At 33.1% G+C, this 144,179-nt stretch overlaps 1 pseudogene; it reads right to left on the bottom strand.

Annotated features, from left to right (window-relative positions):
• Positions 1–7,542: 7,542 nt before the first annotated feature.
• On the bottom strand, positions 7,543–97,245 carry LOC143641369 (cadherin-12-like; annotated as a pseudogene).
• Between the last annotated feature and the right edge of the window lie 46,934 nt (positions 97,246–144,179).

Consider the following 144,179-nt stretch of genomic DNA (forward strand, 5'->3'; position numbering starts at 1 on the left):
CAATATGTCTCTTTTCCTACAAAAATATGGTTTATTAAATGTTCTGCTAATTTGATTGGGGAAAGATCTGTAATATTTATTTTCCTATATGTACCATTGGTAAAACCATGCTTTGTCCCTCAACGGTGCTTAATAAATAATTTGATAATATTTTGTAAAGTGAGATTGAATTATGTGATAAGGCCTAAGGAAGTTCAGACGTTGAAACAATTTAAGACAATCAATGATGAGAGAATCCCCCAATATATTTTATTACACACTTCATAAAGTTAAAAAAAAATAGTTTACATATTTTTTCTGATGGAATCCAGATTCTAACACAAACATTTATTGAAATATATTTTCAAAATTCCAAATACTAAAAATTAACTCAGATATTGCTGTCACAAGTGAAATAAGAAGTCAATATTCTTACATGTGAATTTATTTTTTTAATTATGGTGCTTTTTTCAAAAATTGCACAATCTTAAATGATTTTATTTTTAGAATATTAAATATGAAGTACCCTTTGATATCCTTATTTTGGTAGAAAGATTCTTACTGTTATTTCTGACAAAAACACCCGTGAGGCATTCCTCCTCACTTCTACTCTGGCTGGAATCCACATGAGCATTAAGTGGGCTCAGAACTTCTAGATAGCACCATGATACTTATAAACAGGCTGAATATGTCAAAGAGTTAAATACATCATACTCCAGAAGTTAGTCTATGTTCTCAAAATAGTATCTGGTACAAACACTGGGAACTGAGAATATTTCTTTTTTCTTTCTTCTTTTTTCTTTATTCAATTTATTTATTTACTTGTATTTATTTAAACTTCTTGTTGAACCTCCAGGGAAAAGGAGGTAAAAAATGGTCTCTTTGGAGAATCTTTAATTTGATTACTTTTTTAAACTGAAATTTTCTAAGGCTGTGTATTATCTTGGATGTCTTGGCAAACTTCTTATTTTCTCTAAATTTCAGAACTAAAATTGTGTTGAAGAATAATTTCCTGAATGTATTTTGCAATACAACTTACTAAAGCTCCATTTTTCAGCATAATGTTCAGTTATAAACCATAAATAGAAAAGTTCTAACTGGAATTAGACTTAATATTCTCATTGCTTTGCTGAAATTTAAAGGCCCAGGTGCTGTTATTCTTAGATCCTATCACCTGAAAACCTATTTACCACTGCTGAAATCAAATGCAGAATACTTTTACTATCAAAATAGCACAGTTCATTAATAATTTTCTTTCAAATAAACTTCTGTCCCTGGGCTATTACTTAAATACCAAATAATCTTTATTTAGAGCTTTAAAAGGCAACAAAAACACATTGAGAAATGGTTTATTTAGCACAGGTTGTACTGGAACACATACAAATAAAGTCAGCCGCTGGTTCTCATGCATTGCAGTAAATCCCACTGTTTCTCCTCATTGCTCCTATTCAGAGATTACGAACATGTATAAACTATTTTCAACTAATAAGATATTCTCTCTGGAAATGCATTGACAATTACAATGAAACATAAATATTAAAAACAATTTTAAAAACAAGACATGATTATATAAAACAGAGACTTCAACCTTTGTGTGTTTCTCTAACCCTCACTGAAGTACTTTCATCACGCTTGTAATCAAATTGGATGCATAAATTTGCTTTATCTATATACTCTATTTTCTATTCCACATCAAGTCACTCTTGTTTCTGGTATTTTCCTGCCGTTTACATCAATAAAAAGCCACACTCATCCCCACGGAGAGCATTTTATTACCAAATGCATCTAATTTTCTAAAGTGTAAACAGCTTTGTATCAGTGTTATCCATGCTGTCAACAATTAGCCTGTGAAGCAGCACTATAAAGCACATAGGGCTGATGTTGATCAAATTTCAGTACTTTGACTCAGGATATAATTTTGGAACTAAGTGCCTGACTTGCACTGATAAAGAAACACTATCCTTATTTATCAATGTCTATCTGAGGGGTCAGAATTCCAAATATTCTCAGATGGGAAGTATAGTAATTAAGACTGGGAAAAAAGGCTATCTTTACTAATAATGTTAAAAATAATATGAGTTTCTTGGAGGTGTTACTCAAAATGTGAGTCCTAATGAAAAGGAACTTATGCTATTTAGCTCTAGTTAATTTTTCACATATGGTGCTGGTAACCTACAGCAGCATCATTTTTTCATCTCTATGTATTTTTAGGAGTCAGAAAATTTAAATTCTTTTCTGACTTCTCCAATAGTTAAATGTTAGCAAAAATACTGACAGTTCTCACAAAAGACAAAACACTATATAACTACTCTTGTGAGCTCTCAAGTAGAATAATAGTTTATTATTTAATACAACACATGTCCTTAATTGAACACTGGTGGTACAACCAGTATGGAAAGTGGGATGGAGATTTCCCAAGAAACTTGGAATGGAACCACCACTGGCCCAGTTCTCCCACTCCTTAGTATATAGCCAAATAACTTAAAATCAGCATACTACAGTGATGCAGCCACATTGATGTTTAGAACAGCTCAATTCACAATAGCTAAATTATGGAGCCAAACTAGGTGCCCTTCAACAGATGAATGGTTAAGAAATGTGGAATATATATATATATATATATATATATATATATATATATATATATATATATATAATGGAATATTACTCTGTCATAAAGAAGAGTGAAATTATAGCATCTCCCAATAAATGGATGGAAACAGATACTATCATGCTAAGTGAATAAGCCACTCATAAAAAATTCATAGGGCAAATGTTCTCTCTGATACATGAATGCTAACCCACAATAAGGCAAGGTGTGGTGAGATGAATGGAAACTCATTGGATTATATAAAGAAGGATAAAGGGAAGAGAAGAGGGATGGGAATAGGAAAGACAATAAATGAATCAGACATAACTTTCCTATGTTCATATATGAATACACACCAGTGAAACTCCACATCATGTACAACCATAAGAATGGGATCCTAATTTTATACTCCATGTATGTATAATGTGTCAAAATACATTCTACTGCCATGCATAAAGGGAAATTGCATGGAAATGGAAGGAGACCCTCAGTGTTATACAAAATTACACATAAGAGGTTGTGAGGGGAATGGGAAAAAAACAAGGAGAGAAATGAATTATAGTAGATGGGGTAGAGAGAGAAGATGGGAGGGGAGAGGAGGGGGGATAGTAGAGGATAGGAAAGGTAGCAGAATATCACAGTCAATAGAATGGCAATATGTAAAAACATGGATGTGTAACCGATGTGATTCTGAAATCTGTATTTGGGGTAAAAATGGGAGTTCATAACCCACTTGAATTTAATGTATGAAATATGATATTTCAAGAGCTTTGTAATGTTTTGAACAACCAATAAAAAATAAAAAAATAGAAAAATTTAAAAATATATTTTAAATAACAAAATTTAAAAAAAAACTTTAAATAATATTAGAAGTAACCTTGTGAGTTTCTCTTATTTTACATATAGTATGGATCTAATCTTGTAGGTTATTTGCCTTGAAGTCAAAAGAGTATATCAAATTTTGCACACCAGCAAGGGAAATGTCTCTCTCTTTCTTTCTCTCTAACTCTCTCTCTGATTTCATTAAAATGTGAACGAATTAAAACAATGAAAAACTTTCTTGGTTTTAATGAAAATTGGTGAATGTAATGCATTAAAAATAAAATTGAGTCTGGGGTTGTGGCTCTGTGGTAGAGTGTTTGCTTGCCTGCACCTACACATCAAGGCACTGGGTTTGATCCTCAGAAGCACATACAAATAAATAAATAAAATTAAAGTATTAAAACAGTTTATTTTATTTCATTTTAAGTCACATAAATTTTTAAATGAATCAATATTTTAGGAAAAGAGTAAGACAAAATAAAGCAATAATAAATTTTATAAACATCTTTTAATCAAATCAGTATTTGTAATAAAATTGATAGAATTCCTTTCACCATTCATATATAATACATTTATATATTCATGCAACTAACATTGATATTTATAATTATGAACTTAGAAAGACCTAAAGAGAAACAGAAAATTTGACTAAAATCTCTATCCTTCACTGTTAAAGCACAAATAATTTAATGTGGTTAATCTAATGAATTTCTTATTGAAATGCAAATTTAAACTACATTGAGGACTGGTATTGTAGCTTCGCAATGGAATGCTTGCCTTGCAAGTATGAGGCACTGGTTTGATCCTCAGCATCATTCATAAAATAAATAAGATAATAAAATGTATTATATCCATCTACAACTAAAAGTATTAAAAAACAAACAACAACAAAAAAAAACTACACTGAGATTTTTATCATAATCCAGTCAGAAAGGCAATTATCAAGAATATAAGTAACAATAAATGTTGGCAAGGATGTGGGAAAAAAAGATACATGCATACATTACTAGTGGGACTACAAATTTGTGCAAACACTCCAGAAAGCAGTATGGAGATTCTTCAGAAAACTTGGAATGAAACCACATTTGACTCAGTTATCCCACTCCTCAGCATATACCCAAAGGAATTAAAATCAGCATACTATAGTGACTCAGCCACATCAATGTTCATAGCAGCTCAATTCATAATAGCTATGCTGTGGAACCAACCGAGGTGCCATTCAACAGATGAATGGATAATGTGGTACATATATATAATTTAATATTACTCAGCCAGAAAGACAGATGAAATTATGACATATGTCAGTAAATGGATGGAACTGGAGACTATCATGCAAAGTGAAATAAGCCAATCCCTGGAAAACAAATGAGTGTTCTCTCTGGTAGGTGGATACTGACTTACAATAGATTTGGGGGTGGGCAGGGAGAGAGGAGTGAAGTTCATCAGATTACATGGGGGAGGGGGGATAGGAGGAATGGAAGATGGATAGGAATAGGAAAAACAATAGAATAAATCATACATAACTTTTCTATGTTCTTATATGTATATACCACCATTGTAACTCCACATCATGTGCAACCACAAGAATGGGAAGTTATACTCCATGTATGTATGAGATGTCAAAATAACATTCTACTGTCATGTATAACTCAGAAGAACAAATAAATATTTTTCAACCACTGTAAATTCCTAAAAACTCAATTTCAACTTTTTTAAGAAAATAAGGGATTAGACTTTAACAAATTAAAAAATTCAAAAGCATGGCACTGAGATTTAGCTTTGCCCGTTTTACTTCTGACTTTCCTCTCCCTTAGTTCTGTGAATGAATTCTTAGACTCTATTGTGATCAAGTAGCTATTTGTTGCTTCCAAGTTCATCAAAGTAAAGGGATTTTTTTTTCATCTACCAAGAATCTCAGTTTTTTTTCATGTATTTAGTCTTGTTTTCATATTTTAAGTGCTCTCTGTGGGGATCTGACTCACCAAACAAACAAATCAAGGTTGTCACTGGTCTAGTGGGTGTGTTCGGTGACACCAGAATCAAAGGGCCAACAATGTGAACTGTATGTAATTCACAATTTCTTAGGAAGAATGAATGCTGACTGGGTGATAAACCCTTCTATATTGAAAATATCTTATGAATTGCATATTTGAATAATTTGATAGGGAAATGGAAACTGAATAAATAAAAATCAGTGAATTATTTAAGTTTCTGAATAATTTAAATCCAAATACAAGTAAAATATGTCAGTCCTCCAATGAAAATTCATCATCTTCTTTTCACCTTCAAGCATGTTCAAAATGTCATTGAAAGTCTATAGTCATGCTACAGCTGTTATCAGTGGGTGGTGGGCTTACCACTGTAAATATGTCCCTACCTGCTGCTGCTTCTCATGGTGACTTAGATTTTTCTTTATTTTGGAGGTCATTTAAAATGTTAATTTAAAAGATATTTTAAATTTTATTTCTTGGCAAAATGTTGTTTTAATAATTTTCCATACATGCTATGAAAAATTACATTTGTTGGATTTGAACAACAGTAATTTATGTTTGCACAGGTCTGGAGGAAGAAGTTTGATATTAGTTCCAGTAGATCAAAACTGAAGTATTGGCAGGGCCACATGCCCCCCAGAGGAAAAGTTGCTCCATTCCTGTTTGCCTTCTGATGATTGGCAACGGTTTTGGTCTGTTGGCTCCGTGCAGCGTTCAAGGAGAACATCTTCAGATTTTACCTTACTTTGTATTGACATCACCTTCTCTCCTCTGTTTATCAGACACCCTTTTTCCCTCTTTTATAAGGTCACATGTAATTGTATTTAGAAACCAAGCACAAGCTGAGATAATTTCTCTCAAAGTTCTTTTCCTTATCACATCATTTTGCAGGGAGACATTTTCTAGCATAGAACAATAAAATCTGATTTATCAAAGATCTGAATGTAAACCTTTGTAAATATACTATTATTGTCTGTAGATTTAAACATTCAAATTTTCTTTTTTCTACTAAATACACTCAAGCACTATGATTTTGAGTTATTTGAATATATAATTACCTAATCAACTATATGAAATAAAATATATAATTTAATTGCATATAATTGTAATATTTGTTTTTTTTTCAAGATTATATTTTGTCTTTGATTCTGCTGATGGTCCACTGCTCATTAAACACTTTCTGGACCTTTGCCATATGCTACCCTTAGTTCCATAGGTATGTGGTATAGCAGAAAACAAATGAATAAAAACAATAAGAAAGAAATTTTAAAGCCATAAAAACTTAGAAGTCTGTAGGAACAAGCAAAAGAGTAATTGTGAAGGCATATTGCCTCTAAATTGCTATGCAGATATTATATATTATTTAATAAACCCCACACTAATCACATAGTCCCTATAGCTAGAACAATCTCAACATATATCTTTGTATCATGCTGTTATAGAAGAAAGTTCTCTAAAATGTAGGGGTTTAAAAAAGCATTTCTTCTGTCAGTCAACAGTGTGCCTTGGGCCAACTTTTGTGGTTGTTTGCTGGTCTTCTATGATTACTCAAAAGGCTTTGATCAATAAACTTGGCTTGAGCTGTATGATCATGAGGGCCACGTTTAGGATACTCATGATTTTTCTTCTGGCCATGTGTTTCCGTAGGATCAACATAGGCATTCTCATAAGGTGAATAAATCCAAAGCAAAAATGGAACAGAGCATGCCCCAGGTGCAGTCACTTTTAACTTTTTAAACTGCAAGTTTTGGCTCCCTATTTACCCAAATCATGTCACATGATGAGGTCCTCAGGCAATGTTCAGAACATGGATATAAAGAAGCATGTATCATTGATTATTGGTGTTATAATATTCTCCCACATTTCTTGTTTTTTTTTTAAGCAATTTATGCAGTGTCATTAAAAATGCTTGATTATTCCATACCCGGGACCTAAGTTTTATATTTTAAATTATGTGACTTATGAGGGATTAAATAAAAATATATCTCATAAAATATTGTAATATAGATAAATTATAACAAGAAGTGACAGCTCACTGAACAAAAATCTATTTACATGGTAAACTGAGAGGGAGAGCATGCCCGCTCAAGAAAGAGAGAGAGAGACAGACAGAGATAGAGACATAGGAGTGTGTGAGAGAGAACTTTATTAATGTTAAAATTAACCTAAAAGTATAACGATACATAGTAGGATTGCAATTAAAGTGCCAGTGCTCAATCCAACAGGCAGAAAAATTGCTTCCACATTACAAGACAGGATGGTACCGTCAGAGTCACACCTACAAACACGAATAGTCATTGTGTTTGTACTGCTCTGGACAGGGTAGCTGCTGTCTTCTATTACAACAGGGAGGAAATACAACTCTTACTGTCTGCTGCTGTATCCATTTCTTCTGGTTTCAATTCCAGCTGTGTTGTCTACAAAACAGGACATTCAGATAACATGGTTACTGTGAGTTTCACTTCAATTCTTTAAGTTGGTATCCACTAAGTATAAGAAGACCTTTTTGAATTGGTAAAATGCAACCTTATATTAGTTATGTCATATATCATCATGAAAGCTGCCAGAAAAATAATCCTTAAAGAAGGAGGAAACACTAATCTTGTCTGCTGCAAGAATTAGCTTTCGTATTTGAAAAAAAATGCAGAATGTTTTATGAGAAAAGAAGTCGTTGGGTTACTCTTTTTTCTTTTCTTATATGAAAATGTCATTGAGGAAAAGAATATTTCCACACATATTAGCATAACAAAAAAATTAAAGCATTAATCTGTTGAATATCTTATATAAGAATCTATTCTTTAAAATTCATTAAAAATCTATTGACGGAGGCTATGGTTGTAGCTCAGTGGTGGAGTTCTTGCTTGCCTAGCATGTGAGGCATTGGGTTCTATTTCAGAACCACATTAAAAAAAATAATTAATTAATTAAAGGTATTGTGTCCATCTGCAGCTAAAAAGAATATTTTTTAAAAAATCTATTGACTCTTTCAGATTAAACTTGTGATTTTTCCTGTGTTTTACATGGATCATTTATACATAAACAAATAAACATGTTTATATACGGACCCCCCATATTCACACATTCCATAGCCATGGATTGAAAATTTGAGAAAACAAGCAATGGAAAAAAATTTCCATTGCTATACATAAAGAGTAAAATTGACTGTTTATTTTTGTATCATTTACATTGTGTTAGGTATAATAAGTAACATAGAGATGATTTGAATTTTTCAGAAGGCTGTGCACAGATTATGTGTAAATACTATGAAATGCTTTATAAGAAATTTGTATTTCTGAAAACTTTGGACTCTATGGGTGTTAGGGTCCTGGAATTAATCCTTATACCAACAGACACCTGCAGGTATGAGTGTGTGTGTGTGTGTGTGTGTGTGTGTGTGTGTGTGTGTGTATGCATGTGTAGGTATTTAAATGCTTTCACTCTTGCACATTAGATAAAAAAAGAGAGATGGAAAAATACATTCCAATTATAAATGTAAAAATACATAACAATTTGTGAAAATCATGAACTATTACCACTTTAATGTAATTACAAAGGAAAATCATTTTAACTTGAAGAAAATTAATAGTAGTGATATTTGAAGAAACAAAAGACACCAAAATTCCATTTCATATAAATTTAATTAATGTTTCAATTGAAAATATTATTTTGCATTCATTTGCTCTTTTCTTATATGTTTCTATTCATGAAAGCATAAATTTTAGTTTATTTGAAAACTCTTCATTATTATTTCCAATAAACTCCCCCCAAATGTTTTATTTTTAGAAATAAATTGACATGTAGTTTATTATTTATCAATATATTAACATTCATAATTCCCACTTGAAAATAGATTTAAAAAATTAGAAAAATATATTACTCAATAAAATATAAGTCTGTTAAAAATGTTATCACTTCCATTATGTTACATTGTACTGTTTGTAGATACTCAATGGAGCCAACAGAAGTTACTGAAAAATGGAGTACCTTGATGAACAAAGTATACATGTGATAAGATCAGGGTTTGTTTTGGTAAGATTACTTTGTTATTATTACAGACATAACACTTTAAAATTAAGAAACAAAACTTTAAAATGCCAGGTGTCTACTAGGATACTCCCAATCAAATTTACGTGTCAAATGATTGTGGGGACAATAAGGATAGAAAAGTGGAGACTAGTCGAAGCAATTCTAAAATCTTCAGCACTTGATGTTTTTCTACATGAATCTGAGGAAAAGGAACAAAGATTAAGTGTTGTAACCTGAGTGAAAATAATTAATAGGTTTATTTGTGTAGCAGTACTGAGGATTGAACTCAGGAATGTTCTACCTCCCAGCTACTTCCCCAGCCTTTTATGTTTTTATTTTGACACGGGTCTCGTTAGTTTGCAGAACCTCAAACTTGTGATCTTTCTGTCTCATCCTCTTGAACAATTGGAATTACAGAAATGCACCACAGTGTCTAGAATCTTTTGGGATATTTAAAATATTTATTTTCAGTTTATTATTTTTTGAAAATAGATTGCATGAAAATTGTACATTGTCAATAGTGAGAAAAAAAAAGATACAGTAAACCTCATTTCCCCACTTAAAACATTTTCTGTACCCTAAAAAGTGAACAAATATAGCTTGCAGTAAAGAAGAGCAATAATTGACATTAAATTCTGTAGCAGGTATATGTGCAGTCTATAAGCCAACACTGCTCCTGAGACCAGAGGGTCTGGTCCATATTATCATGATTATCTTGGTCTTCCAACAAAGATGGATTAGGGAGGCATAGCAGATACTCAGAGTGAGTAAGTGATATGAGCGTCAATCTTATGATCTGGAAATCTTATTTGTCTGCATTATATTCATGAATTAAACCAAGGGCATCCTGCATTGGGCTCTATGAATTCTTTCTCCATCCTCTTGTCTTCATCTTCACAGCCAGTCTCACATGATAATGCAAAGGTGCCAGGACTAATCTTTTCTCCCTCTCATGTCTTTTCCATATTACATAAGACTGATCTTCCCAAAATGAAAATCTGAACATGTTATACTGTTGCATAAACTTTTCAATGACTTATAAAATTACTCTATTTGAATTACTATACCTTTAGCTTATTTATAAATAGTGTGAACATAATGACCTGATTTGTTTTGGACAGCTCTATTTTAGATGGGTTGCTCTAACTGAAAACTATAAATATTGTCTACTTCTGTTCTCAGAAGTGTTACCATTTTCATGATAAAACATGTGGTTGTTTTATTCATAAAATCCTTCAACTTTAGGGTGCTGTTTCATGTACAGCTGTTCTTCAGTCATTCTCACTCAACTTTCTTTGGTGACAATACATGGGTACTCCAATTTCTTTCTCTAATTATTTAAAGCAAACCCAGTTTTCTCAAAACATCCTTGGGCGTCTACCAATAATCACCATCATTATCGTCCCATTATAATTTAAGTACTTAGTTCTAGAAACAGAATTTATTAAAACTTTAGCTTCTCACTACCCAATATTATAAAAATTGGCATTTTAATTCTTATTTTTTAGCATATAGAAATTTTGAAGCCAGGAGCAGTGTGGCACATGCCTGTAATCCCAGTGGCTCAGGAGGCTGAGACAGGGGGATTACAAGTTCAAAGCCAGCCGCAGCAAAGGCAAGGCTCAAAACAACACAGTAAGAACCTGTATCTAAATAAAATATTAAATAAGGTTGGGGATGTGGCTTAGTGGTCGAGTGCCCCTGAAATTTAAACTCCAGTGGTCACTTTATTTATAAAATCAAAAAAAAAAAATTAAGAGATAAAAATGTCAAAGCAAAAAACAAAAACAAACAAAAAGGCAAAAAGCAAAACTATAATTTGCAATTACTTAATAGAGAACACATAAACCTTAATATAGACAGTTCCCAACTTCATGGTTAAATATTTTTAGTCCATATGTTGTATGAAAGCATACCCATAGTATGAAATTGTTACCCTTTTCATTTTTAGTATGATATTTAAAAATTGCATAATATATTCCAAACTTTATTCTAATATAGACAATCTGTTAGATGATTTTGACCAACTGCAGATTAACAAACTGTTCTAAACACATTTAAGATAGGATATGCTAATCCCTGATGTTTAGTAGGGTAGGTATATGATATGCAATGTCAATTTAGTATATTTTCAACTTTACGATGAGTTTATGGAGACATAATCCTATCATACTTTGAGAAGCATCTGAAATCCAGTATTCTTTATGTTTTTTGTAGTGGATATAATAGTGTCACATGCAATAGTAATAGCAGAAGTAGTAGCAATCTTGGCCAGAATAGTTGTAGAAAGTAAGTGTAAACATGGTATATGAGGGGATAACTAAAATTATAGTGGCAGTAATATATTATAACCACTATGTTTTATACTTTGTATACATGAATTTAATACAAGTAGGGTGAAGTTCTCATCGTTTAGTACAATTTTCTGAGCGTCAACCATTTTGGTATGGCCTGGGAATCATTCTGATTACAATATCTACATTAGTAACCAGTGCTATACTGAGTGTTATTAAAATAAAACAGATACTATAGAGTTACCTATTTGTATGTACAAGAAATATGCATGGGAGCCAAAGGATATATTTGATAGGGACAACTTTCAATTTGTCTGGTAGCTTTTTACATGCATGGCTCATTAAGAGACATTCCTTTGTATGGTGGAAATACATTGGCCTTCTAGATAGATCCATATAGATTAAATATTTAACTTATTACTATTTAGGCAATGTTGGATTTCTCATATGTGGATTTCTTTATTTTACAAAATTGAATGCTTTTAGGAAAAGTATTGATTCCTCTATGTGTGCCCTTTGAAAAAGCTACTTGAAAAAGGTAAATCTTTAAGTGTTTATAATTACTTCTGAAGTCACGGACTGTAAAATTTGGTTTGATGGCAGCCTCAGGGGATAATCTAAAGGAGAACTGCTGCCCAGCAGGTGAAAGATCTCGATCTGCAGCACTGACTATCTGAATTATCTGAAACAAAGTTAAGATTAAACTTGAAGTCAATCAGTTTTGAAAGGAACTTTACATAACAGGTTTATAAATCCATTTAATAAAGTATGCTACAGAAATTATACTTTTTGAATTCATTTTAACAGGCCAATTACTCACACATAATTTTTTAAACAATTTTCTAAATGTTTACAGGTTTTAATAGCAGGCTCAATTATAGGACACAGGTTAATTCTAAATCAATATATGTGAAACTGAAAAGCTTAACAGCATTGAAAATTCTCACTAATAAGCAAAATGAAATTAAAATGTACTTGTTTGCATTTTAAATTAGATGAATTAAATTCTTTCCAGCCTAAACATGAAGCTGCTTACTGGAAACAAAATATTTGATTATCTAAAAGTGCTAGAAATAGCAAAATTTTAGAACTGTTGTTTGTTAGAATGAGTTTTATTTTCATGTATAACACAATGGGAAACAAAGAAAGAATGTGTATATTGTTTCTGTTGTTACGTTAATTTTCCTTCATTGGTTAGGAACAAAAATATGTTTTTATAGATTTCCATAATAAGCATTACAATCCCTATTTCAAAAAATGTTCTTTGTCACCAAAAGTAGCACATAGTCTAGTTAAATTCCTGATATTTCAGTGAGATGCTCTTAAATTTGAAAATAATCAAAAAGTAATTTCTCAGAGCCAAACTATTACATTCATAATTCACTACATAGATAAGCAAGTTACAATGGCTTTAAGTGATTAGACAGTCAGCTCAGTGGTAGAGTGCTTACTTAGCATGCACAAGAATATGGATTCCATTCCACCAAAAACAAAACAAAACAAAACAAAATCAGAATGGCTTCCAGGCACTTTTGAATCAACATATCCAATAGCTGTGTTCCAGAAAGACTAATTTCAGGAAGCATGTGTGGGAAAAGACAAAGGATGTGTGCTGATCAGAGGATCATGCTTTTGAACTAAATTTCAATCTGGCAGATGAAGACGTTATATTCAATTATGGTAACCTGCCATAATTGTGAAAAATATTCATCATATGGCTGATGCTATTAAACTGATGCTTTTGATTTTTGTTTTATTTCTGGTTTTTATTCCTGGTTAAATCCAGTCTCCGGAATACAATTTACCTTCCCATATGTTTGGGCACACAGAGAGATACCTAAATAATGGATAGATGAATCACAGTTGTTATTGGCATTTATGTATCAGTGCAGCATTAGTAACAAAATTAGGGATTTTGGATTCTGGATTTGAAATTTTAATTTCTTACCATAGTGCAAACTCTTTGCACAGAATTTATTTTCCTTGTATAATTGTCATAAATGAGACTTTTATAATTCATCATTAGACAATGGAATATGATAATTTAGAAAGAATCTTGATACATATCCTGAAAAATTAACTTTTTTGACTCAGACCAATGTACTCCAATCATAGAATTTCACCCCTAAAAGTTCTGTACATTACTTAGGGACCAATATTTGATTGTCAATTTTTATTTTGTTTTCTTAATGTTGTTAGCTAGTGCCACTATTAAATTAAAAAATATTTAACAACAAAATATCAAGAACATATTTTTGAAGAAAGAAAATCATCTTAGGACAGCATATAGAAACTATTAAAGACATTCATTTATCTGGAAACGTTATTTGGATAGCACTGCCCTGAAGAAAATAACTCTCACATAAATTTTCACAGGTTTACATAAGACCAACTTATTCCCTACTATTTCTCTCCTTTTTAGAAAAGTACACACACACACACACACACACACACACACACACATATATATATATATATATATATATATATATATATATATATACCCATATATGTATTTTATATATATTCAAGAATAATCCAGAAGAGAGAGCTATTTGCTATGCATGGTTTGTAGGCCAGGGGCACTATAGTTGGGTACCCAAAGCAGAAAAGGCAATATATCACACACCCTGCAAACTCAAGGGACATTTCAGCACTGTGCTTTGAACATAAGTATTGAGGAGTAGGACACAAAAACCCAAAAGATATTTTTTGATATAGAGTTCGCAAGAACACAACAGATTTTTCACTACTTTGTCCACAAATAAGAAAATCTGGTTGATCTCTAGTAACATGCACTTGTATCAGTATTTCAAATCTTTTACTTTATTAGACAAATAGAGCTAAATAGAGCTCTGTTCCCAGAGGCTAATTTCATTTGGAGCATTATAAGATTTTGATTAGTCTGATATTATTGATATTCCTAAGTATCCAGAAGACAAAAAATGGCTTTTTTATATACTTTGGCACAGTGGAGCTCCTCAAAAGTGAAAAAATAGTTAATTTGTAGAAGTTTTGTAAACTTCTTTTAATTTTCCAATTATCAAAAAAATTAATTTATCCTCAAATACTTATGTAGCATCTACTATTAAAAACATTGGAGCAGAACAAGCGAAACAGACATCCATATTGTGGTTGCTTTCAAGGTGATAAGGTTTAATCCATTCTGTGACTATTATAAATTAATGATGCAGATTTCTTATTTGAGGTAACATGATGAAAATATGTAGTAATGTAATTCATTTAGTGATTTCCTCACATCATCTATGAATGATTGGGACAACACAGTCAATCTAGAAGTCTCCATGCTTATGAAAATGTAACTTTACTCAAGAAAATGGTGTCTGCTTGACACATACAATTACTGAGCACTTGAAATGTTACTAGAGTGAACATGGGCTCTAAATTTTATTTAAACTTCATATAATAGTTATATTGATAGTACATATCACTGGTGCACAGCTTTTGGACAAATAATCTACAAAGTAGTATTACATGCACAAATTGAAAGACAGTAAATTTTAAAGCGTGCCCTTTAAAAATATTGTTTCAAATGTAAAATTTATTTCAAGAATTAAAACTCATTCAATTTACCTAAGTAAGTGGTTATGTTATTTAAAAGTGATTGAAGTTCACATCAATATATCAGCATAGAGTGTTTGCTCACAGTTAAGTTCTTTAGAAAAGCCACAGTAAGAGAGTACAAAAATGGCAGAATGCATAATCCAAAGAACTTGCTAGGAAATCAAAACTTTATTTCCCATGGGATTATTTTCACATCCATATTCACCATAATCCACTCAAGTTTAATATCTCTTATGATGTATTTTATGAGGACTTGTTCTGAAATATGAGCATATGCACATGTATATATGTCTGGACTTAGAGTTGAAAATATACACATATGATGTGTCTTTAAACATTTTTTTTGGCATGGGGCAGTGGGTTCTGGGATTGAACCCGGGGTTTCTTTACCAATGAGTTACATTTCACTTTTCTCTTTTTGAAATAGGGTTTCACTAAATTTCTGAGGCTGACCTCAAACTTGTTATCTTCATTTCTCAGCCTCACAAGTCAATGAAATTACAAGTGTAATTGGTGTACTCTCGATTCACACTATTTGTAAGATACTCTCGATTCACACTATTTGTAAGATACCTGTCCTGGTTTTGCATTTTCACAGACGGCTGTCTCCTATGGCACAGATATTTCTGGAGGAAATTCATTGACATCTAAGACATTAATTAGTATGTTGACTTTGCTGGTAAATAATGGATTACCTGTTGAAACATAAAAACATAAATTATGATTAAAATTGTTTTAGTTATTCTTTATTCAATAAAGAACATCAGTGCAACACTGATGCTTAGGTGTCAGAACACAAACAAGGCATATTACCAGGGTTCATCCCTGAAACTCACCATTAGGTAAGACCAACCACTTAGCTGGCATTTTATAAGTTCAGGGCATTTCTGGTGGAATGACTTACCTATCTTACCAGGATTAGTTCACAAGAATAATCTTTGCCATTAGCAATATTTTTTATTAGATTAAAAAAATATAGTTTTCTAAGTTTTACAAATGTAGTAAAAATTTTACTCTCTGCCATGTTTTACATCTTAAATTACCCTTTTGAAATTAATCGTCTCAGAAGTTTCTTCCTGAATAAAAGAATGATGAGTATGAAGAAGAAAGAGAAATTGATTTACATAAGTTATAATTAGAAAAAATAGCTTTAAGGGAGTAAAATCAAGGAATATCATAGAAAGCTAGGATATCCTGAAATTACTTGTTGATTATATGAAAGAAAAGAATAAGCAAACTTTTGTTAGAGAATAGGTTCTTTCTACAGTATCAAAATAAATCTCAACTGAAAAGGTATCAGTTAAAATCCCATCACAGGGTTTGGGATCAACCTAATAACTTACCCTTTGCTACCTGTCATTTGCTGAAGTATGCTCTAAATAATTTCTTACAAAACATAAAAGTATTACTTACAAAACATAAAAGTATTATGTTTTAAATAATTAGTTTAATAAATTATAACATAATACTTTAATATTTTGTAAGTTTTAGCTTACAACATACAAAATTTACCTTTAAGATTTTACAGATGAATCAGTTGTCTCAAATTTTTAAAGGCCTACCCAGATCACACAGCTAGAAGAAAGGGGAGTTAAAAATGTAAGTCCAGGAGTATGAAAATTGAAAGACGTATATATTCTACCATACATTCTGTCTTGATTCTTCTGTAGAAGAAGTTAAATTCTTCTATAGTGTTATTGAAAATTCAAAATATTCTTATACACCTCTATCTGGAAAGCTTTAAAGAAATGAGTACACAAATATTTTGAATGACTGATTGTCATAAGTCTATAAAATTCAGTAGAAAGAAATTTTAAAATGTTGAACGTTAACACAAAAAATATCTACACGTTGCCATATGTCACTGTGAAATCTACTCATGTATACCAGTATGGACAGAGAATATATGAAATGAGGATACTTGGTGTAATTATGAAAACTAATCTTGAAGAATGATTGTGAAAATACATATGATGTAGACATTGATATTGGTGAAAGCATACTAAATTATTTGATAAGAAAAACTTTGGCTTAGTTTTCAAAAGTTATTGAACCTTTCTTATTCAGTTATTTCACTGAGTTTCCCCATATAAAACACAGGATATCAATAAGTCCTACCTCATAGATTTGTTGTATTAAATAAGATGATGTTTTACATAACTTTCAATGTTTTGGTGAAATTCTTATTATTCTTATGACCAGTTATATTCTGTGGAGATTAGCTAGAGACAGTTATTTTATTAGTACTTACATTTATGTAGTGCAGAATAGGGATAAAAGTCAGTAAATTTGCTAAACTTGGTTTAAATTTCTAAAAAAAACTGTATATCAACAATAAAAATAAAACAAATGCTTAATACTTTAAAAAGTAAACAATGAATCAACAACATTCTAAAACACATTATACAGATTAACTCATTTATGGTTCATGGTAACTATTATATAGACACTATCATCAACCCTATTATGCATATGGAACTCTTAAAAAAAATGGCGAGTTGTGACTTTTCCAAAAACCACAATTGAAGGTAAAAATGCTGACTTGGAATCAGATGTTCTGGCTCCTTAGTGCTTCTCAATTCTATTATTTATTATTATTTTTAAAAAGCACACTGATAATTATACAGCCACTTAAAATAGATAAATAATTTATATTATGTCTTAGATTTTGCTGTTAAGAAGAATGACAACCTGTTCAACATCTGGACAATGGGAAACAGTCTACTTCCTATTTTACATGGTAAAGTGGGTTCAAGTCCAGAGCCCACATGAAGAGGAGAATTTCTTTTCCACTTTTTTCTAGGGTAGGAGTTTTATTTCATTAGGTTAGAATGAGAGGGAATTTCTTCAAGAGGAGACAAGTCTTATCCCTCAATTGTATTTATCTTAACAATCTACTTTTATAATATGTAAAAAGATTATCAAAATGAATTCAGGCCTACATTCATTCATCAAAAATTCTGGGTATTCTTTGAATTATTGAATTATTGCCCTAAAATGTCATTTTAGTTGATGTTTTCTATGAGTAAATTTTCACAAAAAACATCAATACTGTAATAACTTATTATTAATAGTGTTTCTCCAGGGGATGCTTTAAGCGTTTTAACTAAGACAAATCTTTGTTGTGTGAAACAATTCTGTGCACTGCAAGACATCTAGATTTCCTGAAATTAAATGTCAGAAGCCAGCATTACAAAAGCCATAAAATAAATGTTCAATCAAGGATAGAGGAAAAACAATAAAAACAGCATGTTCATATTGCTGAAAATGAGTAATGGGTTTATGGATTTAATTCTGTTATTTTTTCTCTATTAAATACATTTTTAATTTTTCAAAATTAAGGGCTTAAAAACAATATACTGAATTCCATAGTGCCAAGCTAGGTAGGAAGAACATCTCTGTTTGAGAACTACTGAAGTCTAATAAGCCTTGAACTTTTTGCCATAGTATATAATTTATAAAAGTAATGCAGCATTCTTTCATTTAGGTATACAATTTACTAAAGTATGTTGACAAAGTAATGACATATTTTCTTTCTGACCCATCTAATCTATATTTCACAGAGCAATAATGAAATTTTATTTAACTTTGATTCAGCAAGAGTATAATGACCAAATATTTGACAACAAAATTATACAGGGTTTAGTTATTATTTAATACTTAAAAAACAAATTCAATTGTTGGCTTAGTAAACATTAAACAACTGATGTCACACATAATTGTGATGTTCCTAATAGACCGTTTAAATTTCCATTATCATTAGTCTACTTTGTTTATATTATAATTATCTGCTAATTAATAATTTGTGGTCCATTTATGATAACCAAGATATAATTCTGGTCAGGTGCAGGGTGCACATATGGCTGCTTTGAAGGCTGAGACAGGAGGGTCAAACAAGCCTCAGCAATAGCAAGGCACTAAGCAACTCAATGAGACCCTCTCTCTAAATAAAATACAAAATAGGGCTGGGGATGTGGCTCAGTGGTTGAGTGCCCCTGAGTTTAATCCCTGGTACCAAAAAAAAAAAAAAAAAAAGAAAAAGAAAAAAAGAAAAAAGAAAGAAAGAAGAGAAATAAAAGAAAGTATTCTGTATTTGTCTCTCATGCCTTCAAAATATTTTGTCAGATGTTTGTCCAAATCCTAAACGATATTGCAGTCCGTTCTCATGCTCACTCAGTGAATGAGAATTAGAATTGTTTATTCATATTTAAAGTACAACTTTAAAATAAGGAAAAAGAAAAAAAATTACCAAAATCAGAATAAAATAAGAAATATATTTTAATCATAAACAAAACAAAATATTGTAAAGAAATATGATAAGTTATTTTATTGCAAAAAATAGTAAAAAAAATTATGGTCAAATTCTTATAAAGATTCAAATGATCAAAACTGACAGAAGAAATAGGAAACATTTGTGTTCCTAAAACAGGTATGAAAATTTAGGTATAATGAAAAATCTCTTCACGATTAAAAGCCTTTTTCCAGATGTCTTTACTAGAAATTCTATCAAACGTTTAAAAACCAAATAGTGTAAATTCTTCAAAATAGAGGAAACATTTATCACTTGATAACAAAGCCAAACAGAAACTTCACAAGAAAGCAAAAGTACAGACCAGTATATTTTATAAACAAAGGCCTTTACCCCCTAGCTCAGCAACAGAGCCCACTTCAAGCCCTACCTGGGCGTTACTTAAAGGGAATGAGCAAACCCCTAAAACCCAATCCTTGCCTTATTTGAGTAGAATATTCTTGAATATCTTTTCCCCAATAAACAGAAAGTTTCTCCGTGTGCTCACTCTTTTGTCTTTCCAGGGCTGGAGCTGACCCTTGGGTTCACCGAGCTGAGCCATCGTGTCTTATGTTTCTGTACTGTGTGGTTAATTAACCATTTTCTTAGTTATTGATACAGTCAGGTCCTTTGATCCCTGCTCATCGCCAGTCCAGCTAGGTGGTGATAGGAAAGGAGAACATTCTCAAGGCAAAAGCTCGGTTGGTCCTCTCAGAGAATGAGAATATTTCCTTTCCTGTCTTTAATTTTATTGGGGATCCCAGGGAAGTTTCCAGAGAATCCTACCCAGGTCCACCTCTTGTCTTGACTGATAGCAGGATGACATTGGACTTTCAAGTCCTCACTGTCATCACAACTGTAGGTCACTTTGGACCAAGCTGCCTGTACTCACAGGAAGCTGTTCTTATAGATTCTATGATTTGGGTGGATCATACTTTTCATCCTGAGTTACAGGATCTGATACGTGTAAAAAGCCCCCCTTTTCAGAGAGAATAATTTGCATTCTAATTGGCATTTGGGTCTGCATTTTTCCTTCATATAATAGATAGTGTGCTGAGGACTGTTAACATATTCTGTCAACTTAAGCCAGGCAGGACTGCAGGTAAATTGGTTATTAAAAAAGAAAGCATGTGGGAATTAACACAATTAGTACATTTAATAAAATTATTCCCTTCATGTTCCCATAACTCTAGTCTGCCTGTTATCAATTGGAAATTAAATCAGAAATCTTTTTTAGAAACAGGTAACTAGTGACTATTCTTTATACATAACATTGATAATCCTAGATAAATAAGACTATTACCTAAAGAGAATGTAAAATTCATGTAACTGTACTATTCTCTCCCAGGTCTTCTCAGTGCCAAGTGGTTTCATAGAGAGCAAACCGAAGGCAATACATTTATGGAGAGCTCTCTTTTACATAGTACCTTGAGACTCTGTACCAGATTTAAATTTGCCATAGTGTCCTAGTGATCTACAAAATTTTAAAATTTTATATCTATGAATAGGTGAGAAAATGGGCAGAATCTTCCCTAAGATTTCTGCAGAAGCCAAAGCAGAATTCTGAGTCTCCTCAGTGTTTTTATCAAATCCTGAGATCTGAGATGTCTATGAAGGAACTGAAGAGCAAGAAGGCATGCTGCCTGAGATTGCCCAGGCAATTATCACCTCTCTTCCACAAGTCACCTCATAATGCACTCCAGCCACCATGCTATGGGGAAACCCCTTTCAGAGCCAAGAGAGAGTTTTGCAGTATTCAGCTCTGTAGATACTCAATAAATATAGTCAAATAATGCAACATTTCTTAGAACCAAGTGAGAAGTCTAATACAAAATGTTTTGAAAATTGTAAAGTTCTAACAAATACCAGGTTTTGGTTATATTAATAAACATGGGAGCTACTTTGCTTCCTTATTTAAAAATGACAAGAGCTTTGGAATAGCTATATCAGTGAAAATTCCATTTTGTGATTGTGTACTAAATTATAACTACAATCACTTCAAAATTGGAATTGTAGCCTTTTATACCAAAAACTGAATTATAATTGTACAAACTGAGTATGACACATGTAAATGAGTGAATAATAAAGGCTTTCTTTGGCTTTCCTCTTTAAACCAGTTCACTTCTAAATTGCAAGTCAAGTTAAACTATGTTTAATAATAGCTCTGTTTTGTGGTGTGATCTGCAACTAGACTGAGCAATCCATAAAAAGGATTTAAATTATTCATAGATGCCTATGGTGAAATCAAATATTACCTTTTGTGCTTCTGGTTACAAAATGTGATCTCCAAAGGAAAAAAAAATCCCTAACAATACCACTAATCTTTTTATTTTTCATAATGAAAACTGTATGAAGAGTAAATTATATATATAAATTTAAAATAATATGAAGTATTAGATACTTTGAATTCCTTGAGGACAAGAACTGTGCCATATTTATCTTGACATTTAGAATATAACACAGTGCTACTACATGATACTCAATAAAATATACAAACAAATAAATATAGTATTAAAAACAGACTAGGCTGAAAAGCTAAAACAGTTTCTATGGAGTTGACAAGACAAGAAAACTGTATGGATCACGCCCCACTGATTCCTTGGTTCTCAGTGTATGTTCCCTGAATTAATCCATGCTTAATGAAATCTATACACCTATCAATTCTATTTTACTTTATGTAAAACCATTTGTAATATAAAAGGTTATTCTCAAATTACTTCTTCTATAATAATTACAACGACATTAGATTAATATTTTATGGTCAACAAAGAATAAGAAAAAATGCTAAACATCACTAATCATCAGGGAAAAAAATGAAAACCACAATGAGGCATTTCATCATCCCAGCAAGAATGCTGTCATCAAAAGACTAAAGATAACAAGTGCTGGGAGAAAATAGAAAAAAAGGACCCCATGCACATTGTTGGTGGGAATGTAAACTAGTACAGCCATTTAGGAAAACAGAATAATAATCCCTCAGAAACTTCAAAATTGGGCTACCGTATGATATAATATTTCCACTCCTGGGTATATACACAAAGGAAATGGAATAAGTATGTCAAAAAGAAAAAATACACTGCCACGTTTACTGTAGCCAAGAAAAGGAAACAACAGAAATGCAACACTTGATAAATAAATAAAGAAAATTTGGTAGATATTTACAATGGAATATTATTCAGCCATGAAAACAAAATGAAATTCTATTACTTATGACAATAAAAATAGAAATAGAGATAATTATACTGTATACTTCAGAAAGCTAGAGAAAGGATTTTGTTTTCACCATAAAGAAATGATTAATGTCCAGGCAATAGATATAGTGATCCTGATATAAATATTACACAAGTTCAAAGATTTTGAGATATTACTTGTTATTCCACAAATATGTATACTTTTTAGACCTTAATGTATTAGTTAAAGATAAATGTAAATAAAATTAATAAATGAACAATAAATAATTTGAAATATTTGAATTTTGAAAACACATAGAATTCACTAATATTAATTTTATAATAAAGATGATTTTATATCAAAATTAATGAACAAATGTCCTTTGGTAAGTAATTAAATTTCTGAAACACCCAGTTACAGAGATTTAATAAATCATTAATAGTTTATATTTCTATGTAGTTTTCTTTCATTATAATCAACTAAGATGCAAAAGCAATAAGAATATAATGCACAAAATAATCAGTTGTGTTTTAGCCTCTTCTATAATTTCTTGATTATTCAAAATGTGGTTTATAGCTCCTAAAAATATTTGTTAATTTCTAGGCATTCATGTCTTGTTTGTCTTTCTACATCCTCATCATTTTTTTCTTCTATGGGCACATTTTCAGTTTACTTAACTTTTCTTTTTCATACTCACTTATAATCTATTTTGCTGATAAACACATATATCTACTGAAATCGAACACAGCCCCTCATACATGCTAGGTGAGGGTTCACCACTGAGCCTCAACCCCAGCCCCACCAAATATATTTTTCAAAGCTAAATTGTTACTGAATTATGACAAGTATACACAAATGATGGCAATGATTTGTATGAGGAGCAAGCATATTCTACCCTTTATGTTCAAAACTAAGCTCAGAGTTTGCAAAACACCGTTATTTCTGTTTCTCTGTTCTACATCAGTTTACTGCACCCCTTACTCTTATCTCCTACCTGAAACCTGACCCCTAATACTGATGTCTCACTCCCCACCCTGTATTTTAACATTAAATGAGTTTCAATTTTCATCATTTTAATCTTTCCATTTTCATCCACTGTCAACGCTTCATAGAACACTCAAGTTTTTGTCTTAAATTATAACAAAATTATTTATTAGCTTTTTCTACTGTTCTCCAAACCTGCTTTTCTTAAATCCTTTTAATTATTCTTCAATCAGCATACATTTTCAAAAATACAATTCATACTTCTATTTCATTTTTTCAGCTTTTACCTCTTCATAATAATATTGAAATATCACATAGGCTGGAACAGAACACAAACCTTAATTTTTTCTCACCTTGATTATCTTTATTATAGGGATGAGAAAAGTATAGGGAAAGAGACAAAGACAAATACAAAAGAGTGTCACCTTTTACTCACCCTAAATATTTTCCATATACTTATTTCTTTTATATTCAATTACTTTATTCTTAGTATCAGTGCTTTTTACAATCAAGAATGAAATAGATGATATTTCTAGTATCCAATATACTAAAATTTTAATATCTTTTCCCTGACATTATAGTTAACATGCAGCAGTATTGTGGAGGTACTCCCTGATACCTTTCTCTCTGCTCCCACAGCACCCTCCTTCTTTGCTTTCTTTTGATTGACATTTTTACATGCTATTTTTTTTACAGTATACTGTGCTTTATGGTCATTATTCCATAAGCCCATCTAATGAAGTTTTTTTTTTTGTTTTATAAACATTAAAAATGGCATGTTAAGATACACAAAGGAATAGATAAATGAAAAAATATTAAAATATTGCTGTCTTATTTATACTCATGATGAATAGTTTTGAGATTCTAATGAATAGAAGGTATAATGTAGTGTTGGTGACTTAAATTGTTAATATGTAATATATTTCAAGAAAGGTTGAACATACACAATATATTAATTACAAACATATCCATGTAGTTCATAATGAGTAATATACCTTGGAATCAAAGATGTATAAGATAAAGACATTTCTTCAAAAAGTTCATGCTAAATTGATAATATCACTCTACAAATATATTAGATATGATATATCATGTCAATGTAATAGTTTTGATATTTTTTTTCTATTCTTGAACTCTGTCAGGTTAAAGGAATATTTCTGTGTTAATGGAACTTTATCATATTTGTATAAATATATATTTGTATATGGATTTCAGCAATTAGGTGAAAAGTTCATCATGTAGTTTTTACTTCTTGAGAAAACTGATACTAATTAAGTAAAAAATAAGGCTGACATTAATGTTGTACATGTGATTTTGTTGAAGCAATTATATTGATTTAAAGTACTCTTAAGCAGTTTGATTATGTTAGTATAATCATAAGCAGTTGAAGGTTTAAAATAAAATATAAGCTCTCACAACATAAATTTGGATTTCATTATATTTGCATAGCATATAATAGTGAGCAAAATGGAAACATTTCTAAATTAAGTTGATGATCGAGATAACATTAATGATTATTTTTCCATGTTATATGATACACTGCAGAGCTTTATGAAATAGTTTGAAAACTTTACAAGTGATTCATTCTTCACAGTATCACTCTTAGAACTACTATTGAAATGTTGCCAATTCTAGTATAAATAAAATTTATTTTCATTTGAGAATACAAATTAGTTTCAAATAGTTACTTGGGGGAAGAAAAAAAGAAAATTATAAAATGGTAGACAAACTACCTAGATTCTACCAGGAATCTATGAAAAGGCTTCTATGAAAAGTAAGAGAAGGTTAATTATCTGGGCACCTGAAGGAAGAAAAAATGACATGGGCTTAGAATCATAAGCAATTGCTCCATGCCATCATCAAACCTCATCTACGCTGAGTAGTGACAGGTTTCACATTTTTATTTCCCTCAATTTGTGCTCATCTTTAGGACACTGGAGAGTTTGGCAACATTCCCTCTGTACATCCAACTGTCCCACAATGGTTGCAGTATCTGATCTCAACATGAACTTTGATGCCTCTATGACTTTGCTTAAGCAGTTTCCCCACCTGATGTTTGTTTAATGATCCAATGTGACTTGAATGTACCCAAACATCTGTCTTATAAAAAAAATTATCCCAGATGACTGTGATATTTGTGATCATAGTTGGGGAGTAGAGGAATAATAGTAGGAAAAAAAAGGCAACCCAAGGATATTAGTTTTCAACAGCATGCATAGAAATATTATAACTATTTTGAAAAGTGATCCAATCAATGGGGGAAGTAGAGTAGGAGAGTACTGCTGGTCAGACACCACAAAGAATTCCAACTCACCCTTGTCACCAGCTCCCTGGTCAATCACAGTGAACCAGATAATACACTGTGAGGCAGTCAGTGCTGGACTAAAGAAATGCATTCCAAATCCACCAACAAAAAAAGTTGGAGAAATACATGCCTTTTAGAAAGGTGTTAAGCAAAGGACATACAGGTAGAAACAACAAAATGAGGGTAGACTCAAACATATTGGAAAAACTAAATTCTCAGTGAAGTTTTAGCTGGCTGAATGAGACTACAGACAATCTTTCCCCTCTATTCCCTCTGTACATCCAACTGTCCAACAAAGCTTGCAGGATCTGATCTCAACATGAACTTTGATACCTCTACGACTTTGCTTAAGCAGTTTCCCCACCTGTAATCCCCTCTTCTCCCTATGACAAGGTACATTTTTCCGTATGTTTCTTTAAGCTTTAAAGTTTTATGTGGTGGTAGGACTTATTGTTCCTTGTTCTTACATGCACACAATGTATGTGTGTGTGTTTTAATGTTTTAAACACTCAGTTTAAATTAAAAGTTATATGGGATATAGTGAGAACACTTTTTATTTTGAATTGGCATTTAAATCATTTCACCAGATATTTGCTTCTCTCACAAAATTTTCAGGACTTAGAGGCCAGATAATATGGTTCCTAATTTTTCTTCTTTTTAAAATAACTTATTTAGTTGCCAAGAGTCACATAAAATAGTCAACCTTTTTAAAATGGTCTATAATTATCACTGCCTTCTTTTTACACACTTGCTTTACTCTCTGTTTTTACATGTTGTTTAGATTTAGTAGTTTGCCTCTACTGAACCAAAATGTGGCAAAAGCGATGTGATGCAATTTCTCAGAGTAGGTTACAGAAAGTTCAATTTCATGGAGTTCAGGTTGAGGCTCAGTGGTAGAGCGCTTACCCAGTATATGTGAGGCACTGAGTTCGATTCTCAGCACTGCATATAAATAAAAAACAAAATAAAGGCCCATCAATGTCTAAAAAAAATTACAAAAAGGATTAATTTTGATCTTTCACACATTCTCTGTCTCCTGTGTTTATTTTGATCGCACTGACTGAGAGTTGTAAACTGCCCTAGAAGCTCTCATTTACAGGAAACTGAGAACATCCTGGGAACAACAGCCTCTGAGATTCTAAGTCTCAAGTCCATCATCCTACAAGAAACTGAATCTTAATATCACCTATGGAGTGAACTTAATTAAGGTCTAATGAGAGAACATTTAGAGGACTCATTTCACCCATGAATGAATAAATGAGATAATAAATGTTGGTGTTCTATGTGACCGAATTCTGATGCAATTCGTAACATAGCATAATTATCTAATATCCCAAAGTTAAATAACACCACACCTTTAAGGAGAGGTCTTTTTTCTACTTTCTCATAGGCTTCCTCTGCAAAGACTGGGAACCTGCTGACAAACAGCAGTGATGTGCTTGAGAACACATTTCAAATCTTCCTCTCTTAATGTGTAAATATAATTCCCAGTCTCATGTCCATCTATTTTTGGAAAAAGTGTTACTGGTTTGTTTTTGTAGCATAGCCAGCCCATTTACAGAACATCTGTACCATATTTTTTATTCAAAATGCATTTGAAAATTACCATGACTATTGTTATTACTCATTTAAAATAAAGGAAGGAAGCAGAAGTTAGTGGATACACATCCCAAAATGTATTTTGGAGAGTCAAAGGGTCCAAACCCAGGTTTGTTCTCTTTAGCTGTGTGGTGCTGGGCTACGAAGAAATGTCTCAAAGCATTGATTTCTTCACTCCTACACCATGGATAGTAATACTAACCTTGAAGTATTATCAAAGGGGACCATATGAGTTAATGGGTACACAAGTATTAGAATAGTTTAACTATTTTATTATTACTTCACCTTGTCTGAGAATATAATTTCATAGCTAGTTTTTTGGCATACAGAGAATCATTTCAGAATATTCTGCCAGGGGCTGGGGCTCAATGGTAGAGGACATATGAGGCACTGGGTTCAATCTTCAGCACCACATAAAAATAAATAAATAAAATAAAGGTATTGTGTCCATCTACATCTAAAAAATGTTTTAAAAAAGAATATTCTGTCTAAAGGTCATTTATTTTTACTTAAATCTTTCATCACTTTAAAACCACATAGTGGTCAGTCAACCCTTTGCAACTTCTTTCTAGTGTTTACTTAAATATGAATTTTATGGAATTAAACACAATTTTAACAATTATAACTTATTTTAATTCATTAATTTGGTTAATTTCTATCTATACTTTCACTGCAATGTCCTTAAGAATTGACATTATTTATAATGATGTTTGCACAAATGGTTCTTAATATAGTAAATAAAATAAATGCATAATTCATGTTGAGCTTGAATTATAGTAAAAAATCTTATAACTTGATTTTTCTGTACATATGAAAATCATATCACATGTTCTATATTAAGTAAAATAAGTTCTAACATAAAAATATCTTCATGCAGACACCTTAAAAATTGATTACCAAACAATTAAATTTCAACTCATGAACTTACACAAATATATGAAATTTCACAAAAATAGCATTTAGGAAAAGAGTTCATTGACTTTTTTTTTACTTATTTCATAATAAATAAAACCAATCCATGTTATTATTTGAATATCAATAAGAAGAAAATTGTCTCTTATGTAATTTGTATATATTATAAATATGAAATAAATTATAGGACTTCAGTGTCATGGTCACTTACCCTCTTTAACTAAGGGCATTTGTTACATTAACACCAAAATATTTAGATACATTGGCCTTTTGAAATTTTCTGATAATTTGAATGAGGTGAAATTTTGAAGCTTCCCTCTCTTTTAAAATTCTTGAGAATTATTTGGACCTCTGACTATAGCAACACTGATAAATGATTGATTTTTAATTAATTTAAAGTTGTTTTGTCATTGTACCATTTCACTTAACCTGAGAGGTTTTAATAGAAGAGTCAGGTCAAAACATATACTAGTTCAACCTGCAGTTTGGTCTACTTAAACAATTTCATTCTTCATGCAAGAGCAAGTATTGGGTATTTATTTCTCATCCATTCACTATGATAATAATATCTGATCAGTGGGATAGCTTGATCAACGAAGTCAGCTTAAGGAATTGGAATATGAATCATGTTTACTTTAAAAGTTCATTTGCAAAAAATAAAGACTCAAAATTAGCTTTTATTATGGAATCTCTAATTATCATGTGATGATATTTTGGCATCTTTATTTTGTCCTAGAAGACTTCTTTGATGGGTCTAATATACATTCAATCGTCTTTGAACAGATACTGAATTCCTCAAAATGGAATTGATGGTCAGTCTGTTTTAGGAATATTAATTTGGCATCACTCTCATATTGTGTGTGTGTGTGTGTGTGTGAGAGAGAGAGAGAGAGAGAGAGAGAGAGAGAGAGAGAGAGAGAGGAGTATATATAACCCACGTAACTCTCATGAATAAGCATGGCTATACAACTGTTGGTACCCAATCCACAAAATCTACTTTGGTAAAGAGTCCAGGGCTCTAATCTTAGGTTTGTCATCATTAGCTGTGTGACACAGTGCTATAAACAATTTGAATTCCTTTACTCCTATACTGTAGATAGTAATACCTTGCAAGTTTATTGAGGAAATTGATTTCTTAGACACATGAGATACATATGTACAGATGTATCTTATATACCTAAGTTCCAGTGCTGACTATTAGGGCTAAGAAACAACTTGTTATCCATAAACTAGGATTTCCTTACTCGCATTTTGCTAAAATCTACAGCTTACAATTTGGGAGAGCATGTGCACTAATTATAGAGATAAGTAACCAAATATGGTTCTATAAATTTAGGAAATCTAATTTTTCAGTGACTGAAGACTTTTATTTTCACACAAGGGTTTATACTTTCTTCCCTGCTTCAAGCAGTTGAAGCTAAAGGCTCTAAAAGGAGGCCCTGGACATTATTTTTATGTCTATTCTCACACCATTACCATGGTTTTGTAGCTACTGGGAGAAAGAAAACTTTTATAGTATGGTAAAGATTACCAATGGATTATCCACAAACATTTAGCTTGAAGTAAGGCAGGGGTCTATTACTCCTACTTCAAAGTGATTTTAGCATTACTCACAATGGTTTTGTATTAAATAGTTTAGGAAAATAATTTTCATAAATTAATTGTCCTCAAAATTCTATAGAAATTAATCATTGAAAGTTATCAAGAGGAAAGAATTAACCTATGCAAGTACAGCAGATACAGAACAGAAAGGAAGAAAGATGTTCACCACAAGTGAGACTACAGCAAACAGTGTACAGAGAATGCAGGTGGAGGGTCCACCAAGACTAGCTGACTGGTATTCAACTCTACAATAGCACATTCGCTCAAGTAGTTCACTTCATACTCTGTGTCTGAGTCTAGCTGAGCAAGAAGGTCCAATCTGAACAAAAATGACAAGAAAAAGACATTGTGGTAGCACAGCCTATAATTTACCTTGGCAAGAGTTTTTGAGTTTTCGTAGGGTACAGTGGACATAGCAGATAGGAACTGGCATGGAGAAATTATACTGTTATCAAGAATTATACTGTTATCAAGAAGGCTGCTTGACAATCAAGAGGAAGTTAAGAATGTTTAAGGTTTACCATTGTGTGGTGGTATCTGATTCCTATGCAAATGTCTCCAAAAGCCCCCAACATTAAAGGATCAAATCACACAAGAAAATAATTGGCCTTCAAACATTTACCTTTACTATCAGTGCAACTCAACACTAAAAGTGGTGGGACAGATAAGAGGAATTCATGCATTTTTATTTCCTTCACTCCCAACCCAAGAGACCTGAATGTCTATATCCTTATCCCCACATTCTCAAATATACAAATTATGGTTTCTTTGGAATCTTCAGTGATTTATTTCCATTTTACCAAAAAACAACCTTGACATGGAAAGTAAAAAATAACATTTTCATGTTTCTCACAATTCCATGAGTTAATATTAGTTTCATAAGGCAATGGGGAGTACACTGTGGTATTCATCTAGCAAGTGGAATTCATCTAGAAAGTAGATTGGATGAGGGGTTTCAAGACTGACATAACCATCAACTGACATGTAGTGTTGGAAGGCTGAACTGAGCCCCAGTTGTAATCTGAGCATCAACAGGCGATCTCTCTTTTATGGCAGCCTCAGAATAGCTAGACTTTCCACATGACAGGTTAAAATTTTAAGAGTTAAGTATTGAAACAAACAATGCAGTAGTTATTTAGCAATCAAGAGTTACCTGAAAGTCGTAAAATTGGCTAACGATATTCTAAAAGCATGGGGGTAAGGTATCTGACTGTTCATGTTGAGCCGCAGTTGTTACAGATAAAAAAATTGTTCCACATTTATGCCCCCACCGAGTTGAGACTGATCAAAACCTTTCCACAGAACTATTCATAGCTTCTCTCTGATCTGAAAGGTGAAATTAGCAGCAAAAGTGTTATAAATTTGCACCAGATGCACAAAACAAATGAGAAAACGAAATGAAAGATACTTAGGGATTTTCCAAAACTTTTAGGAAATCATAAGCAGAAGAACTAGGGGAATGCATTTCTGTTGAAAACAACCAAGTAAAAAGAGTCAAATGTCACATTTCCACTCTAATTGATTACTTAAAGAAATTTTTATCACATTCTCTATTATACTGTTAAACCATAAGAACTACAATTAAGCTCAGTTGACAGGATTCTATTTTGGACCAAGCAGAAATGAACACAAGGAACAATTAAAAACAATTCTAGGGATTCTCTGCAGCTCTTTGCAGAATCGCACTTAAAAGTGTATTCCACAGTTACATTTATTAAAAATATATTCTAGTTACAGGAAAGAGACAGGGAGAAGATTTTTTAAATGCTCTTCTTGATTTCAAAAAATATTTTAGAGTGAGTAATTTTATTTGATTATTATTTCTTCTTGACCAGCCTATGAAACTCTTAGGATCATGCATGGCAGAAAAGCTGTCACTCTGGTGACTTTTTGAGAGTACAGAGTGAAAACGATGAGACCTCACAATGAAATGCTTTTCTAGGTATTCATGCGATACTGCAAACAGGGCTCATTGGCAGCTGTCACAATATCTCTGGACTTATGCTAGGAGGAAAAGGAACAGGTTTCTGAGTTTCCCCGGGAGACCACTCAGCTGTTATTGCAAAAATAAAAAACATCTCAGCAGGGACTCATTTAAAAGTGTTAAATCCAAAGAACTGTGGTATAACATTGATTCTGTCCATGCCATACTTACTAACTTTACTCGCAATTACGGAGAAATTATACTCTGTCTAGTAATTCATTAGTGGCGATGGTTCCTTCTGTTCCATCTATTGTAAAGTAGCTGTCCCCATCACTCTTCCAATTTATGAAGTACCTGCATGTGAAAAGAGTAAATGCAAATGTGCAATGGTTACACATTAATCATAATGGCAGTTAGGCTAACTTGACACAGTTCCTTATTTTTCTCCCTGTAGCTATTACCCACCTTGCAATAAAGAAGAGTGTAAATGACAGCTTCTTTATTGCAAAGTCAGTATGCTCAAGGGGAAACTGGAAATAATGAAAGATTTAGTACTCCTGCTGTTCATATTATTTTAGGGTCTTGACACCTTGAAAGCTCAGCAGAGACTGAAATTCTAAAGCTGACCATGGGTTTCCTTAACCTGCTGAATACTAAACTTTTTTGAGCAGTAAAAAAAAAAATCCTTAACAGTGGCTGTGAAAGGGCTTTGGATGAGGGAGACTTCTGCAAACAATAACAAAAATCTATGCCAGAACTGAGGTAGAATCTTGATTTTAACACAGACAGGGGAAAAAATCACATAATGGAAAATGAAGGAAAAACTTTGACAATTTGGTGATTGTACAAAAATATTTGTCTTTATACAAACATAAAAGAGCCATTGCTGTTTTATTATACTATATGTCAGGACAACTTTCAAAAAGAAGTGGTGACCTTTGCTAATGATGTCTTTTTTATCGTTTTTATTGTCTGACATATTTGGTAATAAATGTTGCTGACTTATGTGAAGCAATAGGAGTAGAACATCCAAGAAAATGAATAACAAAACAGAAATTTCATTCACTTAAGTCGTTAGGAAATGGTGAACACATGAACTGGTATGTTATCAATTATAATAAAAAGAGTTAGCATTTTTAAAGCTTGCCATATTTCTCTCGATGTTGATAAATATTATCATTAATTCATAGAGTAGCTCTAAAAATATATTATCAATCTCCCCACTTTACTTATGAAATTATAGAAATGAAACCATAGAAACAAGAAAGAATTTGTCCAAGTTTCCATAGATTCAATGTTTTATGCTGATATTTGAACAAGTCAGTAATGATCCCCATATGATCATCACTCTGTATTATTACCAAATTGACAAGGGATATTATAAGGAAGAGCTCTGCTAATCATATGGTGTGATGCACAGAACATTTACAAACATTATGTTTCTGGCAGGGGAACAAAAGATAGGTTCATAACAGTGGCTGAGAGCAGGTGACATTATTGCAGCTGGCCCATTAAAATACCCATGCCACAAAAAGTGATCCTGTGTTCATCATGAAAATTCAGTTAAGGGAAGTGTATCTCCAAAGAGCAGGTTATTATTCTGGCAAGCTTGTTATTATTCTGATAAGTTTGTAGTTCTCATGTCACTGCAGTCAGAGATCAAAACTTGTTTGCCTGTACAAATGAGATTTATGAACTAAACTTGTCAATATTTGTTAGTAATTGATTTTCCCACCTGAAGTTACTGAATGTAATGGAACAGGGTATAAACCGTGCAATTAATCTTTTTATATCATGGCTGTTGATTTGAGTTGTGAGAATGCATTGAAGCCATGTGATTTCAATATAATAGCTTATCTTTTAGGAATGCTCTCAAAAATATAAATGAAGTTAAGTTACATTTAAAAGTCAGGAAGCATGAGGATATAATAAGTCTAATTCTCTCTGTAGCATGTTCTTTTTTGAACAAGAAAGAATTGTCTCACAATAGTCCTTTTAAGCACTTCTATTCAACTAAATATATGCCTAATTGAAGAAGAAAATTGCTACTGAATGTGTTTATCAGCTAGCATTTTAAAAAGAATTTTCAATGCATACTATGTTCAATCATGCAACTCATTATATTTGCTGGGTGTACATCATGCAGTAGACACCTTGCTAGAGCTGAAACATGAAAATTAAGTAAAATAAACAAGAATTGGGGTTACACATATCAACACATGATCTTAATGACTGATAGACGGATAGGGAAGACCATAGGAGAGCCAAGAAAAGGCATTAAGTGTAAAATCAAATGGTTCAGGCAAGACATCCTGTGCCTGATGTTTGGTGGCACTAGAAGGATATGGAGAAATGATCTTGAAAAAGAGACTAAAAAACCCAAAGTGAAAGGGAAAAGATGGTATTTTAGAGAGCAATGCAACCACACTATCAGACCTGTGAAAGTAGTATAGAGAATTATACATTGTTAGTAATTGCTATAGAAAATACTTGAGAGGAACAATAATGAGAAGATGAGTGATTTAGGTCAAAGAAGACCTTAGACATACTATTAAGTAGGTAGACCACATGCTAAGGGAGATCAACACTGCTGAGCAGGGTCACAGGGGCTTACATTTAACCCCTAGAAAAGTAACTTGTTGGATGTATTTGAAGAGGATAAGACTGTGAGCATTTCTGGATCTTCAAAATCTTGACAAAAGACGGAGAGTAAGCAGGGTTGTAAAGAGACTTGATTCAACAGGCTTTGAGGAGTGATGAGGAAAGGGACACTTGCAGCCCAAAGAAGACACAAGATACATTAGCTGACTTTAAATTGGTAGAAATGGACACGTGCAGGGGTGACAGAATTACTTGTTATGTTTTGAGGGAATAGGTAGGACTGAAGAAGAGAACATATATAAACAAGATTTCAGATACTTAAAGCAAATATGTTTATATTAGAACTGTAAACATTTATAAGGGGTTTCCTCAGGAAATAGTACACACTGTGGGCGATTTTGGAACTGCTCCAGTAAGTTCCCACTTTGCTAAAATGTACTTCACCTTCCATAAACTTTATTGAGATATAATTTATATGCTAAAAATTTCACCCACTTCATCCGTAAAATTCATTCATTTTAGGTATCATGAATGTTGTGCAAGAATGTTGTAGTTTTTAGAAAATATTTTAAATTTATTAACTCTATATGTATATATTGTTATGTGTTTAATTTTCTGGAAATTTTATTTTTATGGATAAAAATTGTGATGGGGTCAAGGAATAAAATAATTCTGTCCCTGAGGAGTTTTTAATGATAAAAGACATTCTCTGGCCTCCTGTTTAAAAGTCATTTGTTCTTGTGTAGGTAGACCTTGGTGCATGATTTATATTAGGTACTCTCCAACGTGACAGACAAGAACTGCTACTTTATGTTATTTTTAAATTTAAATTCATCATACATTTCTAAGAACATTTTAGAATACCTCTCCAATATATTACTTGATAATACTTTCCACATTCATTTTTAACTTCATGTACACACATGTATTAATGTTTTAACAGACATATTTGAGAGTACCTTAGAGGTTTTATATCCCCTGGATCCTAAATATTAACATGTTTCTCCAAAATCAAAGACAACTAATTTGTACCAATATTGTTGAGGGTTAATGTTAACAATTTGGTTAGTGCAGAAATAAATACTTACTCATACACTTAATCTCAGAATAAAGTAAAAATAAACAGAGGTGAGTTCCCTGTAATTTCAGGCAATTCTGATGCCCAGCCTATGGGAAACTACAAGTCAAAATTAGTGGCTTTAACGTTTTTATGGTTTAGATATTAGGTATCGCCCAAAATATTATGTGTGAAGCAATGCAAGAAGGTTTAGAGAAGAAATGATGAGGTTATGAGAGTCTGAACCTAATCAGTGAGTTAGTCCCCTGGTGGAATTGGCTAAGTGGTAACTAAAGGCAGGTAGGGTGTGTACAGAGGACACAGGATGTCTTTGGGGTATGTATTTTGTATTTGGTAAACGGAGTCTCTCTCTTTTCTTTTTCATCATCATGTGAGCTGCTTCCCACTGTCACACTCTTTCATATAATGTTCTACCTGACCTCGAGGCCTAAGGAATAGAACAGGCTGTCTATGAACAGGACCCCTGCAACTGTGAGTACTCAAATAATCTTTTCCTCCAATAAAATTGTTTTTTATCAGATATTTAAGTCACAGAAATGAAAAAGCTAAACTTTATTGAAATCCTATGCTAAGCGGCAGAAGGAGACCCTCTTACCACGAAAGGTCACTGACTAAATGTTTTCTCAGGGTCAATTAATCTGTGTTTACAGACTGACTTCACTTCACCCACTTTCATATTGCCCCACACTCTGTGGCAGGCCCAGTCTGATAGGCAGAAACTTTCTCAGCTCTCCAAGATCAATATCCCTGAGCCCTTCCCCTATCTATGATCTTTGAAGTCCCACAGTATCAGATTCACTGAGGGAAAGATGGGATATACTGCAAAATGATATAAGTGTGTTATCTATACAAAAAAGGGTTGAAACATTTGTGAGGCCCAAAGAAGTAAGGTTGCCTAGTGTAGTTACTTGCTACAAAATGTTGAAAAAAAATGCGTGGCCATTTGCACAGAACCAAGGACTCAAATTGGATAACTTTGCTACCAGAAATTTATAATCATACAAATCATGTTTCATCAGATTTTATGTAGTTTTATATTTTCTGCCTTTTGATTAGATTGTTTATTCCTTTTACATATAAGGTCTTTGAATTAATATTGAATCTGCATTTGCCAGTTTTTTTTCCATAAGTTTTGTTTCTTTTTTCCTCTATTCCTTCTCTACTGTTTCCTTTCTCTACTGTTTCTTTTTTCCTCTATTCCTTCTCTACTGTTTCCTTTTTCATTAAGTGAATATTTTGCATTGTAATATAAATCCTTATACTCTTTTTCATTGATTTATTTTTTCTTATACCTATTCTGAGGTTTGACCATATACACCTTATCAGATTCAAATTCCCTAACTGAATTCCAGTACTATCTAGAAATATTGCTCCTATATATCTATGTGCTTTTATTAAATATGGTATGAACATATTTACACCAACCTTTATGTATCTATGTCACAAGTCTAATAAAACATGGTAATAATTATGAAATATGTCTATTAAGGCTTAATAAAAGCAAGTAATTGGAGAAGAGCTTCAGATCTCTGGGTTCTCAAGGACTCTGTTTCAGCCTGGGCAAATTCTCTGAGCCAGTGCTCTAGGCATTGGGTGTAGACAGCAGCCTGTGGACTTCCTGTTCTGCCTCTCATTGTTCAGGGTGTTTGGGCCCCACATTATTAGTCTCACTGGGATAGAACCTCCAGCTGTGTGTGATACTGACTGGAGGAGAGATGCTACTGGTCCCTTAGTCACACTCACTAGAAATTTAGCTTCTGAAACCTGGAGGTGGAGGGGATGAGAAATATCGGCAGCCTGACCCTCCTAGCAAACCATTATCTCTTGATTGGCTACTGAAGAGAGGGAAGACATGTCTCTTTAACCACAAATACCCAGGGCAGGCATTTCTACCAAGGTAGCTGGGACATAATAAGGAGGGAGGTAGTGGCTTTGGGTCCACTGCCAAAGTCTGTTGCTTTTCACAAATTTTTGTTTACTTACTTGAGTAAATAGTTCTTCTTGTGCTGTTAGCCTTTAGAAAAGTTTTGAGAGACAGTAAATAATTGTTTTTTAGTTTGATCATTTTTTTAAAATTTTTATTTGTTTATTTGTTTTACCAAGGAAGGCCTCTGCAGAGTTCCACATTGGCCATTCATTAAGTGGAATCTTCATCAATTTTTACAATTCTTTTCTTCCTTTATATTGCACTTAACCTGCATTTTATTTTTAAAATATTTCATTATTTGAGACTCTACCCATCTTGGAAATGTGAACATCTTTCTTCCATGCAATGTAATATGTTAGGGTCTGTAAACAAGTCAAGATGGCGCCTGGCATTTTGCCAGAGGGAGTGGTTTGTGAAGTAACGCCAGAGAGCCATTAAGTGTGGAGATTCCTTATTGGTTGACTGCTGTATCTAGTTTATGTTAATTAAGATACGCTGTGTGGAATGTATATATACCCCTCCTATTCTACAATAAACGTCTCCCACTCCTGCTGTATCAATCTACACAAGTCCCTTGTCACCCCCCGGTTATTTTGCTGCAGCCGGACCCCAGCAGATGGTGGCCCATATGGGGATCCCCAGGACACTCGGGGGTAAGTGACGAAAAAAAAAAAGCTGCCCGTCCATAGATAGGAAGGGAGCAAATCTGCTCGTCCCTAGACAGATAGGGCGAGAGGACAAATGGCCATTTCGAGAAAATGGAGAAGATTGATACAGTATGTTTGTGTCTTGTTTTGTCTTGAAATGTTGTATTGTCTTTGTGACGAAAATATGGAAGGGGTGAGAAGTAAATTACTAAGAGAAGAAGGCACCCCAGTGGAACCAAGAGGAGTTAGGGCATGTGTTGATGGAAGTCCAGGAACTCCAGTCAGAAAGAAGAAAGTTCAGAGGAGCAAGGATTATCAGGAAAAATGTTGCAGCAAAAGGCTATTACTGAATCTTTTCGTTACTGGAGGGTGCATGAATTGGCGTGGCACGGCGGCTGCCATGTGCGTGAGCCAGTCATGGCACAGCAAGGACTTTCCAACCGGTGGCAGCAGGCTCTTCCCCGCCCCCCCCCCCCCCCGCCCGGGGAGCAGGACACCACTGCGAGAGAGCCCAAATCCAAACCTGACCCAGAGGCACAGTCTCACAGGCTCTTGCTCCCTGTGCCCAGTGGCAGTTTGAGTCCGGAACACTCCCCGGACTCTCCCTGGGTCCATCTGGGGCTGCCCGGGATGCTGCAGGCGAAAGATGGCCCGCATCCCTGAAGTTTGATCATTTCCAAGGCCGGTAACTACAATGGTTCCCCCACACCTGGAAGCTAATGAGTAATGAGCAATATTAAGGCTTATTTCAAATGTTAAAAAAAACCTTGAGATAATGTACTAAATTGTTCAGAAGGTTGTTTTCTTAGCACCTGCTGGAATACTACAGGATTTTCTTTAGCATCATTGCTGGAGTTCCTGCCTTTGTCCCAGTGCCGGTGAGGACGAGGGTGGAAGAATTTCCAGTGTTGCTGAGAACCAAACAAGACTTCGGATCAAGCTAGCTGCCTGCAGAACTTACCTGGACTGTGATTTAAGCTAGCTGCCTGCACAACTAACCTGGACTGTGATTTACCTGAACTGTGAGTTAATCTATTGAGACACTGCTTTACCTGGACTGAGACAACAAACTGTAATCTACAACAAATTGTAACTCGATATCTTTGCTAACAGTGTCATTGCTGGTATTATTTTTCCAAGGGCTCCTTGCATGGAGCCATCAATTGGCTTGGAATTGTGGCATTTTGTATCCTCCCCTTCTGCTTGTAGCAGATTATTTATGGTGTTTGTGTAAAAATCACTATGGTTGTTATTTAAATTAAACAAAAGGGGGAAATGTTAGGGTCTGTAAACAAGTCAAGATGGTGCCTGGCATTTTGCCAGAGGGAGTGGTTTGTGAAGTAACTCCAGCGAGCCATTAAGTGTGGAGATTCCTTATTGGTTGACTGCTGTATCTAATTTATGTTAATTAAGATAAGCTGTGGGGAATGTGCATATACCGCTCCTATCCTACAATAAACAATGGCTCCCACTCCTGCTGTATCAGTCTACACAAGTTCCTTGTCACCCTCAGGTTATTTTGCTGCAGCCGAACCCCGGCAATAATATTCAATTAATACGGTAGATTCCAAATAAGATAACATAGCTTGTATATATTTCCTGTAGGTGATTCAATCTCTTTTCTTTCCCACTGCCTTTTAAATTATTTAAAAGTAGAGACTAGTTTTGTTCATTTTTCTGTTACCAACTGCCTGGGATAGTAATCTCCACAGACAACTTGCAACTTACATTTTGCACTTAATTTGATGCACAGAAACAATTATTCCAGTTTATATGACAGCCAAATATTTCCACTAGAAGGCAATAAGAAATTTTAACATGTTTTATTCAGGAAAACCAATTTATTTTTCTGATTTGCAGAAGAATTCATTAGCTTTAATACTCAAATTCCTAAATCCCAGAAAAAACTTCACATTCCCAGACAAAATAAAAATTTACCATTTTACTTATACTTAATACTTGGAGACATGTCATAATTTACAAATTTGATTCAAACAGAAATACAACTTTGTGTAGTTAATTACATACATTTTAAGTTTTTTGACAACATATTAAATATTCAATGATTTGCATAATGTATGCATAAAATAATATGTCAGGCTGAGGACTTAACTCAGTAATATAGTACTTCCCTAGAATGCACAAGGCCTTAAATTCAGTCTACAAAACAAATAAAACCTCTAAATAAATAATAATGTGTCTACAACATCCTGTATTTTGTTACCATAGTAAGCAAATTTCATTTACTTTGCTCAGTCTGACACTGACATATAAGTGCACTACATAAATTGACTATTACTGAAATGCAATGAAATAGTTTGAAGAACACTTGTTTTCTGGACAGAGTGAGTGATGTAAAATATCACTCATTCTTTTTACAGTTAGGTGTGAAATCTTTCTTTCTAATGCACACTATTCTTCATTTCTACAAAATTTGGAAAATAATATGTACCCGACTGTGTAACTGTCTTGTTAAAAAGATAAAATGTGTTGCTTTGACCCAGAATCACACGTGTCAACTTGCACTGTGTGTTTTTGTGTGTGTGTTTTCCGTTTCCTCTGTCTGTCAACATTATTTCATTTAATTTCCAGATAAAATATACTTCCATACCCACAAACTTATGCTTAGTTCTAGCATCAAGTTATGCTATACATTATCTTCAACTTTAAAATACCTGAACTACGAAGCTCCGCACAAATCTCTCAAACACAAACCATGAGCACAGATTCTCAGGCTCTGTATTATAAATGGTTTCTGTGTTTGGCTCTCATTCACCATTTTATGTCACCCAGTTTTTAGATTGTCCCCTGGTGACATTTGGTACCCTTTTCTCTGGATGTTCTCCTATGAGGAAGCCCCCTGACTTCTGGAATATGGCTGAAACTTATACAGACTAGTATTTTTCTGATGTCCTGCCTTCACATGACTGACTGAATCCAGTGCCCAATGAAAGAGTAAATGTTGAACAAGAGCTATCATTTTTTTATTGTGATATTTTACCCAATATAACAATTGGGAGACCAGTAGCAGAAAAAATAATTGCCATGATCTGACAATGAAACCACAACTATAATTTTTGAACATTTCAAGAAGACACGGCATAGTTTCTAAATATAGAAGGGCTTTTCAGGAGATATACGTTCCTAGAGACAACAATCACACACTTTGAGTTTCCAAGAGTCTTCATTAAAATCTAAGGATAGATTGATATTTACTTGCAACTAATCCCAGCAGTACCCTTTTCAATAAACAAGAGACATAACAATAAAGTATGTTTGTACCATCTTCTACTTACTCAGTAATAGTTGAGATTTAAATGAAAAACTAAATACTTATGATATATAAAACAATTCATACAATTTTTCAATGACTATTGCAAAGAAAACTGGTTTAACAATTGAATAGAAATAAATTAAAAAAAAAAAAAAAAACAGTAACCTGACCTGTGAAGGCTACCTGATAGAGTACAGTTTTTATTACTTCTTTGTAAATGAGTTTTTAGAAATGCCTCAAAAACTTTTATTCTCTTCATTAGGTAAGCATTCCCCTTAAAATTCTTTCTTTTAATTTACCTAAATAACTTCCTCTGAGTTAATGGAAATGCTAACTTTGACCCTGTCCTAATTCTCAAAACATTTTGTAAAAAGTACTTGATGGTATTGAACTATACTAAAACTATTACATCTTATACTTAGGTAATAAAATGTAAAAATAATAATTCAGGTCAATGTAGAAAACAGTCTTTTGTTTAGGTAATTATTATATATCAAAATCTCTTCATTCTTATCTCTAAGTTGCTAATATTTTGTTGTTGTTGTTGTTGTTGTTGTTGTTGTTGTTGTTGCTTTTGTGTTTGGACAGCTAATGAAATGAAAGTCAATTGAATCTATTTGCAGAAACATTTTAATGAAAACTTCAGCCATATACATCAACACTCAGAGTGTAATTGCTTCCTTAACAATAACAATTAAGCTTTAAACTTTTTTCTTAGAGATCTCAGTGTTTATATGAACCTTTTTAGGCAAATATAAGTTTAAAAAGGTTCATATAAACACTGAGATCTTTATTTCTTTCATTTATTTATTTCTTTATCTTATATTTCTCCTTATTTTTAAATTTTTCTTAATAAATTCAAAGTTGTATCTCAGTTTGGATAGTTGATTGTTTGTTTTAGATGTTTAATGACAAACTAAACACATTATAAAGTTAGAATGGTTAAATAGTTGGCACTCTTGCTGGGACATGGGACACAGTGAAAGGGGAGGCTAAGGAAGAAGGACTGTAAGTTTCAGGCCAGCCCAGGAAGTTCATTGAAACCTTGTATCAAAATAAAATAAAAAGAACTAGGGACATAGCTTAGTTGCAAAAACACCCTGGGTTCAAGAGAGTATTAGAGAGTAACACACACACACACACACACACAGAAATGTTTCACTTCTTTGTTTAAATATCTCATTTGGATATAAGTAATATGCTTAGAATAGGTGTCTAAAGAGGTATAAATATAAAATGTGTTAATAAAATTATATATATATATATATATATATATATATATATATATATATATATGTATGTATGTATATATATTAGAGAGAGAGAGAAAATTTTAATATTTATTTTTTAGTTTTCGGTGGACACAATATCTTTGTATGTGGTGCTGAGGATCGAACCCGGGCGGCACACATGCCAGGCGAGCACGCAACCGCTTGAGCCACATCCCCAGCCCCTAAAATTATATTTGTTATGTATTCATTTTCCTTTAATTTTCTCATACTTTCCTTTTTTTTTGTTTGGTATTGAGGATTGAACCCAGAGATGCTTTACCATTGAACTATATGAACTATATTTTCATTCCTTTTAAGTTAAGACAGAGTCTCACTAAGTTGTCCAGAATAGCTTTAAAATTGCCACCCTTCTGCCTCTGCCTCCTGAGTACCTGGGATTACAGTTGTGCACCAAAGTGACAGGCCTGTTTTTGTTGTTGTTGTTGTGGTTGTTTGTTGTTTGTTTTTTTCTTAAACAGTCACACATTGTATTCTAACTATGAATCTTTTGATACATGTGCATGTCAGTGTTCAGACTCCCCTGTACTCTGCCATTCTCTTGTTCTATGTGGACCATGTATTTTGTCTTTAGATACTCTCAGAAAAAGATTTTTTTTTCTTTAAAAAAACATCATCTGTTCCCAGAGCATTATATGTGACCATTTGTTCAATTTGTTGAGACCTTGAAGCAGCTTGCTGTAATGGTGGAAAATGTGGTTTACACCAATACTAAGCTTGGGTTCTGAACTTGATGTCTTGAATATAAAACACAGGTTCTCAGCTTTGTTATGTATTGAAACATACAGATAGCAGGGTTTGATAATACAAATAAAGAATGTGCTTAATAAATGTAGGCATTTCATCCCTAGAAATATTTCTGACTCTGGATCTTATGCGTCCTTCATTGGGCCGTGGTTCTCAATTCAATCCAGCTATTTTCTGAATTCCCTGCAGCACTAAATGCATGTTTTGCCTTTGCTCGTGGTGTTCCTATGAAGGGTCCTCAAGTCCTTATGAGTGACATCCATCACTTCTTTCCTACAAAATCCTCCTGTGTTATTTCTTTTGTCTAACCTACATGTTTAAATTGATGTTAATGTTGGTTTCTCAAAAATGAAAATAGCAAAACAAGAGTTTTGTATTTTGTTTTGTTGAGTACATAAGAAGTTCCTTTCATTAGAGTTTATCAGTGAGTTCCCTGTTCAGTCATAGGGCCTTGTACTTACATGGGTGCACTGTATTATTTTATAAGAACATCTGACTGCTCTTATTAACAATATCCAGGCTAGAGGGTAGACATGGAATTTCTTAATTTATATCAATGAGTGTTAAACATACTTATCCTGAAGTACTTTCCAGATAGCTTCATCATAACTACTTCATATTAGTGCCTTGAAGTAGTATGTTTGTTCATGTCATCATTAATTTTATTTACTGTCTCTAGGAGCCACAGCAAAATGGTCTGGATCTGTTTGCTATTTTATCTAAAGCAATTTACCATTTGTGTCTTAAAAGCTTATATTATGTTTTAAAGAATTTTTTATTTCTTTTATTTCTTCTAAGTAAGCTTGATTTCCTACAAAACTAGACATGTGTACTCTTTAGTTAATTTACACTAAAATTATTCACATTCTAATAATTCATTGAATGGTTTATGACAGATTATTTCATGGACTAATTTCTTTAATTTTCTAATGATTATTGACTTTTACCGTATTTTTTCAGGAAAATATATGATGATTATTTACTATGCATTTAAAATAACTAATTATTATAGGTCAAACACATACATACACAATTTCAAATTAGTGTGACAAAATAATTATTCTCCAAAAGCAACTGAAGAAATTATAGAGAGAATGAATGGAGCCAAGTGTTGTGGTACACGCCCATAGTCCCAGCAGCTCAGGAGGCTGAGGCAAGAGGAGCACAAAGTTAAAGCCAGTCTTAGCAAAGGTGAGGCACTAAGCAACTCCTGTCTCTAAATAAAATACAAAATAGGGCAGGGGATGTGTCTCAGTGGTTGAGTACCTCTGAGTTCAATCCCTGTTACCATCACCCTGCACACACACACACACAAACACACACACACACACACACACACACACACACACACACACAAGGTAGAAAAGAAAAGAAAGAGAATGGAAAGGGTTTTTTAAATGTTTGCTCCCTCAGCACTTGGAGATAAAGCAAGTAACCTGAACTACTACAAAAGTAAAGCATAGCAATTCAGGTCCATGATACATCCCATGTTCACCTGGGTGGTCAGAACTCCTGAGGAGTTACCTAAGGCAAAACAGGTTGGCCTCTGAAATAAATCACCATCCTTTCCATTACAGTGACACTGCGTAATTGAATGTATTACTAAACTAATATAAAATTTCTTTGTAAATTAAAGCTAATTCTTTGGCTATTTGTTCCAAGGCTTATAATAATGAGAACTTGGGGATCTAGCTGTATTTCTTCAAATCTTTTGCCATCCTTTCTGAAGACATGATTTGATCTTCTGGTATCTTGATTTCTCTCTCTGTAAAATAATATGAGCTATTCTATTGTGTGTGATGTGAGACATGTGCACATTCCAGAACTAGTACAAATTAAATATGATGATATCATTATATGTTGATAGTCGCTTGCTACCAATATAAATAAATCCTTATTTGGATATAAGGTTTGAGGGAACAGAATTTTTTTTTCCTAGTGAAAACAAAATAAGCAATGCATGCTTGTAAGAGTGTTGTTGTCATTTTGTATTGTCAACTAGAAATATGGTATATGAGCAAGATTCAGAAGGACCAATAACATGATAAGAGCATGTCTACAACAAGTATACCTTATTGTCTCCCAGGGGCGGGTTCCTGCTGAGTTTACAAGCAATGGTTACCCAAGGTGATTAGGTGAGATCACAGTTATGAAAATCAAATCACTGATAAGTTTTAAAATGCATTTGAACAATTATGAAGACATGATTTAGCACCACTTTTTTATTGTTCAAAAAAATCACATTCCCTATCACTAAAATAATTTCTTATACTCCACTTCTTTTCCTTCATCCTAGACTTCTGCTTTCACAGGTACCAAAAGAATATGCATATTTCATTGCCAATTCCAAATTACTGAAAGAACATTTAAGAGACATAGCGTAGTGGAAGGAAGTTACCTCCATCATTGGGAGCAAGGCTATGACAGGGATAGTGAGAACAGGACTTTTTTTCTTTGGTTTTCTGGTCACCCCGAGGTGGACAGACATTCTATGCCCCAATTTTCCACTGCATAAGATACTGAGATGCCACAAGTCAAAAGCATCTTGGCCAAGAATCTGTGAACTGAAATTGTAAGCCCAAATAAGTCATCTTTCATTTAAGTTTATTTTTCTCATGTATTCTGTGACTTTGATGAAGAGCTGACTAACATGGTACTATTTAACAATAACCCCCAAAATGTGCAAGTGAAAACCTACTTGATTCAATACTTTTATTGAACAAGCTTTAAATGCAATATACAAAGTTAATATTTTTGAAGTAAAACATGTATCCTAATATGCAATGCAATGTTATTAATAAAATGTAGTATGCATATGCTTATGAATATATGAAAGGGCATTTTTCCAAATCTATCCTAAGCAGAGGTGTGTGTGTGTGTGTGTGTGTGTGTGTGTGTGTGTGTGTGTGTGTTGGCCTTTTTTTCTTAAGGGCTTACATACATGAGGATTTTGATATTATATTTATAGAACTTATGCTCTAATGTCATAGCAAAAGGAAGTTTGATCAATCTCTTCTCAGAAAAATTAATTTCCTCCCCCACTCTTTTTTTCCCTTTGTGTAAAATGATTATCTGTTCTTAGCTTCTATAAATGCAGTTAATGAAAGCTATATGCCATCAGCATATTTGCAAGTAGACTTCATACAAAAACCAATTTCAGAAAAATAATTCTCTTGAGGGTCCTAAATCTTAAGGATAGCATAGTTGTGACAAATTCAAATAAGGCAAACTCCCCAGAGATTAACACATTCAGCTGTTACTGCAGTTTCTAAATTAGTGTCCCCTTTAATGCATGTTTGCCTTGAGTTTCTTTGAAGTATTTCAAATCAAGTCCTGTCTGCTTTTTCTCTTTGGTCCACCAATATTTATACACAATATCTTTATGTTTTTCATTTAACATTTTTGGAGTTGTTTCTTCTCATTTGATTCTGCAGGTTTTCAAGTGATGTAAGAATTCATAATATATCTTTTACTGGAAATTAGTTTCAACTATTGTAAATAGTTAGCTCTTCCTAACTTAATAAAATAATCCACGAAGAATAGTTTATGGCATAGAAACCAACACACTATTTGTTTCTTATTGTAAACTTGAAACATATTTCCTTTTCTAGAGTCCAGTTGGTTTTATGACTCTAGTAAGTTTTTCCTGTATTATATTTTATCAGTTAGTAGAAGAGAATTATTTCTGTTTTCATGACCACTTTTTATTTTAAAATACTGTGATTCAGATCACAGTATTCAGATACTGTGATCTTAAGGAAAAGTAGTACCTATAAAACTTTATAAAATATTTATTAAGATAAAATATTTAATACTTTTTAGAACTGCAGCCTTATCTCTTTACTTTGTATTTGCAATGTGAATTTTAATTATATATATATATATATATATATATATATATATATATATATATATATTCTTAGAATCATTTAAAGAGTGTATGCACTACAAGAATTTGTTATATATAATGATATATGGTCATGATCCATAAAAAATATATATGCAGTGTTTCTTAGAAGCAAGTCCTATTAATTAATTACTGAGTTTCCCATGTATTGTTCTATATTTGTAAACAAAATATTTAATCATTTTGATTTTTGCATCATACAGAAAATATTTATAAATGAATAGTTTGCTATTTGGTTGTAGTTTATAATATAGAAATCAAGTCATTAATTTAACCAATATTTATTTATCTACCCCTATGTTCTAGGTAATTGTATTAGTCAGCTGTGTATTGCTTTGAGCAAAATAACTCTCAAGAATAATTTAGAGTAGAAAAAATTATTTTGGGATCACAGTTTCAAAACTTCAGTTTATAGTTGGCCAACTCCATTGCTCTAAACTTATGATGTAGCAGAAGAAAGTCACAAAACCTATGGCAGTCAGAAATGAGGGGCAGGAAGAGAAAGGGAGGGAGGAAGAGCATAGAGACAAATATATTATTATAATTATATATATGTAATATGATGTTATATATAATATAATACAATTCAAGAACCAGGCTTCCAGTGGCATTCTGTATTGTATTGTATATAATATTATATACAATACAATATATATAATATAATACAATACAATTTTTTATGGATCATCACCATATATCTTTATATAAAACAAATTCTTATAGTGCACATATTCTTTAAATAAATATATATATTATAATTACATATATAATATAATATATGTATCATATTATATATAATACAATACAGAAACCAGACTTCCTTTAGCTATGCCCCGTCTGCCTACAGTTACCACCCAATAATCCACTCAAGTTATTATTCCATTAAATATATTAATCCACCAATTATCTTCTAGCCCTAATCACTGTCAAAAATCCCTACCTCTGAACCACTGCTTCATGGAGTGAAGTTTCTAGAACAAATTATAACATTAATGTTTGAGGTATGTGGGATTCATCAAGACCAATGCAGAAGAGAGGGGATTGGTGGATTGTGATCATATCTCAGCTACTATTAAGACTGATACAGAAGAATTGTGAATTTAGGTCAAGCTTGGGCAACATAATAGAACCCTGACTCCAAATATAAATAAATAGATAGATAGATAGATAGATAGATAGATAGATAGATAGATAGATAAAAATCCAGTGAAGAGCAGTATCTGGCCTTCTGAACTTTATATGCTGAAGGAAAAGTAACAAATCACATATGCAGCTCATAGAATGTGGCAGATTAATCTAGAAATATTTTATACCACCACTTATTTTAATCATCACAAAATTCCTGCTAAGGAAGATAAAAAAATAGAATGGACATTTTTTGAACATGTAGTATCTCCCCATCCAATTTTATCAATAATTAAAATAAATTTTATCTGTTGCCTTAGCATGCCATATGGGAAGCTTGGCTTCACTTTTGTGTCTCTTCCCACATGTGCTTTGTGGATAAATGTGTATTTTTGCCCATCTGATTAAATTTCTGGTGTATTGAAAAAGTAGCTAGTAATAGGTACACATGTTGCAGTCAGACTTGCCTCACTAGAAATTATTTTTATGACCTTTATTGTAACATGTTCTACCACAAAGGGTAGACAATACTAGGGGCAGAAGAAGAGAGCATTAAAAGGCAAAGGCTGGAAGAACAAAGGGGAAAATATTTACAAATTAAACTAAGACTACTAGGGAACTGTGTGGTAAGTTTGCCAGGCAGAAAATCAAAGCCAATCTTTCTTTGAAGCTGGTTTAGTCCTTGGTGATGATATTACTTCTGGCTTTACTGTGCTCAGTGTAATGATAAGAATAATAGCAGTAATAAAATATCCAGAATAAAAGATTAACACTACTAAATTTTACCTTGCATAGTAACACTGTTAAAAGATATTAAACAAAGAAAAAAAAACAAATAGATTGTACCCTAATGTGTCAAATAATTATATATTTGATATTTAGTTTTCAGAACATATTTTCACTATCATTGTTAAGTGAGCAAACATGTTTTTACACCAAACGAAGATGACTCAACAGGATATTTCCACAACTGGCATGATTCAAGTTTGTTGTTTACTCCATGAACATGGACCAGTTTCATGTTTTCAAAACAATTCTGTCTTTCGACAACTCTCACAGAATCAATTAGATCCATCTTCATCTTGGAAGCAGGCACTACTCATTAGAAGAAAGACTAGGGTGTGACTTTAAAATAAAGTGGCATTGCCCTGACTCCTATGACATAAACAATGAAACTTGAAAGCCCACTTGTGCAGGATAATTTCTCTGAAATGTATCTTTCTTTTCCTTCTCATACCAGGATCATTAATTTGACAATTTTCCTGGGTTTGAAACTGTCCCTTTACCTAAGGATGTGTTCTACTTATGTAATCTTTAAATTTTTCTGTGTGAAAGGGTTTTGAAGTGCTGCATTAGAAGGACAACTTTTGTTAATGTTTTTTGTATCATCATGTAATTCAACAATTAAAAAATTGAATGTGATTTCGACATATGCAATTGGACTGTTACCCCAATTCTCTTTTATTAAATTGTATAGAGTTTTAATCAGTGTTTTTTTCAATGTTTTCATTATTTTTTGTTACAATCTTCAGTATTTCTTTAATAGCTTTACACATTTATTAAAAAAACTATAATTTTGTTTGCAAGGCATTTTCTACTCATTCTCTTTAGATTAACTGGAACTGAAACATGTTGCAATGTTGACATGCAGAAAAACAGCCTGAGCCCCATGAGTAAACTGGCCAGTACTTGACCTGAAAAGTAAGGTATGCTCATTACTATAATTTTTCTCCCTTTTTGTGAGACAGATGTGCTTCTTTTAGAGTTCTGTCCTTATCACAGATGTGCTATAGAAAATAAAGAATCTGTTGTGATCTGAGTGGCCATGCTCCCCTTGTATATATATTGATGTTGTAACCTGCAATGTAATGGTATTACAGGTCAGCATTTTGTGGAGTATTTAGGTTCAGAGGTGAAACCCTTATAAATGGTATTAGGGACCTTTGCATTTCTATAAATTATGGGCATTCAGAGTCAACCTGCATAAGGCACAGAAAGAAGAAAAGAAGTATAAAGAAAGTTTCTGTCTACTTAGAGAACAGGTATGAAATCACCAACAAGTGTTGTAGAAGGTAGATGGTAAAACCATTCTGTTGAAGTTCAGAGAGAAATAAAGAACCTACTAGGAACTGGAGGAAAGGCAATATTTATTATCAAAGATCAAAGAACTTGGGAAAGTGTGTTCACAGTCTAGCATTTTGTGGAACATATAACTTTCAAGGTGTGAAACTTACTATTTAGCTGAGTTTTCTACACAAAATGTTGGAGAAGAAACTTGGTTCATTCTAATTACTTACAGCAAAACGTGGAGGGAGATTAACTAAAGATGGAATGGTTAAGCCAGTGGAAATCATAATCTTAAAATGTGGAAATAGCTCATCCATACTGTAAAACATGAGAAAGTGTGTTTAGAAGAGCACAGTAGGGGTTGGCAGACTACTAATTTGATAAAGGGATTCCTGTGGGTGTGAGCAACAGACTCTAACCACCATAACAACAAAAGCCAGGAGTAAAGATGTCATCACAGCAGCAGCAGCTCTGCCAAAAAAAACTGAAGAAACCAGTGAGAAAAACAAAAGAAGGCTGGCAGACTTCCAAAGCCCTACAGTACCTTCAACTGAGAACATGTGCTTTCCTTAGTTCAAAAGAAGGACTCCAACATAATCTAACCTCCCTAGGGCTAGGGTCATGGCTGCCTTCCCAGTGATTTCACAGTGCAAGATCAATGCCTGTAGAGCCAAAGGGTGAGGATGCCAAATAGAGGGCTGGGAGGCCACCTTCCTACATGGGTAGGGCCAACATAGAGAGCAACAGCATGTGTAGAGTCCTGCTCAGGAGTAGGGGTGATGTTAGCACCCTGATGAGTGCAAAAGCCTGGAGCTCTGCCCCAGTGGTCCAGGAGGGCAGAGGACTGACCGAGAGAAGGTTTATTCTTAAATCTTAGGGCTGAAGGGAGTCTGGCCTGCTGCAGTACACATTCACATAGGACTTGTCATCACTTTTGCATTGCCTGCTTTTCCCTTTTTGAATGGTGATGTCTGACCTAGGTCACAGAATTGTATTTTGGGAATACATAACTTGTTTGGTTTCATTGGTTCATAGCTGGAGGGAATTTTTGCCTCAGCATGAATCTTACCTTGAATCTCAACCATATTTGGTTTAGATATTATTTAGCTAGACTTTGTACTTTAGACTCAAATGATTATGTTGGAATAATTTGAGACTTTGGGAGCTCTGGGGAAGGAATGAACACATTTTGAAGGTGAGGACAAGAATCTTGATAGGTCAGAATGGAATGTTAAGGACATAGTGCTTGTGAACATCTCACCCCCTTAAGTCATGATACAAAATCTGAATCTCCAATATGATGGTATTAAGAGATGGTGGTGATTAAGCTGTGTGAGTGGGGCCCACATGCTCCTAAACAGTGGACCACAGAGAACTTTCTGTCTCTTTCTGCCTCATGACCACTGAAGAAGATGACCACCATCTTCTAAATATTCACCAGATACCAGACTTGCTGGCACCTGGATTTTGAAAGTTACGGCCTCCAGAAATCTGGGAAATAAATGTTTATTGTTTAATTCACCCAGTCTGTGGTAATCTAAGACTACAGCCTAGACTGACTGAGCACCCCATGGGATAGATTCAGATGAATACAATAAAAAAATACATGCTTTCAAACCACTTCTTCAGATTGTGCTATCTACAGTGATGTGCTTTCTACCACTGAATACATGACACAAATTTTTGGTATTTACTTACCACATGTCATAAAATCTTAAGAGATATGTTTATTCCTCTCTATATCAATAGAGTATTTTTGTTTTAAAAGACTACATAATGTTTTCTTAATTTGGTCCAGAATAGCTTTTATTGCTGTTCTTTATTGGTTCTCAAGAGTTGAAGATGTGTAAGGTCGGTTAGCAAACAATAGAATATGGGAGAAAGTCTCAATCCTATTGCAGGATCAATGTAAGGAAAGGAAATTTTATCATCCATCCACAGTGCTATTGTAAGTTATAGCTTTATGGGAGGGAGGGAAAGAGGAAGAGAGGAAGAGAAGGAGAGAGAGAGAGAGAGAGAGAGAGAGAGAGAGAGATTGATTGATTAGTGAGGAGGTATTGATAGGAAAGAGCTCTGTGCAAAGTCTGGGTTCGGGTCAGTTAGCAAACAACAGAATATGGAAGGAAGTCTCAATCCTATTGCAGGATCAATGTAAGGAAAAGGGGATTTTATTATCCCTCCACAGTGCTATTGTAAGTTATAGCTTTATGGGAGGGAGGGAAAGAGGAAGGGAGGGAGAGAGAGAGAGAGATTAGTGAGGAGGTATCCATAGAAAAGAGCTCCATGCAAAGTCTGAGTTCTGGGCAATTCCTTAATTCATCTTACTCTTGGACTGACTAAATGTGTTTTCATTGTCTCAATCTCACATTCAGAATGAAAAGTCATTACAATAAGAAAAAAAATTGCTTTCAAATAGCAAATGACAAAACCATCCATTTTTAAACACTAACTTTGGGGACAGAAATTTTAAAATAATTATAACATGGCTGCTACATTCTAGGCACTGTGAAAGTGTCTTAAATTAACTAATTTGGAAAATCATTCTTTGAACTTCATTTATTAAATCTTTCATAGATTAAAAATTGAGATTTGTTAGTTTGTGTGACATATCCAATAGCTTATCTGTGGTAAATGTTGCAAGGAGGACTGATACAGATGTTTGGTCCAAATCCTACAGCACTTCCTCTATTCTTATATATAATTTATAGCATCGTATTCTATATGTAAATCATGATGCACTTTTGGTCAGAAAATTGTTAATTGTTAGTTTTTGTTTTGTTTTCAAGACACATAAAAAGAAAATATTTCTTATTCTTACCTAACAGCACTACTGCCCACATCCAGGTCTTGTGCAGTTACAGCGCCAATTATGGTCCTGACAGGGGTGTCTTCATAAACTTCCATGGTGTAAAGTGGCTTGCTAAATACAGGAGGCTCATCTACATCCAGAACACTGATCTTCACTGTAGCAGTGTCTTTGAAAGGGCCAGCAGAGTGAAACCGGTGGTCAAGGTGAAGGTTGGAGGCCTCTACTTTAAAAGTATATGCCTTCTTTGTTTCAAAATATAAAGGCTGTAGTGAGGACAAATCCAAATTGAAGTGTTACATTTTTTATAGAATGTGGCATAAACCATGAGCATCATTTCAGAGCAATGCAAGTTGGTATTAATTATACTGGTTTTGAAATGTCTCACTTTTATAATTAGTGTGTAAGTAAAGCACAAGGTCAAACTTTCTGGGTAACTCATAAACATAATCTTTTGCACATATTAAATTTACATAATGTACTTATGAGCATACATACTAGATAGGGGTTACACATTTTATAAAAGCAGTTTGAAATCAGTTAATAGTTTAAGGAAAGCACTTCTCACATCTTATCCAATACTGACATCTAGTGGAAGCAAGCAGTGATAAAGAAATGGAACAAAAATGGAATTGTATAATTGAAAATTTCTAGATTCCATTTGTAAATTTGGCATAACAGCACATTTTTAAGTTCATTTTTCCTATTGTGACATTAGTATCATTTTCTTTTAAATAATTATGAATTAATAAGTCGTTTTATTAGAAAACATTTGTATCAAGATTCAAAATCACACACAATGGTAATTATGAAGAGTGTTGGTCTTTTGTGTTCTCAGAACTCCATATAAATACTGGTTCTCCCATGCATTGTCAGTAAGTATCACCAAGAATTCAGGCTTCCAACATATATGAACAAATTAAAGAAGGCATTGGAACAAACATACAAGTCATTTTCCAGATTTTCAGTAATGCTCAATTTTAACTTGCTACTATTTACATTCACCCTCACTGTAAATGTTAGTTTTATTATGAAAGTAACTGAAAATGCTATATTCCAGAAATATGGTGCTACTATGTTGCTTTGTTAAGTGATAAGCTTAAGTGTAATGACTCAGACTTCTAATCTCCAAGGAAAAACTAAGACAACACAAATTTAACATTAACAGTGAATACGGGGACCCTTAAGTTTCTGTTTGCTAAAGCAGTTCCCTATAGTGTGACCACAATGATTTGCTAATTGCCTTGTCAGCATCTGTTCCTTTATCTAGCACACCAGAGGAAACTAAAGGAGGTTTATTTTCACTTTTAAAGACATGAGTATTATTTTATGTATTTCTTCTGAGAAAAAGAGAAAAAAATCACTTATGTATTTAAAAACTCTCACAATTCAATGAAATCTGCTATGGTAAAATCAGTTATAAGTCTTGTATATGCATCAAGTAAGTCTCCACACAATATTTTTAACGCATGAGACCATACATTTATTCCCCTTTAATTATTCCCTTCATTTTATCAAGTTCATTATATTCTTATTCCTATTTTTATCTTTGTTCTATGCAAATAATTGATTTGACTTTCTGATAATTTAGTCATACCTGTTAACATATAACATTGATTTCTTTCAGTTTTTATTACTTTCCTGTTAGAAATGTTTATTTCTCTTAAAACAAATAGAAATAAAATTGATAATATGGCCACTGGTCCCATGATTAGGAATGAAATATCTAAGAAAGCATAGATAGAGGATAATCCCATGATGATATTTTGACCCATCTAAAGCTTGACTCTCATGCTTTGAGAAAGGAATCAGACTCAAGAAAATACAGCTAATTTACAGAAAAATATGTCAAAATGTTATTTAAAACAAAAAGAAGAAATCAGTACAAATAGTGAGAATGAACAGTTTCGAATAAATAAGACCAAAACAAGACAGGACACATATTTTAAATATTAAGGACTATAATGGTGAATATAAGTTAGGATTATTATGTAAGTTTCTGAGTAGTGAATTAGTAATAATTTAAATTCTTTACAACAATAACTTTCGTTTGGAAAAAGGAAGAAACAAATAACAAATTAAAACTTTCACCACTGAATTAGTTAAAATATAAAAGATTCTGGCAAGGCAAGAGGTATCCCCTTGGAAAAACAGAAAGGTACAAAGGTAAATAAGATTTTTTTTTTCTCTCAGCATTCAATAAATTATAGAATAAAGGCATGTTGTCTAATGGAGAAGTTTGAAGAAGCAATAAATTTCATTTAAAACACCATAGTAGTTGTCTGAAAAAAAGAGAAAAAAAAAGTAAATTGAAAGAGTTCACTGGCTAATTCAAATTAAAGAAAATACAAAGTTCTTCTTGCATGTAAAAAAATAAGTGCTCCATAAATGTTAAACAATGTATTTTCCTGACAGTGAACCCTAACATCTATCTTAGAGCAATCTAATTTTAACAACTTTGGAGTCCTTGATTTCAAAGCAAACTGAGTTGCCCCAGCTCAGACTTATTCTCTTTTGGGCACCAAATCCACGGCTATCCTAAAATGTAGGCATTCTTACCAACTGTTTCCCATCTCTAATTTTCCTCTAGATGTTGAAATGCCTCTGACTATCTGTACTAATGTGTATATTTGTATATATAGCTTATATATTGTATATATAGTTTTATTTTCCCTCTTAATAATACATTACATCTGTCTGGATGAACTTGACTCTTTACTGGTAAACCGATTTCAAGCCAGAGTCAGAAAGAGACTTCTGAAACATTTTTCGCTTTTTTAATTTTACTTTTATTTTTAGGAGATAAGACATGATGTATGTTTTTAAAGAAGTCCTGGCCTATCACAACAGGTAAGAATTTGGCAGTGAGGGAAATAGAGAGTGAGATGAAAGAAGCTTTTTGTACATTTAGATTTTTTTTTTTTTGCAACCAAAACGTTATTTCCTACGAAGATCAAAGAACAGGAGAAAATTGTAAGAGAAATGCCACAATTATATTCTATGTGGACTTCTTCACGACTCTGACCCTTAGGCAAATTCACAAAATGGTGTAACTCTGAAAGAGCAAAGAATCACCAATCATCTCTACTTGCCTGTACTCACCCATCTGACAGACCAAAGCCATATTTGGAGGGAGATTTTGTAATCGACAAAAATTCTAACATTTGATATAATTATAGAACAGAAAAGATTTTTTTTGGTAATTGCTAGAAAATTGGTTCTATTTTTGATGGGATTAAATAAATTTGAAATATTTATTTTTTACACAGTACTTTGAGAATTTTATGACATTGCTCTGGGCATATTTAATTCAGTGAGCCTTTCTAGAAGAATAAGAAAAAGACTGACTAAAGAGAGTTTAACTGAGCAACTTCTTTGGATTTTTCTGTAACAAAAGATTAGTAAGATCAGAACTTTTGGAAAACAATTCACAATATAGGAAATTGTGCTACATAAGACCGTGACTATGGTGAATTGGAGAATGGCATATTTAGTTTCTCTCTGGAATACAAAGTGAGAGAAGGGTCAAATTTTCACCTTTTACTTCTTTTTGTTACATTGCTTTATTTACTCTTTGCTGAAGTCCAGATAATTAAATATACATAAAATGTTCAATGACAAATAATTTTTGTTTCACTTAAAAGGAGGATAAGCTATTTTTAATATTAAATATCAGAATAACCCCCTGGGCTCTTTTAGGCCTCCTGTTGTTTCCAGATAATGTTGAGTGGAAACAGGTACCTATAATTACAGATACATGAGAACTGGGAAAAAACAGCTGTGGCAGACAGAATTCTGAGATACTCCCTATTTTTGTCCCCATTGCCCCCAACCATTTTATGTAATAATTCTGCTCCTTAGTGTGAGGGACTTGTGAATTAAATGGCATATTACTCTTGTCAACTTGTTCAGTTCTGTGGAAAAAATAATATGAATATAGAACTAAGGCCCTTAATCATTTGACATTGACTGAAGACACATTCTGGTGATGTCTGACCTAGCAAATGGTGCAAATGATTCTGGCTGGACTTTTTTTTTTCTCGGTGGTGCTGGGGATTGAACCCACGGCCATGTACATGCAAGGCAAGCACTCTACCAACTGAGCTATATCCCCAGCAGCTCTGGCTGGTCTTGAGCAAGTGAACATGTGAGCACAGGAGCCAGTGTGGCAAGTGCCTAAAGGATACCTATGAGGATTGAGACTTGATCTCAGCCAGGAATTAACAAAACAATCATAAAACCTCAGCAAAGTTAATTCTGCAGGCAACCAGTTAGCTTGGTAAAGAGTTCCAACCTTGTATCAGATTTCAACCTCAACCCACACCTTCAATTCAGCCTGAAAAGCCGACAGTGAAGGACCAGGGATGTGGCTTAGCCGTCTTCCCATCTATAATGTTATTGCAGCAGTTTTCATGATGAGCATCTATCAGTTTTACCAACAAAGTGAAGGGAACACTCCAAAAATGAACAAAAAACAATGTATCCTTGGCATTAAGGCTGTACTCAATCACTTTGTAGGTCTTCACAGTCAAGAGAATAGAAAACTGTGAAGGGACACAAATGAGCGAGGAGTGTAATGTTTTACAAAATGTACTAGTCCCTTTCAAGATAAGGAGTTAGAAAACAGATTTAAATCAGACTGAACCATGATGAAAATACATTAGAAAAACACTCTTCCAAAGCAAGTTTATATACCAGCTGAACAATAAAGATAAGATGTTCAGAACACATATTATTTTGAAAGAAAGTCAAGTTTTCCATGAGTTAATTTTATGATCAATAAAGTCAATTCCTCTCTGAGAGAAGAGATGGGAAAGCTTATATATATATAAAATCTCCATTGAAGAAGGAATTAAATTCAATATTTCACTAAAAATAATCAAAGATTTGATGAATAATTGATGTTCTTGTACCACATGAGAAAGTCCCTATAGTGAAGAAGCATGCAACAAAATAAAATGTGGATATTTTAAATATAGGCTTTACTTTTGACAGTGTTCACAGTATTTCTTATACAGTTAAAAATTATATAACTATAAATAAAAAATTGCCATTTTATTTAAAGAATAAAATAAACACTACATCCAACTTATCTCTAAAAATATTACAACAGAACTACTTATTTAAAATGGATTTAGTTTTTCTTTGCAAAGTTATTGCATTCCAGTCTTTTGTAATACTGAAAATATTTTGACGGTCATTTAGCAAGTACCTGAAAGACCATGGACATTAGTTCAATGTCTGTTTTTTAGTGACAATAATTTCTGGAACAAATCTAGTAACAAAGACAAAATAAATCAAAACAAAGGCAATAATGTCAGGGCTTCTTGCTACACATTGTCAATAATAATTTTCATAAAATGACAAAAGGTTTCATCAAGTATTATAAATGCTTAAGTGAAATATATGAGTCACATACATGTACAGTATAAATCATTCCTATCTGGAGAGGCCAGTTATTTTTTTTTGTCACATATCATTATTCATTGCAATGAAAGTATATGCTTTTCAAAATACACCATAGTTGAAAATAAGCCATGTGATTTTGAAAAATGTATCCTTCTTCCATGCACTTCAAATTTCCCATTAATGAAATCAATAAAACACTGCTTTTCTTATATACTTTGCAAAATATTTTGAACTTTATATAGTACGTAAGTGAACATGAAATGTTTTTTGTCTTATCCAACAAAACATTAATACCCTATATATTTTAGAGATTTTCTTTAACAAACAGGACAAAACATAAACACGATAAAGAACTTCAAATAAGAAAAAACAGATATGTCATAAATGAGTGTCATAAGTACAACAAGTGCTGTTGCAGAAATGCTGAAATTTTGTAAAATAAAGTAAGAGACAACCAGTTTGGGAAGGAGGGCTCAAAAAAACCGTTGATGATAAGCAAGGGAGATAATACTAAGTAACAGGAAAGTATTGAAATTCCTGTGAGCAAGAGACTTCCATGAGAATGTGGAACAGCTCAACAACTCAGGTAGACACCTGCAGTGAATTTGGTGTGGGTGAAAAGGAGCTTGTACATGTGTGTGACAGTGTGTACAGAGGCTGGTAAAAGAAAATATGCAGCCTGCTTTTGACTTTTCCAGCAATGGGGACCAGATAAAAGTCTAAGTAAGATAATCAGATGTAGTTCCCACCCTTCATTCACAGGATGAAAGAGTTCCTGAAGGAAGATAAGGGGTGAAGCTGGCAAATACTTAGCAGTGTTGGATGGGAGTATTAAAGAAGGATATAAGCCACAACATTAATTTCTGCTCAGAAGAAATCACTGGCTAAGCTCTTGCCCTGTTTTTGGAAAACAAAGGTCTAAGGGAATGGTAGAAACCTAAGAAGCATTCTGGACTTTTTGTTAAAAAAAACTAGAAAGGACAAAAATAAGACAGGTCACATGTTTATTGGAGAAAAAGAAGGAATATGGCTTTATACATTTTGAGGTTGAAAAAAGCATTAAGAAATATTCAAATAGAAAAATCTGCAAAGCAGTAGAAAAATTGGCCTTGGTTTTGTTAATTCGGGGTTAATTTAGAGTTGAATCTATTAAGAAAAGTTGGGCAAGGTATTTAAAGAATATAAACAAGGTTTAGAAATTAAAAAAAAAAAAACAAGAGAAAGACAAATATTTGGAAAAAAAACAGGAACATAATATTTGTAGAAACAACATAAGGAGTACCCCTGTCTCTGAAATTAGGAATGTCAGAGTTATTAAAAATAGAATTTTAAATTTTATTAATTTTTTTGAGCATATAAATTAGTCTACAATTTATTTTCATTTTATTCCTAAGAGATATTCTAAAATTTACCACATGATGGTGCTGTTACCAAGTCATATAGTGTGGAAATAATTCTCAGTCATATAAAATGATAAAATTAATGAGTTTTACTGATTCATGAGTAAATATAAAATATAGATGCCCAATGGAACCAATTGAGGCCACAGCCTATTTATAAAATCGTTCTGTTGAAAAGTCAAATATTTCATCTCCTATTTAAAAATCCTTCTACTTTACATTTAATGTGATCTTTAGTTATGTAAATTCAAAATAAAAATATGCTAAGATAACATCAAACTGGTTAAACTTTTTAATTTCAAAAAATGTTTTACTTATTTTATAGTAAATAGGCCACTACTTCATCATTCTTCATTTTAAACAGATGCCACCACTACTTTGTAGTTCTTAACAGACATTTTTATAGAGATGGTACAGGACTCTTTCTGAAATTCTGCAGGATATTAAACTGTTCTTTGTATTACTGAAGTATTCACTCTACTGTTTTAATTACCTAAGTTTTCATTCAGCAACAAGCAAACCAAAGTGTTTCTCAATATATTTATCCATTTAGAGTTTTTTAACTAATGTGAATTCCTCTTCATTTTTATATTCAATAAGTATATATTTTATTTTTATTTTTCTCATAGGGAGTAATTACTAAGATATAGTTTATTTGTCTTTTAAATATAAGAATTTTTTTGAATTTAAAACAGCTGATTTTCTAATTGCAAATATATCCCAGCTCCTAGATTTTAAGATGTGATTGAAACTTTCAGAAGCATTATTCTAGTTTTTCTAGTGTTGGTATTGCTATATTATTCAAAAACACATAAGAGAATTTTAATTTGTGTATACTTTGTTCAGTGTAACATGCAAGAGTAGAGTAAGAGTTGGTTTGGGTTTTTACCAGTATTGTGTGCTTTGGAGAGATTTACAAATTTTCCTAATTTTACTCTGAATTCAACGTAATACAGTGAAATGACAGCTTTCTTCATTCTCCTCAGCTTATATAAACCTGAGTTTCATTTTTATATATCCTCACCCTACAGAGGAAAAGGAGAGAAGTATACAGTAAAATAAAACTAAATAAAAGATTTTGAAGATAAAACAACATTGAAAATATGTGCTTCAGAACATTGAGCATTTGAATGTATTTTAAGTGGGTTAAAAAAAGAGAAGCTCTGTTAAATTGAAGAATATATTATTTCATTCCTCTACTGCTGCTTAAAAGTTTGTCAGCCAAAAATTTAAAATAACTCATCTTTAAAATACAGCTATGTATTCATATGTAGGATATATATTTATGGATTTCCTAAAAGTATTTAGTATACATAAAAATATGATTTATGTAGGAACTGTCAAAAAATAATTTTAAGATCATATGGAAAATTAAAATACTACTGTTGATGTTTACATTCATATTTATTTTTGCTCATTTCATTCTTCAAAGACCAATAATAAGTGCAAGATAAAGTTTTCTGAGAACCTACTGCATGTAATGCTTGAATAGTCTTATTACATGAGCTTTAACCAAAAGGATTCTGTATTTTAAATACAGCTGCCATTTTAATTTATTTTGAGTTTTCCATGCACTTTATTCAGCTGAATATTTTTTCCATTATTCCTTTTTCATAAAATCATACCACCATGTTTGATATATATAATATATATATATATATATATATATATATATATATATATATATATGTGTGTGTGTGTGTGTGTATGTATGTACATAAGCACATTTCATGCAATCCAACACGTAGATAGATGTTAGATATTTCAAAAATTGTGTTGCAAAACTTACTTCTTAGATTTAATAGATGTAGTCTATAGATTGCATTTTTTTCAACAGAATAGGTTACTAGGTAGAGATTGCCCCTGGTGGATCCTTATTTAGAGATCACAGCAAGTTAAAACATTGAAAGTGACTCCAAGTATTCTGTCAGGCTTTGTAAGTACTGAATTGTTTGGTGTAATGTTCTACATGATAAAAATAGTTATAACAATATGTTTTGACTGTTTCTTTAAATTTAGCCAGAATCACCAATTCTCGCAGTCTTTACTTCTATGAGCATCTCAATCTGTTTCTTGGATTAATTTCAGTGATCTTTTCACTGGGCTTTTCTCAGCCTTACTTAAGTAAGTCTTACTTGCTTAAGTCTGATTTTCCTCAAAGCATACAGAGTAAACTGACTCTATTAGAACAGAGGTGATTTACATATAACTCCCCTCATTATTACCAAGCTCAGAGTCCTTGACCTGACCTACAAGACCTCCATCATGGGACATTGAATACCTTTTCTCCAATCAACATTCCTTTTATTCACTGACCTTTCCAGTCTCTTTGTCCATCAGTCCCTCCTCAGAGAGAGATTTTGCAATTGTTGCTTAGTTTTTCTGAACACATGTAATGTACACAGTTGTTGTTCATCTGTCTTTCTTCAGAAATATGCTTATATTTCACCATAGCCCCAAAGTCTTCTTGACCTTTACTATAAGACTGCCTTTCACATTCCTGTAATCTTTTTACCTTGAATTATGCCTATCAGCTTGAATCTATCATTGCTGATAGAGATATTTCATGTGTCAATTTTCCGATTTTCCCAATTGAATGGATGGAGCTGGAGAACAGGGAATGTCTATCTTTGAGTCCAAAATGGATCTGGGACATGGTGGCTACACCATAAATATCCCTTGAATGATGAAGGGAAAGGTATAATCACAGATTTATTTGGACAAGGAGTTTTATGCCAGTAAGATGAATGATTAATTTACCTCAGGAGGAAACACTGTTTTGTCTTTTTTAGAGATACATTTTTCAGATTGATTATCTGCATTATGTAATTCAATTTTAATAAGGCATTTCCATAGTTTTATAAATCTCAAAGTCAATCCAATAATTTTTTTTTAAATTCTCAAAAATTCAAACAAAAAATGATGTAGCACCTACTCACTATTAATCTTTCCTTGGACTGAAAATGCATTTTTACTGATTAATAATAGTTAAGTTTTTTATAATTTATAACTGCAACACTTCCTTTAAATATTATATTTTTGACTTCATAAAATAATAAAGAAATATAACACTATTTCTTTCCAAATATATTTAAAAATAAAGATTTTTCTGATTGACATCTAATCATCAGTTACTTACAGGCATGGATGAAAAATAGGTGTCTATAAAAGTAAATATAAAATATATAAAACTACATTGATGAATATAAAATACTTTTATAATAGCAAGATGAAAGAATATTTAAATGTAGATATGCATAATTTAGTATTAATTCTGTCACTCAGATTAACTTTGTAAATCTAATTAATTTAATGGTTAAATTTTAAATTTTAAGATACTATTTATTATCATAAATAGTAAAATATTTTCTACCATTTTTAGTATTATTAGCTTATTAATATTTGTTACAGTTGTTTCATTTGGATTGATTTTGAAAAATATTTAAATATTATACTTTTACATAAAATTAATAAGAATATTCACTGATATGTTACTGAGTAGAAAAGAGAAATACTAAATAACAATAGAGAAATACACAAGAATCATACACCTTTTTTCTTTGTGTAATTCTCAAATTCAGCATTAATGCATAATTTTAGATGGTATCATGTGTGTTAACTAACTTCTGGACTAAGTACAATTTATGTACATTTGTGGGAATAAAAACAAAATGACTATCTATATGAAGCTTAGATTTACTTTTATGATGATTTTCATTATAATTCATAGTGTTTCTTATTAAAATTCAGAGCTCCTAACAAATATGAGAAGAAAAGACTGATTAATAGCACTGATTTCAAAAATATTTCTTCTGGGTTGAAATGTTCATAAATAGTAACAGAAATGACATGTACTGCAGTTTGGGGTTAAGAGAGTATACATTGTACAAGGAGAGGGGGAAAGAAGACCTAAATTTAATAAGATTCACTTTTTTGCTATACTTCACTACTCAAAATTCATTGTTTTCTTCATTATAATGGAAGCAATCTACATGCCTCCAATGGAATCAGGTTTCTTTCTCACATTTACACACTCCTTCATGTGCCACTACCCAATAAAAGACAAAACTACATATTGGGCAAGTAACAATTTCTTTCAAGGGTCTGAACAACTTTGCTGTCCTCCTCCACTGCTCTTTCCACTCTCCCTTTCTTTCTCTTGCTCTAAAGTTTGGCCAGAATCACAATTCTCTCAATCTTCACTACTATTAGCATCTAAATCTCTTTCTTGTATTATTTCAATGATCTCGTCACTGGGGATATTTCTAGTCTTACTTCCTAACTGATAAAAGTAAAAGTCTCTGTAGGCTTTTTTCTTACAGAATTCTCAAGTCCATTATTATCCTTTCTTATTTCTTCCACTTCTGCACTGAATAAAACTTACCAACAATAGTGTTTCTCCACTGTGATATCAACTCTCACCAATAATGTGCTAACTTAGATATTTATACTCTGTGTTCTCCAAAAAGTCATGAAATGTCAAGATCAAATTTGGTAAGATAAAAGTTATTGATTGTTTTTTTTATTTTTAAATTGATCATTTTTGTACATATATTGCTATAAAATTAATTAGAAATTAAACTCTGATAAGAGTGTTAAAAAAGTACAGAATCAAATTATTATGCTTCAATTTTCAATATAAATCCATATTTGTTAAATCATAGAATAACACTATCTGTGGGAGTGAATATTTCATAATAATTACTTTTTTATTTAAAATATTACTAATTAAAGTAAAATTAAAATTGCTTATACTCTTTCATTTTCTTTAATTATTTTTACATAGTAAACTGTCAAAACCTTTGTTTATGTACCTTTTTTAGTTTGATAACTCCTTCTTGTGTATCCTCATCTGTGACGATGTCAAACAAATTCCCTCCATCTCCGGGAACAATAGTGTACTCAATTTCTGCATTTTGTCCAAAATCAGGATCCAGAGCTCTTATTTTTCCAATAGCTGAGCCAACAGGAGAAGATTCAGGAACTTTCAGATGGAAGATGCCTGATAAAATATATGTAATTTGCATTGACAGTGAACTAGTAAAGGAAGATTATCAGGTTTGAAAAATGTAGACTGCACAAAGTAAATCAAATTTGGAACATTATAGAGCAAAATGCAAAGGCAATTTGCTGTCAAGGATTATGATTATATGTAATAACTTCATTTTCACTTCAGTAGACCTGCTTTTGATTTTTAAATGGGTATTATAAATAATAGAGTGTGCTATATTAAAATTACTGTGTGGAAATATTTTAATATGATGGATATCAAATTATACCTTCTATGTGAGGGTAAAAGTCTTCATAATTGTCACCAAAGTAATCAATACCAATAAAATAGAATCTAAAACACAATAAAAAGATATATACATATATATATATATTTATATATATCTATCTATATATATATATATATAATTAATAAATTGATAATAAATAGATAATAGATAGATGGATAGTTATTTATGAATTTGAAGGTTATGTATACAGAAAGTAACCATTACAATGACTATGAATTCATCTTACAATGAACTGAAATGATAAGCTGTACACTAATACAAAATTCTACCTCGATGAATTTAAATAAGGCATATTGGAGACAAAGATTCAGCTCATTTTTTTAATAGGTAGAGAGAGAGAGAGAGAGAGAGAGAGAGAGAGAGAGAGAGAGAGAGATTTAATATTTATTTTTTAGTTTTTGGCAGACACAACATCTTTATTTGTATGAGGTGCATCAAACCCAGAGCTGCACGCATGCCAGGCGTCAGCTCATTTTTAATACATATTAACTTGGCATACTTTCTAATATTTAAACTGAGTACATAAAGTTTGAACTCCCCAATTTTTTTCTTTTTCTCATTAAAGGAGAAAAAATTAAACTGATCATTTTTACCACCAAATAGAATACTTACATTACATGAAATATGTACTGGATCAGAAAAAAATGTAAAAAAAGGAATACTTATCTGTGGAAAATATTCCAGAACTATGAAAATAGTAGACATAATTTAAAACCTTTGTCAAAAATTTAAGGTTTAAGATAAAGAAAATAAATAAGACATACTATTTTTTGAACATCTCATCAAAGTGAATATTAATGGGGTAAACAATAATATTCAAATCAAAGTTAAAAATTTTAGCAGATGCTAAAATGAATGAAGAAGTTCCATGTTTAATTTTGATACTGGAATTCCAGTTTCAAATTCTATAAAAAAATTTTGAATGTCACTTTCCCATGGACAAACAAAGTGCAGTGATTAAGTTCTTTTAGAATTCTAGTACATATGTGAATATTGAGTTATGACGGCACTCAAGACTTTTCTTGCATGGTGAAGTTCACTCAACAAATTACTTTTTAAACTTATAATTATTTGCTTCAAGATGGCATGAAAAATTATTAAATTAAGTCACTTCATTTTTCATTACCAATTATTTTTATAGAATATATAGTTATTTCACAATCAGTTGGCAAAACTTGGTAATCTCATCAGCCCTGGTAACAGTTAAATTTTGCCAGCTACCCTCTACCTCCCAAATATTTCCCATTTTTTCTTGTAAATTATTTTGAAATCTGCCTTATTTTAACTGACATCGAAAGAACATCACCTCAATAGAACACACATTCTGTCTTAAGAGGGCTAAATATCCACCTATATCTTGTTTATTTGATGCACAAGAAAGAAGGTATATATATATTTGGGGTTGGTACCAGATATTGAATTCAGGGGCACTCAACCACTTAGCCACATCCTCAGCCCTATTTTGTATTTTATTTAGAGACAAGGTCTCACCAAGTTGATCAGCGCCTTGCTTTTGCTGAGGCTGACTTTGAATTTGCAATGATCCTGTCTCAGTCACCTGAGCTGCTGGGATTACAGGCATGAGCCACTGTGTCCCACTAGAAGGTATAGTTTATACTGACCTAAAATAATTGTGAGTAAGTAATTAATTGTTTAGTATTATACATGTAAGATGACTTTCTAAAAGAATACACCATATACAGTTTAAATAAGTAAATATACAATACAAACAAATGATAATAAAACTTTCTAATGACAATGTTGGAGCATTAATATAGACTTTATTAAGGAATCATATTTAATGAAAGTCATAGTAATTGATCAAAGTAGCCATTTCTCATAAACTAGTATTATTTTCATTAGGTTTTATTTGCCAAACAACACAGTTGCTGCCAGATGTTCAATGTTCACTAAATTCTAAGCAGGGTTTGAAACCTAGGCCACCAGATCAACTAGAAAAATCAAAAATGAAAGGATTAAATGTTGCCCAATTGTCTCCAAGAAGGATAAAGTGGGAAGTGGGACATTCAAGGGCAATCTGTCTTTTATCAAAAAGTGACAAGTACCTAGTAGAAATTAATGTGACCATTGTCACCTACATTCTTCAGATCACAAATATTTCTCAATAAGTACAGATTTGAGGGACTCCTGAGTTTTGAGCAAGCATGAAGATACTTGAATTTATTTTTAGTGTGGCAGTAAGGCATGGGGCATAGTCACTCAAGTTTTACTCAACATCTCAAAGAGAAAATTCAGAGAAAAGGAACAGAGCACAGAATATATGAGATATTTTTCAATTCCTTTTGAATTTTTTTTTCAGAGTAGAAATTAGAAGTTTATTAAGGGACAGCACAAAAGACTTCTCCCGGAGGAAGAAGGGGACCCAAGAAGTGGAATCCCCCTTTTAAAATTTTTAATGTCAATTAAATGTAAATATGATTTATTAGGAAGTGAGTCTACAACATTTGATTCTCACTGTGTGATTGGGATAAAAATCAGTAGAAAAAATAAAACCCTTAAATTGATAGTATGATTAGTCACAGTTCAATCTCATGGTCCATCAGTGTTAGAGTCTTAAATTTTTTGCTGAAAAAATAGAGAAATGGAGGTTTAAGTTGAATGAGTACTATAAATCTCCCTCTAATAGGATATTTAGTTAGGAAATTTATTGTTAAACATTACAATAAAAATTGATTTGAGAGCAATAGCATGATGCTCTATACAGGGGATTTCTGTTGGGTTGGTGAGGATACCTCCCTGAGGAGTGCAGGGCAGGTGTTGGATGATATCTTTAGGGAAATAGGAGGATATAAAGAGCATAGGGTATTTCTGCAGACACTTTCCAATATATTCAGTGAGAGCAGCTTCAAGTTGCGTATTAAATTTTATAAGGTAGCTTTTCATTTGAAAAGTATAGAAGCAAAAATAAATAAATTGTATATTGAGAAAAATAATAAAGACTAGAGTCATGTCCACTGGATAATGGTTAGTAAATATGGAAAGTCTAGCCAGAACTGAGACCCTCTATTGTGAGAAAAAGCACTTTAAACTTTGAAGGGTACCAAATAATGCAGACTAGAGATGAAATAACCCCCCTTGAAGACACTATGCTGAGATGTGAATTTTATGCTTTAAAAAAGAACACTTAATGAGGCCATTAACAATAAATGTGAAGATAGCTATACTTTGTAGTACTCTGTCAATATAAGTTATAAGTTATCTAAGCAGTTCTTTTTGAGAATTGTCATCTCAGAGCATTCTCACAAATTTCATTAATATTTAATGGCTTTGGAAAACTTGTGGTAAATTCAGAGTGGCATTGTCCATATATGGTTGATGTAACAGCATTTGACTAATCTGTATCCCTTAAAATTAAGACATAATAAAGAAATTATTTATCACTTACATTTCTTCTGTGCATCGAGGTTTTAGTGCATGTACTTAAAAAATATAAATAATGTTTTAATTTACTGAGAAAATATGATATAACCAAATATATTAAATGAATGAACAATTTATAAATATCATAAAAACTTTCAGCAATGTGAAAATTTTTTTAAAAAGATGAAATAAATTTTTACAAATTTACTTTTAAAATACATTTTATATTTAAAGCAATAAGTCTTCAGATAACAAAAAAATTGTGTAAGAGCTCAACATTCAACTATTTATAAAGATCATTTGTATATGACAGGTAATAATTGGAGCTTAAAAATACTAGAACTTCATTGGATTAGATAAATGAGAATGAAGGGAAGGGAGAGATGGGAATAGGAAAGACCACAGAATAATTTGGACATAATTTTCCTATGTTCTTATATGAATATACAACCACTATAACTCCACATTGTAAACCAAAAAAATGGGAAGTTATACTCCATGTATGTATAATATGTCAAAATATATTTTACTGTCATGTATACCTAGAAAGAACAAATTAAAAAATTTAAATACTAGAATGTTAGGGTCTGTAAACAAGTCAAGTTGGCGCCTGGCATTTTGCCAGAGGGAGTGGTTTGTGAAGTAATGCCAGAGAGCCATTAAGTGTGGAGATTCCTTATTGGTTGACTCTTGTATCTAGTTTACGTTAATTAAGATAAGCTGTGTGGAATGTATATATACCCCTCCTGTCTTACAATAAACGGCTCCCACTCCTGCTGTATCAATGTACACAAGTTGCTCGTCACCCCCCCCCCCATTAGTTTGGTGCAGCCGGACTGCGGCACTAGAATGCTAGAAATATGAAATGTTTAAGAATAAATTGATATGAATTATTAAACATTTTAAGAACTCAAAATTGTATCCTTGAGCCCACCTAAATAATTATACTATTTTTTAAAAAAGTTTACATTTAATATTCAGAATGTGTATATGCATATACATACACAATCACCTAACTGTAGATTACATAATTAGATTTAGACATAGAATTGTTTAAATACTGATCCTGTATGTTTTTTCCTTGAAATGCCATCTAATTGCACCTAATTGCATATGATTTGATTTCTTAAGCAAATGTAATAATAGACAAATAATGTAGTATGTCAAGAACATACCAAGAGAAAGCAACCAACATTGTTGTAAATTAAAAAAATAATAATAACTTTATAGAAACTTTACCTATATCTCTGTGACCTTGGGCAAAATATTTAGTGATTCTTTTATTTGTAAGATTGGTGTAATAATAATTTTGATTCATCTTGTAGATTTATTTTCAAAAATTCACTGGTACAATAGTAAATAAAATTTAGTATTATATATATATATATATATATATATATATATATATATATATATATATATATATATATAATAACATACTTTGTATTATCCATTACTACTAATTAAATTTTAAATAATATTTTTATTGATAATGTCCCCATGAATATGCATTATAATATTTTTTTCTATATGAATAACAGTAAGAAAGAGAAAGCTGCATACAAATGTGGGAGAATGAAAAAAAGAGAATGCTGAAAAATTATTTTATATTTTACTAAAATATTTATTTTCTTGTTCTGAAAATTTTAGAATTCAGGAATAACAAAATATTTTGATAGTTTAGTAATATTTTAGGTCCTCTGTCTTCAAAATTCTAAAGCACTTTTTTAATTAAAAAAAAAAAAAGTCCGCAAGAAAAGACCTTTCTGATGACAAAATTGAATTCAATCTGGGCTTAAACCAAACACATTAAACATCTGTAAATAGAACCTCAGGAATGACAAATCTATCCCTACTCAGTCTCAGAATGGCTATGAGACCAGTGACAATAAATTTGAAGAGAACTAGTGTTCATTCTACTCTACTGATATAAGTTTTCTAAAAAAGTTTTGAAATTTTTCATCTTAAATTGTTCACAAACTTATCATTACCTAAAGCCATTGAAAAACTTGTATCAATTAAAAGAGAAGCATTTTCTAGCAATGATTGACTTAGTAAAAGTGCAGGTTGAACACGTTTTAAAACGTCAAGGATTGGGCACCAATAACTTTACTATTTTAGTTAAATTATTTCCCTTTTTAAATACAATAGTAGAAAAAAAGGAAATTCAAAGAACTCAGAAGAGGAAAGGAAAACAAAATGTTTGTAAAATCTAGTGCAATTTAGAAATGTTTATATCTAATACAATCTCAGTTCTCAACAACTAAAAGAGAAAAGAAAGTTTACAAAGGTTATAAATGTCCCTTCTAAATTGTACAAGCATGTACATGAATTGTTAAGTATATATCTAAAATTAATGGATTAAGTTTTATAAATTCTATGTAATGATAGCAATAAATCTTTTCTAAGAGTGATAAGAACTCATCCATCTAAAACTTCTGGTTCTATGCAAATAAGACAATGCAAAAATATAGGGCCAGATGTAAATCATATTTATATAGTAAGTTAATTACTTAGCATGCCTGTAATTCAGGTAAAAGATTAGGTCCAACTGCAGCTTCTAGTAGCTTTGTCCACAGGATGTTGAAGACAATATAAAAATGGATAAACAGATTTTTTATAGTTTTGTCTTTCTCAGAATTCAATAATTTTCTTTTGAATGATTACATAAGAGCATAAATTTATACATATTTATGAGGTTCCCCATCTTTTAAAAATATGTATATATTGTGTAATGTTCAAATGAGTTTAAACATATCTAGGAGTGTTAACAATTTAATGTCATTGAAGAATTTAATTGAAAAATCAGAAATATTAATCTAGCATGGCAACTTCGAAGGTCTGAAGCAATGTTTATAATTCTATTCCATGTATGATATTTAGACTGAGTGTGTGAACTGAGCCAACTTGATATTGGGTCTGTGAGGTCATCTAATAGGAAACAATCCACAGAACCATCAATCCATAGAATCAAACCACAGAAACAACCACATGAAAAAGCTAATAGGCTAAGAATTTCCTGACTTATAATTTTCTTTGTTCAGCTACTCCCACTGTGATCTATCAACTCCAATATCAGAAAGACCACTGGTATATTAATCTGTATAAATTCTCATCTTGTTCCTGTTCTTTCCATATCCACTTGAAAAGTTTGATTTATCATTTCAATAAAATACTAATGTGTGGCCTATATATATTCCCAATGCCCCCCACCTTTTTTGTACAAGGGATTGAATTCAGGGATGCTTAAACATTAAGCCACATCCCCAGCCCTTTTTAATATTTCATTTAGAGACAGGGTCTTGCTGAGTTGCTCAGGGTCTTGCTAAATTGCTGAAGCTGGATTTGAACTTGTGATTCCCCTGCCTCAGCTTCCCAAGCTGCTGGCATTACAGGATAAGCCACCATGCCTGGTTTCTGACATTCTTTTATTACTATATCTGACAAAAGACAACCCTTAATAGTCATATTAATCTTCTAAAGAGGAGAGATGTATGACTAAGAAAAAACAAGAAAGACAGCTAGATATTGGTTTAAATTATGATCATTAACCTAGAATTCACCTTCCTCATTGCTTGCAAAGTATGCAGATGCTAAAGTAACTACCATTCTCTTTTCATTTCTATTTTAAACCAATCCACTCTCCACAAACTCAGCTTTACTAACTTCACTAATTCTTTTCCCAGATAACGACTGTGAACTGTATTTCACAGAATGAAATTAGAATGGTGTTATGTAGATTTTTCACTTTCCCAAACCTGCAAACAATCCCTCATTAATATTCCTGTTATTGGAATAAGTACAGCATGTTCATTTTTCTCCTTCTTCCCCTCTCCATTTCCTCAGTGAATGTCTTTCCTTGGATGAAAACAATGTTGAGCCAGAACATCATCTGCAGCAGTAACTACAATATAGTGGTCAGTTTTTTGTTCCCTATTAATTCTCCAAGATATTACTCCCCAACTGTAGGATACAGCAAAGCTAGGGGTTTGGTGTGTCCTTGTTTTAAGGTATAGTTTTGCTTCTCCAGGTCTGATTTATCTGAGTGGCAGTGATTGAAGAACTCTTGGAAGCATCTCATCCTGCAACCCCCAAGAGCAAGGAATTGCCTCTACTTTGATAGAACACTGCCTCACCCTCCAGATCCCTCAGTGATGCACTCCACGCACAGATTCTCAATATGAGGAAAATCTCCTTTGTAGGACTTAAAATGACTCTTGGGTATTTTTCCCTTCTGCAGCGACATCTTTACCCTTCCTTTTGTTATCATGTAATTATTTTTACAAACAGCTTTCCTTGGGTACTTCAACATTCTTAAACATATGGAAAACACTATCCCAAGGATTTGCTCCCTGTCTGGGAAAATAACAGCAGCCATTGTGATCTGCCCTGGTTGTTGAGGAGGCTCTTCTCTACATACCTGAGGCTAGGAAAAGAGCAACCACACTACTTACTTTGATTATATGGGAACTCTTCATCACTCTCTCAAAGAATACCTCAGCATAAACTTTTTCTATTATTCCCCATACTCTATAAAAAGTGTTTAAAAAAACACACACACACACACAAAATATCTTGTTCTGACTAATGACTCAAGAGCCTTAAATGCATTCTGACATTTTCATTTTAAATTCTACATTTGACTTTGGACAATACTTGGCTAGATGATATTCACTGCATTTTAGCATCATGGTAAAAATTTAAATAATAAACTTTTATCACATCTGTAAGCATCCCCCTCCCGCTATTTAGTCAATTTCAATTGAGATATCCTTCATCTTCCCTTCTTACTATTGAACTCCAGCAATATGCAAATACTGGTACAATTTATCACACAGTCTGTTTTCACAATCAATATTCTTCTTAACTGAGATATTCCCAAGAATAGACAGTGTTCATATTTGATTATTTCACAAAGGTTTTCTTTTGCTCCAAACTGACTCCAGGCACCCTTTTAATTATTGTCCCCTTTTTAACATAATTTCTCCTTTATTGTCACTGTGACCTATTTCTACCTAACAAGCAAGCCACATGTAGACTTAGGCTGGTTTTTGAAGCCACTATTCTGTTAAAGATTTCCTCTGATATTGCCAGTTTTATTTCTTTGTCATTAAATTCTTAACAATTTTTGGGCATCATTCAACCCTCTTCATCATTCCCTCTTTTTTGAAGCACACTTCTAACATCTCTTACATTCTCTATATAGAGTTCTGGTTTCTTCCACTTCACAGCTGTCCCCTCCCCAATGCCCTTTGTTATGTCCTCAAGATCAGATAAAATTCCTGCTGCATGTTAGCATCATATGGAAAGATTTGGATACAATGCTGCAGCCCAAGAATAACCCAAAGAGGAGTTACTTTAGTGGTTCTGTGTTTAGACCTGAATAACAGGATTTTTTACATTCCTTCTGGTTCTATTGACAATCATGGTCAAGAGCCATTGTCTCCAGCCGCCCCTTTGATTTTTCTCTTCAAGTTAATTTCATCTATCCTCTTGACTTCATTTACTCTATTCACACTAATTTTTTTTTATATTTTAAATTTCTCTATATACACCTTCTGAGTTTCATACTTGGCAAAACATTATGATGTTCCAAAACTTCAAGGCATCGATCTTGTTGCATTCCACATAGAGCTTATAGGATTGCCATGTCCCCCAAAAGATATCTAATATGCAATGTCTCAGCAAGTAGTATTTCTCCTGTTCCATAAATTAAAATCCTCCATTGATAGAAAATAAATACTACCATTTTTTATCCAATAAAATTGTTCAAATCTATACACATATTATCATTTTCACAACTATCATAGTCTTTGCTAACAGAGATCTCACACATATTTCTTCTCTGTATTACTGTTATTGTGTGCTAACTGAGTCTCCCGTAGTACTTCTCTCTGAGGTACCTGCAATGTCTTCCTCATGCTCTTCTGCAAGAAGAGACAGGGTCATGTCTATCACTCACAGGGAGTGAGTACATTATTTTCTGACACAGAAATAACATGGAATAAATGTATAAAGCTTTTAGAAAGTCAATGGACATAAATATGAAGGAAAGAAAGACATTTTAAAATACATATTACCCTTTAAGAAGAATAAATATTTTTAGGAATCATTTCTAAACTTCTTTACATTTTGTAGCATGTATCTAAAATCTTTCCCATCAATAAATATTTTTATCATCACATTAGAACTATGATGTCTATACTGTTATCATAATTCCCATTCATACCCTGGTAGGGTATGACTATGAACATACATATTGAGTAGGGAGGGAATGCAGGTATAAGCCCTGGGTTTTAGTGTTTGTCAACTTCTATGGCATAAGAACTCCCACCACAGATAATTTCAAGTCAACTATGTGTCATCATTGAACACAGTCCTGGGAGATGTGCCCTATAAGCTCAGATAATCTGTTCAACACCTCTTTCAGGTGTTCTAGGTTATGAGAAGGACAAGTCAAGTGGCATCTCTGACCCACAGAATGATTACTTTATTTGGTTTGTCCACTTGGTCTCATTTTACTACCTGAAATCAATTAAACTGAGGCAATATTTTGTTAGTAAGCAAGCTTTTAAAATACAAATAACTCAAAATTAATACTTTCAGCCATATTGAAGCATGTACATTTCAATAATGTGTGACTTAGTGGGTTAGGCATAAACAGGAGGGTTTCTATTTTCAAAGTTTAAAGAGCACAGTCAGTGAAAATACGGAGAAAAAGATCATCAGGAGATTTAAAAATATTCAAAAGGGGATGGGGCTTTAAAGATAAAATTTATTTATTTCTACACTCTTTCTATGCCAGTAGTGCAAAAAAAGAAGGAAAACTGACTACATTTTTTTCTGGACTTCTGATTCTCCTTTCCTTTTTACAAAGTACCTCTATGCAAGTATAAGTTTTACATCTAATACTGCAGTTATAGTAACTACAGTTTCAATAAACATATCTATATTTCCCTACAAATCTAATTGTCCTTTATATTTTTTTCAAAAATTTGCATTGGAATTTCAACAGCCCATTTATATTACTTAATTATTATCAGAATAAAAATCTCTTTCACATTCTATTATATATATATATATATATATATATATATATATATATATACATATATATATATTCAATACATATGAATTATATACTCACTATTCCTGTTACATGGTAATAAACATGATGTGGATCTTGGCAAGAGTTCACATCCTTTCAAGTGCATCAATAACTTTCCATTGTTTATTCATCTTAACAGAGTGCATTTAATATTCCCTTAAATCCTCCTTTAAATATGTAAATAGTTCTTTCAGTTGACTTTATCCCTATAATTTCTGATTAATCAAATAAGATATAGCACATTAAGAATTCTAACATATATTGTCAAATAACCTTATCAAAATATTCCACAAAAATAATACAAATTTTCTTATGATTTAGAAAAAAAATTGAGCACCTTTAAACTAAGATCCTATCTGGGCATGGTGGCAGATGCCTGTAATCCCAGCAGTTGAGGAAGCTGAGGTAGGAGCATCACAAGTTCAAAGTCACGCTCAGCAAATTTAGGAGGTCCTAAGAAATTTAGCAAGACTCTGTCTCAATATAAAAATAAATAAATAAAAATGGCCAAGGACGTAGCTCAGTGGTTATTTGCCATTGGGTTCAATTCCTGGTACCAAAAATAAGTAAACTAACAAAATTTTAATAAATATTTAGACTTTCAAGACTGGGATTGTGGCTCAGTAGTAGAGCACTTGCCTTGAACCTGTGAGGCACTGGGTTTGATCCTCAGCACCACATAAAAACAAATAAAAATAAAGATCAATATAGATATAGATAGATATAGAAATACTTAAAACAAATAAATATTTAGACTTTCAAATTCAGCTGACCTCATCTATTTATTCAAAGGATTGGTTACTCATGAATTTCCTTTTGAGACTTTAATAAGATAATCTGGAAGAGATGAAGTTTTGTAATATTCTCTCTCATGGCAGAGTTTAGTTTCTTTTAGCCAAAACCAATTCGTTAACTGACAGTCCAACTAGCTGTCTCTTAATTTGATTTCTTAATGGCCATCATACCATCATGAATCATGTGCAAATGCACTGGCTTTTCTTTTTTTCTATTGCCTGTATTTGACTGTTGGACTTTCCCTGTTTAGTTGCCCGTGCCTTAATGTTTCACTAGCTATCACTACAAATCTCTTCATGTATAAATATCTGACTATCATTTATTTTTTCAGGAATGGTTTCAATGCACTCTTTGATTTTTTTCTCTCTCCCCCTTCTCTTTCTTCTTCCTTCTTTCCTTCCTTCCCTTTCTGTCTTTTCACTTCTAATTTTTTATAGTTCTATATATACAAAGCTTTAAATAGGATGTCATGTTTTGCAGTGCTGTAAGTATTTCAGTATAGCTTTGGTTTCCCACTAACACTATTATAATAATATTATTTCAGGAATCAATGTCGATATCACTTCTTCCAACATTTCCATTGTTCTGTAATGATATGGATTCCCATCCAGTACATTTATATATATTGTGTTCATAAGTTTATCACTGTTTTTATTCCAAGTTGTGTGATTGTCAGTTACTTAAAAAATCTATACTTGGTGCTTGAGGGAAGAAATTTAAAAATTTATTCTCTTTATGCAGGTTCAAATAAAAAATTATATTATTTTTACATTATTCAATTACTTCAATTCATTACTTCAATAAAACTGCAGTTTTAATTATTTTTCTATTGAATGATATATTTTATTACATCTAATATTTGTTAATAAGATATATTTCTTACATATCAGAATTTTGTTTCCAAGGTTTTTACTATTAAACTTGGTTCTGTGTTGCTCTTATTAACAAAACAGTTTCAAAATCCAGTTTCTTTGTCTATATAGCTCCTAAGACCAATAATAAAGCAAAAATGAAGTAGAGAAATGTGAACCATATGGAGTTAAAGGTAGCTTTAGGATTCTTTCACAACTATGGTTAAAGACTGTCACTAATGTCAGAAATTTAAGTAATAAAGACTTGATCTGCTTTTTTTCATCTTCTCATAACTTCATTTTCTTTTCAAGATTTTTCATACTCTAATGATAAACAGAGCATGATTTCTTTAATTCAGTTATTTTTTATCTTTGTGTGAGAGTTCATGTATCACTTCTTTGCTTATATATCTTAGAAATATTTCTTTGTGGCTTTGATTTTGAAAACACTTTTTAAGAATTTTAAAGCCTTTTTCAATGGCCTTTTGCTTTCTCCCCTCCATCAAGCTCATCATATTAACACAAAAGCCATCTTCTTGCTGAAGTCATTTCTTCATTGGTCTTCCTCTTACTTAACTTCCTTTTTGAGTCCAGAAGATCCCCGTGTCCTTTCCACTCTGTTATTGAGATATCTCCAGGCTCTGCTTCACTTACTGTTTCTGTGGACTTTCTCTACACTACTGTATACTTCAGTCCTTATCACATATAAAAGCTATTTTATCTAAAAAGCAATACATTGCATTTTGTTTTATGTTACATTATTGCCCTTAATGTAATTTATGTTACATTATTGCCCTTCTGCAATAATGTAACATAAATACATAGTGTATACATATTACAACTTTGTAACATTTGTATTCAACTTACTCCAGGCTCAAAGGCTTTGATTAGCCATATTATGGGAGTGTTATTAGGTTTTGTTTGTTTATTTTTTTGTGTTTGGAGAATAAACAGGTCGCCTGCCCTTAGCCAGAATTTCCAGGCAAGATAGGAAGTGAGGTGTAAAAAATGCACTTGAGAGTAACAAGGAAGCTTGTGAAAGGAACTGAGTGATCCTCACCATATCCAGATGAGTAGTATAAGGCCTTCTCTGAACTCAAAGGCCAGGAGATATTCTATTTTAACACATATAACACATATTCTGAGACTGTGTGTATGCTTGTGTATATATAACCACATAAATATCTATGTGCGTATATGTTTATACTCTTGAATTGACCCCATTACTTAAGTAATTTGATTTCATAATATATACTTTAGATCAGCTTGTTAGATGGTTTAGCCACTTAAAATTCATGTAATAGAAATCATTAATATTTTTGTAGCTTACTTACAAATAAAGATCCTCTAGAGATATCCCTGATTGTAATAGATAGGAGCCATATAACTCTCATGCAAAACATTTTTAAAAGAAAATGCTTTCTCTTCATATGATTTCAGAGTTCTTTTTGTAGGTATCAGGTTATTTCCACTTCTGATCCTGTATTGTTGGTTTTATTTGTGGACACTTTTCTGGGTTACTTGGAGGAACTTTTTGGGTAAACATAGGCATCAAAAATAAATTTCCACTCTAGAGAGAGAGTTAATTTAAAAATAAAGTTCCTGGATGAATCTCTTTTACTTTTTAAACAATATAGCATTGCAATTTTATTTCTGAAACTGAGTCATTATAAGAATTAAGTGAGAAGGAACATCCAAATCATTGTCACACAACAATTTCTATGTTGTGTGAAACATAGTAATTTATTAGTCAATACCATAGTCATCATCATCATTATCAGACTGAGAAAAGTTATAAAATCATGGGGCAATCAATTTTAAATCAACAGTAAAATGACAAACTATTTTCATAAGTTTTATACAAATACATTTGCCATTTATGGTTTCCCATCTTCTTTTATAGAAGAAAATGGATGCAAATGGGGGCTTAATAAGTCATACATGCATATGAATACACATTGCCATAATGCACTGTGATAAGTAAATTCTAAGAAATTATGTTGTGCATGTTTAAGCAATGGAAAAAGTATGTCAAATTCATCTGAAGCAAGATTTTTTATCATAACTGCTTAAGAGTCATGAGCAAATATAGCTAGTCTGGGGAATTCTCCTTTAAGTTATTTATGTAGGAAATACATGTTTCCTTGACATTAACATTCAAATAGATATCATTTCAGTTCATAATTTTATGTCACATTTGCTGTTTAATTGCTCCATATGAGAAATGTTTCTGCTAAATGAGCACTGGCCTCAAAAGAATGGTTTTACTGTGTATAAATGTATTCTGTCTTTTTCTCTGACGAATGTAATTCAAAATGATGTTACACTAAAAAGGTTTTGACACAAAGACATGTAAAACTTCAGGCAGTTGGACTAATTTTTTATTCATGCAAAACATGAAAACATTCTTCCTTCAAATAATTCAACAATATCTCCCACTTATTATAATGCTAGACAGTGGTTCAAATGTGCATGTAATACAATCATAAAATAATTTGATCACAGTGATCTGCTAGGTAATTTTCTATTGCCCTCTTATTTTTCTCTTTATGAGTATAGGCAGTTTAATATATGTTATGATTGTTTTAGAAGTGCATTTAAAATAATATTGTTTTAGAGTGGCAGATAAAGAAAACCATAGTTTTTATTTTTAATATCATGTTAAATTAGAAGAATTGTGAACTTCAGAGTTAAAAAACTTGTAACTTCAATTCATTGTTGATAACTGAGTATTTATCTCTCTAAGGGTCCATCTTCTTTATAGGCAAAGTGATAAATATTAATCTAATAATGTTATTGTAAAAAAGAAGATAAGACAGTAATCATAAAGTTCATGGAATAGCTTATAAATGCTCTAACAGTTTCAATGCTCTGTTCTTTCACATACTTTCTTGTTTAATCACTCTTAAAAACACAAATTGAAACTTGAATAAATACCCAACAAGCCTATGGACCTATCCATATTCTTTTACGCCCTACATACGATCTAAAGTTATCTTTCTGTTTCAGTGGGATCTAAGCAGGAATTTGTGTCTCCTAACTATATGTAGCTTCTCTTGAATCAAGACTTTCACTGTGTATTTTCCAGGTCTATTATCCCTGCCCAAACTTCTACAAAATACTCTTCACCCATACCTGTAGGACATGACTTGCTGCCTGCTTCCCAGTCTTGGGGCCGCACATGTGGCTGGGATGGCGCCTGGCAATCAGCCAGTAGGTAGTGTGGTGGTGACAGAAAAAACAGACCACCTCCAGGATAGGTCCAGTACTCTTCCACCCTTTTGAATAGCTTATGCCTTCCCTTACAGAACATGGGAAGGGTGTATAAGTGAACTCACCCCACCCCTCTGACCTTTATCCTGATTGGCTCCTGAGCATTATATTAGCTGTGTGTACTTCCTCAATAAACAAGATCCTGCTTTGAAGGTCTCCCTAGCGTGTCTGATTGTCTTTCGGCGAGGGAGGGCAGGGTGTGGGTGCCTGGGTGGCGAAGGCCAATCAACCTTTGCCTTTCTTGGCTCATCCTGGTCAGGGCATGCTTTCCCCATGTCTCCCGCAGGTCAGGAGGAAACCAGGGGCTAAAACCCTGACACATACCCACTAATAGGACATCTTTCCACTGGTAGTGGTTTTGAATTTCTGACCTGGAAACACCACTATCACCCATATAAATAAGAATATCACATTTCCCAGAACGTATTTGCTACACTATAGATTCCACAGGCTTTATATACACAAAACCTGAATCTGAACCCATGTTTAATATTGCACATTTTACATGCAAACAGAAAAATCTCTCAATCCATACTGCTCAATAATCTATCACAGCTTGCCGAATTTAAAGCAGACATAAAAAAAAAAAATAAAACAGAAAGAAAGAAATAAGAAAGAACTACAGGAAAAAAGAAAAGAAAAAACATGGATAGCTTTTAGAATTTGAACCATATTCTTTAATGAGATCATATAATAGGTAATCAAAGTAATTATTTGTTTCTCCTTTTAATGTTTTTTCTGTTTCCCTCAATAAAAAAGTAAGAAAAAATATTGCTTTAAGGAATTTTGTGTTATTGCTCATAACGTTATCTAGTAAACTTTGTTATATACTTTCCATGTTCTAAAGTTTGGTGTTATCTTTGAAACAAATTCATACATTTTTTTTAAATTGACAGAAACTATGTATGTTTAGCATGAATCACATGGCATTTTTTAATATGTGTCCTGGTAGAATGGTTCAATTGACTAATCAACATATGCATTAAAGTATAATGATTTCTAAATGCCATTCCAAACATTTGGCAATTAGACTTTCTGATTACTAAATAAAAATATATACCAATGAAGAAAATATAGGTTGAAACTATAAAGAAAAAAGTGACAAAGCATTCAAATATGAAAACATGTAGCCAAAGCAATAAAACATACAATTATTTAAATATTCTTAGTGCTACAGATTTTAGTAGATGAACTCCCTAATTGTCCTTCTGAAGTGGAAAAAGAAAAATCATTTTGGTTTTTAAACTCTCTAGACAAAAAAACTACCTGATGACTTAATCAAATTTCTTATAAAACTATGACTAAAACCATTCAGCATCAATATTCTAACTCTGAGGAACAGAGAAATAATTCCCCAAAATGCACTGGGAAGTGAATAGGTACGGATTGGTGTTAAATGTAATACTGTAACAGAAAACTAGATGAAATACAAGTGAGAAATACTCATTTTCAAAGGGAAACACAGAGTTATAGAGAGGATACAGGTGTGAACCATTCTATTATCAAAAGAAACTGTAGCAATTTTCACCTATTGCAAAACTAAAATGAAATAACAAGTCAGAACTAAAATAATAAAATATCATCAATATCATCCTATTCACAAAAGTATATGAAAATAGTTCCATGTGTATATTTACAAAAATGGAGTCACAGAATTATTATCTTAAATATATAATAAAAAATATGATGGTACATGTGTTATAAATAGGATGCCTTATATCAGATTATGTATATTTGTGTTACGTCTTAAATTAATAATGTATCACGGTAAGATCCCACCCAAATAACTATAAATATTTTGTTTTAGTTAACATTGATTTAATAAGTCTGATTGTTCAATTATTAACTCTATTTTCTATTAAAATAATATGGGATGTGAAATACATTGAAATTATAAATTCTGAAGTCATGCAATTTTTATCTGTTGACTTATGTTCCCTGAAACCAAAAAAAAAATGTCTGGGAAATGATTTTAATTGCTAATGCATTATATAACATTGTAATTTAATAATTTCAAATGGCTCTGCAAATTTTGAGTTAGGGTAAATTACATACTTTTGGGGAAGTGAATTGGATTGTCGTTGACATCACTGAGGGTGATGTTGACTACTGTTGTTCCAGCCAGTCCTCCTAGTTGTCCTCCCATATCTTTGGCTTGAATGAGAACTTGGTATTGTTCTTTGACTTCTGTATCCATGTTTGCCAAAGCTGTTCTAATAATACCTTGAGGGGGAAATAGTAACAGAAGACAAACATCACAAATCCTGTACTTTCCATAATAAAATAGATTGCAACCACAATAAAATGATTCTATGTAGATTCACTAACAAAGTTATGCCGGTGAGAAATCATGTGTTATTTAAATACACCTTAAATGCTCAATACTTAAGATATAATTTAATTTCGGAAACAACCCTACAATGAGATATAGAGCAGCAGTGAGGAATTATTAAAAACTACCATATTAGTTCTAAAATGTAACTAAGAACATTAGGTTAAATTTTATTTATACAAATGTGTCTATTTCAAATAAGAATGTTTTAAAAAATTGGTAAACATAATCATGTGAAAAAATGTACATGGTCAATTTTTGTTGAGTGTTCACTTTCTAATGATTACCATTTTCTTCTTCACTTTCATTTTCTAGGATAAATATGCCACTTAGTTTTTTATAATTCGTGAATAATCTCCTTTGCACATTATATTTTGTCTTTCACCATCTCCCTCAGTTACTTTAGCAATAGATTTTTCACTTAGGTATCATTAAGCTTTATAATTGCTGGGACTTCTGTCTCCTTTGTCACCAGGTCCTCCAGCACCTAGGACAGTGCCTGATATTTGGAAGGGACTCAACAGCTGGTTGACCAAATAAATGATTGTTCGAGTGAATTTATCCATAATTACATTTTTAGTCATAAATTTAATGGTTCATATGCATATTTATACATGATGTTCAGTTTCTACTTTTGTGTCCAAATTTAGAACTAATTTATATTTACACTTATTCAAAAGGAAGTAAGTAAAAGCTTCCAGCATTCTTTAAAAAAAAAAACTGAATGCATTAACCTAATTCCTATTTTCAGTCAATGGTTTTAGGGTAAGATGGGACAGCCTTTGCCTTCAACCTGTGTGGCACTAATAGTGGTGTTTCGTAATGGAACAAGTATGTATGACAAAGAGTGTCAACAGGAGCACATAGCATTGAAATCACAAACCAAATATACATCCTCATTTTATCTTTACTTTCTACTTACTATCCAACTACCAAATGCCATTTTGAAGCCAATTCAGATTTAACTGCAATCTGAAATTTTTTTTGACACTTAGAAGAAATAATTATAAAATGACAGCCTTCATTTTGCTAATGATGTTTTATTCAAGAATTGGTACTGACACCATTTTGATTCAATCTGTTTGTCTCCACCTTAAGCTCCTGATGCCTTATTTCCAACTAAATCTTACAACTAAGATTTTTCATCTCTAGTTTTTAATGTCTCTGTCCTGCCTACCTTAATCTGTGTGACTTCTTTCTGAGTTATGCTATCTGCAAATTTTAGATAAATCCCTGAGTTTGATTCATATGTTCATATGCTTACTGACTTGTTCTTCTATTCACTAAGGCCTAGCTTTGCACAATTTATTTTAAATATAATAATTACAAATATATATAAAATATTTTTATTTGTTTAATTCGTTTGTGTTTGAAAATCCTCAATATCAAATTAGAGAGAAAGAAAAGAGAGAGAAGGCAGGAAAGAGAGAAAAGGAGAGAGAATTTTGGACTTGTTTCTTTCTGCTTAGTGAAGTGTATAAAAAAAGCTATGTACTGAAATGAAGTTAGATCAAAACATTAAGATAGAATTGCAAAGGGGGTAGATACATATAACTCACTTTCAGAATATCTGTTTTTTCCTGTGATCTTGTTTCCCCCTGTGATTTTTAATTTTGTCAAGTTGTCCCCATGGCATCTGCCACCCTGCCCTCTTCATCTGCCCTGGGTATGATAGGTGACCTGCCTTCTGTTCCTTGCCCTCTTTTGGTACCATGCTGCCTAACTAACTATAAGGTAGTACATTAAAATTTCGGAAGAGCAAGAATATATGTGATGATGAGAATAATGCTCTTTCCGCCATCACTTACATTCAAGAAACCACGGTTCCACAAAAATAAAATGCAACATTTGCACATTTTTGTAACTTGTACAAATCTGGGGAATCGGGAAGACTATAATATTGAACATGAAAAGAGAATTTTTCATTACATCACTTTTTAAAATGCTGAAAATTTCTCTTTCAGGAAATTATTCCTCTTATGGCCACTTGTGTATCAATCAATTAAAATATAAAAACCAATCAAACAAGCAAGAATAGATTACATAGTTTTGATGTAGGAGGACTTTGCAAAGAACTGAGCTGCAGTACTTCCATACCAGACAGCAGGAAGCAGAAGAAAATGCTTCAAGCCAACTAAGTTTTCATGTTAGTATTAGTGTCCATCCTATCTACCTTCCTTTTGGTATTTGTATATAGATACAGTGGCTGACTTATAGGAGAGCAGTTGAAAACAAACCAATGAATTTTATAGAACAGTATAAATATTTCACAAAAATGATGCCACTTACTTTAATTCATCCCATAGAATTCTAAAATAAATCATTTTTGTTGGATAAAAGGAGACAGAGATAATTAATCCTGGGATTATTTTAATATCTTCTAACTGAGGATATTTCTAATGTATTAATCAAGACAACTAGAATGGGAAGAATATTGTTACATAGTTTCTGCCAATATAAATGGACATATATGATTGAGATAGTTTTACACATTTAAAATAATATAACAAAGAAAAATAGTCTTCAGAGAGTTTATTTTCTTTGGCAATAGTCCCTCAATCTTGATGAATGTCTGATTATTTTATAAAATACAGTAAATGTTCCAAGAATGCCATTTTGAGATGAAAAATAATACAATATTATATAGGAAAAAATATCATAAACAGCATCTGTGATCATCTAGTATATAATTTTACAAAAGCTAATTTTTGAATGAAGAGGTAAAGTTCAGTACTAAGACATGGGACCACAGATCAGGCAAGCCTTGTACTAAAGTAAACATTTCATTCACCTTTTGTTATTAGAATTGAGGATATAATCTTCTTCTCCTGCTCTTCCTCCCTATCCCATTTTGAGTCACCCCCCTTATATCAGAGAAGACATTTGGCATTTGTTTTTTAGGGATTGGCTAACTTCACTTAGCATAATCTGCTCTAATGCCATCCATTTCCCTGCAAATGCCATGATCTTGTTATTTTTTAGTGCTGAGTAATACTCCATTGTGTATAAATGCCACATTTTTTTTAACAATTCATCTATTGAAGGGCATCTAGGTTGGTTCCACAGTGTAGCTATTGTGAGTTGTGCTGCTATAAACATTGATGTGGCTGTGCACCTGTACTATGCTCTTTTTAGGTCTTTAAATAGGGAAGAGAGATGGGTGGGAAAAAGAGGGAAAAGGGGAATTGCATGGAAGATGAAAGGAGACCCTCATCATTATACAGAATACACATATAATGTTGTGAGGAGAAAAAAAAGAAGAAGTGTGTCACATTAGATTGGGTAGAGAGATGTGATGGGAGGGGAGTGGGGAGAGGAAGGGAGGTAGGAAGGGCAGCAGAATAAAATAGACAATATATTGTTATTATTACATTATTATTGCTATATGTATATACGTGACTGTATGACCAATATGATTCTGCAACCTGTACAATCAGAAAAATGAGAAATTACGCCCCATTTGATTCAAATGTATGAATTGTCAAGATCATTTTACTGTCATGTGTAACTAATAAAAAAATAAAAATAATTAAAAAAAGAATTGAGGATATAATAGACACAATCAATTGCTGCCTCCCCTCTCCTTCCCCCCCCCCCCCGCCCCACAGATCTACTTTAATACTTTTCTAGACTTTGCTCCTTGGCTCCAGGAAGCCTTAGGTCTATTGGCAGTGTATTGTCAAGTAAAACAGAAATTGGCCTGGGCTTTTATTCCCATAGTAGCCCACATCCCATTTCTTCTATCCCAGGGGCCCTCACTAGATAATGCCTGTGTCCCTAGACCCTCTCTCTCCTTCAGTCTTAGTAAGCTAACAGCACCCTCTTGTTATTCCTTCTCCAGGTACTATGTATGCCTTAGTGATTCTCTAAAGTGTGCATGTGCTTTAGCCAATTGTAGTTTAATTAAACTAATCTCAAACTGTCCCATAGTGGCATATGAGACATATGGGATGATAATTCATACACTCTCTGTACAGTTCCTTTCAAAATTTATATTTAATGGTTTTGTGTTTGTGGGAGTAAAAAGCAGATCATAAGGAAGTACACAGTGATTTAGGCAATTTCATATGGTGATGAGTGTTGTGAAGACTATAAGAGCAAGTGCCTTGGACGTGGGGGTGTCAGAATAATCTCCTCTGAGGAAAGACTGTGGAGATGAAATCTCAGAGAAGAGGAGGCAGATCTGGAAAAAAACAGGGTGGGGCATTCTAAGGAGAGGAGACAGCAGAGCGTCCCTACTTCAAAGCCCACTGGAAGAGCCCTCAGGCCCAGCAGATGAGAGAACATGACATGAAACAAGACTCCAGAGGGGCAAAACAGGCAGACAAGTGTGTTATTCAAAGACAAATAAGCCTTTTGAGAAAGCATCTTGAAAATTATGTGATCACTTTTCAGTTTCACAAAAAGTCTTCTGACATCTACTTGGTGACAGTCCAGAATAAAAACACAATTTGGGGGACTATTATGCACAATCCCCAAGTTATTACAGATCCTACTGGATTTAATATAGATTTATTATTATTGTTGTTGTTGTTATCATTACAGTTGTTATTATTATTATCTGAGGCAGATTGACAGATTCATCCTGCTGTCTTTCTTTTTCAGCAGTGTAGTGACTGTGTCAATCAGCGGGAGACTGACATTTCTAATTTGTGGGTGACCATGGATTAGTAGCATTGATAACCTAACTTTTAGTCTTGGACCAATCATGATATTAGCCATATATTCAAAATGATGGTGATTTAACGAAAGGACAAGGTGGTTGGGATTCATTTGAGCAATGCAAATTCCAGAATTGTTATATTCCCTATAAACATAGTTGGGATAGAGAAACTCTCAGGAGAAATGGCTTCACTGCAGTCACACACCACCACCAGTCATAGATTCCGAGAGGGTGGCATTTGAGGTTCACACCTTGGAGCACTCTACCTCTGCTATCCCAGCCTTGCCAGGCTACCTGTGCCCCTGTACTTTTCCAGACATCTCACTCTTATTATCTCTGTTCCACAGATGGCAGGCTGCTCATCTTTCTCGTTCCTATGTTAGTGTGTTTTTCCTAAGAAGTCATTTCTGCCTCAATGACCAGCTCCATCTCTGACTCATATGTGACTATATCCAACAGGATTCAGGCTCAGATGCCCGTTATTCATGGTACACACTTGCTCTTTTTTTCTTATCTTCCCTCAATAGACAGAAGGCTGCAAGAAGACTGAAAAGATTCTTAATAATTTTTATGAATGTATATCTATTTTCCTGTTTCACCTTTATTAATACAACTCTCTATATTTTTCCTATATGTAATAAAGGTAAAATTATTTACCTTCACGTAATAGAGGTAAAATAATATGCAATACTTTTAGTGTACTTGATACTCATTATTTTGAAACCACTTTTCTTTATGTTTTGTTGCCTGCAAATCAGAAAATACAAGCATGTTTTTTTTCTTTCCTTTTATTCAGGGAAGATACACAATATCCCCCATATCAATGCCCTGATTTAGCAATTCACTATGGTCTTTTCCCTGTGTATCTATTTATTTTGCAATAAATATCAAATAAATACATAGAATAAGGTTCATTGCAAAAGCCTTTTACATTCTTCCCAATTCATCTTCATGTCACTTTAAAGCTTAATTCTGAGACAGAAATGTCTATGCTATATTTTAATCAATCTTTATTGTGTCATGGAAGAAGAAAATATTTTCAAAGACAGAAGGGAATCAGGTTATTTTCTTCCCTCCAAGTCCTAGAGATTTAGAATAGCATTATAGTTTGGGTTTGGGAGATGAACAACAAATGAATCCCATCATTCACCATTCACTGAGTAATCTAGCCCCAAGAAGTCCCAAAGGCCACCAATGTGTTCTCATTAGAGCAGCTATAATGGTGAGTTTCCAATGATCTTCTCTCTGAAGTCTTCAGAAACTGCAGGACTCTCAAAGTTTTCACAAAATCCCCACCTTCCCACTGAGCTCTCTGATTGTCTCCCCTTAACACCCTTCCTGACTCACTGGAGGAATCTACCTTCTCTTCTTGCCTCCTGCAAATGTTATCCCATCGTAGGTTCATGAAAATTTTCTCAACTTCCTTCAGATTTTTTTTTCCTCAAAGTTATCTTTTAAAACATTCTTGGTCATTTGATCCAAACTCTCATGCTAAATTTGTTTCCTATTGCTTCTGTCACCAATTACCATAAATATAATAGCTTGATACCATATCAACTCTAGAGGGTCTTGTTAGCCTCAAGTCCAGCTGTCAGCAGTGCTGTGTTCCTTTCTAAATATTTTCATCTTCTGGAGGATGCCTAACTGCCTGTATCCTCATCACTATTCACCATCTTCTGAGGCAGCAACAGAAGCAGCTTCTTTAATTCTTTTTTGACTCCTCTGATTCATTAAGAAAGACCCTTGGGATTACTTGGGTCCACTGAAAGGAAACAGGATGATCCCCATCTCCATAGCAGATTATCTGATGGATAAATTATACCTGCTACTTAGCTCTTCTTTGCATATAATATAACACATCTGCAAGTTCAAGCAATTAACAACTTTTAATACTCGGGTTGGGTCATTATTCTATGAGAGATACTACTCCTCAGCATTTCATGACCTTTGTCATTTTCTCTTTAGTTCTTATTGCTATTCAAAACCCTGTTTATTTTTCTTAATTATTCTCTTTGGTTTGTGGTCGCCAACAAAATATCAGTTGCTGAAAGCAAGCTTTTTTCTCTGTATTTTTGGAGAATACTTACTTAGAATAATTTCAAGGATACAGTAGCCACTTAATAAATAATATTTTTAAAAGTAGATTTTAATAAAGTAACAGTTAATTTACCATATGGAAAAAAAGCATACATACATTTTTTTTTAAGAGAGATTATTATTTAATGTGTTTTTAAAAATTCTGGTCACTATTTGCAGAAAAGAATTTCTGATATAATTTTGAATGGGATGAAGGATTTAGTTTGGACTTAGATGTATTATAATTGCTCTATCATGAGAAACATCTTGAATAAGCATTATTTTTGACCAGAGAGTGATCTCTTTAAGTAAATCATAGGCTCCAGGATTGACCAAGTAATAATCAACCTTTACACAAGTAATAATGTGGAGAAAGCAGTATAAAATATATTTTATATATAAGCCTGTTAAAGATAGATGGCAGGATAGGAACAATAATAATAGTGTAAGAACTAAGAACTTTAGCAGCATAATATATATTTCCATTTTCAATTTCACAGCTAAGTAATTAAAAACACTATATAAGAGATCTGTTTTTTGTTATCAGTTGATTTGAAAAGTTACTGAGTTTCATTTCCTTTTAGACTTAATTGGCCAAAAATGATGCATTTTGAAACCATATTGTTTTGATTTTATCTCTCTGACAGAAATTATCAACAAGAACAAATAAGAAGAAGAACTGTTTATTAGCGGTTCACAATTTCAGAGGTCTAGTCCATCACAGACTGACTCCATTGCCCTGGGCTTAAGATGATGCAACACATTATGGGGGAACATGTTCGGTGAAGGAAAGCTTCTCCCCTGTGGCTGGGTGAGGAAGTAGAGAAAGAGAAAGGATGTGGTGAGGAAGGGCCACAGGGAAGATACACTTTCAGGCCACATCCTTTAGTGATCTATCTCCTCCAGCCACATCCCACCTGCCTGTAGTTATTACCCAGTGATTTAAAATAAGATGGACAGATAAGTTTATAGGTCTCATGACCAAATAAGTTTACCTCTAAATATTACTGCATAAACAGTAATTTTCAGAAAACACCTCATACCCATGCCATTATACATATTAGTAAAAATTCTGCATCCATCACTGCATAGATGAAGTTTATATGAACTTCATGTATGCAGTGATGGATGCAGATGTAAATGTTGTCAACAATGTATTTAGATAATAAGAAGAATTAACAAGTTATTTTTAACAGGGAACTCCCACTATAATAGGCCTTAACAGTTCCATAGGACTTAGGAGTCATTTTCCCCAGGAGATGTTCCTCAAGAAGTTTCACCCCTCTAATCAGTCTATATCTGTAGTGTCCATTAGTAGCATTATTCATCATAGAAAATTGTGTATTACAAAATTCAAATATAACCTTCTGAGGACTTGATGGGCTCCACCCAGTAGATGGGAATCTACTTGATACATCTCAGTATCACTGTGGCCAAGAACCTGCCAGACCATAGGTTATAAATAAATGTACATTAAAAAAATTATTAATTAAACACATTACCGATTATGGTATTGATCTATGATACCAAATCCAGTGATGTCAAGCTCATAAGATTATGACACATCCCCTTTTTACACACAAACAGTGTATTTAGATTAGAGAGCCATTGAGAGAGCTTCTCCTCGAAAGCAACACAGAATGAAACTAATTCCTACCGGCATATTTTACATCCCTCTGAAGTATTGTCTTTTCAAGGTCAAACATTCTTATATCTTTCTGCTTATTCTAAATCAAGGCTAGTGGAACTCAATTACACTTCTCTTAAAGAGGGACAATGCCCAATACAAGGGGATCTTTTTCTATGATGAATTCATGGCCAGCTAATATTGCTACACATATGCAAAACATTGCAGAATAGCTAAACATGTGTGCTTTTTTATCTTAATAATGGTGTGTTTCCTTGACACATTTTTCTTCTTAATATGCACTGCATCTATTGATTTTCTTGCCCTTGGTGTGTCCATAACGAGTCCTTGTTTTAATGTTTCCTGGCAATTCATTCACTCTGGCTAACACATATTGAAAGAATGGCTACTTTGTGTGAGCACTCTTATCCTTGAAGGATGGAGATATTAGAAATTTAAGTTTGACAAAATTATATTATGAATTAATATGAAAATAATTTTCAAGACACAAGATATCACAGGCATTTGCATGGTCTTATAAAGTATTGGTTCAAAACATATGGTATGGTCCATGCTGCAATATTAGTATGAAGTTTAGAATACCAAAACACTTTAAAACCTTAAAAAAAAGTCAAAACATAAGAACACATAGAATATAGATTTGAAGATTATTATATCTGAATGAACGATGATAGACTCAAGAACAAAAATCTTGGTAAGGTCACTGAACTAAGGAGGGTCACACAGCCTGGAATATCAGAACAACAACAACAACAACAACAAAAAAAAAAAAGTAGCTCATGCAACTGCATTTTCCCTTAACTGTTTTGGTATAAATTATATAAATGATGTATACATACACAAATTCTAAAAGAATTTAGAAAGGACACATGTTTCAAATTTAATGTAAATAAATTGGCCAAAAATTTCTGGATATAGAATACTAGTTTTATATCTATACCTTGTTATTTATACAATATATCTGTTCATTGTTGGTTGCATAACAATGTAAATATACATAATACTGCTAAAATTTGCATTTAAAAAGTTAAAATGTTGATTTTTTTATATCTTGTATACAGACAAAATTAAAGTTTATGGAATAACAAATATATTGAAATTGATATTAATAAGCTTCCTCAAGTAGGGCTCAGATATTTTAGAAAAGTACAAAATATCATCACCATATGATACACAATGTAGATATACAATGTGGAAATCACTAGTTAATTAATGCAGACTAGTTACTTGGAATCATTTGGAAAAAAACTAAATGCATTAAAAAATGTTAAACATTAATTAATGCATTAGATTCAGTTATTAAGAGTAATATTTTTTGTTCTAACTTGAATATCTCTATTATTAAGGTTACTATGTTCAGCAGTATTCTGATGCCATGCATTAGATAAAATACTACATTATTTTGCGTTTTAAAAAATATTTTATAACTTATAAAGGCTTTTCATTGCTCTTTAAACATTAAGTGTAATTAAGCATTATGATTTATATAATTAGCTGATAAAAGCTTATGATATAATAATATATCATTATATGATATAATAAATAATTCAATGTCTTATAAACATTAAATATAATAAAATAATGCATGTTTTATAGATGCACTTACATTTGGATTTTTATGAATATTATTGATTTATAACTTAAGGCATATATATGAACATGCTATAGCAAAGTATTTCTTGGTTAAGACAAAAAATTATCTAATAAATAAATTTTAAAAAGTACCATTTCTTGATTTATTTCATTCAATAAATTAATTTATACTAAGGTCATGTGTTTATATTTAGAAAAAAAATCTTGCCATATCTACTCAGAAATGTTAGGAAGGCTTATCAAAGTGAAATATCAGTACAAGCATCAATTTTATTTTCTCATGTCTAGTAAATAAAATATAGAAATATTTATCTCTTTCTAAGTATTTATGCACCAGAAGTTTTGATGAGACTCTTCCTTTAAGAATTGTTTTAAACTCTTCTCTACACTCAAATGTGGAAAATTTTAGATAATATTGGCTTTTCATGCATTTTATTTAATAACAGAAAGAGGAATCATAAAAAGAAGGTATATGGCTGGAACAAATGGAAAGTATTTCTGAGAAATTGCAATTATCCTTGATTTTTGATTTATTCTTATCTATCACAAGGTGATAAATTTGACAAAAAGTCTACTTAATTGTTTTTGTGCATGAAGAACTAGTTTTCATTCTTTTAATGAAGTGCCCCATTCACTCTTTTTCTGTCTAGTGGTCTGAGGCATGGCTACTATGAAGACTTCTGTCTCCAGTGAAAATCAATGCTTCAAAAATCTATTATGTACTTTGTGCCAGAATTGTTTCACATTTAGTTCTATATAATAAGCATTATACAAAAATATAAACATGAAATTATGAAGTCATAATGTGTATTCATATATTATGGTGTAGTGTAATACTTTTGAAATGAATTAGAATTTATTTAAAGTTAACACTGCCCAAGTAGACTCAAAAGGAGAGCATTTGTCTTGACTCACATACTTGATATCTGTATGGCATTAATTTGACTATAGCTAGTATATTCTTAACACAAGTATTTAGTTTATCTCTGTATATTTTTTTCTTATTTTCAGTTAGGTTTTAATTATATCCACATCACCTACAGTTTTTCTTAACAGCATGAAGTCATTCATCTTTCATTGGCCACCCTGCTTAGGATATAAACACATGCAGTCTATAGAGTACATAATTGCAAACCCATGAAAGTATTCTAAAACTGACCCTCTTTCTTCACAAGTTGCTATATACTTTTTTTTTCTTTCTTTTTTCTCTCAGGAGTGCTCCTCAGAGACTGAAGTAATTCATATTTTCATTTTTTATCAGATTTTCAATAAAAGTAAATTTGGATATGATTTAAAACTCTTTAAGAAAAAAATAGCCCAGGGGCTGGGTTTGTAGCTCAGTGGTAGAGTACTCACATTGTACATATGAGGCACTGGATTTGAGCCTTATCACCACATTAAAAAAATAATTAAATATAGGTATTTTTTCCACCTACAACTAAGAAAATCACATTTATATTTATATATGAAGAAAAACTAATGACCCAATCTAATGAAAGGATACATTTTAGATGATGTCCCTTCATTAATCCTTTATATATTCTGCCCATTTTTCAAAACTCTGTAATTTCTTGGAAACTTTGTGTCAACATAAACTTCATTGAACAACATCCTCAACTTTTTTCTTCTTCAATTTCCCCCGTTCTTCTAAAATAAATAATTTTCCCATAGTTAACAATAATCAAAAATCTTGTTTAATAATGTTATTGACATATATCTTCCTACATTCACTGCCATATTTACTGTAAAATACCTTCTAAAGGTTACTTCCCCATTACACACTCACTGGTAGCATTTCATGGTCTGAGTTTTAATCTACAATACTCTGTCTAAACCAGAGGAAATTTTCACCTTCTGGATTCTCTTCCCCTTATAATTGCTTCTTGTTTTAGTTAGCCTTTTATCTCTGTCCCACAAATACTCAAGAAGAACACCTTAAAAAAGGAAAATTTATTTGAGGTTCACAGTTTCAGAGGTCTCAGTCCATTGATGGCCAATTCCTTGCTCTGGGCCCAAGGTGAGGCAGCATATCATGGGGGGAAGGGTATGGTAAAAGAATCCTGCTCTTCTTGCACTAAGGAGGCAGAAGGTGGGGAAAGGAAGATGTACCCTTGCAGGGCACATTCCCAGTCATATGTCTCCTCCAGCCATGCCCAACCAGCTTACAGTTACCATCTAGTCCTTTCAAACAAAGATGAACTTTAGGTTTCAGATCTCCCAATCCAATTACTGTACCTCTGGACATTGCTTCATTAACAGAGGAGTTTTGTAGCAATACCTCATATCCAAACTATAACATTTCTCAACAGAATTCTTAAAGGAAAGATGTGTTCTCTTTACTCTCAACTCTTTTTTTGGGTCTAGACAAAGAAGAAATTCACTATCTTACTCTCAGCTTCAAAATTTCTGTTTTCCCCATTGACTTCATCACAAGGGAAAGAAGTGAGCATTGACAGTAAGTTCTGTATGCCCTGCATTTGTTTCCAATTTAGTAGAAAAACAATATGCTTTGTTTCTAGGCAACATTAGTAGATGGCTAACTATTAATAACATATCTCATTGGCATACCAGATTTCAGCACATACCTCTTTTAGGAAATATATTTGGATTATATCAATAAATTGTATACAAATATATATATATATATATATATATATATATATATATATATATATATATAGATATAGATATAGAGATATATATATAGATAGATAGATAGATATAATGTGTCTTAAAATTTATAAATTTAATATTTTTCATCAAGAGTAATTGATCTGCAAATTTTAAAGATAGTTTATTTTAGTATATGTTGACAATTCCCATTATCTTAAGCTAACATAAATAATAGTGCCCAATTTATTTTGCAACTTATTTAATTGCACTATATAAGAGGGGATAGAATGGCTATCACCTGGAGTTCCTGCTTTAACTCTGATGTGACATGGAATACCTTCTTCATTCACTGGTTAGAGTGGATGACTCTCCATAACGATGTATTTAGTGTTCAAAAACAGACTGCTTAGAAGAACAGAGATCTCATGTGATATATCAGGGAAAATAGGGGTGAGGGTTTCCTCAGTGGTAGATCACTTGCTTAACATGCATGAGATCTTGGGTTTAATCCCCTGCACCACAAAAAAAGTGGGAGGGATATAAGATCTTTTATGTGCATATTTTCCTGCCCTTTCTACATCATCCATATTATATTTGACTTTTAAATCTGCAATTTAGGTTAGGTTGTTGTTGTTGTTTTTTTGTTGTTGTTGTTGTTTTGTTTTTTTTTAGAAGTGTGATGGCTTTGAAGACACAGACTACAGAATCAATGGTCTTCATGTCTGTCATGCTCTCCTTTGCTTTATTACAAACGTGTCTCTTGGCTTTAGCCAGCCACTTATGACACTTATACAGACAGCAAAAATAATCTAGGATTTCTCCATGCACTGATAAGCCTAAAAATGGAATGTAATTTAATTCAGTTAAGAAACCTGGAATGAAAAGTTATTTAGCCAGATATTAAAAAAGTAGACTTTTGAAAATTTAAAATAAGACAACCAGAGAAGTTGTAAGTATATGTGAAAATGTTTAGATTTACACATGTCACTATCTATAGCAGATAGGTGAGATGCTAGTTTCTTTACTCAGTATGAAGCTCACAGAATCTTTTTTGCTGTATTAGAATAGGTGATTTACATGCCAAGAATTAATTAAAGTTTAAATATTTGAAGGAGTGGTGATTAGGTTTTCTCTAATAAAAAAATTACCTGTCTTGGGATCAATAGAGAAATAAGGTTGTCCCTGAAGAATGCTGTAAACAACTCTGGCACTGTTTCCATAGGTCGGGTCATCTGCATCCGTGGCCTTGACCTGGAGCACATATGCACCTGGAAAATAAGAGAGTGTGATTCTAGCTTTCTTCCTGTACAGAGTTGAAAGCCATTTCTATAATTTGCTGCACTCTGTTTTCCTTTGGAATTTGGCATTTCTCATGGATGTCATGAGATTTTATGCCAATGAAGAAAATTTAACTGTTACCATCAAAACATCATATAACAATACATCAGAACCACAGTGAGATATCACATCACCGTATTACAAATGGTTAGTATCAAAAAGACTTAGAGGCTAACAAGAGCTGGTGAAGATAGGGAAATAACAGAACTCTTGCTCAATGCTTGATAGAATGCACATTAGTACATCCATTTGGGAAATTAGTGTGAAAGATCCTCAAAAATCTTATAACAAAACAACTTCTTGAACCAGTGGTTCTAAGAGAAATATATCTAAAGAAAATGAAATCAGAATGTGGAAGTCCATCTGCATTCCTCTGCTCATTGTGGCACTATTCACAATAGCCAAGAAATGGAAACAACCAAAGTATTGCTCAACTGATGAGGAGATTAAAAAAAAAGTTACAAAGAGGATAATAATCTGCCCCAGAAATTAAACCCTGTCCCTTGTGGCAGCATGGATGGAACTATAGATCATTATGTTGAATGAAATAAGCCAGGCACAGAAAGACAAGTATTGCATGATCTCACCTTTGTATGGAATCTAAACATCTGATATTATAAAGGTGGAGAGTGATATGGTGGTTCACGAAGGCTGGGGAAGTCAGAGTTGTGGAGAATAGGGGAAATGTTGATGAATATTCTGAGTAACAAGAGGAAGAGCAAGATGCTCTGGTGTGGTACTGCATCTAGGGGACTATAGATAACAATAATTTATCATCTAAAAGCAAGAAAATAGTATTTTTAAGGTTTTCATCATAAATAAATAATGAATATTTGAGGAGATTCATTAATTTTATTTAAACATTTCACAATTTTTACATGTGTCAAAGGATAACACAACATATCATTAATATATATAATTGCTATATTTTCACATATGAGTTAAAATAAATTTAAAAATGTGGAATCATAGAGCTGTTCTTCAAATAGCACATATTTTAGACATCTATTTTAAAAGTTAAGTCCATTTCCAGTAGATAGATCATTGAACTGAAAGTTGTCAAGATAGTATTATTGATTTCTACACTAAAGAAAACATGGACACCACTTACATTAGCTCATCTGCTTACTGTGGATGCTTTAATTTCATGATTAGAATATCAATAGCTAAGCTAAAATGTTTAGAGGCTTACTGAACTTTAGAGGTTAAGTGATTTGCAATTTCAGGTTACAAATCAGCAACTGCATACACGCATTAGGAAGCCTTTAATTAGAAAAGAATACTTAAAAAAGTGAAAAAACATATTTAATTGCAGTGTCAAATAGCTACAGAACACCTCTTGGTCTCAAGACTAAATTAAACTGAGGGTTCATTGGCATTGAAAAACACTGAAGACAGTCCAAATTATCTGCAGCTTTACTCCTTTTTTTTGAAATTGAGAATATTATTTAAGTACTAAAGGGAAGTTGGAGAGAATTTTTCTGTATTTTTATCTTATCTACTTAAGCACGTTCATAAATCAGTCTTCAAGAACCTTTTAAGTACAGTTTCCCAATGTCTTCTTCGACATTGTTATTCTTAAATGAGTAAAATAAATCAAAGATATCATACATAACTTGTAAAAAATTATATTTTGCTTTTAATTAGAAATCTCTGCTAAGCATAAACACACACACATATGTATATGCTGAGCAGGGATATATATATATTGTGTGTGTGTGTGTGCATGTGTGCATCCTAAGTTTTACTGTGCACTCTATCCCTTGGAGGCATTCAGAGTAGTTGCTGTTTTTGGGGAAAGCACAGTTGGCCCTTTCCATTCAGTTATTTATTTAGCCTTTTCTCTCAAGTTGAACTTTGAATAAACTAAGTCTTATAAAGTCTAAAGGAATGAATCCACTCTTCACCATTACTTTTTTAAAAAAAGTAAAGTATTAGAGATTAGAGTGCTAACTTTCCCTGGGCACAGTGGAGTGTACTTCAAATCCCAGCTCAGTAAGAACCTGAGGCAGGTGGATTCCAAGTTCAAAACCAATCTCTGCCTCTTAGCAAGACTTTGTCTCAAAATACAAAATAGAAGAGCTGAGGGTATTGTACCACAAAACAATAAATCAATAATAAACAAATAAATAAAAATTATGAAATAAATGACAACTTTTTGTAGATATTCAATATCAAATGCTTTTGCTTAATATGCTTTGGTATATTCTATCAACAAATGAAAAACATGTTATAGCAGCCTTTCCCAGGGCAAGAAACTTCTAGAAGGAAAGGAGGAATATATTGCTAAGTAGATAAGAGTGATGAGTAGTATTTTCCATCACCAGCACCAACATTTCCATGCCATCAATAGTTGCATTAATCATACCACTAATCATAACGAAACCATAATCACACACATACACACACACACACACACACACACACACACACACAAGAAATTTGATTATTGATTAGTGTTTGCTTCTGTGAATCACTATGTTCCTGTCTTAAGGAGTCATCAAAACTGATCTTTGCTCAATGTTGTAGATATGAACATTTTATCAAGAATAAATTTTCCTCTCCTCAACAGTGATCTTTACCCTCAGATTCATTACCTGTATTTCTTTACCATACATGTGTTTTATAGAAAAGCCTATCAATTTTAAATATTACCCTAATCCTAAATATGAAATTGCAGTTTGAGAGGTGTGAATTGTTCTACTGTATAGGTACATTTGAACTTAAAACATTTTTAATAAGTAGCAAATAAAAATATTTAACAAAATAGATATATGTAGTAATAAATTTAATAAAAGTTTGCCAAACCTATACCACATGCAATATCAAAGAGGAATACAAATATAATCTTGTCTTCCTTTTTACGTGTCTGTTTTTAATGTTATTATGAACTTCCAATAAACATGTTGAAGAAATTTTTTTCTTGAAATCTAATATTAAAATCTTGTGTAAATCATTTATAAAGTTTGTCACTTAAAAGAGTGAGAGTACTTCATTAATACATATAAGTAGCAGAGATTTTTCATTCAGTTCTATTAGTCACATGATAGCAAGAATACATGTTTCTCTACTTGAAGCACATTATTAAAAAGAGCTGTCTGTTCAATTTAAGAATAGGTGAGGCCTGGCTTGCTATGTCAACTTTCCCATGCTTTTCTCTATACTAACACAAAAAACAAAACTTTCATGTTGTTACATGTTTCATGTTGTTAAGAATTCTCAGTTAGAGGGCTGGGGCTGTAGCTCAGTGCAGAGTGCTTGCCTAGAGTGTGTGAAGCACTGAGTTCGATCATTATCAGCCACAAAAAATAAAATAAAATAAAGGCATTCTGTTCATCTAAAACTATAAAAAATTTAAAAAAATAATTCTCAGTTAAATTTAAGGAATATTTATGCTTCTAAGCAAGACTACCTTCTTCAGTGCTAAACTCGCACACCAGTTGTTCTTAACATTATTAATTACTAAATGCCCAGGAAGTAGAAAAAGATTGTGGATTTGAGGCGAAGGCATTTAGTGTGCAATAGGAAAATAATATACTAATCAATGATTTGCACTGAAAATGGAGGGGTCTTCTATGTTGACAACAGCCTGGAATTTATTTCCTATGCCTCAAATTCAAATACAATAATACAACATTCTAACTGCAGTGCAGAGAGAATGTAGTTCACAGACAAAACATTACTTTATAAATGGTTGCAGATAGTGTGCAAAATGTTTGAGGCAGAGTATCAAATCACTTCAAGTTCACTTTACACTGCCCTAATCATTACAAATTTAATAGTGTATTTTTAGTAATAGTTAAGCCAACCTTAACATATACATATAAAACTAAGAGCAACAGAAAAATTGAACATGGAGTTGTATTATACAATAATGAAGAAAGAAAATGCATCAGGGAACCCAATTGAGAGAAACTGAACTAAGTAAGTGTTCCCTAACATCTAAATGATCATATTTAGAATTCATTTGAGATCCAATTTGGATGTGGTATTAGTAAGACTATGATAAACAATAGCAGCAACAAAATACTAAAGGCTGGGTTGGCTTAAACAACAGAAAGCAATGATCTCACATTTCTGGAGGGAAGAAGTCTAAGACCAAACTGTGAATTTTTTTTTTCTGGTAAGACTTTTCTTCTTCCCTTCCAGATGGCCACTTTCTCACTCTGTCCACATGGTCTTTCCTTTGTGCTCATGTGAACTGGGAGAGCTCTGCCATCTCTTCATCTTCATATAAGGTGACCAGATCTATCAGTTTAGGGCCCCACCCTTATGACTTCATTTATGCTTAAAAACTCTTGAAATGCTGTGTCATGAAATACACATGAATAGTTTGGTATTGGACATATAAATTTAGGGGTGGATTACAATTCAGAATAAAATTGAGGAATGTTTTCTATAGTGATCAGGAAAAAATATTTGAGAAAAATAATTTATATGGACAAATGAATAAAATGAGGTAAAATTTTTGTACTTTTTTCTAGTTCATTTCTTTTTTTAAGAAGAGAGAGAGAGAGAGAGAGAGAGAGAGAGAGAGAGAGAGAGAGAGAGAGAGAATCTTTTTTGTAGACGGACACAACAAAATGCTTTTATTTTTACATGGTGCTGAGAATGGAACCCGGGTCCCGCCTGTGCTAGGTGAGAGCTGTACTGCTGAGCCACAGTCCCAGCCCTAGTTCATTTCTTTAACAAATAAAATTCTATATCCTTATTGTATACAGCGTGATGTTTAAAATATTTGCATACACTATGGAGTAGCTAAATTGAGTTACTTTTTATATGCATTACTTGACATACTTATCAATCTTTGGGTTAAAAAAACCTTAAAATTTGTACTAATTTCATTAGTGATTTTCAGGTATATAATACAGATAGTTTCTGACTTAGTGACAATTCAACTTAAGACTTTTTGTTTTAGTTTCAAAATAATATGAAATTTGTGCATACATTCATTTTACAGTCAGTAAAAACCATACTTCAAATTGTGAAATATGCTCTTTGCCTGAGCTAGTGATACACAGTAGATAGGACACCCCCTTAGTAATCTCAGAAGCATCAACAGAAGGCAACAGCTCCCACAGTCAACCGTTTGACCATGAGGGTAAACCACCAATGCTCTTTTTTGGAGATAGGTATAACGAATTAAATAAAATATTCAGCACTTTCTTATAAAATAAGTTCATGTTGATTTCACCCAACTCTAACCTAACATAACGGTTCTTAACATGTTGAAAGCAGGTTTAGGCTCAACTGTGATTTTCCTATGTTGAGTGTATTATTCAATACTTAAATTATTTTCAAATCACAATGTTTTCATTGTATGTAAATCCACCTGTACATTGTTATTAATTACAGTCACTGTGTTGTACAGTACATCTCCTGAATATATTTACCCTGAGATTTTGACCAAGAACTCCACAATCCCCCTCTTCCCAGCTCTTGGGAACCATCATTCTACTCCTGGCTTCTATGAGGATTTTTGAAGAAAGTTTATTCCACGGAGAGACAAACTCTAGGGATAAGTCACATTAAATGTGCTGAGGGATCCAGGAATAACTGAGCCACACTCACTGGGGATAACAAATGACACAGAAGGGATAATAGAGAAAATGAATGTGTATGGCTTTCCAAAGCCATTGTTAGGCCTATCCTACTTCTCCAACACGTCATTGTCTTTGTCTCATTATAACTCATTGTACCGTCTAATTACCCAATTATCCCTGTTTCAGCTTTCTTTTATATAAAATATAGAAACATGCACACATTCTCAAACCTTACTTTGATCACTCAAATCTTGAGTAGACATCCTACAAAAGCACAAAAAAATTCTTCTGATTTTTAACTAATATTTACTTAGTGAGTACTCGTTTTAGAAGTTTCTGTTTATTGTCTCTAACACAAATAATTCTGAACACAAATAATTCTAACACAAATAATTCCATTGGCACAGCTCAGTCTAAAGGCATTTGAATTCAAACATATCAATATCCATTGTCAAGTTGTTCTACAAAGGACTATACTAATTTACATTTTGGCCAATGTATGATTTCTAGCATTCTCATCAGTTCTCATATGCAGTTGTGTTTTGACTGCACTTTGGTAGTCCATCACCTTATGTTTATTGTCATTTCCATCTTGTGTATGCATTAGATACACACACACACACACACACACACACACATACACACACACACACAAATATAAATTGGTATCATATTCTTAATCATCTGTCCTTTACACATTATGTTATATATTAATCGGCAAATTGGTCATTTTCTAGCTTATTTTTATTTATTTTTTTACCTTTAGTTTTTTTATTTTATCTTGGTTCGTGATTTTTGTGGAACACCCTTTTTTGGTTTGTTTGTTTTTCCCTTTAGCATTTCTAGGGGTTTAATCAAGGGATACTTTATCACTGAAATACACCCCAACACCCCTCCCTTTTAAAATTTTGATGCAGAGTCTTGATAAGTTCCCAAGATTGGCCTCAAATTTGTGATCCTCCTGCCCCAGTCTCTCAGGTTGCTAGAATTAGGTGTGAGCCGCCACAACAGGGTTCATGAAATTAGGTTGTACTAATTAGAAATTTTTATGCATATATGTTAACATATTGTGTGTGCATGTACATTGCATACATACTTTAAAATATTATGCTTTGTCCCTGGTGAGATTAAGTTGTCTTTATTGTCTCTTCTTCATAATTTCTATCACAGTGTATATGGGTTCTGGAACACAGAAAAGACTAGTCACTTTCTTTCACAATGGAACCACATAGGCCTTGCTTCTGCTTGCATATGTCTTGTGATAATTATGCTTTATTTATTTGATTAAGTTAAGAGTGATATCATCAGTGTCTGAAAGTCATTATAGTATCTCTACGGTCTGCATTTCATAACACAGGAATTGAAGGTCAATGCTATTATCACTGTCTTTGATACTTCCACAGATGACTGTAGCAAGACAATGGTAGATTGCAGTCATATTAATTCACAACTTCAACTGAAGTAGTCATTAATTTGTTGGTGCATGAATTTATCCTTTCAGTCAACATACATTCTATTGTATCTACAGATATCACTTTCAACATACAAGAAAGCATATTGCATAAACATATATTCTGCCAATGCCACTTTTAGCATGAAAATTTTATATTCTGCATATTATATTACTTGCATTTTGGGTACTTAGTAAATAAGTACATAAACTTGCTGGAAATGCATAGACAATTTAAGTGTATTAAATCTAACATACAGTTTCTATTAAATTTTTCTTTAAAATATTCCCAATGTATAGGAATATTCTATTCATCAAATACGTCCTTTGCTGTTTATCATTCTGAGACTGCCTAAATCCATTTGCATCCTCACCACTATGAATTAAAAAGCATCTCAAATGCTTGGGGAAAGATTAGATTTATCAAGAGGTGCATCATTTTTTTGTTTTTTGGTTTTTTTTACTTTTGCCTTATGTACATTGTATTAGAACATTGTAAATGTTCTAGACATATAATAGGATGTATGGAATGATATACATTCTGACACTTATTCAGCTAACATTTGAAAAGAAAAATACATAAAATTGAAAAACCATGAATTATATTATCTAGAAAAGTGTATGTAGTATATGCTATTTAAATACATGTAAAATAAATTAAATACACAGAAATTTATGTTTTTTCTTTTTTCATCACCTATAGGCTAACAAAGTTTAACACTAACATGAGTGATGAGCTCTTCCCTTAATATTAAATTCTCATCTGAATTTTATTTTCTGTGTATTAGACAAAGTGACTTTGGGACGTATTTTTAAAATATAATAAAATACAAAAAAAAAGTAGACTATAATAAAATTGGCCCACTATATATACTTGAATTCAGAAGTACTCTAATTATATGGAAATGTGATCTTATGAAAGTTATTATAAAGATAAAGTAATTTCAGTGCATGTGTAGTACTAGAGATTAAATCTAAGACCTCACACATGCTAAGCAAGTGCTCTACCACTGAGCTACATACCTTTATTTTTATTTATTTATTTTAAATTTTGGGACAGTGTCTCAGTAAAGTACAGCTGAATTCCAACTTGCAGTCCTCCAACCTGTTTCCTGGATCGCTGTGATTACAGGCATTTGCCATCATATCCAGTGAAAATACAATAAAATACGAGAGAGAGAGAGAGAGAGAGAGAGAGAGAGAGAGAGAGAGAGAGAGAAAGCAGAAAGCAGTCCCTAAACTGTCCATACACTAGCACTATTTCTATCACCCACTCTTCCATGCATGCAAAAGTAGAATTCTGTGGAATCAATAGGCTCACGTTTAAACTACATAATTTTTTAAAAATTTTTTTAACAATGATTATTTCAGGATTGTATATGTGACTCATTTCAAGCCAACAAAACTCAAAGAGCTAGGTGCTGGGACTTTCTAGAAAATGTTCTCTTTATTTTTTTCTCTAGAAATAGGTGTGTGGATGTCTGAAATTGATAGTCTTTTAGAACACCTTGGGAAGAACTTGAATGGAAAAAGTCAATCAGAAAAGGACATAACCCTAGAATTACAAGAATGGAAATAAAGTTTGATTTTTTTTTGTTTTGTTTTGTTTTTTTTTTTGTTGTTGTTTTTACAAATGATGCCTGAAGCTCAACCATCAACACTTTCTATAATTTGAGACCAGAAACCATTTTTTAAATGCTACTTTAGACTTTGACTTAGATTTTCTGTTACTTCTACACAAACAATATTTTGCAAGTTATTTAAACCCTATTGGCCACTTTTACCTCAGAATGGAAGCATAAACTGTTCAGTCTTCATTGAACTCATTAATGCATTAATTCATGTAAAAATATGAAAAACTCCTAAGTGTAATAACTGGAACATAGAGAAAGCTTATCACGACAGTTGTCACAGTCCTTTAGCATTGCAATGAAAGCATAGAGTCTTCCTCTATTTCCAGTAATTTATTGTATAATTTGAGATGGAATTCTATCAGAACTCCTCTCACAAAAACTTTTCTATTACTGCAGCATTATCTTTTGGATACAGGATTTTAAACATATCACTGCTCTTTCCAAAACCAGGCCCAGGCATAGCTGTAGTGTGAACATCAAGACAGTCTGATTTCTGTTTTCCATTCTAAAATTTACCTAGTCAGCACCTCCAAACTCGATCTATAGGACATTTGTTTTTTTTCTGCTGTCCAACAAAAGTTAGAACTTGGCTGTTTAATTTTGGAGACTAACAAGTCTGAATTGCTAAGAATTGAAAATTTTGTGTTGCACCTTGACAGTGTGATGTCACTGACAGTTCACCTTAATTAAAATCCTGGTTCCCCTGAGACTCCAAATATCTGTTCAGCATTTAGAACTCACAACAGCACTGCTTCAGCTTTCAGGTACTGCTTCCAATCAACTCAGTTTGCTCTCAAGAGAGAAAGGTGCTCCTCATGTTTCCTGGTTCTTTGAAGGCATTTAATTTGGAGGTCCCAATCTTTCTTCAAGTTATTTCACTTTATGGTTTCCTTAACACCATTTCCTCTTTACTTTCTACTTGCTTCTCTGATCATCAGTTAACCTTTTATATAAAATCACATTTAGCTCCCTACGTGGAAAGGTTTCTGTGCTGTAGACTTTTACTCTAAAGCTGTATGTTCTACTCCTTAATCTCATTCCTATTAGCTGCTAGGTGCTAGACCTTGGTCAACATCCATAGTTTTCAGTTGTTTCAGAAGCAAAATTGCCAGTAACTAGAACAAGATAAGTCTTGATTGTATTCTAGAATAATTTTTTTAGAACTTATTTTTCAAATTAATTCCAGTCTATTATTAGTGAATCATTGATAAAATATGTCCCTCCTATCTGATATAATTTTTAATTAAAATATTAGTTTCTCATCTAGATCATAGTATTGCAATTTTTAATAACCCCAAAGCTGCTTGTTTAGTACCTAGCATCAATTCTGTGTAATTCAATCACACTTGTCTTTTATGTAAAAATGTAAATTTGACTTTGTCCTCAGCAGTATCTCAGATGTTCTTGTAAACTGCCTCTCCCAACACCTCCAGGTTCATCTCTCACTAAGGACTCGTGTTTATGCTGCCTCTGTAAGATAGCAGTTTTCTAAGAGATAGTGCTGGTCCATATTCTGCTATGGATTCATGCTGTTGTTGATGTTAGAAATATCTTCTTTGCCTACTTCAAAGACTGGATCAGTAGCTCCTCTTACAGAAACTCACTTCCTATATGTTCAGAATGTCTTGGTTCCTGTCTATCTTTCCCCTACTGTGTCTTCCACCAGTGACCTACAGACTGATTCAGCTTTACTTTCTTTTGGAATCTCAGAAATACTATAGATCTTGGTTTATAGTACGTACTTAATTCGTGTCTCTTGTGTAAGTTTATAAAGGAACAAATATGTCTGGCTAAAAAAGTAGTTTCAATCAATTGATGTTAGAAGTTTTTCAATGAAGCCTTAGATTCCTTGACTTGGCCTAAAGGCTCAATGTTCCACCCTGTCAATAATTGTGACAGCAGCACTCTTTTGCTGTCTGTTGCAGAAATCAAAGGAGAAGCTTCAAATCAAAAGTGTCTTGAGAACTCTTAAGGGCAATGGCAAAATAGTACAACAAAAGTGATTACTAGCATATTGGTAATCCTGACACTTTAAGCCTGCTAAGTTTACAGAAGAGTGCACAATTCTACTTTTATTTCCCACAAAGAGAATATACTTTCCTAAGAGCAAAAATTAATCTGACATCATATGCAGAAAATTTGTTTGAATAACATTTAGAGATTGTTATTGTAGTTCACATGACCTGCAACTAGGTGACATTAATACTGATTATCACACAGAATCAAAGGCATGATGATACATATGACTTTACCACACTTGCAAAATTGTTTCACATTCCCTTGAGTGCTAGGCCCCATGTTGTAAATGTGTGATACCAGTAACCCTGGAGTCTGAGATAGGAGAATAGCAGGTTTGAGGGCAGCCTGGGCAACTTTACAAGACCTTCTGCAACTTAGTGAGATCCTGTCTCAAAATAAAAAACAAAAATGTCTGGCTTGGTTCAAGTGCCTTCTGATCCAAATTCTTCCAATTCATTAACGTGACATCAGTTTCTTCTTCTATAAAACAGGAAATGTTGGAATAGATTCTTCTATGCAGATAAATATTATGACTACTGACAGAGATAGATTGTTTTTATAGTTCCTGAAATCAAACACTGTTGAATGGCCCAATCTTCACATATGATCAAGTTATCATTTCACATCAAAGGTTTCTGTATGAAGATTGGAACGTGTGATTTGCTTTACAGCTGCAATATAGCAATCATTCTCAGGATGATTTTTATTTTAATATTAGAAAACAACTTTAAAAGTTAGGTATCACTTTCAAAGCTCACTAAAAATAAATAAATATTTGTTTTTATAACTATTTGTTTATTACTAATTTATCATTTATAGAATAATGTTTTATTGACCACTTTGAAAATTTCAGAGTAGCACACACATGAAAAGGAAGAAATATTATATCATTAAACTATAATTTCCATGCATACTATATGGAACATTGAATTTAACCAAGAACTTGCATGATTAATTCAGATAGCTGGAGGCATTCCTGTTACTTATAAAAGAAAAAAATGTTGTTTTTTTTTTTTTGTGCTGTACACTTTTTTATGACACTTTTTATGACAAAAGTAGAACTAAGTATGCCATTTATTTCCAAATAAATGTGATGGGTCTTCACTAATTTAGGACTTCAGTATTTATCTTGAAGCTTCTGCCTCTATACTGAAGTTTTTTTTTTTTTTTTAATATCTCAGTGATTATGTCATTACATGGAAATTTTCACATATAATATTTTTAGAAAAGCTTTCAGGTTGTAAACCAATGATAAAATATAGAAGAGATTAAAAGACAAAAAAGGGATTAAAAGTCCAAGGGAGAATGAGTCCTAGTTAGCTGAGTTTACTTAGAAATGTATTTTATGACCCAGCTGTGGAGACAGAAAAAAAAAAAAACCTAATAAAAATCCAGGGCAGCAGTAGCTGATGCTCTGGGATGAATATTAAAACAGTGAATTTGATTCATATTTGATTTAAAAGGTAGATTAAAAATTTGGTGAGGGGCAAGTTTGCCTAGTAGAATTGAAAATTGTTAATGAGTGCTATTTAAAATAATAATACAAATAAAAAAGAAAACTGTGAGAAGATAAATTTCATTAAATTTAGCAGCTGGCTAGAAGTCCATCAGGCAATTCAGAGTCCTGAATGTGTGCTAGGCCTGAGATTGGGCTCAGTTGTCCTCTCCTTTCCTGAGCATTGACCTGGGGCCACATTCAGGCAAAGGCTGCCATGACTCTGATATTTTGGCTACCAGTATATATGGCTTTGAAGTTCCAGAAAGCAGTTTGGTCTATTCCATAAATCTTACCCCAAGGAGGACCTCTTACTCAAACAAATTTATATTTCCTTCAAACCATCCACCCCCACTGCTATCATGATTTCCTTCATGACCTCTTTTGTAGAGATGCTCTTTTCCTTACAGCGGAGTTGTACCAGGAGTGTGGCTTCCTTTTCCTCTTCAATATCACTGCACTAGGCTGGCACTTGTTTATTAGAGGATTATGTTAGCATGGAGTACTTTACATGTAGTGCTCCTTTAGTTTTTCTTCTTTAATCTGACATATTTAATAACCAGAAGTGAATACCCTATGAACTAGAAGTAATAGATAGCTAAGTCCTTGTGGTCCCCAGCCATTAGCATTTTCTTCTTCAGAAAGGTAACTATATAGGCTCAGGACTTCTTTTTTTTTCTTTTTCTTTTTCTAATGGTAAAAGGTGGAATTTTTGCATTTAAATGCAATCACAAGACTTCCCAAATTTCAAAGTTCTGAAACCACAGAACTTTCATTTACTCTTCCAGTAACTGACACTGAAGATACATATTTAATACCAGGGGACATTTTTTAGATGTTCTCTGGTGTGTTTTTTCTTTATTTTTAAAATTTTTTTCTCAGTTTTTAGTTGTTTTTTTTAAATTTTAAGGCATGCATTAAGTGACCAGAGTTTCAAGCAGCTAACTGAAAATAAGACCCCAAAACAAGCAAAAGCAAGAACAAGAAGCACCACCATAAGAGCAACCAAAAAACTCTGCTGTTAAAAACAATGTTTGAAGAACTTAAGACCATTTTATATGAGTTTTGGGGAATTCAGAAAGTAATTCTCATCTGTAGCCCCTCTTCTTCCCTAAAATGATAGAAACACAGCAATTAATATATTAGGAGGTACTACAATATGTGAAACACAGTATAAAATATTTGATGTGTATTATTGCATTGAAAGTTAAAACTATCCTACCTCTATGACTCACACTTTTTTTATAAATATAAACATTTACATGAAGTTTTACTCAGATTTTTTATTGCTGTGACCAAATGATCTGACAAGAACAATTTAGAGGAGAAAAAGTTTATTTGGGGGCTTATAGTTACAAAGATCTCAATCCATAGACAGCCTCCTCCATTCCTTGGTGCTCAAGGTGAGGCAGAATATCATGGACTAAGATTATGGTGGAGGAAAGTGGTTTAAGATATCATACCAAGAAGCAGAGAGAGAGCTCTGTTCAACAAAGACAAAATATATACCCCAAAGGCATGCCTCCAGTGACTCACCTCCTCCAGCCACACCCTACCAACATAGTTACACTCATTTAATCCGTATCAGTAGATTAATTCACTGATTAAATTTAGGCTCTCATAACCCAATCATTTCATCTCTAAACCTTCTTGAATTGTACAACACATGAGTTTTTGGTGGACACCCTGTATCTCTATACCATACCACATGATAATGCAGGTCATCTAAATTCAGGACTTTTAACAAATGCAATGGGGGGAAACTCATTCAGCTGAAACCAAAGCCTTTGCTCATAGCCACCATAATGATCAACTATAGGGTGAAAGGAACTCTGGGTTAAGTATCAAATTTGCTTTTATTTGTACAGCTTGCTACAAAAATTTGATTGATTTTATTTGCATTTTTGTTTTAAATCAGGAATTCAGCTCTATAGAAATGCATTATTCATTGTTTTTTGTTTTATAAGTACCCAAATAGTCTATTTCAGTCAAATTTAGTTTTATATTTATGGATTTGCTTTTTTGATATTAAATGATATTTTTAAAAAAATACATATATATTATAGGATTGCACATTAACTGAATATTTAGTACACAACTTTGAAATCAGTTTTGTATGCTTAACACTAAATATAAGTAATATATATTAAGACTTAGATCTTTATTTTATAGTCTTATCATTTAAAAAACTAGCTCCACTATAACCCATATTTGACATTGAGCAACATAGCAGAGGAATTGATAATTTATCAAAGTGCTAATTTCTAATGCATTTGTGTACTTCATGATTTATTGATTTGGGATTTCAAGATAAATAATAGATGTCTTACCAAATCAAAATAAATTCCAAAGCAATATTTGTAAAATTAGATCAAACAATATTTCCAATAGTTAATTAATAAAACAATGTCCAGGATTCTTTGCTTCGTTTTTAGCATGAGACAGATATTATCTATAGATTTTTTTGTTCATACTATGACAAATTAAGCACTGCTTCATTGTGCTGATTCTCCCATTAATTGAAAAAATTTTGTCAAATTTTATTTTTATGTCAAGTTGTTTGAGTTGTTTGTGACTTATATGTAATTTGCTTTATTGACACACTCTCACACAGGCAAACACAGAAAGTGATATGAAGCAATTGTAAAATTTATGAAAGAGATGAATCCTTATTATTTTGCTAGTATTTCAAGAGGAATTTTTAATCAGAAAAAAAATGTTTGAACCAACATAGATTGGTTGTATTATTCTCATTATTGTGCAGGTGTCTATGTATTCTATTTATAGTACAACTACCACATTTAATAGTTGACTAATTTAAAGTACTATATTAGGCAGTTTTTAAAAATTGTCATTTACAAATACAACCAGTTAATTTTTGCAACTCCTTTATGAGGTAATAACTTATTACATTAGACTCTATTATAACAACTTCCCTTGTTTAAACAAGTTAAGTTCTCAGAAGGATACTATAAAAATTACCATTTCATGCATATTTTACTGGTGAGAAAACTAAGATTTTCTCAACTTTACCAAAATCCTAAAATTATAAAAGTCATTTATGATTGGACAGCTGAGCCACTGTTATACGTTATAGTGTGACACAACTTCTTCCTTTACATAAAATGGGTATTTGCCAATTGAAGTAGATATTTGGCAGCATCACCTTTAGCTCCATATAAATACACCTGTTAGGGGCTGGGAATGTGGCTCAAGCGGTAGCGCGCTTGCCTGGCATGCGTGCGGCCCGGGTTCGAACCTCAGCACCACATACAAAACAAAGATGTTGTGTCTGCCGATAACTGAAAAATAAATATTAAAATTCTCTCTCTCTCCCCCTCTCTCACTCTCTCTTTAAAAAAAAAATAAAAAAATAAATAAATCCACCTGTTATATAAAAAATTCATGCAAATTTGTAATATGTGGTCAAACACAATTTGTGGGTAGCAAACTTGAACCCATGATGAAATAATTTTATAAATATTTAAATATGTAATGTAATTTTAAATTTAACTCTCTTTGATTTGAGTTGCATTTCCATGCAAGTCTTTTTTAATTTAATATGTCTTTACCAAAACATATCTTCCAATGGCTTAAAGCAATTATCCTTTCCCCATTTATTTTCTTTTTATATATTTAGTATTTTTCATAGTTTCAATTATATTTATTTTATTTCATACTTATATTTATAATGTCATCAGTGTTTTTCAAATACTCCTTTATATTAGTATGTTATTAAATCTATTTTCCTAAATAGTCCTGGATAGTACATCCATCTTTTTTCCTTACAGTTTTACTGGATAACTTTCTCTGTTCTCAGTATGTCATGTTTCATTCTTTCTTGACTTGGTTCCTTAATTTTGAAAGAGACACTAACATGTTCACAAAATTACTTGGAAGGTATATGTGTTTTTATTTACCATCTGGCCACATTTAGCATTCTTGGTTCAAAATCATGTTTCTTGCAACATAAAATGCATTGCTCCATGAATTCCTAGCATCCTTGTTGTCATGTTCCTGTAAACTCTAATGTCACTTTGCTTCTTTGTTTATAGTAAAGTTCGAGACAGGGTCCAGGCTGGCTTCATACTTGCAATTCCCCTGCCTCAGCCTACCAAGTTGCTGGGATTACAGGTGTGTACCACCCACTAGGCTGATTTGTATTTCTTTAACATTTATTTTTTCTCTCTGAAATTTTGGAAAGGTTTGTCCTACTTTGCATTCTGATAACTAAAATGAAGAATAGTTTTTTTAAAAAATTCTTTATACTGCATACTTTTTAGTGAAATTTTAAGTCTCTACCTCATATAATCAGATTCACAAAAATTATTATCAACTTTGTTCTTTCTGACTTCTTTTTCCTGGAATTCTTATTCTCATATTCTCTTGCTTATAATTTCTCTTGCTCCCCCACCCCCAACATTAAAAAAGAAGAATCTCTTACACACTTTGTTCTATTTTTAAAAAATGCCTCCTCTTTGCTTAAAGATAACTTCAAATATTAGGTATAAGAACTTATTGTATGATTATTTAATTTTTTCACATTTTTTAGTTCATTTTATTTTCCATTGTCACTTGAATTTCTTAAATATTGGTAGAAGTGGTTTCACTGTTCTTTTGAGTATGCTGTTCCTAATGTTTTTTGGTTTAAAATTAATTTTTATCTGTTTTTACGTTATAGTTTTCCTCAAATGTGTGAGGAGCTTTGCTCTTTGGCTCAACTTTTAAGATGAACAGTAGCATCTTTTTGTAAGATAGGCTTGTGTGGTCAGAGCTTGTTTACTTAGGGCAAGGGCTTCTAACAGGTGTGCTGTGAAACATGGTGTGAAGTGAAGGTGGTTCATGTTTGGTAAGAGATTGATTACCTCTCTCCCAGAAGCAGGAGTCAGAGGCCTCAGATCAATATCCTCCAGTGTGCTACACAAATTGTCTTATTATCAACATGGGTTGTCACTGTTGAATACATTTATGTGATAAAATGTGATAGGAAAATTTAGGATTTCCTACTTATAAATAACTACAACTTATTAAAGTTCCTGTTTATTATTTCTCATCTACACAATATTTGAGAAGATGTTCCACTTATGTTCTCATTGTCTTCATCTTTATACCCTCATTTAAAAATATTTCTCTGGTGATAACTCTTAGAACATTCTTAATTTGCCCATTCTTTTACTTTTTGTGGAATTTTGGATTTAGACAGCTACTTTTTAAGGTTGATGTGATTTGGTTGTTACAGATGGACAAACATATAAATATATAATAATAACTATATACAAAAACTGTAACAAATACAATATTTTGAGAAAGTAGGTAAATACTAAGTTTATTTTACTCCTTTTTGAACACTAACAGCTGCATGAGATATGAAATGTGAAATGTAAAATCCTTCTTACACAGTTAAAATATGTGCTCCAATGACTTTTTGCTCACTTGCCCCATGGAGACACTGTGCTTCTATAACTTACAATGATAAACTTCTGAAATTGGAATTTGGCTATCATGTTACTCTTTATCTCTCCTTGTTCTGAATGAATATATTCACCTTCTTCAACTCTGCCTTGTATAACATGATTTCTCACTCTGAGCTTTATTGGCCAGCCCTCCGTGGTCCTATGGAAACTGATAAAAGTCATTTCTTGCGTCTAGAAACTCAATCATGGGTAGCAGACAAATCAGTACTACGTTGTAATAGGATTACACTTTTATGTTAATATAGAGCTGTTATGAACTATTTTACATAATTTGCTATTTGGGGGACATAATTTTTAAGAATAAAATCACTAATGAGCAGTGGTGAGAGTAGATGCCCTAAGCAGGAATGATACAAGTTATTTTTCCTCTTAGCCCCATATTTTCTTCCATCTTTTTTTTTGTAGTAATGAGACAATTCTTTGAGAACGTGATAAAACAAATCACATGAAAGTATAAGATACAAATATGTACATTAATGAGGGCCTGAGAAGACCACTGTAGATAAGTCTCGGGAAATATCTTGCAGGCAATATATTTGTTTGCAATATTTTGCAACGAAAAGTTAACTCAACTGGGCATGGTGGTACAATGCCTGTAATCCCAGCATCTTGGAAGGCTAAGGCAGGAGGATCTTGAGTTCAAAGTCAGTATCAGCAAAAGCGAGGTGTTAAGCAACTCTGTGAGACCATGTTTCTAAATAAAACACAAAATAGAACTGGGGATGTGGCTTAATGGTTAAGTGCCCCAGAGTTCAATTCCTGGTACCCCTCCCCAAAAATGTTAACTCATATAGTGATGTGGACCACACAGAGTGCCAAGTGTAAGAAAGAGTGGAGAAATACTTGCCAGACTTTCATTTCTTTCCTATAGTTTTGTTTAATACACAACTGAATTATTAAAAGTTTTATTTCTTCATAAGAAACTTAGAGGCTTCTTGGTTTTAAGAAATAAAGGTAATTATTAATTAATTCCAAAAACCTCACATAATAACTTATAGATAATATATGTCATTAACATTACTGGGGAACAGAAGGCCTAACTTGTGATTTTAATAATCTATTTAAAATGTTTTTCTCTAAATATAGAAGTAACATACGTTCATTCAAAGTTCAGTTCTTTCATAATCCTGATATCTAGTAAATATTTGTTTTAATATATTTTAGGTTTTTATTGTGCTTTCTGCATAGAGAAAATAAATTTTTATCATATTATTCATAATATATTATAATCTGCTTTTTAACAAATTTGAAAATATATAATGATAACCATTAAGTTTCTTAAAATATTGTTGTTGATTTATTTCTGTTAAAATACAAGGTGTTTCATGAAATAAATTACTAGACTATTTTTAAAACCAATCTTTTAATGGTTGACTGGATTATTACATGGTTTAACCATTATAAGGGCATAGTGTACATTCTTACACATACAAATGAATGCATATTAGAGAATCAATTTACTTTTAAGCAGGAACTAAGAATTTAAAATAGAAAAGTATATCTTATTATATATTTATGAGAGAAAAATTATTGTATCTTAGATACTACTTTACATACTTAAGAAAATATAAAATCGATATGCCTCGTGTACATGATATTTTTGTATTTTTATCTCAGAAACAGATTTTCAATAAAAGATAGAGAAAAATGTCGCAAACATTTTTTAAAAAAATAAAATTGGCTCATTAAAACTATTTACTGGCTTAATTTCTGAACTACACAATGTGTAAGGGCTATTTTTCTTTAATTATTATCACAATTTAGCAAAACAACATGGGAAGAAGGAAGACTTGGTTTCTGGCTCACTGCAGGGGTACACTGCAACTCAGGTTAGGAGGCCCCCTGGTCTGTGAACAAGTTCCCTGCCAGTCACCACCTCACAGCTTTTGCAAAGCTCTACTTGCTTGTACCTATAAAGTGAGAAGCTGACATTGCCTTTTTAGCCTTTGTCTTCTATTAAAAAAAATTAGCCAATTAAACATTTTGAAGCCAGACTCTGGAAGTTGCTTATACAGAAAGAGTGTGAAACAAAATATTTCACTGAAAGAAGCCTCTTTCCAGTCTATGTACTCACATGTGTGAGACCTTGATAACACAGAATTTCTATGGCTTCAGTATCTTCAATGCTAAGAAATCTGAAAGGCATATTCTGTTCTAGTTGTCTTGAAGACTGGTTAATTTTTTTCTCCTGCTTTGTTCTCTGTTGCCTTTGGAAATTTCTTAGTACAGATGATAAAGAATGGCTGCCTTTGCCTAAATCTCTTCCAGTGTTAGCACCAGAGGCCAAACTCAGCTCTTTCCTTAGTCTGTAAATTACCACACACTGGCATTGTCTGATTTGCCTACATACTCTGTCAAAACATCAGTTATAGTGTCAGAAACTTTCTCTTACAGCTATATGACCAAGAAAATAAAAATCTCAAAGCTTCATTATTTGTATCATGAAATAGGGGCAGGAAGTTTAAATAACTGACAATTAAATGAATCAAATCCAAAAAAAGATCTTGATTTTTCCCCTTGTAAAATATAGTAAACACGCATACACATGTGTGTATATGTGTGGGGGATATGTGCTGCAAGCATGTAATTAATTTGTTTTCAGGACTTAAATATCTACTTTACTTTACTGGCATTCATTTCCCCCACTCATCTCCTCTTCCCCACTACCAAGCACAGCATCACAAACTTTTGATGAATGGCTGCTTAAAGACTGAATAATTCACAAGAATTTGTGAATTAAGTTTTGAATCTCTCTCTCTCTCTCCTTTTTTTTTTCACCCAAGAAGCATTAAATCAGTTGTTTGTTATAATAGTTAATAGAAATCAAGAAGAAATAGAACTGCGGCCTTACTTTCAGCTAGTTATTTGGCTAAGAAATGATTTCACTTAGTGTATTTCTCATGTGATTTTAATATTTTTTCTTCTACAAGGCCTCAAACTCAATGGAGGAGAATAAAAATTATTATGTGTGTCATATTTAATTGCATTTGCATATTACTAAACATAGATACACCCCACTCTCCTTAAAACATACTTTTAGACACAGAGTGGTTTTCCATCTGTAGGTTTTTTAGCAAAAAATGTACATAAAATACAAGAATGTTTGTGATTCTGCATGTATTTGAAAGCAGAGTTCTTCAATAAAGCTGATTTTATAAGACTTCACTAAAACACCAGAACAGTGTCAAGTATATCTTATAATAGTAAATGTAGATGGTTTTACCTATAGTAAAAACAAAAAGTGAAAAATGAAAATCTAAAGAAATATCAAAGTAAGAAAACAAGTTTAGAGACAAAATTGTTACTTTTTTCCATTTGAACACTGTTTTCAATGTTATCCCAATTATCCAAACACCATTATAATTTGACAGAATATATAAGTATTGTCAGAATTCCAATAAATGATGATGTTAAGTACCCCAATTATGATGGGTCAGTATTTATAGATTTCCTTCTCAAAAGAAACAACAATCAGTCATATCCTGTTTTTTTGTATCAAAATTGCATTTATATTTCTCTATTAAACAAAAGATTTTCATCACTTTTTCAGCAGCATAAGGAGGATTGAGAAGTTTAGAGTTCAGGAAACTATGTCCTTAGATATTTGATAGTACATTCCAATCATTTTCTTCATACAGAACAAAGAAAATTTACTAATGTGAAACATTTAGACCTAGACTGATTTTGGGAAAATTCAGCAAAGGAATATTAACTTTGATTTCTTCTTAAGCTCACAATGTTTGAGTAACACATTACTTAAAATTCAATTGCTAGCCCAGTGTGGTGGCTCATGCCTGTATTTCCAGCCTCTCAGGATGCTGAGGCAAGAGGATCATGAGTTCAAAGCCAGCCTCAACAAAAGCAAAGCACTAAACAACTCAATGAGACCCTGTTTCTAAATAATATACAAAAAATAGGACTGGGGATATGGCTCAGTAGTGGAGTGCCCTTTAATCCAATCCTGGATACCCCCTCCACAAAAAAAATGAATTGCTTTTTAATCTTCATTTTATATGTGAGGAAAACAGCCATAGACTGTTAATTGATTACATATTGCACAGCCTATACTGTACCACCAGGTATAAGAAATTGAGCCCCTTTGAGCCTCAGCCCAATTCTTTTCTCTGCCCAAATTTAAAGAAAATCTTGATTTCCTCATCCTTCTTATACCAGAAAACACAGGGGCTCTTGAGTGACTTGGAAAATGATGCAAGCACAATCACAATTAACAAATTTTATCTCATTTTCTATGGTTTCATTTTCATAGGGAATACTACTTTACAAAACTCATCAGCAGACTAAAGAAGGATCAAAAGTCAATCTCTGGATTAAGTCATCTCTGTGTGGATGTGGCCAAAGCAGCTGAATTTATCTCTGTGAGTTAGTAGAAGCAAATCAATATTCCATGGTTACAGTTTCTATTTTTACTTAATTCTCCTTACTAAATGTACCCTATTAATTATTTGGAAACAAGGGGATGGATGTGTGGCTGGGTCAAATAAGAACTTTTAAGAAAGGGAGGAAGGAAGAAAGGTAGGAAGGAAGAATTGGAAGACAGAGAGGGGTTGTGGAAACTAGGAAAGATTTCTATTCCTTTTTAAATCAATGGTTACTAATATGAGTTCTATTGAAATTTTTCTAAATCTGAAATGACAAATTTAAAAGTCCATGAAAGTTATGTCAAATTGATATAACACATACAGAGTACAATTTCTTTGACTTTAGAAAATTAAAATCATAGTTAATTTCTCATAATTTATTTCAATAAATAAGAATGATCCCAAAGATTAATTCAGTTAAGGAATAAAAAAATGAATACCACTTTTTTTAAAAGATTTTTTTAAAATATGGACACAATGTCTTTACTTGATTTATTTTATTTATTTATATGTGGTGTTGAGGATCAAACCTAGTGCCTCATGTGTGTGAGGCAAGTGCTGTACTGCTGAGCTATAACCCCAACCCCGTGTGCATACCACTTTTAAATGACAACATTGATAATGTTAGCAATGCCACAGATGTGTTTAATAATAGAAAATCAATGGCTAATAAACAGCTGGGTATAGTAAAGATATTGGCAAGGCTCAGAGTGATGTGGCTGTCAATCACAGTACTGAGCTGTCTCGGTGTGTATGATTCTTCCTGGAATGAAACAAAGTGCCCCTTGAGGAATCCTTAAGCTTTGGAGTGGATAGTGATTTCTAGGATAGTAATGGAAATAAGTAGAAGCTTTTAATTTTGTCACTTTACTCAATTTTCTCAATCACATGGAGTTACTTATTTAGAATAAAGATTAATTTGGATTATAAAAAATCCACTTTGCTCTTCCAGTCTGATTTTATTCACTCAAGCATCAAAAGACATAATTTCTTCCTGTTACCAAACATCATAATATATGTTAAAAATGTTTATTTTTGCTCAAATGCATGCAATTAAATATTAATGTATATACAATGTTTGTGTCAGAATAAATTGATCTATAATGGTAAAACTTTTGGAAAATAATGGAAAGTGGTTGGCAAGGATTTGATCTATGATGCCTTTGATCCTTGAAACTAATGTCGCCTGATTTGGATTTAGAAAAAAGCAAAATCATGTTATCCATCTTTGGTTGCACCCGCACAAAATCTGCTTTATTTATTAACTTAATCAGTTTTCTATAATGATAATTAAGATATTTTGGGCACCCTTGATCTACAAATGTGGTATAATAGAGTAACAAAAAAAAACCTGCGATACTGCACAGGTCTTGATCTTGATAAAAGGGTTATGTAGATAAATTTTTCCAATCCCTGTTCCTTCCTCTCTGCTGTGCCACCTACAGTAACAACATTCCCTGCATTTTGTCCTTGTCCCTATCTTTTAGACATTAACATCTGTTAGCAGATACCTCATTTGCACTGCACTACAAATGACTCAGAACAGGTTTGATCATTGCCTTTCAAGTTAACTGTGAAATTTCAAGCATGGATGGATCATTTTAATGGGTAATTGCAAGAACTATTTAGTCTAAGCTATAGTTGAGGGTTGAAGATAGGATTCGGGAATTACATTAATAGGAACTCAGCAAAAAGTGTCCACAATAAATGGAAAATTGAAGGGAATGAGAAGAAAGAACATAAGCAGGTCAGGAATTGCATAATGAATTTAAAAATGATTATATAAGAGAAGAATGAAGCAAATCCAGCCACATCCCCTTATGAAGAAACACATACCTAGAGACATATTATTTGTGTATCTTCTCTTTTGATAAATAGTGCTGGTTACATTTAGTGATACAAACTGAACCTCACAGTCTTGAATTCTCAGTAAAATAATGTAAAGTTAGCATTTTTGAGCTATTCAACTTCTTAGAAATAGGAATTCCAAATATTCTTGTCATCTGGACATTTTCTATAAAACTTAGAGTTGAGTGTCACCATGACCCTAAGATTATCTTAAAGTGATGCTGTATGTTTTCTTATCTACTGGCATAAAAACATAGAAGAAAGTGTGATATTTAGAATTATTTATATGACCTTTCTTTACCATTGGTTTTGAATCCCCCAGGGAGTTTAAAGTAAAGAATTCCTAAGAGGAGTGTACCAACTGAATTTCATCCTTAAACACATAGTTATCGACGAGTAAAAATTTTCTCTCTGTTGTTTATTACAGTTAGAGAATGATTTTTTTTTCAATTCTTTATACCATAGACTAAGAATTCAAGATTTTTTTCTCTATTCAATTATTCACTTAAAAAAAAACTGCAGCTGATAAGAAACTGGAGCCTGATTCCACCACCCTAGAGAGATTCAGGTCCAGCCAAAGTGGTTAGGTATGACCAGTCCTCATATTGGTAGACATGTTTCCTGTAAATAATTGTGCATGAGGGTACAGATAAAAAGATCACCCATATCCAGGAGCCAATAGAGCATGGCAGCACCACTCAGAGATCACCTCAATAAAATCTGTTTTTTTGTTATAAACTGAGTGGCAGGATAACTATGAACCAGTCTGAACACCTTCACTTGTCAATCTTGAATTGGAGAATAAATAAAAGGTACATTGGCTCCCTTGACTTGACATAGTGTGGGGTTTTCATGTTGAACTTTGAATGAAATTCCAATAACACCACCATGAGGTCTGAGTGCACAATCAAAATAGCTCATTGGGTGATGATCAACTATAACAAAACCATATCAGATTTATACATAAAGCCAACAGTGGACATTATTCTTAAATGGGTTAATACAATTGTTTTCTCTAAGATCTGGAACAAGAGAATTATGCCCACTTTTACGTGGTTTAAGAGTAAAAACAAGAAAAATTAGGTAGGAAAGTAAAATAAACAGCATTTATATTGAAAAGGATAAAAAATCACATTATCCTTGTTTGCAGATGATATAGTTCTATATGTAGAGGAGCCTAAAGTCTGACCCTAAATCTGTGAGAATTGACAAAACAATTCAGTAAAGGTACAAGCTCTAGAAATCAACATATTTTTATACACCAAATAAAAAATGTTTCAGTAAAGCAAATCAAAGTGCAATCCCAGCACACACACATACACACACAAAAACACAGTGAACACATAGTAAAAGACCTCTATAATAAAAATGATAACATATTGAGGAAAAAAAATAAAGAGGACACCAAAATTTGGAACAATATTCCATGTTCTTAGAGTGGAAGAATCTATATTATTCAAATGCTCCTACACATCATTTCCACAATTGGTGGAAATGTAAAATACTATAGCCATTATTGAAAACAGTAAGTAACTTCCTCAAATATCCAACAGCAATCACACGATCTAGGGGCTGGGGATGTGGCTCAAGCCATAGAGCGCTCGCCTGGCATGCATGCGGCCCGGGTTCGATCCTCAGCACCACATACAAAAAAAAAAAAAAAGATGTTATGCCCACTGATACCTAAAAAATAAATATAAAAAAATTCTCTCTCTCTCTCTGCCTCGCTCTCTCTCTCTCTCTCTGCCTCTCTCTATCTTTAAAAAGAAAATCACACGATACAGTAAGCTCAATACTGGGTATTTACACAAAGGTAATGCAATTATTATATCAAAGAGATACCTCCACACCTATGTTTATTACAGCACTACTCAAGACTGATAAATCTAATATCAATGAATGAATCCGTAAATGAATGAAAGGATAAAGAAATTATAGTATGTATTCACAACAAAATATTATTTTTATAATATTATAAAAAATAATAACATTCTTTCATTGGCATCAGTATGGATAAAACTGAAGGATGTATTTACATAAAGAAAATCAGCCATGGGAAAAATGCTGCCTGTTTTCATTCATTTATGGAATCTAAAAAAAATGATCTCATGGAATAAGAGCAGCATAATGTTCACTAGAGAGAAGAGTAGTGGGGAAAGTGAATGAAAACAAGATAAAGAGGCTTCAGAATATAGTTAGGAGGAATTGGTTCTGGTGTTGGATAACTTAGTAACAATAGTCTACAAAAATCTGTGATATATTTAAAAATAACTATAGAAAGTATGGTTTCCAAAATATAGAAATGATTAATGTTTGAGAAAATAAAAATGCTTAGTATCCTGATTTGATTATTACACATTGTGCATATATATATATATCAAACTGTCACATTGTATTCCATGAATATGTATATATTATCTGCCAATAAAATATATATTATAAAAAGTTCTTTGAAAGAAGTTTGGGGCAAGACTGATTTTGAGAATAAATCTTCTTCTAATCACCACATCAAATATAGTCTGACAAGATCTGTTTTACATTATTTTTTAAAGTGGTTGAAGAAGGGATTGCTAAACAATGTTAGTAATTTTTGTCATTGGAGAACTGTATTAAACATGTAGTATTCACCTGAATATTTTAATTTCTTTTCTTTTTTTCATTATGTGTTTTTAATTTAACCTATACTCATTATTTTTTTTAATTTGCACAGTCTGATAAGGTAACCACAAGTCATGTATTGCTATTGATTATTTAAAACATTCGTAGCGTGAATTGAGATGTGCTAAAAATGTCAGTTTTGCACACTGGATTTCAAATATGGTACAAAACTTTAAAATAGCTCATTGATAGTTTTTGTATTGATTGAATATCGAAGTGACACTCTTGATTTATTGGGCTAAATAAGATACATAATTAATTTTTAAAAGTTCCCCAAGCCATATTTCTCTTATTTTCTTAAATAGGTGGGGGTGGTAATTATTCATACCCCTGTTTTCCTGTGATCTCAGGTAAATATTCTTCTGCAGGTAAAGCTCATGTATCAACTCAACATGTACACACTTGCCAGATGATGTCCTAAGATGATAGAGTGATTTGACAAAGCATGAATGTGAAATGAGGCTGTAGTAAAGAGAGATATACCCATAAAAATCAACCTTCATTTAAAATAAGAGAATATATAAAGGTTAAGTCAGAGTATGTGCATCATATGCAGCTGCTTCCTCCCCATTTTTCCTGGGACCAACCCTTTAGGCTCTGATCATAAATTCACGAACATTCTCTATACTTTGTTGAATAATTTAATTTAAGTATCACTTTGTATCTGGCACTCTTGGTTTGAAGTGAATTTTTCATTTACATAATCACATTCTGCCCACTTGAATATTCCCAACACAGTTGCACTTTTATATAATATACTTGTTCACCATCTGTCTTCAATTTTGGTCAAGAGATGCTTCATATTTTCTAACACTTTGCATAGCAATTATACCACCCCAAAAGTCATTTTTGTTAATACACATCTTGCTTGTGTATTGTCAATAAGACACTTTAGGCTTTTACTGGCTGAAAGATGGCCTTTCTTTGGAAGCTCTGCAGCCACAAAAGATAACTTTCCTACACAGTCATCAATTATAATTTGATACTTAAAACACACGTCTACACACATACGTGCTATAATTGATATGAAGGAACTGCTGAAATAAATGACCTTGCATGTGCAAACATAAACTACAGTAGTTTCTGTCTTGATTTCATATATTTCAATTACAGAATTTATCTTAAAATTATAATGAGATGTATAAGTAATTTAATACCACTCATAATTTGTAAAAAAATTTCCTAGGCAATCCCTTATGAGATTAAAATATGAAATATTTATTTATTTTGAAACTATTTTAGATTATCAGGCAGATTAAACCTCACTCCTTTTTTTTTTACCTTCTGGCAATGTGAAAAGTACAATTAAATGTGTATGGTAAATAAAAAAAAAATTTAAAGGCTTTGACTAGACCAAATACTTTGCTTGAGTTTTCTTCAAATACACAGATATCAGAAATTTTGATATGTCTGGGAGGCTTTCCCTCAGGTCAAACTAGTTTAGTACATTCATATTTGTATATACACACACATTCAATGAAAATCAACAGTTTTTCCTATTCTTATAATACATTACAAGCTACATGGTCAGTTGTTTTATGGTTAAATTTTTATGAGAGTCACCAAACTAAATGTAATATATCAAATATGAAACATCAAAAGATTTTTACAACTTTTTCTTATTCTTCAAATTAGCATTTTGTAAAATTGGTTGATTTTATGGTTTAGCATGGTCCTTTTGGTGAATACTTAATTGCAAAGAAAAGTGATTTGTGATGGGCATGGCAGCATACACTTGTAATTCTAGCTATGTGGGAAACTGAAGCAGGAGGATCACAAGTTGGAGTGTAGTAAGGGCAATCCCAAGTTGCAGGGCAGTATGGGGCCCTCTCTCAAAATAAAAATATAAACATCTGGGGATATATACAGAATTCCTGCGCTTAATCCCTAGTATAAATAAATAAATAAATAAATAAGGTTGAAAATCCTTTCTTAAAGTGTTATTATGTAGATCTCCAAGCTCAGTAGAGCATAATAAAATATTTATCAAAATAATCAAATTTTCTACTAATAATACTAGAGAATCATGTCAGTTTGTAAGTCAAAGGAAAGTTTTAGTAAAAACCTGAATTTGATTGCCCACTGAGGACCTTCCTGGCTGTAGGAATTTATGTAAAGTCCTGTATTATTTTACAGCTAAGTCTGTCTGGGCATTTATTTCTGTTAAAGGAGTGATTTAATTCAAACTTTTCAATTCACACTGTGTGAAAATATATATGCAAAGTCATTAGCACAGCCCATGGCACAGGATAGTCTGTCAATAGAGCATAGTCATTATCATTTTAATATCAGTTTAAACTATAAACAAAGAAGATATCAGAATAGAACTGTTATGGTTTGGGTGTGAGATGTCCCCTAAAAGTTCATGTGTGAGAGAATGGAAGAAGCTTTAAAGGAGAAATGATGGTGTTATGAGTGCCTAACCCAATCAGTGAATTAATCCCATGGTGAGATTAACTGAGTGGTAACTGAAGGCAAGTAAGGTACAGCTGGAGGTGGCGGGTCATTGGGGGTGTGCCTTTGGGGTATATATTTTATTTAATATATATGGAGAGTGGAAACTCTCTCTGTTGCCTAAGCACCATGTGAGCCACTTTCTTCCACCACACTTTTCTGCCATGATGTTCTGCCTCCCCTTGGGCCCTGAGAAATGGAACAGACTGTCTGTGGTCTGAGACCTCTGCAATCATGAACCCTCAAATTAACTTTTCCTCCTCTAAAGTTATTCTTGTCAGGTCTTTTAGTCACAGCACTGTGAACTCTGAGTAAAACAGATATACTCTCTCATTCTCTCTGCTTTTTCCACTTACTTTATTATAGTATCCCCAAAGACTGTGTACAGGTGCTTATTTTAATAATCTTTCACTACTTTCTGCCTTCCAAGTGGCTTTTTTCCTGAGGGGAGGAGAAGTTCTCAGTCTGAACAAACAAATATTAGCAAACTTAACTGCATTGCTGTTATATTTTCAGCACTAGCTTTTTTATTATTTAATATTTATTATGTGTAGTGCTACAGATGCCTTTTAAAAGTACTTCAATCAAAGAAAAGACATGTGTACAGATATATGGATACCAATTTCTGATAAAAGTATTATTTTTCTTTTTTATATCAAGTGGTGAATGATCATTTTACAAACTTTAGTTAGAAACATAGCAAAAAGTAAAATATATAAATAATTTTTATGATCCTACCATCCAGAGTAAATTACTGCTAACATTTTATGCTATATTTCTGGATTTTTGATGTTATCACTTTCTTAAATGTAGTTTTCTATGTATTTTAGCCTTGTTTTACTTGGATGCCATTTCTTAGGAGTAAGTACTTTTGTTGAGCAAAGTAAACTTTGCTAACAATGTGTAAGCATAGATTTCAAAAGATAAAGATATGGTTGAGACACTTGAGGCATCAGAAGATGAACAGATATTATATAAATATACACACAAAGAACAGACAGCTGTGTGCCGGGTTTCTGTTCTCACAACTAAAAGGCTCAGGAGTCACTCCAGGAAAACTGGGTTGACTGGGCTGTGCAAAATAACCACACAAGAGACACAAATACTTTTTTCTTTGGGGTCGCTGTGACGGCTCCTCTGATCTTAAGGGTCTGCAGGAAGAGAGAGAGAGGAAGCATGTGTGACCCCTTTTATTTAGGAGAAGCTATTCAAATGAGGCAAGGGGTCAGGTTTCAAGGGGCTGAGTCTATCTTAATGATGTCCACTGTCAGCAGGTTGACTGACATCTAGGTATGCCACACCCAAAAGCACAGTAAGAGAAGGGGACACACACAAGGCACTTCCATGGAACATTCTATCCTAAACAGGGCAAGGGGTAATATTACAAAGAAACAGGTGAGCATAGCTCTACCCATGGGGTTGTAGGAAGTCACGCCTGGGCACAAAGACACAGTCACTTGAACCTTAGAATAGCGGGGCAGTCTAGCAGCATGGGTGCCTGATGACATATCGCTCAGCAGGGGAGTTAATTCATCACGTGCTAGGTTGGTCTCCCACAGTTGTGCAAAAATAACAAAAAAAATAGATGTTCTGAATCTGTTTCTCTTCCTTCTCCACCCCTCCATGATGCTATTAATTGAGCACAGGACCTCATGCATGCTAGTAAAATGTTTTACCTGAATCTTGATTAATTGATTTTCCCTTTACAATTGTTAAGAAAGAGAGAGAGATAGAGAAAGAGGGAGGAGTAGAAGAACTCTGTGTCGGGGAGATATCTCAAGAATAAAAACTGCATTACAGTGTTAAACAATGTGCCCAAAGATCTGGATCCTTGGGTCTTCAAACTGTTTGCCTTCAAATCGATCCATAGATCTCTGGGAGGCACTCTGGGATGACTTGCAAGTACTTGTCAGTTAAACTCCCTCCCCAGATTTAACCAATTGGAGATGTTAGAGAGATCTTTAGAGCAGTAAGGAAAAGCTTACATGTTTCATCTCCTTCAGCATCAGATAAGTTGGCTTCTGTAGCAGCTGGCTGAGTTCCCACAGAGAGGTCTGCTTGATTTCAGTGCCCACTGTTTAATAAGTCAGGGCTTTAGAATAAGCAAATCCCCTTCTGTGCTGTCTGTAAACAGCAGGAGTCAAATTTTGCTAGGCCTTCTTACTCTACCTAATTTGCTTCTCAGCTTTTCTTCTTCCCATACTAGCAGTTCCCTGTCATGAATTCTGTTTCAAATGCTCAGAATGATCTTTCTTTCCTGGTTGGTGTGCAATTGATACTGTGTGCAATTGAAGTGTTATTCTATAGGCTATTTCTACATGATATAAACATATATCATTTTCTAATGATATGAAATTTTATCTTCATTATTATCTCTGGGCAAATTCTCTCTCCCCTTTGGGTATGCCTTCAGAGCTCTGTGCAATTTGTTAAACACATAAAATGTAGCTTACTACAGAAAACAGTCACAAATGATTAGATTCCAAAAGAAAAGGATTATAAAGGTGATATCTTCAATTGTTAAGTGCTTTGCTTACTGTATAGAGGATAAAAAGACATCAAGTAACTACTGCCTTAATAAAAACTGCACCCTAAATTTTTGTATTTAATAAGAAAGTACATGGTTCTTTATTTTTCATTTTATTTTTTTTAAGCTGTTGCTCTCCTTTGGGAAATAATAGTACTATAGTTTTAATTTTGTTATCAATTAACATATGCATAATCTTTCAATTTGAAGGCACATTGTATAAAATAATTCATTACTATCTATTGATAGATACAAGATAAAATTCAGAATATTAATAAATTTCATACTATCTCTTTCCAAAAGAGAAAAATCAAGTAAGTTTACAAATAGTTTCATATTTAAGAATGAGAAATGAAATGATTCCCTGACACCACAGCACAGTGGATATGAAAACAAAGAGGTGAAGTTTTCAAAGCATTACTTATTTGCTATAGTGAATGCACATCTCCAGAGAACAATTTTGAGGCTAACAATCCAGGAACAAAGAGGTTTAAAGTTTACATCTTGGTTTCAGTCAGTAAATCCCAGGATAATCTATATTGTCTTTTAACCACCAGGATAAACACTCTTTTATTTACCTAGATGCTATTTGATAGTATTCAAACACTATCAAATCTTAATGCTCTTGATAATATTGACAACATCACTTTCAGCTATCTCTGAGGACTGTCTTTTGTAAGCTGACTTTGGAGTGCTATGCATTTTAACCACAAGATCACATTGTCTGTTTCCACAATGCTTATCTTTCTGACATACAGCTTTGTTTCTTGCATGGTTTAACTTCATCTTAGAAATTTTAATTTATTCTTAATGTTTTCAGAACATTAACATAGTTACAAACACATAGTTTTTTTTCTCAGCTTCAAAAATGGATATGATAATAAGATGAGAGTCTGCATTGTAAGATGAGTGGCCAAAAAGGCCTTATTGTCATCAACTGCTTCATAACACCAATTTTTTATTGGTTAAGTATCTTTGTATCTTGCATTCATGAAAAAGTTAAGTTATATGTGTTGGTTGTAATAATATTATGATGATATATGTTTGCCTTTGATTGTTTGACCAATGGTACATGAAGAAAATTTGATTTTGTGACTGTTTGCTTTTCATCAATATTGTAACCTTGGTTTGTCACCAAAATAAGTAAATTTGGAGCCTTTATGTATTGTTTATTCTGGCATTGTACTCCTAAATCTATTATATTATATGGTAAAATGGACTTTGCTTTTGTTAAGTTACTACCAGTTAACTTCTAAAAGATTATCTTGACATATATGGTGGCGCCAAACTCATCATGAGTTAAAACAGATCTTCTACACCCATATATGGACATAAAATTAGTTAGATCAGGCAGAGAAATGAAAAACATTAAAATTCTGAGTGCTATTGTGAGCTTGAAGATCAAAGGGGCCATGTGTAGAGAGAATGGACATTATTCCTACAATGACACCTGTATAGTCCTTGCTTAGCCTCTGGATGGCCATCCTAAGTGACAGCTGCCATTTTAAGGAAAAAGTTTCACTTTCACATCCAAGGGCATTTCTGAGAAAGGCTAACCACTGACCCTCACACCAGCTGAAAACCTAACCGCTCATATTAGGACTCACCTGGCTCTGATTTCTGAGCCTGCCGCATAAAAGTTTTGCCAAGCCTGTTTTGCCTCTCCACTATACAGGGATGGCCTTTATTTGTCAGCTTTGACAAACTTGCACGTGTATCTCTGACTGGTCTCCATCTTTCATTTCTCCCATACCTATTTCTTGTTCGTTGTTTTCCCTTCATTTTGGTGCGAGACTGGGATCAGGTTCCTCAGTGTGCCTGCTCCCCTCTTTGAGGGTCGCTGGGCATCCTCGAGCCCTAATCCAATTCCACTATAGGACCAGGACCTCCATTCTGCCAAAGGCCTTCTCTGCAACTACCACCAGACATTCCAGGTAAGACCCCTGTCTCCGGTCAAACTAAATGGCCTACGGATCCCAGGAAATGACTGTTGATCATCTGGCCCTTCCAGAGTTACCATATTTTTGGGCATACCCCCAGCCACAGCTTTCACAGATATGGCTGATTCCTCTGTTGACGGAGTCTATTGGTGGTCTTTTATTTGGGTCCTGGGTTTTTGAGAATAAAACTACTGAGGGTGATTGGGAGTTATTCCTGATGGGACTACCTCTTGGGCTTGAGTTAATTTCTATGGGCTTCTGCCCCTTTTATGAGCTTCTGTCCCTTTTACTGGCTTCTGCTCCTAATTAATAGTCCTGGCCGGGTGCCCAAGTGCCTCTTCGGGCTCCTGTCCTGATGCTTACCCAGTGGTGGTGACCACCCCCTAAGTGTAACTGTCCTCTTGACTAAGTGATATTAGAGACTGGGGGACGCCCCACCTCTAAACTCATCTTCTAAGTCTTACCATGGGCAGCTCTTGAGTATTCCCTCCCATAGTTCCCTAGGCTACCTCCTGGCTAACCTAGGGTCTATCTCTCTTTCTTACTCTAGACCTAAAACCCCCAAAACTTATCAGTTTGTGCAATCAGATCTGGCTTCAATATCCTTTGGATAAGTACTCTAAATGGCTGCTTAATGGCACCCTAGATTTCAATAATACCAGGGATTTTTTCTACTATTGTGAGCGTTCAGGAAACTGAAAAGAGATAGCATACATTCAGGCCTTCTCCTCTCTCTAAGCCCTCTCTCTACAACTCTTGCTCTCCTGCACAAATCTTAGCTCTCACCTCCCCTATGACTGCTTCCAAAGGGACAGAAGATCCTACCCAGGATTCCTCCTCCTTCCACCCCCACAATAACACAATTCTCTTTCTGATGGAGCGACCACAGCAACTGTCCTCTCGGGCCTCCACCCTTCTCGCCTCCTGCCACATGCTCACAGGCTGCTGCTGCCCAACCAGCATCTATGTCCTCTATGAGAGGTGGCTGGGGTAGATGGTGTAATCCAGGTTCATGTGCCTTTCTCTTTGTCAGATCTTTCACAGATAGAAAAGCTGCTTTCTTCCTATACTTCAAGTCCCACCACTTATATCAAAGAATTTCAATATCTCAATCATATGATTTGACTTCCATGATGTCCAGAGGATCTTGTCTAACACGCTCCTTCCCGAGGAGTGCAGGAAAGTTTGGAAGAAAGCTAGAAATTATGCTGATGAGGTACATCAGACCTGCCCTGCCCATCCCATTGGCACTGAAGCAGTCCCTGATCGGGAGCCCAATTGGGATTATAATTTGCCTGGAGGAGTAACTAGTAGAATCCAATTCATTACTTGCCTCATAGCAGGACTTAGAAAGGCAGCCCACAAGGCTATAAATTATTAAAAGCTCCAGGAAATCATCCAAGATAAGAATCAAAACCCCTCAGCATTTTTAGATAGGCTAACCAAGGCTTTATTACAATATACTAATCTGAATCCTGAGAGTCTAGATAAAAGACAACTATTAATGACCTACTTTTTGTCACAGAGTTTCCCTGATATTAAGGCCAAACTAAGGTGCTTTGAGAGGGGGATCCCTAACTTCCCAAGCTGAGGTTCTGGTAGTTGCCTTTAAGGTATATAATGGGAGAGATAACAAGGCCTGGAAACAGAAATATTGGATGCTTGCTCAAGCCATACATCCAGCCTCATCATCTGTCCCTGGTTCCACAGGCCCTTGGAAGGGTCCCTTGGGACTGCCCAGACTCTGTTTTAAATGTTGTCAGATGGGTCACTGGGCTCGTACATGTACCAAGCCTTGCAAGCCTTGGGCCCTTGTCCTATATGCCATCAGGAGGGATAATGAGCCATTGACTGTCCTTGATCCCATAGAGGCCCTTGGCCATCCAGCTCTTCTATTTCCCCTTTTCAACTCTTAGGTATGGCTGCAGAGGACTTATGAGGCTAAGGTTCCCATCACCCAACCACTACCATCACTCTGTGGGAACCCAGGTTAACTTTGCATATTTCAGGTAGGGCTGTATCCTTCCTCCTAGACACAAAGGCTACATATTCAGTCCTCAAGGATTTCTGGGGGCCTACCACTTTTTCTATGGCCTCTGTTGTTGGGGTAGAGTGTAAAACTTACCAACCCTTTTAGACACCTAGCCTTTTTTGCACTTTTGGCTCTCTGATTTTTACCCATTCTTTTTTGGTCATTCCACAGTATCCTGTTCCCCTTATGGGAAGGGACATCCTCACAAAGATGGAGGTTTCACTTTCCTTCTCCTTTCATATATGCTTCCATACCGACTCACCTGCGGCTCCCCTGGTCCTTACCCTTACATTAGGACCATCCCCTATTCTATGTGCTAGTGCCTTCCCATTACCCCCTTACAAGGTGGGCCCTATTGTCTGGGACATTTCAAGTTCTATCAACTCACACCACAAACCCATTCACATTTGTCTCAAAAACCCCTTCATTTTCTCGCCCAATAAAAACTCCTCTTGCAAAAGGAATTCCTTACACCTACTTATTCCCCTTATAACACCCCCATGTTGGCAACAAAAAAAGCCCTGTGGTTCCTTCTGCTTGGTCAAGATCTTTGTTCCATCAACTCTTTGGTCATCCCAGTCCATCCCATGGTAACCAATCCTTATACCCTTCTATTCCAACATTCCTTCTGGGACCCTCTACTTCTCAGTGCTAGACCTGAAAAGTGCCTTCTTCTATATTTCCCTTCATTCTGACTTTCAAGACACTTTCACCTTTACATGGACAGAGCCTGAGTCATATAACTCCACTCAGCTGATGTGGACACTTCTCCCCCAAGGGTTCCAAGATAGCCCTCATATCTTCAGACAGGCCTTGGCTAAGGACCTACTATCCATATATTTCACTCAGTCTATGGTGCTACAGTATATTGATGACCTCCTTCTTTGCCATCCCTCAGGACACCTGTAAACTTCTCAACTTCCTTTCTGATCATGGCTATAGGGTTTCTCCACCCAAGGTACAGCTTTCCTTGGCAATGAAAACATACCTAGGCCTCCTCCTGACCCCTATACACAAAGCCATTATGGTTGATAGGAAGGGCCTTATCACTAATACACCCTCTAGTAAGAAAGAAATTCTCTCATTTCTAGGTACAGCAGGATTCCTGAGAGCTTGGATTCCTAACTACTCTGTATTGGCTAAGTCTCTGTATGATGCTGCCCAGGGTCCACTCTCTGAACCTCTATTGTACTCTGTTACAAAGTTGTTCACCAGGCTCCAGCAGGCCCTCCTCCAGGCCCCTGCTCTCCATCTCCCTGATCTTATGTGCCCATTTTACCTTTATATAGCTGAGAAGCAGGGATTTTCTCTAGGGGTCCTTGGACACATGCTGGAGCCAACCTTTTCCCCATGGCTTATTTATTGAAGGGTCTTGACCCTACTGTTTGAAGGTGGGCCCCTTGCCTACGAACTTTGGTCCCAGCCTTTCTAGTCATTAATAAATCAAAGAAACACACCTTTGGGGCCCAACTCACCATCCTGGCTCCCCATTATCTAAAGAAACTTCTCACCTACAATGGCTTACATTTCTTACCCCCCTGTCCAATTTTATCTCCATAGGTTTTCCTGGTGGAAGATCCCAGTCTTACTTTCCACATGTGCTCATCTTCAAACCAGGCTACTCTCCTCCCCACTCCTCAGGAATCTCCATTCTTTTTTCCTCTTACCCATTAATGCAAACTCTGGAGGAGCTTCTTCCACATTCCTCTCACATACAGGAAGTCCCCTTGAATGCTTGCTCCAAGTCATTAGATTTGTTCAAGACCACATCCAAAAAATCTCTAACCAAACTATAAACCAGCTTTTGTTACAGGAATACCAATCCCTCACCAAATTTGGGCTTCTGGAGACAGCATTCTACTATCATTCAATCTCTATCATCATTCAAATAAAATCCCAGGCCCATAATGAGGGACTCAAACACTGCTCCTTCCAGCAGGAAGGAGTTACAGAAGATTGACCTACATCCCTGTTCCCTAAGGGGGCAAATAAAAAACAAAAATGGTGGAAATATAAGATCCTTCCATAGCATCTGGACAGACAGCCATCATTTTAAGGAAAAAATTTCACTTTCCCACCCAAGGTTGTTTCTAAGAAAGGCTCACCACTCCCTCATACCAACTGAAGGCCTAACCGCCCACATTAGGACCCACCTGGCTCTGATTCCTGAGCCAAACCCATTAAAGTCCCAGAACCCAAGCCTGTTTTGCCTCTCTCTGCTTTAAAGAGATGGACTTTATTTGACAGCTCTGACAAATAAACTCTTGTGTGTATCTCTGACTGGTCTCCATCTTTTATTTCTGTCTTACTTATCTCTCATTCCTCACTTTCCTTTCAACACCCAAGTGAATTCTGCCACTTGGTGTTGAAAGGAAATCAGTGATCCTAGAATGGAATCCAAGCACAAGATGACAGTGAAACCCTGGCCAATACAGACATTTTGGCCCAGTGTTGCCTTATGTAGAGAGCCATTTCAGCTAGGCTAGGCTTCTGTACTTTAGAGCCATGAGACAAGATGTAGGTGTTTTTAGGCTATTCCATTTGTGGTAATTGTTTTCAGCAGCAGTAGGTAACAAATATGTTGACCAATGTCAACTTCACTCAACTGTTCTAAAGCGCCTCCAATACTCATGGATTTTTTGGCAGTGTTTTGTTTTTTTCCAATCATTACTTTTCTCTAAGCAACTTGATTGCCTCTGATCTCTGATTTCACATCTAATTGTGAAATGAACAAAGAAGCAATATGTTATAATGATGAAATAAGAAATAGGGGTCATAAGGTATGAGTCTAGGTCCAACTTTGCCTTACTTCACATTGCAAACTCATTCAGGTCAGGGAGCCTTTCTGGGTCACCCCTTCATCTGCTGAACACAATGAAAGTTCACTCTAATTTTCACAAAAGTGTTAAGGTGCTATGATTACATGACATATTTATTGAATTTCTTACATATACTGAATTAATTCTGTCACTTTAGAAAATATGAAAAAATTTTAAAACAGAGTGTCAGCCGCTAAGTAGATTATTTATTTGAGGTAACTTGGATAGGTACATAAAAAGTCATAATGAATGATATGAAAATATAAAAAAAAACTTATGAGCTATCTACTTCAGAAGCCAAGAACTATTCTGTTACTTAAGAAAGTATATCACTGGGGGAGTAGAGGAAATGTCAGGAGACTAAAATTGACTAAATTGTATTACTATGCTGCGTGCATTTACAAATATGTAACAGTGAATTCTCCCATTATATATAATTATAGTATGCCAATTAAAATAGTATATATTATTATTAAGAGCTCTGGGTCCTTGATTTAGATAACTGGATATAACTCAGTTATGAAATGATGAAGAAAAATGTTATTCATTTTAAATTGACAATTTAATGAGTGTTTAAGTACCGGGCAACATAAGAACAAGGAAGAAAAGCAACCTCCCCTGGTCTTGATGGGATTACAGTTCTATAAGTAGACTTATGTTCACACTGAGTGCAACAGAAATGATAATATAGTGTCAATAATAACAATAGCTTTCCTTTATCAAGTGCTTTCTCCTTTGGTTTACCAAACTTTATTTTGAGCACAACACTTTAATCCATATAATTTTTCAAATGTTTAAGTATCACCATTTCTCCTTTTTTTTACAGTAAGCCAAACAATGAAACTGGTAATATAAATAATTAGTTTAAAGTCATATATGTAGAAAACAATTAAAACATGACTTATACCTACAGTTCCCTACTCCAGAACCAATGAGGAATAAAGCCAATGTCCTGTAGCTATCTCTATTATTTCCTTAGAACATAAGTATGTCCACTTTTCTGATTACTGTATCTATTAGAGATAAAACGTTATGACAAACAACCTTTCTTTCCAGTTCAGTTCCAACCCATCATCAAGTGTGTTGCTTCAGCCTTTTTTTCTTCTCAGATTTATTCACTATCTTGGTATCTGCAACCATGGACTCACTGCCACAGCCATCCTGAGATTGTGATCTAGATTTTAGAGCCCATGTCATGATGGGAGTGCTGCAATCTGAATTCAAATCTGGTCCAAGTACATTGAAAACCGGAATTCTTAACATTAGCTCAAAGCCTCAGATTATGTGCTCTTTCATCTCTAGAACTATGAGTTAAGTAAATCTCTTTTATGAGTAAAGTTCCCAGTGGCAGGTAGTTTGGTATAACAACACAAAACAGACAAATATACCCTTTTTATTCACATACATTTCAAAAACAAATGAGTCCACCATTTTTTAAAATAAAAATTTCTGCTTTTCCTTATTCTTTAGGATCCCAAAATGTCAAAGAACCATTAATATTATACTTCAGAACAATATTCCCTACCTTTGTACTTATTATTCACAGTCTTCCATCTATTTTGTTTACAACTCTTCCTTTTCTCTTTGCCACCCTCTTCTCTATCATACTCTGAAAATGTCCTATGTGAGTTTCTTTAAGGAATATGATATTCTTATTGTACCAAGTTAGTCAGCCTTCCATATATGTGATCTATATCTAATTTTAAAATGGCTATAACTCCATAGCTATAACAAATACCTGACATAATCAACTTTGAAAAGTTAGCTGGGCATAGTGGTATATGCCTGTAATTCCAGTAGCTGGGGAGGCTGAGGCAGGAGGAATATGAGTTCAAAGTTAGCCTCAGCAACTTAGTGAGACCCTGTCTCTAAATAAAACATAAAAAGTGGTGGGTATGTGGATCAGTTGTTAAGCACCCCTGGCTTCAGTTTCCAGTACAAAAGAGAGGTGGGGGGCAGATGGAGGGAAAGAGGATGATAAAAGTTTTGCTTTGGCTTATACTTTCAGAGGTTCAAGGCTATGACTACTGAACTCCATTGCCTTTTGGCCTGTGGTGAGGCTACATACACATCATGACACAAGTGTGTGCCAGGGCAAAACCACTCACCTCATGGTCAGGGAGCAAAAAAAAAGAGGAGAGGGCTGGACACCCATTATCTGCTTAAAGGCCATGCACCAAGTCATGAAAACCCCATATAATACCTGACATCTTAAGGACTCCACCACTTGCCAATACTGTATGTCTTGAGCATTTGGAAGACATAAAAAATATAATCTGTAGTCAACCCTAATTGTTTTTCTCACTAGAATAAAAACAATATAGGGAGAAATTCTGTAGGAGAATATTGGTAGTAAACCAATTAACCAGGCCACATTGAAATGTTCTATTCTAGGGACTTTTAACTGGAGTTATAAAGTAAAAATTTGACAGCAAATATGATGAAAAGAACAATTTAAGAATGAGAAGACAGTAATAAGATCACCTTTTTAAATCTTCCTATGTGCATGGAAGGCTTCATTTCCAGTCAAGTCCTTAAGCACTGAGAAAATAAAGATCATATGCACTTGATGTCGATTTGGTTGTAAGAGGAAGACAATACTCTACCCTGGTCAACTTAAATGCTCTGTATCCTCACTATAAAGTTGTTAGCACTAACATTCTTTTTTATTTTAGTGTACGCAACGTAGCTAAAGAAAAGTATAAAATTGGACACTGCTGTCTTCTGTTTCTTAAGACGCATTGAAAGAAGAGTTGACATTTTAATATATAAATTAGTAGTTCTTGTCAAAGCACTTTATGTCTTCACAGCCAAAAGCACTAGCAATCTCTGTGATCTATCTATGCCTTGATTGTCTTTTTTATTCACTCACACAAAGTAAAGCCTTTATGTTCAAGAAAAAATGGAAATGTGATATATATCTAATTTTAAAATGGCTATTACTCCAAATACATACCAGTGTCCCTAGGTTGCTTGGAGATTACAGATTTGCATTGTTTAAACATTGGTATTATTCTCAGAATAATAGAATTCTAATAAAAATTCCATTAAAGAGGAGACAATTTGCATTTGAACAAGAAAACTCCATTCCACAAGGATAATGTTTGGATATTTGAGAGCTAAGCAAATGTGACAAACTTGCCTTATTGCCATTTATTGATTATTTTCGCACCCCTAGGAAATCAAGGGGAAAAATTCTCAGATACTTTATTTCCATCATCTTTCAACAGACTGAATCATCACTTTCTTTTCTGGTAGCTGAAACTCCCAGTGCTAGTATTTTCTTACGGATCAAAATTCTTAGAGGTTAAATGTCTTTTCATTGAGTATCATCATAACTGCATTGGACCATGTAAACACAAAGTTAATTTTGCCTTGACAGCAGAATTGAGAGCTAAAAGGCATACAATGACAGGGAAAATAAATATACATATCCAGTTGAATTTAAATGAGCCTTCAATAAGGCGTCCCCCACAAAACACCAGTAGAGAGGACCAATATTACATATTATAGGGTGAAATACTTTCCATATAAATAAAATTATATTTGAAGTTATAAAGGTTATAAAAACAATAGGTATTCAAGTTCAGAGGCAGAAGAAAGCAAGAAACAAACCAGTATAATGAAATGCTATGTTGGCATATTTATAGAAAACAGAAGAAGATATTTACATGAATTTTCATTTAATATTTTGACATCATGAATAATATATTTTACTTGATTTTAAAATACATAAATATGAATAAAATAGTACATAGTAAAACAATTCTCATGAAAGCCATAATACAAACTTATTAGAAGTAATTAATGAAGGCAACCTGACATTATATATTTTTACTTTACTTTCTTTTCTTTGATTGTCCTAATTTCCTAATGAAATGAGATTTATTCTATAAGAATTCAAGGGTGGAAGGTAATATGGATTTTTTTTTCACTCTGTAAATTTTATTTTTTTAAATGATCATGCCATTTCCATACTTTAAATATTTATTTTCAACTGAATTCAATAAGTTTATTGTTACATGGTGATTTTTCTGGACAATTTCAATAGAAGTAACAGGACAAAGTATTTTTTGAGGGACACTTTTTCTAAAATAGTTTGTTAATTGAATGAATATTCATCAATTTTATTATAATCAATCATACTTTTGAGATAGCCACAGCAAATGGCTCCATTTGTATTTCACTTAATTGTCAATTTAGAATTCAAAATTTATAATTATATCTATATTTTGATTTAAAAAATACCTTTGCACTTGTGAATGTTGACAGAAAATTCTCCTTGGTCTCTTGCATTTCTGAAATCTAGGGAAGAGACATTGATGGATTTTGTTTTAGAATGTCATTTCTAGGATGTGTGTATTAACAACAGCCCTTAGAAGATAGAGATGATATCTGTACCACCTTGACAGATATTTTACAATCTTCCCTCTTATAAGATTTCTGGTGTCTTAAACTCAACAATCCTCTGCAATGATACAAAACCACTATATGTGCAGCATCTATGTAGGTTGCTTCACATAACCTGTTTGGCTTTGAGGGAGAAATAGGAACTAGTATGTGCATAAAGTTTATGCTATCTGCTATTCATGAGTGATAAAACGTCTGATTCAGGAGTCTCAGATTTTCCACTTGTATCCATGAAACTGTGAAAAGCTCACTTGGTAACTTGCAATGAGGTTAAAAGGTTAAAAACCCAAACAATAACACTAAACATTATTCTTCTGTTTATAATACTTTTGATTGCTATAAACACAACATAAATTGTATAGGAAGTTTCATAAGCTTTTATGAATACAATTTTATGTACTCTTTCATATAAAAGACTATTGCTGTTTTATATTTATAGCTTGTCATATTATTGGGATACTGCTAGATGCATTTTTATATAATGAACATGTATGTAGATCTAGGTATGAAGACACCTAGGCCTGAAGTCTAGAAGCAGAATATCACCAGCTATCTGAAAATGCTCCTACTCAGTATTAGTCATATATTCTCCATCAGAGATAATGACTATCTGAAATTTTAATTTTTTTTTCTAATTAGTTATGCATAACAACAGAATGCATTTTGATTAATTGTACACAATGGAGCACAAATTTTCATTTCTCTAGTTGTACATTGTAGAGTTATACCATTCATGCTATCATACATGTACTTAGAATACCTCAATATTGTAAGAGTTATCTATGTTAAGCCCCAGGCCAACATCATTCTAAATGGAGAAAAATTGAGAGAATTCACTCTAAAAATTGTAACAAGACAGGGGTGCTGTCTTTTACCACTTTTATTTAACATAGTCCTTGAAACTCTAGCCAGAGCAATAAGATGAAAGAAATAAAAGGGATACGTATAGGAAAAGAACTCATACTATTACTATTTGCTGACTATATGATTCAATATTTAAAGGATCCAAAAATTCCACCAGAAAACTTCTAGAATTAATACATGAATTCAGAAAGGCAGCAGGATATAAAATCGATACCCATAAATTAAATGCATTTCTATTCCTAAGTGATGAATCCTCTGAAAGAGAAATTAGGAAAACTACCCCATTCACAAAATCCTAAAAAAAAAATTGGGGAATCAATCCAACAAAATAGGTGAAAGACTTCTACAGTAGAAATTACAGAACACTAAACAAAGAAATTGAAGAAGACCTTAGAATATGGAAAGATCTGTCATATTTTATATAAGAAGAAATGGTATTGTCAAAATGGCCATATTACCAAAAACATTATACAGACTTAATACAGTTCCAATTAAAATTCCACAACATTCTTCACATTAACAGAAATAGCAATCGTGAAATTCATTTGGAAAAATAAGATATACAGAATAGCCAAAGCAATCCTTAGGGAGAAAATTAAAACAGGAGGCATCAAAATACCAGAACTTAAAATTATTCTACAGAGCCATAGTAACAAAAATGCCATGGTATTGGCAACAAAATAGACACATAGACCAATGGTACAGAATAAAAGATATGGAGACAAACCCTCAGAAATACAGTTATCTCATGTTAGACAAAAGCACCAAAAACATACATTGGAGAGACGATATTCTCTTCAACAAATGGTGCTGGGAAAACTGGAAATTCATATACAGCAAAATGAAATTAAACACCTCTCACCATGCACAATACTCAACTTGAAGAAGATCAAGTACTATCTGAAATTATAAAAACATAAATTAATTGTTCCTTTCTTCTACATTTATTACAGATATATTTAATTAACAAGGATTATTTTGTGTCTGTCTCACTCAATCTTATTATTTTTTGAGACTAATATTTTTGCATAGTTATAAATTGTCTATGGTTATTACTGTTCAATATTTTGTCATATGGATGTGTCAGTAGTTATTTAGATATATGTTATATTCTTGATCAGCCTTTACACACTTTCCTGTTTAAAGTCACTACAAATGCCACTATGAATACTCTGGTATGTTCTTTAATGAACAGATATGAATATTTCTGTTTGAACTTTGTCTATGACTGGATTTTCTGAGCCAGAGAATAGTTATTCCTTCAGCTCTGATAGACATTAGCAAAATCATTGTACTAATTTACACACTTAAAGTAAAAAAATATTAAAAACCATAGTGGTTCCTATCATTGTCCCCTTATTATTTTCTATCATTCTTCTGTTAACCATACTATTAGATGAGCAAATGCATCTCATTCTGACTTTAATTAGTAATTCTTGAAGATTAAGAAAATTAAGCAAGATGATGATCAATTAAAATATATTTATAGATAGATATAGATTCCATACAAAAATTGCTACAACTGAAAAAAAAAAGTCCTCCAATATTACAAAACTATGAAATGCCCACAATCATATGCTGGGCACGGTGGCACATGCCTGTAATCCCAGCAGCTCAGGAAACTGAGGCAGGAGGATCACAAGTTCAAAACCAGCCTCAGCAACTTAGTGAGGCCCTAAGTAACTCAGTGAGATTCTGTCTTTAAATAAAGTACAAAAACTGGCTGGGCATGTGGCTCAGTGTTTGAATACCCCTGGATTCACTCTTCAGTTTAAAAAAGAATTATCATCAATTCTTCTATTTAATAGAAAGACAATGAAAACCTTCCCCCTATCCTGGTACTATTCTAGGATTTAGGGTAAAGTGGTGGTGCTAGTCAAGTTTTTCAGAGATTGTATTATAGGTTAGAGATTATAAAAAGCTTTATTAAAGGACTTGGTTCACAAGATTATGAGGCTAAGCAGTCTTCAGATCTCCAGAACATGCTGCGAAGCTGGAGATGCAGGAGACTCAGGAGAGTCGATGGTTTAAATATGGTCTGAAATCTATCAAACATGAAAACTAAAAGCATATTTTCAGTTAGAGCTCAAAAGCAGGAAAACAAGTTGATGTTTAGCTCAGGCAGTCAGACAGCATTTTACCACCTTACACCTGAAAGGGCCAGCTTCTGCTTTACCTGAAGTCTTAAATGAATTGAATGGTGGACATCTACATTGAGGAGAAGGGGCATAATTATAAAATACACTGATTCAAATATTAATCTTATCCAGGAACACCCTAACACATGCACATGGAATGATGTTTTAACAATCATCTGGACACCCCATAACTCAGGCAAGTTGTCATGTAAAATTAATCATCATACCATCCACATTTTTCTTCACACTTCAACTCCAATTAATCAACATTATCTTGAAAGTAAGTTATCAACTTCAATGTTTATAGCCACCATGCTTTTTTATCCATCCAAGTATCTGATTTCCATGGCAGCCAGAGTGACCCTTAAATGATATATTTTAGGATATATTATATGTATCCTGTTTAGAATCTCTATTCAAATATAAATTTATATTTGTCCTTGCTTCAAGGTGAGTAGACTGTATCTTTGGAAGCTTTAATATTTTGAAAATGTGTGGTTTGACATAACTAAGTATAACTAAGTTGTATTTATTTAGTTCAGTTTTTTTTTTTAATGACTCAGCCAATTTTTTGTTGGTTTTACATATTCCCAGCTGAGTTAGTGACTCATCTTTTTACTTTACTGGTATTTTTTAGCATTTAATTTTATTTTTAATTGACACAGAATATTTGTTCTTATTTATGTGGTACTGTAAGACAATTTATACATACATAAAATATGTAATGATCAGTATAATTAGCATCTTCATTTCCTAAGAATTTTTTTTTATTTCTGTGTACTTGGAACTTTACTCCATTTCTGCTACTATCTTCTTCCAAAAAACACTCAACAGCATTTGTAACCTAGACTGGAGGCTGCTATATATTCATATTGAGGAGAATTTGAAGTACTTCATCTTTCACCTTTCCCCAAGTCACCTGCATACCCTGTCTCCATCCTCATTTTAAAAACACCATTGAGCCTTTTAATACATTTTTCTTCTTGTTGCAAAGTAAAACTGAAGAAGTGGGAAACCTTCACTGATATTGTGACTCTTCATTTGATTTATCTCAAAATTATTCTTGGTCAGAATGATATCTCTTAAAAGTTGGGATAGAAATTGGATCCTTCCATATTTTCTGCTTTCATAACATTTAAAAGAATATCTTGTTGATTCTATTACTTTGGAAGCTG

This window comes from Callospermophilus lateralis, unplaced genomic scaffold (genome assembly GCF_048772815.1).
Source record: "Callospermophilus lateralis isolate mCalLat2 unplaced genomic scaffold, mCalLat2.hap1 Scaffold_997, whole genome shotgun sequence".
In the NCBI taxonomy this organism is placed as follows: domain Eukaryota; kingdom Metazoa; phylum Chordata; class Mammalia; order Rodentia; family Sciuridae; genus Callospermophilus; species Callospermophilus lateralis.